Here is a 144,179-nt window from a genome sequence, read left to right as displayed (position 1 = left end):
GGAGAGGCGACGAGCGGCGCGTGGGCTCGGAGGGCCGGACATGGCTCTCCGGGTCACGGCGAGTGGCGGCTGCGCTTGACACGTGGCAGGCAGTGATTCGCCGGTTGTCGTCGTTCTAAGACTGACAGTAGAATGGGGGGGGTAGGAATGTAGAGGCAAGATCCTAGCTATGGAGGAGTTGTACACACGAGTTTACGAGTTTAGGCCCTTCTCGGAGGAAGTAACAGCCCTACGTCTCGGAGCCCAGAGGCGGTCGACTGAATATATGTGTGTGAATTACAAAAAGTGCGAACCCCTGTCCCAGAGGAGGGGGGCGGCATATATAGAGTGCGCCAGGACCCCAGCTCCCCTCCGTTACTCTGGGTTCAATGCCCATAAAGGGGGAATGTTACATGTAATGTCTGAAGTAAAGTGCTGTAAATGCTCATAAAACTATGGTTTAAACCCTGACCGTTGCAGATTGAAAGGTTTCTCATCTCCTGGTGGTCGAGTGTCTTCAAGGTGGTTGAGTGAGCACATCTTCATGGTCGACCGGACGCCGATTCACCGTGTGATATCTTGCTTATGGTCGACTGAATTTCCTTTGATCGTTGTCCTTTCAGGCCCTCATCGCCATTTACTCAATGCCAAACGGAGTGCAGGAGACGCCGAGGAAGAAGCGAGCGGGGGCTTGAGCGGCGAGGAGCATTCGGATGTCGAGGAGGACGAGGAGAGCGACGAATTGACTGATGGCGAAGAAGTCAACTCGCCTCCTCGTAGGGAGAGGAGATCCAAACACGCTCACGACCCGGCGAGCGCTCTGGACATGGGGGGCGTGCCGATTGGTCAGTCTTTGAAGCGTCCTAGGATGTCTTCCCCAACGCCGACTGAGAAGGCTCCAAAGCAGTCCAAAGTTACGCCGCCTCCCGCGCCGAAAGCGTCGAAAGCCACCTCCTCCAAACTGCCAAAAGCTTTGCCCAGGATCAAAGTGACCGTTCCTACTATCTCTGGGTAACCATCTGACTTATCTTTTTCGTCGACTCGATTACTGGATGTAACCGATTGAATGTGGGCCTTTGCAGTGCTGCTACGTCAGGAACCTCTTCTTTCCAGTACCGGGACGAGGAAATGGAAGATGCGGTAACCTCCAACCCAGGTATAAACTCTTGCGATTTTGTTCTTGATTCTTTGGTTGATTGCGTTCGAGTGGTTCACTTGGGGTCAAATGATCTGCCTTGCAGCTCCACCCAACGTCATAGATCTTCCAGATGACGATGAAGATGTGGCTCTTAAGCCCAGGAAGAGCAAGAAGGTAGCGGCTGGCAGGATGTCTCGGCAAGAACCAACTACAACACCTCTCGTCTGTCAACCTGAGGACACGGGCAGGGCTTCTGTGACCTTCGCTGCACCCTTGTCGAGTGAGCACCCCGCACCGTCTACTGCACCTGTGATTCCTTCAGCCGTCCAACTCCACGCCACGGAGCTCCAAGCCGCCGCACCTGGGTCATCTGCTCACCTTTTCACCAGCTACCCCGTCCCGAACAACCAGTTGGAAGCGGCTGCGGAAGCCATCCGACAAGCTGACATGATGATGGAGCGGGTGAAGATAGTGCATGAGAACAGCCAGGCTGCCTACGACGCCAGTGCTGCTCTTCGGGCCAATGTCCAGGTGAGTAGACTTTCTGACTGCTTTTGCTCTATGGGGATATGTTACCCGAAAAATCTTCTTCTACACAATCTCCTGCTGTTCGCATCGAATTAGAGCACCCACTGGGTGTTTTGTTGTTTCCGGTAATTTCGATCTTCCGCTCGGTCTGGGCGAGTGGGATCTGAACCGGTGGGGGCACGCTAAGTGCACCCACTGGGTGTAGTCCCTGAGACCGCGGTCGACTGCTGGCAGTCGACTGAGGTCTGAGTTCTTCTTTCTTTTCTTCTTTACTCCTTACACTCGACTCCAGCGGGCCGGTCAAGTAGGATTCGAACTGGTGGGGGCACGCCAAGTGCACCCACTGGGTGTAGTCCCCGAGACCGTGGTCAACTGCTGGCAGTCGACTGGGGTCTGAACAGCTTTTTTTACGGGTCCGCGTGACCGGTCGAGTAGAGTCTTACTCAGCGGGGGCACGCCAAGTGCACCCGCTGGGTGTAGCCCCTGATACTGTAGTCGACTGTGTGCAGTCGGCTGGGGTCTAAGCGAATTTCTTTAGGTTTTATTCACTCGGAAGTAAACAACCTTTGATCTTATGGACTGATCCGTCTTTTGCCTTCTGCAGAAGTCTTGTACTCTTATTTCTAAGTTTGCTGAACTTGAGGAGAAGCAGAGGCAACTCAACCTTGACATGGAATTAGGCCAGCAGAACCTGAAGAAAGCTCAAGACGAAGCCGCTGGTATGGAAGGTAACTGACTGTCAATTGATCTCTTCTTTAACTGACTAACTTGCTCTAATTCGACTGACTTTCAATATATTTCATTGATCTCTTCTTTGATTCGATTGTTTCTTTTGCAGATAAAATGAAGTTGGCTCTAGAGAAGAAGGACTCAGACCTCGCCGCCGCGCAAAAAGCAGCCCAAGATAAAACTGCTCTCGCAGACCAGAAGCTTGCTTCAATCGGAACGCTGGAAGGAGAGGTGAACAAACTGAAATCTTGTCTTCATGAAGCTAACCACGAAGTGACCAGTCTGAAGAAGGACAAGGTCGTCCTGAATGAAAAGTTGGAGTCTGCGATCCGCAAGAGGAATGACATGGAAGCTTATCTGAGGACTCTTGCCAAGAAGCTTTATCTCATGCTGGAAGGTATTTCTTTTAATCCGACTGTGTTGATGTTTGCGATAGGATCTTGCTCGGTCGATTGACTAATTTTTGGCTGCAGAATTCTGCCAAGACTTCGTCGAGGAAACTGGAAGGGTCGAGACGGGTCTGGACCCTATCGCTTCTCCAGTCTGCGACGAAACTGTATTGAACGTGCTCCGACTGGAGTCTCGTATCGCCAGCGCCACAAGCTACCTCGTGCGCCTGAAGGAGGTAGTCTCTCGAATCGACTCATCGCTTTGGCTGGGAGCGATGCTTCAGAATGACCTTGAATCCCTAATGACTCGACTGAACGAGATCCCTGACCGAGTGCAAGAATGGAAGAAATCCTCCGCCCGGTGTGGAGCTGACGTGGCGATGTCCTTGGTGCGAGTCCATTACAAGGAGGCTCGTGAAGACAAGCTGGCTATGATCAAAGTCGCTAACACCAAAAAGTATGACTTCCAGTCCTTCATGGAGACTTTCATTGCTGCCGCCACTCGTATTGCTGATGGGATCGACCTGGACTCATTCGTCGAGCCTGCGAGCCCTCCTACGGCCGAGTGAACAAACTTATGAAACTTGAATCTGCTTTAAATTTGCCTCGGAATGCCGAGTGATTGCTGTAACCGTTGAACTCCTTCAGGCATGATGCCCGAGTACTTTTGATTTGATGCTTGGAATTTTTAAGTTTTATCTGAATTTGGTTTATTTCCGGATACGCTTGCGTTTGCCTTCGAATGGACTTTGCTCACTGCTTGGAATAGTCCTTGCGCTGGAGACGCGGCTCTGAGGTGGCGGCTCTAGTCGACCTGCGCTTCGTCGTCCCTGCAGATAGGGATGGAGCGGATGTTGTACTTGTGCCGTAGCTCCGAAGGAGAGGGTTGCAGTCGACCTGCACCTCGTCGTCCTTGCGGATAGGGATGGAGCGGATGTTGTACTTGTGCCATAGCTCTGAAGGAGAGGGTTGCAGTCGACCTACACCTCGTCGTCCTTGCGGATAGGGATGGAGCGGACGTTGTACTTGTGCCGTAGCTCCGAAGGAGAAGCTTGCCGTCGACCTGCACCTCGTTGCCTCACGGATAGGGATGGAGCGGACGTTGTACTTGTGCCGTAGCTCCGAAGGAGAAGGTTGCAGTCGACCTGCACCTCGTCATCCTCGCGGATAGGGATGGAGTGGACGTTGTACTTGTGCCGTAGCTCCGAAGGAGAAGGTTGCTGTCGACCTACACCTCGTCGTCCTTGCGGATAGGAGTACGTTTCGAACTTAGGTGAGTACTGGACTGCAGCTAAGTCTCCTAGTGAGAGAACTTAGACGAGTACTGGACTACAGCAAAGCCCCCGAGTGGGAGGATTCCTCTCCACTTGGTAGGATTTTTTCAAACTTAGGCGAGTACCGGACTGCAGCTAAGCCTCATAGTGAGAGAACCTAGGCGAGTGTTGGACTGCAGCTAAGCCCCCGAGTGGGAGGATTGCTGTCCACTCGGTAGGATTTTTTCAAACTTAGGCGAGTACTGGACTGCATCTAAGCCTCCTAGTGAGAGAACTTAGGCGAGTGCTGGACTGTAGCTAAGCCCCCGAGTGGGAGGATTGCTGTCCACTCGGTAGGATTTTTTCAAACTTAGGAGAGTACCGGACTCCAGCTAAGCCTCCAAGTGGGGGAACTTAGGCGAGTGTTGGACTGCAGCTAAGCCCCCGAGTGGGAGGATTGCTCTCCACTCTGTAGGATTTTTTTAAACTTAGGCGAGTACCAGACTGCAGCTAAGCCTCCTAGTGAGAGAACTTAGGCGAGTGCTGGACTGCAGCTAAGCCCCCGAGTGTGAGGATTGCTCTCCACTCGGTAGGATTTTTTCAAACTTAGGCGAGTACTGGACTGCAGCTAAGCTTCCTAGTGAGAGAACTTAGGCGAGTGCTGCACTGCAGCTAAGCCCTTGAGTGGGAGGATTGATGTCCACTCGGTAGGATTTTTTCAAACTTAGGCGAGTACCGGACTGCAGCTAAGCCTCCAAGTGGGGGAACTTAGGTGAGTGTTGGACTGCAGCTAAGCCCCCGAGTGGGAGGATTGCTCTCCACTCGGTAGGATTTTTTCAAACTTAGGCGAGTACCGGACTGTAGCTAAGCCTCATAGTGGGAGAACTTAGGCGAGTGTTGGACTGCAGCTAAGCCCCTGAGTGGGAGGATTTCTCTCCACTCGGTAGGATTTTTTCAAACTTAGGGGAGTACCGGACTGCAGCTAAGCCTCCTTGTGAGAGAACTTAGGCGAGTGCTGGACTGCAGCTAAGCCCCCGAGTGGGAGGATTGCTCTCCACTCGGTAGGATTTTCTTTCGAACTTAGGCGAAACGGGTTCGCGACTAAGCCCACCCACTGGGGGATTTCAGAACTAAATAAGAACACAACAATCGAATGATAGGACCATAAGCTCTTGTCTTTGATAAACAAATTACAAAAGGTGTTTCTTATTACATTTTATTCAAACGAGTGCTTAAGTATAAAAGGGGCGGAGCAGCTCCGCGTTCCAAGCTCGTGGCTCGTCTTTCTGATGCTCGATACTGTAAATATGGTATGCTCCATTATGAAGAACTTTGGTGACGATGAAGGGGCCTTCCCAAGTCGGGGCGAGCTTGTGTGGTTTCTGTTGATCCACTCGAAGAACCATGTCTCCTTCTTGAAAGGCTCGACCCCTCACATTTCTGGCGTGGAATCGACGCAAGTCTTGCTGATAAATGGTCGAGCGGATCAAGGCCATCTCTCTTTCCTCCTCTAAGAGATCGACTAAATCTTGCCGGGCCTGCTCTACTTTCTCTTCGAAGAAGACCTCAACTCGGGGTGCATTGTGGAGCAGGTCACTTGGCAGAACAGCTTCGGCTCCATAGACTAAGAAGAAAGGAGTTCGTCCGTTCGACCGATTAGGAGTTGTCCTTAAACCCCACAGAACTAATGGAAGTTCAGAAACCCAAGCACCTGCTGCGTGCTTGAGATCACGCATCAGTCGGGGTTTCAGTCCTTTGAGAATTAGGCCACTGGCTCTTTCTGCTTGTCCGTTCGACTGCGGGTGAGCGACAGAAGCATAATCGACTCGAGTGCCCTGAGAGGCGCAGAAAGCTCTGAACTCATCGGAATCGAAGTTAGATCCCTTGTCCGTGATGATGCTGTGTGGGACTCCATATCTGAATGTCAATTCTCTGATAAAACTGACAGCGGTGCTAGCATCAAGGTTCTTGATAGGTTTAGCTTCGATCCATTTGGTAAACTTGTCGACTGCAACGAGCACATGAGTGAAGCTGCTCTTGCCAGTTCTCAGTGGTCCAACCATATCCAGTCCCCAAACAGCAAAGGGCTGACGCTGGCTTGTGAGACATGTCGGAGTAAAATTGGCAGCCTTCACATCTGTCGACTATATCTTTCGCCATTTCATTTGCTCGTGGCCAATAGAATCCAGCTCGGTATGCTTTAGCCATGATGGCCCGAGAGGACGCATGATGACCACAGGTCCCCGAGTGGATGTCATTGAGGATCATTCGACCTTCTTCTGGTGTTATGCATTTCTGACCGACTCCAGTCACGCTTTCCCTGAACAGCTGCCCTCTTATCACAGTAAAGGCCTTGGATCGACGGACGATCTGTTGAGCCTCTTCTTCATCCTCTGGGAGTTCTTTCCTGAGGATGTACGCAATGTAGGGCACCGTCCAGTCGGGAGTAATGGCCAGAACCTCCATGATCAGGTCGTCCACGGCTGGGACCTCGACTTCAGTCGGATCTGTGGTGCTCTTAGGTTGCGGGGGCTCTTCAGTGAAAGGATCTTCCTGAACTGTCGGCGTGTGAATATGCTCCAAAAACACATTGCTGGGAATGGCTTCTCTCTTGGAACCTATCTTTGCCAGTCATCGGCTGCTTGATTTTTCAATCGGGGGATGTGGTGGAGCTCTAACCCCTCAAACTTCTTCTCAAGCTTCCTCACCGCATTGCAGTAACCAGTCATGGCTGGGCTTCTGACGTCCCACTCCTTCATCATTTGATTAACTACCAAATCTAAGTCGCCATAGACCATGAGGCGATGGACGCCGAGTGAGATGGCCATGCGCAACCCATACGGGAGTGCTTCATATTCTGCTTCATTGTTGGAGGAATCAAAGTGAATCTGTAGGACATATCTGAGCCTATCTCCTCGGGGGGATACCAAAACTACCCCAGCACCAGACCCGTTCAGCATCTTGGATCCGTCAAAGAACATGGTCCAGTGCTTCGAGTGAACTTGAATCGGCAGTTGCTGTTCGATCCACTCGGCGAGGAAATCTGCTATTGCTTGGGACTTGATAGCTTTATTTGCCTCAAACTTGATATCCAAGGGAAGGAGTTCAATCTCCCATTTTGCCACTCGACTAGTTGCATCCCTGTTGTGCAGAATCTCTGACAATGGAGCGTCGCTGACAACTGTAACAGAGTGATCAGAGAAATAGTGTGCAACCTTCTTCGCGGTCATGTAAATCCCATAGACAAGCTTCTGATAGTGAGGATATCTCTGCTTTGACGGGGTCAAGACTCCAGAAATATAATAAACTGGGCGTTGAACCTTATAAGCTTTTCCTTCTTCTTACTGCTCGACCATAAGTACTGTACTGACGACTTGTCAAGTGGCTGCTATATAAAGCAGTAGAGGCTCTTTGCTGATTGGAGCAGCAAGCACCGTCTGGGTGGAAAGCAGGGCTTTTAGCTCTGCAAATGCTGTATCAACTTCTGGGGTCCACTCGAACTTATCTGATTACTTCATCAGTCGGTAAAGAGGCAACGCCTTTTCACCGAGGCGAGAAATGAATCGACTTAAGGCGACCAAGCAACCAGTAAGCTTCTGGACATCATGCACACGCATAGGGCGTTTCATTCGGAGTATAGCGCCCACTTTCTCTGGGTTAGCATCGATTCCTCATTCGGAAACAAGGAAACCGAGTAACTTTCCGCCCGGAACTCCAAACGTGCACTTTGATGGATTGAGCTTGATATCATACCTTTTGAGATTGGCAAAGATTTCAGCAAGGTCAATCAATAGGTCGGAACCTTTACGTGACTTGACCACAATGTCATCCACGTATGCTTCCATGTTCCGACGGATCTGAGTGAGCAGGCACTTCTGAATCATCCGCATGAATGTGGCTCCGGCATTCTTCAAGCCGAATGGCATTGTGACATAACAGAAGCACCCAAACGGGGTGATAAAAGCTGTCTTTATTTCGTCGGGTCCGTACAGACGGATCTGGTGGTACCCGGAGTAGGCGTCCAAAAAGGACATACGCTCGCACCCTGGAGTCGAGTCGACTATCTGATCGATGCGAGGGAGAGGGAAGTGATCTTTCGGGCAGGCCCGATTGATATGCTTGAAATCAATACACATGCGAAGCGAATCGTCTTTCTTTGGGACCATGAAAACATTGGCTAACCACTAGGAGTGGTAAATCTCTCGGATAAACTTAGTTGCCAAAAGCCGAGCCACCTCTTCACCGATTGCTTTTCTTTTTTGGACGGCAGACCGTCGAAGATGCTCTTTGACTGGTTTCACCTTCGGGTCGACTCACAAACGATGCTCAGCCAGTCCCCTGGGAACACCCGGCATGTCAGAAGGCTTCCATGCAAAGATGTCCCAGTTCTCACGGAGGAACTAGATGAGCGCTTCTTCCTATTTGGAGTCGAGTGTGGTTGAAATGTGAGTCGGAGCTGCATTTGGATCCGTCGGGTGAATGTGAATCGACTTTGTTTCACCAGACGACTGGAATGCTGAATCTGTGGCTGGCTTTTTGGCTCGCAGCAAGTCACTCGGATCCGCATTTTTCTGTTATTCTTGCAATTCTACCACGGCCATCTGGGCATCGGCGATCTTTGAGCCCTTCTGGAAGCACTCTTCTGCCTTCTTACGATTACCAAAGATTGCGATCACTCCTCTAGGACCAGGTATCTTCAGTTTGAGGTACACGTAACATGGTCGAGCCATAAATCGTGCATAAGATGGCCTGCCTAAAATTGCATGATAAGCACTCTGGAAGTCCACAACTTCAAACGTCAACTTTTCTTTGCGGTAACTTTTGGAATCACCGAAAACCACGTCGAGAGCAATCTGACCGAGGGATGCAGCCTTCTTGCCTGGAATGATACCATGGAAACTCATATGGCTTTCGCTGAGTCTGGACATCGGAATGCCCATTCCTTTCAACGTTTCTGCATATAGTATGTTCACGCCACTGCCACCGTCCATCAGGACCTTTGTCAGTCGAGTGCCTTCGACCACCGGGTCGACCACCAGTGCTTGCCTCCCAGGGGTGGCAATGTGCGCTGGATGATCAGACTGGTCCAATGTAATGGTAGTATGCGACCACTTCAAGTAACTGGGTGTCACCGGAGCGACCATGTTCACTTCCCTGTTGATGACTTTCAATCGACCTTTGCTCTCAACGTCAGCAAAAATCATCAGAGTGGAATTCACGTGGGGATAACCATCATCATCCTCTCCCTCATCTCAGCCTTGTCTGCCTCCTTCTCCTTTTCCTTGGGCTGTTTCTCTTAGAACTGCTGGATTAGGAGTCGACACTGCCGAGTGGTGTGCTTCGGGTAAATGAAATTACCTTCTTCATCTTTTTTGGTGTGGATATGGCACGGCAGATCCAACATGTCATTTCAATCTTGATCTTTTACTTTCTTGGGGTTCCACGGCCCCTTGGGCTTCCCCTTGAACTTTCCTTGAACCACAGCCAAGGCTTCACCAGGAGCAGCTGGCTCGGCCTTGCGCTTCTGTTTCCGACTGGAGTTTCCTCCTCCAGCTTCGTGGGCGACTGCTTTGTGCTTGCCACTCCGGAGTTGCTCTTCCTCTTCACCATTGGCATACTTGGCGGCAATTTCCATCATCCGAGTCAGAGACATGTTTCCTGTTCGACCGAATTTCAGATTCAACTCCCGATACCTGACGCCTTCCTTGAAAGCACAAATTGCCTGATGATCAGACACATCTTCTACCGTGTGGTGCAGGGTGATCCATCTCTGGATATAATCTCTCAAAGTTTCATTCGGTTTCTGGATGCAACACTGTAATTCTGTCAAACCTGCTGGCCGTATGCAAGTACCCTCGAATGTTCTGACAAACAATCGGGCGAGATCTTCCCAAGTATAGATGCTGCCAGGCGCCAACTGATTCCGCCATGCTCTAGCCGAGCCCTCCAACATCAGAGGAAGGTGTTTCATGGCCACTTCATCATTGCCGCCACCAATCTGGACAGCCACTTGGTAGTCTTCAAGCCAAGTGTCAGGCTTGGACTCTCCGGTGAACTTACTGACTCCAGTCGCCAACTTGAAGTTGGGCGAAATCACCGCAGCTCTGATAGCTCTGCTGAAGCACTCTGGACTAGAGATATGCACTCTGCTGCTGGTTTGCGGATCTCTGTCAGGGCCATCTCGGTGAGCTCTGTTTCTGTCGACCAAGCCCTGCACGAGAATAGATCTCGCATCAAAGCCTGGATCCCTGGGGTCGACTGGCATACCTCTTCCGACACTGTGAGGGCGTTTGTCTTCATGTGGCCGAGGCACGTATGACCCACTCCTTGGAGGAGGCGTGGGCACTCGACGGCGATCATCACGATCGGCACGACGATCATACTGCTCTCGGTTTCTGTACTGATCATGTCAATCTCCATGTCCCTCACGCCTCGGGGGAGATCTTGGGCTATGGGCTGACTGAACTGTGTCTGCAACCACGGACCTGCTATGGATCCTATTCCGCGACTGAGATACAACAGTATTCTGCTACCCTCTGCCCGGAGCAAGGCTCTGATATGCACCATACCTCGACCAGCTTCTGACTGGGAAGGTTGGATCGACTCTGCTATCTGGGCAGCAGCTGCTAGATTCAGGATGGGGTTTTGATATACCTGAGTCGGAGGTGGAAAAAGTTGACGTCGACTGGACTCAGGAGCACGTTGTCGAGCGCGATCGTCGAGTGTGCGCTGGAGGTTCTCCAGTTGAGTGCGCTCAGCCAGGTTGGCCAAGCGCGCCTGCTCCAAGGCCTGGGCCTCAGGGGTCTCTCCAACTATAGGAGTATGCAGGGCATCCATGTTCTGGCGATGAAGTTCCTCCCTCTGCTGCGAGGAGAGGGGTTCGGGGCGGTACTCCTCGTGAACGTGCGACGGATCGCCGTTCCCGTCACCTCCGTCTTCATGATTGAAGCCAGGAGGACTGCATGGTTCATTGATCATCAGCACTTCCGCCGCTGGGTCGCTGATGTCGCACTCGGATGCGGTCTCTACGGAGCCAGTCGACAGATCAAACGGGCCGTACAGAGATTCGTCAGGCTTGATCGCCGCGACTTGAGGGGTGGCCGACTGGCGAGCAACGGCATGCTTCACCCACCGTTGAAGCCTCGAGCGACTGGTCGTTTGCTCCGACGGGTCGCAGGGAGGGGGAAAGCTGCTGGAGTTGACTGGTACAGGGTCGACGGTTGCCGCAGGAGGACGCCACAGACGCACGCGCAAAAGTGCGTCGCCCCGCGGGCGGGGAGCACGTTGGCGTCGAGTGGTGCCTCCTGAAGCCAAGCGGAGTCGTCGGCGACAAACACGAGCGCACTGAGATGGATCTCACGGCCCTCAGCCAAACCTCCGCCTGGAACCATGATGAAGGGGATCGGAAAAATTGCAACTTCTCCAACAAGTCACTAAGACACCTGCCCCAAGGTGGGCGCCAACTGTCGTGGTTCTAAGACTGACAGTAGAATAGGGGGGTAGGAATGTAGAGGCAAGATCCTAGCTATGGAGGAGTTGTACACACGAGTTTACGAGTTCAGGCCCTTCTCAGAGGAAGTAACAACCCTACATATCGGAGCCCAGAGGCGGTCGACTGAATATATGTGTGTGAATTACAGAAAGTGCGAACCCCTCTCCCAGAGGAGGGGGGTGGCTTATATAGAGTGCGCCAGGACCCCAGCTCCCCTCCGTTACACAGGGTTCAATGCCCATAAAGGAGGAACGTTACAGGTAACGTCTGAAGTAAAGTGCTGTAAATGCTCATAAAACCATGGTTTAAATCCTGACCGTTGCAGAGTGAAAGGTTTCTCATCTCCTGGTGGTCGAGTGTCTTCAAGGTGGTCGAGTGAGCACATCTTCGTGGTCGAGTGGATGATGGTTTCTCTTCGACTGCTTCTGATTCTTTGTATAGATGTCCTTGTGGAGGGTATGTTGGATAGGTCCATGACCCTACCCTAGGTACATAGCTTCATCACCGGTGGCGGCGGCGCGGACGCGTCCGTCCCAGACGGACGTGTCCGGCGGTGCGAGGAGAGGGAGAGTTAGGGTTTCGCACCACAATTTCAGGGGAGAGGACATATATATAGGTAGAGGGAGCTAGGAGAGTCCAAATGAGGAGCGCTTTTCGGCCACGCGATTGTGATCAAACAACCGAGAGGATGGAGGGCGTTTGGAGGGGTGTTGGGCTGCAACACACACGAGGCCATTACGGTTCCTCGGTTAACCGTCGGAGTATCAAACAAACTCCAAATGGCACGAAACTTGACAGGCGGTCTACCGGTAGTGTACCAAGGCCGCTTGGCAAATCTCGGTCCACTCTGAGAATGTTTAACACCCACACACGAAAAAAGGCAAAAGGGGGCGCCAGAGGACATAGGAGTGCCTGATCACAAAACGGACAACGCGGAAAATGCTCGGATGCATGAGACGAACACGTATGCAAATGTGATGCACATGATGGCATGATATGAAATGCATGACATGAACAAAATGCAAAATGAAGACAAAACCCAACCACAAGGGAAATCATAACTTAGAGCCGAAAATGGCAAGAGTTGGAATACAAATATGGCAAGTTACATACAGGGCGTTACAACACTCCACCACTACGAAAGGATCTCGTCCCGAGATCTAGGACTGAAAAAACTCTGGATATTCGGAACGGAGGTGGTCCTCGCGTTCCCAGGTGGCCTCTCGGTCGGTATGGTGTGCCCACTTCACTTTCAGGAATTTGATAGACTTGTTGCGAGTCTTGCGCTTAGTTTCTTCAAGGATAGCAACGGGATGCTCATGATAAGACAAGTCTTCTTGGAGATCAATCTCTTCGAAGTTGATGGTGCAGTCAGGAGTCTTGAAACACTTGCGAAGCTGAGACACGTGAAACACGTCGTGCACGTTTGCAAAGTTGGATGGAAGCTCAAGTTGATAGGCGAGATCGCCTCTTTTGCCAATGATCTTGAAAGGACCCACGTATCTAGGGGCAAGCTTCCCTTTGATACCGAAGCGACGAGTACCATTCATTGGAGAGACGCGGAGGTAGACATGGTCTCCGATCTCAAAAGCCAAGTCATGATGCTTGCTATCGTAGTAACTCTTTTGACGCGATTGTGCGGCTCTGATATTTTCACAAATGACTTTGCACATTTCTTCAGCCTCTGTGATCAAGTCATTGCTAAGAAGTTGGCGTTCACCAGTCTCTGACCAGTTAAGAGGAGTATGACACTTTCTGCCATAGAGAATCTCGAATGCGGCCTTGCCCGAACTCGCTTGGAAGCTGTTGTAGTAGGAGAACTCGCCATATGGAAGTCAATCTTCCCACTTCATACCGAAGAAAATGACACAAGCCCTGAGCATATCTTCAAGAATTTGATTTACTCGCTCGACTTGTCCACTAGTTTGAGGATGAAAGGCTGTGCTGAAGCGAATGTTGGTGCCCATGGCCTTCTGAAAGGAATCCCAGAACTTAGAAGTAAAGATGCTTCCACGATCTGAAGATATCAACTGCGGAATGCCATGCAAGGAGACAATCCTGGAGGTATATAGCTCTGCCAACTGAACTGCTGTGATAGATTCTTTGATAGGAAGAAAATGAGCCACTTTAGTGAGCTTGTCGATGACAACAAAGATAGCATCATTGCCACACTTGGACTTGGGAAATCTAGTGACGAAGTCCATCTCAATATGGTCAAACTTCCATTCTGGAATGGCAAGAGGTTGGAGGAGACCAGCTGGCCGTTGGTGTTCTGCTTTCACTCTTCTGCAGACATCACATTCATTCACGAACAGAGCAATCTCGCGCTTCATTCGAGTCCACCAATACGACTGCTTGAGGTCCTGGTACATCTTTGTACTTCCAGGATGAATAGATAGGAGTGAATTGTGAGCCTCATTCATAATGACTTTACGAAGGTCACCCTTAGGAACAACAATGCGATCCTCGAAGAATAGAGTATCTTTGTCATCAAGGCAATAGCACTTGTACTTGGGTTGGCTCTTGGCAATCCCAATCTTCACCTTCTTCACCATTGCATCAAGAAGTTAAGCCTCAAGAATCTGATCTTCCAAAGTGGGAGAGACTTGGAGGTTGGCAAGAAATCCTTGAGGTACAACTTGGAGATTAAGTTTGCGGAAAGCTTCACAAACGTCCGGTTGGAAGGGCTTGAGAATCAAACTGTTGCAGTAAGCCTTCCTGCTCAAGGCGTCAGCAATGACATTGGCCTTGCCTGGAGTATATTCAATGCTCGGATTATACTCTTGAATCATTTCGACCCAACGAGTCTTCCTGAGATTGAGGTTGGGTTGAGTGAAGATGTACTTGAGGATCTTATGATCTGTAAAGATGTCCACTTTCCTTCCCAACAAGAGATGTCTCCATGTTAAAAGAGCATGCACAACCGCCGCTAACTCGAGGTCATGAGTGGCGTAGTTCTTTTCGTTTGGCTTCAACTGGCAAGAGGTATAGGCTAGAACATTCTTCTCTTGCATTAACACAGCACCGAGACCTTGAAGTGAAGCATCACAGAAAACCTCGAATGGTTTGGATTCATCAGGAGGAGTCAGAACTGGAGCTGTGACTAACTTCTCTTTGAGCGTGTTGAAAGCGACGTCACATTCAGGCGTCCAGACATACTTCACATGCTTCTAGAGGAGGTTGGAAAGAGGCTTCGCGATATTAGAGAAATTCTCAACGAATCTTCGACAATAGCTTGCGAGCCCAAGGAAGCTGTGGAGTTGCTTCACATTCTGAGGCGGTTCCCAATTCACAATTGCAGACACCTTCTCAGGATTAACAGCTATGCCCTTGGCGGAGATTATATGCCCAATGTAGAGAAACTCATCGAGCCAAAAATCGCACTTTGAAAACTTCGCATAGAACTGATGTTCTCTAAGTTTGTCCAGCACCAATCTCAAATGCTTGGCATGATCCTCCTTGTTCTTGGAAAAGACCAAAATATCATCGAGATACACCAAGACAAAATCATTTGTGTAAGGGCTGAAGATGAAGTTCATCATGCGAGAGAACGTTGGAGGAGCATTGACAAGGCCGAAAGACATGACAGTGTATTCGTAGGAACCATAGCTTGTTCTGAATGCTGTCTTGGGGATATCTTGTTCATGAATGCGAATCTGATGATAGCCCATACGGAGGTCAAGCTTGGAGAATACTTGAGCACCCTTGAGTTGTTCGAAAAGCTCATTGATGTTGTGAAGTGGGTACTTGTTCTTTATGGTCTTCTTTTTCAATGGACGATAGTCGACACAGAGTCGGTCCGTGCCATCCTTCTTCTTGACAAAAAGAACACCACAACCCCATGGAGAAGAACTTGGTCGGATCAGACCCATACGCTCTTGTATATCGAGTTGTTTCTTCAGCTCCTTCAACTCTTCTTGTCCAAGCTTGAAAGTACGTTTGCAAATAGGTTCCGTGCCAGGCTCAAGATCGATGACGAATTCAATTGGCTGATGAGGAGGCATTCCTGGAAGCTCTTCTGGAAAGACGTCTTGATAATCACAAACGACTAGAATCTGGGAGATGGCATTCAACTCGCCCTTCTCATTGAGAGAAAACAGTCGAATGGTATCGTCACGAGTGGCATAGATGATCACATCCTCAGACGAGTGTGTTAATTGAATCTGCCTGGCAGCACAATCAAGCTGAGCCTTGTGCTTAGAAAGCCAGTACATACCGAGAATTGGATCAATATCCGAGTCACCAAGAACAATAGGAGAAGACAGAAACTTATAGTCACCCATCTTGATAGAAATATCCAGTACGCAATTTTTACATGTCATTTGCTTGCCCGGGGACACAATCTTCAACGGGAATGGAATCTTTTCGATCACAAACTCATGCTTGGCAACAAAAGGTCTTGAAATGAAAGAAAGCGATGCACCAGTATCAAAAAGAACTTTTGCAGGAATATCGTTAATAGGAAGGTTACCCATGATCACTTATGAAGAGTCCTCTTCCTGAGCTCCGTTCATCATGTTGACCTATGCAAACTTGGGATTATGCTTGACCACTGCATTGCTAGCAGATCTCACAGGAGGAGGAGGCGGAAGGCACCTCTGGTTGAAGCATTTGTTTGCATAGTGACCCTTCTGTTGACACTTGTTTCACGTAACCTCTGAGAGCGGATGGTGATACGGAGCACTTAACCTTGGAGCATGAGACGGAGCTTTGTTCTGAAAGCCTGGGTTGGGTGGGTGGGAAGTTCCATTGCTACCTTTACACTTCTGCTGGTAAGGATGACGGAACGGAGGAGGAGGAGGCAACCAGTACTTTTGTTGCTTAGCTGCCACTTGAGTTGAAGAAGAAGTAGTTGCATCCCTGACTCTCTTCTTAGAAGCATCTCACTTGAGCTGAGCAGCCTCTTGCTTTAGTGCCATGTTGTAGAACTCATCATACAGTTTCGGCTCAAAAAGCATGAGAGCTAGTTGCAGATCTTCTCTGAGTCCACCTCTGAATTGATAAATCATGCTCTTCTCATCAGCGACGTCTTGTTTGGCGAAGCGAGCGAGCCTCTGAAACATGATGTTGTATTGGTAAATAGACATAGTGCCTTGCTTTAGATTGTGGAACTCCTCACGCTTACTCTCAACAACACTTTGAGGAATGTGGTGAGCTTTCAAGTCTCGGCCGAAATTATCCCAGGTAATCACACGACCTCCTCTGGAATATTTGTATTGTTGATACCACTCAGCAGCTTGGTCTTTGAGTTGTAACGAAGCAAACATGACAAAGTCCTCAGGCCTGACATTGCTACACTCAAAATGTTTGCAGATATCCATGAGCCAATCGTCAGCATCTGTGGCCTCGACACAGTTATTGAAAGACTTCGGCTGGTTTGCGAGGATCTGGTTGAGGGTAGCAAACTGAACTTGATTGTTGCCATGACCTTGATTTCCTTGCTTACGCTCTTGCAAGAGTTGCATAAGCATCTGCGTTTTGGTGTTGGTAGCAGCTGTGACAGCTTGCCATGCCTCCGGAGGTGGAGGTGGTGGCAGTGGTTCCGGATTCTGATGCGTTGGAGGAGCCATCCTGAAGAGGGTGACATCCGTTAGCATCTTGAAAGACATATATTCAAGCTGAATAAATGGATCGAAATTGCAACATATAGCCTTAACATTCGAACAAGAATGAATGAATGAATTCCAAATTAAATGATCACACTTCCATAAGTTGAGAAGCCACTTAGATAAAGGTAGAAGAATAAAACAACAAGGTATGGATATGAGAAAATAATTGGTAAGGATTACCCAATCACAAACCAAATATCTGCGGGAAGAAATACTAGAGCTACATGAATTCCCACCTATGAAACTCCCGAAACTTTCCGGTTATGCAATCACGTGTTGGGGATACAGGGGAAGCATAATATCTCACCCAAAACTAGCAAATCCTACATCCAGTTGTATCCATCCTTCAAAACATAACCAAGAAACCCTCGGAAATCATTTACCTCAACCTTCGAAAAGCATCCGTTATACGAGTTATGACAATAATCCCGAACTCTCACCCCAGTACTGGGTGGCGTCGCGGTTATCTCACCAACAACTGCATAAAGGAGATTTTCGATATCGGCGAATTCAGGTATTCCAGAACTGCAACGATAAAATTGTGATGACAACACCTCGGAGCTCAACTCCCGGGGACACTGCCACAACCCCTAAATGTCAGGAGGCACCAAGAACAATGCTCTCATCACAAAACCATCAGAACGATTCCAAGATACCCGCATGATCCTAAATTTTTTTTCGTGAAATTTGAGAAGAGAAGAGTCAAAACTCTACGTCAGGAAGCCTCACCAGAGCGACGAAGGGACTGAGGAGTAAAAAGAATCCTACTCTCCGATATATATAATCCTAAAAGACTCAAAACATTTTTTCTAGACTCAACAACGCCAGCGATTCGATCAAGCAGGGGGCTCCTAAGTCGAGGAAGGCTCTGATTACCAACTTGTAACACCCACGATGCGGCTATATCTCCCCCGTGTCGGAGCACGACTTAGAGGCATAACCGCATAGTAGGCATGTCGCAAGAGGGGTAATCTTTACACATCCCATGTACAGAATAAGATAGAGATAAAGAGTTGGCTTACATTCTTCACTTCACACAATTCATAAATATAGCATTACATCATCCAGAATACAATCAAGGTCCGACTACAGAACCAAAATAAAGACAACCCCAACTGCTTAAGATCCCCGATCGTCCCAGCTGGGCTCCACTACTGATCGTCTGGAAAGGAAACATAGTAACGTCCCGAATCCTCGTCGAAATCCCACTTGAGTTTGGTCGCATCCCCTGGACTGGCATCATTGACACCTGCATCTGGTTTTGGAAGTAATATGTGAGTCACGGGGACTCAGCAATCTCACACCCTCGCGATCAAGACTATTTAAGCTTACGGGAAGGAAAAGGTAGTGAGGTGGAGCTGCAGCAAGCACTAGCATATATGGTGGCTAACATACACAAAAGAGAGCGAGAAGAGAAACAAAGCACGATCAATAAACTATGATCAATAAGTGATCCTAGAACTACTTACGTTCAAGCATAACACGAGACCGTGTTCTCTTCCCGGACTCCGCTGAAAAGAGACCATCATGGCTACACACGCTGTTGATTCATTTTAATTTAAGTTAAGTGTCAGGTTTTCTACAACCAGATATTAACAAATTCCCATCTGCCCATAACCGCGGGCACGGCTTTCGAAAGTTCAAAACCTTGTAGGGGTGTCCCAACTTAGCCCATCACAAGCTCTCACGGTCAACGAAGGATATTCCTTCTCCCAGGACGACCCGATCAGACTTGGAATCCCGGTTACAAGACATCTCGACAATGGTAAAACAAGTCCAGCAAAGCCGCCCGATGTGCCGAGAAATCCCGATAGGAGCTGCACATATCTCGTTCTCAGGGCACACCGGATGAACACTACGTACAACTAAAACCAACCCTCAAGTTTCCCCGAGGTGGCGCTGCAAGTGGCTCTGTTTTGGACCAACACTCAGAGGAGCACTGGCCCGGGGGTTTAAAATAAAGATGACCATTGAGTCCGCGGAACCCTAGGGAAAAAGGCTTAGGTGGCAAATGGTAAAACCAAGGTTGGGCCTTGCTGGAGGAGTTTTATTCAAGGTGAACTGTCAAGGGGTTCCCATTATAACCCAACCGCGTAAGGAACGCAACATCAAGGAACATAACACCGGTATGACGGAAACTAGGGCGGCAAGAGTGGAAAAAAACACCTGGCATAAGGCCGAGCCTTCCACCCTTTACCAAGTATATATAGGTGCATTAAAGTAAACAAGATATAATAATGATATCCCAACAACAAACATGTTCCAACAAGGAACAAACTCCAATCTTCACCTGCAACTAACAACGCTATAAGAGGGGGTGAGCAAAGCGGTAACATAGCCAAACAATGGTTTGCTAGGACAAGGTGGGTTAGAGGCTTGACATGGAAATATGGGAGGCATGATATAGCAAGTGGTAGGTATCGCGGCATAGCAAAAGAGCGAGCAACTAGCAAGCAAAGCTTGAAGTGATTTTGAGGGTATGGTCATCTTGCCTGCAAAGTTCTCCGAGTTGACGTAAGCTTGATCCTCGTAAGTGTACTCAACGGGTTCCTCGATCACGTACTCGTCTCTTGGCTCTACCCAAGGCAAGAACACAAGCAAAAGAAACCACAATCAACCACGGTGCAATGCGCAAGCAACATGATGCAAAACATGGCATGATATGCGGGATGTGCTATGCAATGCATATGCGTGCTCCAGAAGGAAAAGATTGAACCAGGCCTCAACTTGGAAAACCAAGTGCGCCGCTGGAAAGATGATTTGATTTCGGTCGAAATCGATATAAAGATCACCGGAATCGGATGCGCGGTTTGCAAATGGCAAGCAAATCAAGAATGGCACGATTCTACGATTAACAGCACGATGCCATCTAAAATGCAATAAGAAACTAAGCTACTGCACTCTAACATAGCAACAAAGCACATGGCAGTGATCTACTCAAGATGCATGATAAAAGATGAACACTGAGCTACCGCTAAATCACACAGGAGCAGGTTCAAACAAGCATGGCAAAAGTGCAAAAGATATCAACTTCACAGACTTAGTGAAAAATATTAACATGTCAGGAATTAATATCAGGAGGCAATGTTTAGAGCAATATAACAACATGCTACAGGATCAGATCAAAGAAAACAAGGGCATGGCATGAATCTACTCAAAGCAAATAACAAATGTCCCTTATTGACCATAAGCTAAAAAGGACCAGAAGATATGATGGCACCCATGTAAACATAGCAAGTTTCGTTAATAGATTCAGACTTAGCAGAAAACTGGACATGGCATAAATAGACTTACGTAGGCATGTTTGCGAGCTAGATCCACTCAACACAAGCCATTGAATGACAAGCTGAGCATACTGCCAACAAGAAGACATGATCATGAAGCCAAGCAAAGTAATAACAAGTTTATAGCATGCATGGATCAACTACAACAACCTCGGCAAAATTGATTAACACGTAAACAATCTGCCAGGAACATTTTATAGCAAAAGTAGAGCAAGATTGAGTCATGCTAGGTTACTCCAAAATCATCCTTATTGAACATACTCAAAAGAAGCATGGATCACTCGGTAGCATCATGAATACATGGCATAAAAATAACAACAGGGAAATGACTTAGTAGAATTCTAAGTCCCTGAAATCAGCAACATCACGAGAGCTACTTTGCATGCATGTGCTAGTCACCACATTGATCACAAAAATACATGGCATACACCCCTGTAAAGATGGCATGGCATAGCCCAAAACACATGTAGGGCTCAAGTCCATAGGAGGCACCCAATAATCATGGCAAAAATGACAAATGCTCATAAACTAATAAGAATCAGGAACTAACATTTTATAGCACTCTTGCAACAGTCATTTGGGCATCAAGATGGACTCAAACAAGCATGGTGCAATGGAACAAAATGAAGATCACATCCTAACGAACATTTTGATATCTCATGCATGCAAAACCGAGCAACGGATGAGAAGATATGGCATGATGAACATGGGTACATAATGCAGAAAACTTAGGGACTTAGACAAAAATTGAGCACACTGAACGGCAGATAACTAAGATGTGCGTGGGGCGGGGCTTAGCGGGGCTTCTCACCATGGGCCAAGCCCAGAAGAGGAGGAGGTCGGGCCTTGGAGGCCGGTTGGGCTGGGCCGGCTCGACTCCACCGATCCCTCCTGGATCTGGGAGGCAGAGCAAGGAGGTGATCCCGGTGCAACGCAGGCGAGGCGGGGCGACGAGCCGGCGAGGGGACGGCGCTGGGAGAGGCGGTGACGGCGGATCCCAGTCCGGCGGGGCCAGATCCTGGGCCAAGCGATGACGGGGAGCCGCGGAGGGACGTGGACGAGCTCGGATCTAGGCTCCCCGATGGCGAACGGCGGCACAGGATGACGGGAACCGGTCGCCGGCGACGGCTGACGGCGGTGGGCGAGCGCGGGCGGAGAAGACGGCGCGCGAGGAAGCGGGAGAGGCGATGGGCAGCACGTGGGCTCGGAGGGCCGGACGCAGGCTCGGAGGGCCGCGGCGGGTGGCGGCGGCGCTTGAGACGTGGCAGGTGGCTATTCGCCGGTGGCGGCGGCGTGAGGAGAGGGAGAGTTAGGGTTTCGGGCAAAAATTTCGGGGGAGAGGACATATATATAGGTAGAGGGAGCTAGGAGAGTCCAAATGAGGAGTGGTTTTCGGCCACACGATCGTGATCGAACGACCGAGAGAATGGAGGGGGTTTGGATGGGTTTTGGGCCACTTTGGAGGGGTGTTGGGCTGCAACACACACGAGGCCTTTACGGTTCCTCGGTTAACCGTTGGAGTATCAAACGAACTCCAAATGGCACGAAACTTGACAGGCGGTCTACCGGTAGTGTACCAAGGCCGCTTGGAAAATCTCGGTCCACTCCGAGAATGTTTAACACCCGCACATGAAAAAAGGCAAAAGGGGGCGCCAGAGGACATAGGAGTGTCGGATCACAAAACGGACAACGGGGAAAATGCTCGGATGCATGAGACGAACACGTATGCAAATGCGATGCACACGATGACATGATATGAAATGCATGACATGAACAAAATGCAAAATGAAGACAAAACCTAACCATGAGGGAAATCATAACTTAGAGCCGGAAATGGCAAGAGTTGGAATACAAATATGGCAAGTTACATACGGGGCGTTACAACATTAGTCATAAAGAACTCACATACTTATTGCAAAAATCTATTAGTTATCGAAACAAAGTACTACGCGCATGCTCCTAGGGGGATAGATTGGTAGGAAAAGACCATCACTCGTCCCCAACCGCCACTCATAAGGAAGACAATCAATAAATAAATCATGCTCCGACTTCATCACATAACGGTTCACCATACGTGCATACTACGGGAATCACAAACTTTAACACAAGTATCTCTCAAATTCACAACTACTCAACTAGAATGACTCTAATATCACCATCTCCATATCTCAAAACAATTATCAAGTATCAAACTTCTGTTAGTATTCAATGCACTAATATGAAAGTTTTTATTACGCCTAAAAGCAAATTGCCATGTTGTTCTAAAGGACTCTCAAAATAATATAAGTGAATCATGAGAGATTAGTTATTTCTATAAAATAAAACCAACACTGTGCTCTAAAATGATATAAGTGAAGCACTAGAGCAAATGACAAACTACTCCGAAAGATATAAGTGAAGATCAATGAGTAGTTGAATAATTATGCAACTATGTGAAGACTCTCTAACATTTAATAATTTCAGATCTTGGTATTTTATTGAAACAGCAAGCAACACAAAAGAAAATAAAATGACTCTCCAAGCAAAACACATATCATGTGGTGAATAAAAATATAGCTCCAAGTAAAGTTACCGATGAACGAAGACGAAAGAGGGGATGCCTTCCGGGGCATCCCCAAGCTTAGGCTTTTGGGTGTCCTTGAATTTTACCTTGGGGTCCCATGGAAATCCCAAAGCTTAGGCTCTTGCAACTCCTTGTTCCATAATCCATCAAAAATTAACCCAAAACATGAAAACTTCACAACACAAAACTCAAAATAGAAAATCTCTTGAGCTCCGTTAGCAAAAGAAAACAAAACACCACTTCAAGGTACTGTAATTAACTCATTCTTTATTTACATTGGTGTTAAACCTACTGTATTCCAACTTCTATATGGTTTATAAACTCTTTTACTAGCCATCGATTCATTAAAATAAGCAAACAACACACGAAAAACAGAATCTGTCAAAAATAGAACAGTCTGTAGCAATCTGTAACTAACGCAAATTTCTGGAACCCAAAAAATTCTAAAATAAATTTCTGGACGTGAGGAATTTATCTATTAATCATCTACAAAAAATAATTAACTAAATAGCACTCTCCAATAAAAAATGGAAGCAATTCTTGTGAGCGCTAAAGCTTCTGTTTTTTACAGCATGTTCAACAAGACTTTCCCCAAGTCTTCCCAACGGTTCTACTTGGCACAAACACTAATTAAAACATAAAAACTCAATCATAACTGAGGCTAGATAAATTATTTATAACTAAATAGGATAAAAAAGCAAGGAACACAAATAAAGTTGGGTTGCCTCCCAACAAGCGCTATCGTTTAATGCCCCTACCTAGACATGATGATTTCAATGATGCTCACATAAAGGATAAGAATTGTAACATAAAGAGAGCATCATGAAGAATATGACTAGCACATTTAAGTCTAACCCTCTTCCTATGCATAGGGATTTTGTGAGCAAACAACTTGCGGGAACAAGAATCAACTTGCATAGGAAGGTAAAACAAGCATAACTTCAAAACTTTAAGCACATAGAGAGGAAACTTGATATTATTGCAATTACTACAAGAATATATTCCTCCCTCATAATAATTTTCAGTAGCATCATGAATGAATTCAACAATATAACCAGAACCTAAAGCATTCTTTTCATGATCTACAAGCATAGAAATTTTATTACTCTCCACACAAGAAAATTTCTTCTCATGAATAATAGTGGGAGCAAACTCAACAAAATAATTATCATGTGAGGCATAATCCAATTGAAAACTAAAATCATGATGACAAGTTTCATGGATATCATTATTATTTATAGCATACATGTCATCACAATAATAATCATAGATAGCAACTTTGTTCTCATAATCAATTGGAACCTCTTCCGAAATAGTGGATTCATCACAAAATAAAGTCATGACCTCTCCAAATCCACTTTCATCAATATAATCATCATAAATAGGAGGCATGCTTTCATCATAATAAATTTGCTGATCAAAACTTGGGGGACAAAAAATATCATCTTCATCAAACATAGCCTCCCCAAGCTTGTGGCTTTGCATATCATTAGCATCATGGATATTCCAGGAATTCATACTAACAACATTGCAATCATGCTCATCATTCAAATATTTAGTGCCAAACATTTTAATGCATGCTTCTTCTAACACTTTGCCACAATTTTCCTTTCCATCATACTCACGAAAGATATTAAAAAGATGAAGCATATGAGCCAAACTCAATTCCATTTTTTGTAGTTTTCTTTTATAAAATAAATAAGTTCTAAAACAAGAAACAAAAAGATTCGATTGCAAGATCTAAAGATATACCTTCAAGCGCTAACCTCCCCAGCAACGGCACCAGAAAAGAGCTTGATGTCTACTACACAACCTTCTTCTTGTAGATGTTGTTGGGCCTCCAAGTGCAGAGGTTTGTAGGACAGTAGCAAATTTCCCTCGAGTGGATGACCTAAGGTTTATCAATCCGTAGGAGGCATAGGATGAAGATGGTCTCTCTCAAGCAACCCTGCAACCAAATAACAAAGAGTCTCTTGTGTCCCCAACACACCCAATACAAGGGTAAATTGTATAGGTGCACTAGTTCGCCGAAGAGATGGTGATACAAGTGGTATATGGATAGCAGATAATGGTTTTTGTAATCTGAAAATATAAAAAACATCAAGGTAACTAATGATAAAAGTGAGCGTAAACGGTATTGCAATGCTAGGAAACAAGGCCTAGGGTTCATAATTTCACTAGTGCAAGTTCTCTCAACAATAATAACATAATTGGATCATATAACTATACCTCAACATGCAACAAAGAGTCACTCCAAAGTCACTAATAGCAGAGAGCAAACGAAGAGATTATGGTAGGGTACGAAACCACCTCAAAGTTATTCTTTCCAATCAATCCGTTGGGCTATTCCTATAAGTGTCACAAACAGCCCTAGAGTTCGTACTAGAATAACATCTTAAGACACAAACCAACCAAAACCCTAATGTCACCTAGATACTCCAATGTCACCTCAAGTATCCGTGGGTATGATTATACGATATGCATCACACAATCTCAGATTCATCTATTCAACCAACACATAGAACCTCAAAGAGTGCCCCAAAGATTCTACCGGGGAGTCACGACGAAAATGTGTGCCAACCCCTGTTCATAGGTTCATGGGCGGAACCCGCAAGTTGATCAGCAAAACATAGATCAAGTGGATCAATAGAATACCCCATTGTCACCACGGGTATCCCACGCAAGACATACATCAAGTGTTCTCAAATCCTCAAAGACTCAATCCGATAAGATAACTTCAAAGGGAAAACTCAATTCATTACAAGAGAGTAGATGGGGAGAAACATCATAGGATCCAAATATAATAGCAAAGCTTGTGATACATCAAGATTGTACCACCTCAAGAACACGAGAGAGAGAGAGAGAGATCAAACACATAGCTACTGGTACATACCCTCAGCCCCGAGGGAGAACTACTCCATCCTCGTCATGGAGAGCGTCGGGATGATGAAGATGGCCACCAGAGAGGGATTCCCCCCCCCCCTTCGGCAAGGTGCCGGAACGGGTCTAGATAGGTTTTCGGTGGCTACGGAGGCTTCTGGCAGCGGAACTGTCGATCTATTGTGTTCCCCGATAGTTTTAGGGTATATGGATATATATAGGTGGAAGAAATACATCAGGGGAACCACGAGGGGCCCACGAGGGTGGAGGGCGCGCCCAGGGGGTGGGCGCGCCCCCCTGCCTCATGGCTTCCTCGTTGATCCCCTGACTTGCACTCCAAGTCTCCTGTATTGCTTTCTTTACAAGAATAACTTTTCCGAAGGTTTCATTCTGTTTGGACTCCATTTGATATTCCTTTTCTTCGAAACCCTAAAACAAGAAAAAAATAGCAAGGTAACTAATGATAAAAGTGAGCACAAACGGTATTGTAATGCGTTGAAACAAGGCCTAGTGTTCATACTTTAACTAGTGCAAGTTCTCTCAACAATAATAACATAATTGGATCATATAAATATCCCTCAACATGCAACAAAGAGTCACTCCAAAGTCACTAATAGCAGAGACCAAACGAAGAGATTATGGTAGGGTACGAAACCACCTCAAAGTTATCCTTTATGATCGATCTATTCAAGATTCCGTAGTAAAATAACATGAAGCTATTCTTTCTGTTCAATCTATCATAGAGTTCGTACTAGAATAACACCTTAAGACACAAATCAACCAAAACCCTAATGTCACCAAGATACTCCAATGTCACCTCAAGTATCCGTGGGTATGATTATATGATATGCATCACACAATCTCAGATCCATCTATTCAAACCAACACAAAGTAGTTCAAAGAGTGCCCCAAAGATTCTACTGGAGAGTCAAGACGAAAACGTGTGCCAACCCCTATGCATAGGTTCATGGGCGGAACCCGCAAGTTGATCACCAAAACATACATCAAGTGGATCAATAGAATACCCCATTGTCACCATGGGTATCCCACGCAAGACATACATCAAGTGTTCTCAAATCCTTAAACACTCAATATGATAAGATAACTTCAAAGGGAAAACTCAGTCCATTACAAGAGAGTAGAGGGGGAGAAACATCATAAGATCCAACTATAATAGCAAAGCTCGCGATACATCAAGATCGTACCACCTCAAGAACACGAGAGAGAGAGAGAGAGATGAAACACATAGCTACTGGTACATACCCTCAGCCCTGAGGGAGAACTACTCCCTCCTCGTCATGGGGAGCGTCGGCATGATGAAGATGGCCACCGGTGAGGGGTTCCCCCTCCAGCAGGGTGCCGGAACGGGTCTAGATTGGTTTTCGGTGGCTATGGAGGCTTTTGGCAGCGGAACTCCCGATCTATTCTGCTCCCTGAAGTTTTTAGGGTATATGGATATATATAGGAGGAAGAAGTACGTCGGTGGATCTCCGAGCTGTCCACGAGGCAGGGGGCGCGCCCAGGGGGTGGGCATGCCCCCCACCCTCGTGGGCAGCCCGGCACCCTCCTGGTCCATCTCCGATACTCCATGGGCTTCTTCTGTCCAAAAATAAGTTCCGTGAAGTTTTAGGTCAATTGGACTCTGTTTGATTTTCCTTTTCCGTGATACTCTAAAACAAGGAGAAAACAGAAACTGGCACTGGGCTCTGGGTTAATAGGTTAGTCCCAAAAATAATATAAAAGTGCATAATAAAGCCCATAAACATCCAACACAGATAATATAATAGCATGGAATAATCAAAAATTATAGATACGTTGGAGACGTATCAAGGAGTGGGTCTCCTCGGACTGTGTGACCAAGGTCTCCCGAGTCCGAGCACTCGCCATGCCCTTCTGGTACTTCGGCCCCTTGGGGCCACCACGTGCGACTCCTCGATGAGGAGCGCTGTGAGCAGGGGATCTCTTAGCTCCTTTGTTAGTGGGGACGGGCATCACACTTTCTGCACCCAGGCCAACCACTTCTTCATGTATCGAGCAGAATGATTTGTTAGAATCTACCCCTCAATGCAAGAGATAAAGACTTAGATTTGGGTGTTAGAGAACTTATCGTGGGGCTTTGTAGCCATCCTCAAAGTCGAGGTCTTCCCCCTCCTTGGGGGTCTTGTCCTTGGCCAGCTTGAGGAGCCACGTTCACATGTCGGCTAATGAGGAGCGAAAGAATGCACTTGATGGGGCCCCTGCCATCGGGTTTCTGCTCCCACATCGGGTTGGCCTAGAGTTGGAGTGGGAGGATGCGGCGGTTGAGCATGACATTGGACTAAGTTAGGTCGAGTTCATACCAGCTTCTGTCATCTCAATCAGTCCATCATATATCGTCATTATTGCCTTTCACTTGCACAACCGAATGGTGTGGATAATAATAATAGGGCATGCGCATTGGACTAAGCTGGAATCTACAAGCATTCAATACAAGGGAGAAGACAAGGTAATATGGGCTCTTTGTTAGATCAACAATAATGCATATGAGAGCCACTCAACATTTTCATCATGGTCTTCTCCTCTCGACCCCCAAAGAAAAGAAAATAAACAAAACTATTTACATGGGAAAGCTCCCAACAAGCAAAACAAGAACGAGAAATCTTTTTGGGTTTTCTTTTAATTATTACTACTACAGGCATGGAAAGTAAACTAGCTAAAAGGTACAACTAATTTTTTGGTTTTTCCTATGCTTTCTCAAACACACAAGATGAAAGCTTGGAAAAGAAAATAAACTAGCATGGATAGTACAAGGAAAAAGTATGAGCACCGACAACTGGAATGAGTGTGTGAAGATGAATGTAATGTCGGTGAGAAATACGTACTCCCCCAAGCTTAGGATTTTGGCCTAAGTTGGTCTATGGCCACTGCTGGCCTGGTGATAACCCACAAGTATAGGGGATCGCAACAATTTTCGAGGGTAGAGTATTCAACCCAAATTTATTGATTCAACACAAGGGGAGCCAAAGAATATTCTCAAGTATTAGCAGCTGAGTTGTCAATTCAACCATACCTGGAAACTTAATATCTGTAGCAAAGTATTTAGTAGCAAAGTAATATGATAGTAGTGGTAATGGTAGCAAAAGTAATATTTTTGGTGTTTTATAGTTCTGATAACAATAGCAACAGAAAAGTAAATAAGCGAAGAACAATATATGGAAATCTCATAGGCAATGGATTGGTGATAGAGAATTATGCCGGATGCGATCAATCATTTAACAGTCATAACCTAGGGTGACACAGAACTACCTCCAATTCATCAATGTAATGTAGGAATGTAGTCCGAATATAGTCATACGTGCTTATGGAAAAGAACGTGCATGACATCTTTTGTCCTACCCTCCCGTGGCAGCGGGGTCCTAGTGGAAACTAAGGGATATTAAGGCCTCCTTTTAACAGAGTACCGGACCAAAGCATTAACACATAGTGAATACATGAACTCCTCAAACTATGGTCATCATCGGAAGTGGTCCCGATTATTGTCACTTCGGGGGTGCCGGATCATAACACATAGTAGGTGACTATAGACTTGCAAGATAGGATCAAGAACTCTCATATATTCATGAAAACATAATTGGTTTAGATCTGAAATCATAGCACTCGGGCCCTAGTGACAAGCATTAAGCATAGCAAAGTCATAGCAACATCAATCTCAGAACATAGCGGATACTAGGGATCAAACCATAACAAAACTAACTCGATTACATGATAAATCTCATCCAACCCATCACCGTCCAGCAAGCCTATGATGGAATTACTCACGCACGGCGGTGAGCGTCATGAAATTGGTGATGGAGGAAGGTTGATGATGATGATGGCGATGGATTCCCCTCTCTGGAGCCCCAAACGGACTCCAGATCAGCCCTCCCGAGAGTGTTTAGGGCTTGGCGGTGGCTCTGTATCGTAAAACGCGATGAATCCTTCTCCTTTATTTTTTTCTCCCCGAACACGAATATATGGAGTTGGAGTTGAGGTTGGTGGAGCTCCAGGGGGCCCACGAGGCAGGGGCGCGCCCAGGGGGCAGGCGCACCCCCACCCTCGTGGCTAGGGTGTGGGCCCCCTGGCCTTGATTCTTTGCCAATATTTTTTATTATTTCCAAACTAATCTCCTTGGAGTTTCAGGTCAGTCCGGGTTAGTTCCATTCAAATCATGCAAGTTAGAGTCCAAAACAAGGGCAAAAGTGTTTGGAAAAGTAGATACGACGAAGACGTATCAACTCCCCCAAGCTTAAACCTTTGCTTCTCCTCAAGCAATTCAGTTAACAAACTGAAAGTGATAAAGAAAAACTTTTACAAACTCTGTTTGCTCTTGTTGTTGTAAATATGTAAAGCCAGCATTCAAGTTTTCAGCAAAGATTATGAACTAACCATATTCACAATAACACTTAGGTCTCATGTTTACTCATATCAATGGCATAATCAACTAGCGAGCAATAATAATAAATCTCGGATGACAACACTTTCTCAAAACAATCATAATATGATATAACAAGATGGTATCTCGCTAGCCTTTTCTGAGACCGCAAAACATAAATGCAGAGCATCTTTAAAGATCAAGGACTGACTAGACATTGTAATTCATGGTCAAAGAGATCCAGTCAAGTCATACTCAATGTAAACTAACAGAAATGAATGCAAATGACAGCGGTGCTCTCCAACTGGTGCTTTTTAATAAGAGGATGATGACTCAACATGAAAGTAAATGGATAGGCCCTTCGCAGAGGGTAGCAGGATTTGTAGAGGTGCTAGAGCTCGATTTTGAAATAGCGGTGAATAATATTTTGAGCGGTATACTTTCATTGTCAACATAACAACCAACAGATGGCGATATCTTCAATGCTACACACATTATAGGCGGTTCCCAAACAGAATGGTAAAGTTTATACTCCCCCTCCACCAACAAGCATCAATCCATGGCTTGCTCGAAACAACAAGTGCCTCCAACTAACAACAGTCCCAGGGGGAGTTTTGTTTGCAATTATTTTGATTTGATTTGCATAGAGCATGGGACTGGGCATCCCGGTGACCAGCCATTTTCTCGTGAGTGAGGAGCGGAGTCCACTCCTCTTGAGAATAACCTGCCTAACATGGAATATACGGACAACCCTAGTTGACACATGAGCTATTCGAGCATACAAAACAGAATGTTTATTTGAAGGTTTAGAGTTTGGCACATACAAAATTACTTGGAATGGCAGGTAGATACCGTATATAGGTAGGTATGGTGGACTCATATGGAACAACTTTGGGGTTTATGGGATTGGATGCACAAGCAGTATTCCCGCTTAGTACAGGTGAAGTCTAGAAAAAGACTGGGAAGCGACCAGCTAGAGAGCGATAACAGTCATGAACATGCATTAAAATTAATCAACACCGAATGCAAGCATGAGTAGGATATAATGCACCATGAACATAAATATCGTAAAGGCTATGTTGATTTTGTTTCAACTACATGTGTGAACATGTGCCAAGTCAAGCCACTCGAATCGTTCAAAATAGGATACCACCCTATCATACCACATCACAATCATTTTAATAGCATGTTGGCACGCAAGTTAAACCATTATAAGCCCCTAGCTAATTAAGCATGGCATAAGCAACTATAATCTCTAATTGTCATTGAAAACATGTTTATTCATAATAGGCTGAATCAGGAATGATGAACTAATCATATTTACAAAAACAAGAGAGGTCGAGTTCATACCAGCTTCTCCCATCTCAACCAGTCCATCATATATCGTCAGAATTGCCTTTCACTTGCATGACCGAATGATGTGAATAATAATAATAGTGCACGTGCATGGGACTAAGTTGGAATCTGCAAGCATTCAATATACAAGATAAGACAAGGCAATATGGGATCTTTTGTCAGATCAACAATAATGCATATAAGAGCCACCTTCATAGTTTAATTAAGGTCTTCTCCTATCGACCCCAAAGAAAAGAAAAGAAATAAAACTATTTACATGGGAAAACTCCCAACAAGCAGAAGAAGAACAGGAAATCTTTTTGGGTTTTCTTTTTAATTACTACTATGAGCATGGGAATTAAAGCTAGCTAAAAGCTACAACTATACAACTAATTTTTTTGGTTTTTCTTAAGGTTTATCAAACACACAAGAAGAAAGCATAAAAAGGAAATAAACTAGTATGGATATTACAATGGAAAAGTATGAGCACCGACATCTAGCAATGAGTGTGTGAACATGAATGTAATGTCGGTGAGAAATACGTACTCCCCCAAGCTTAGGCTTTTGGCCTAAGTTGGTCTATGGCCATGGTTGGCCTGGCGGATATCCAAAGTAATAGTTGGGGTCATACTGCGAAGAAGAAGACTCTGATTGCCATTGGTTGGCAATCAACTCCGGATCCCACTAGTAATTAGACTGTCGTGGAGGATCAAATTGTGGTTCCGACTCTGGCTCTGGGGCTGATGTAGGGTTCCGGTAGGCGTGAATAGCCTCTAGCGGAACGAGATATGTTCACGTTGGTCGCAGAGGAAGTCGGTGAGGCCTGCATTCTAAGCCAATTCTTAAAAATCATCAAAATCTCGGCTGCTCTCAAGAAATCATCGGAAGGCCATTCACACGTCCGAACCTCCGCAGTGCGAGGCAAATTATATTTGGGCCTCTCTGCTTCTTCATTTTGCTTTTCCTTCGAGCTTCGACTCGATGAGCCCCTCAAAAATCTCTTCATTATTTTCTGAAAAATTCTGAAATTTTTAGTAACTTCAAATAAAAGTAAACCAAACTCAACAAAATTGATAGCAACTACTCCTACAAGTGCCTAGAGCCTATATCATGTGTTAGAACTACTTAGAACCATATAAATTTGACATGCAAGCTAAAAAACATGGTCACCTAGCCAGCACAAATTTGCAATGAATAAAGCACTAGAACAAAAACTAATTGGACCAATGGAGGAGTCACATACCAAGGAACAATCCCCCACAGCAGTTTTGTGAGAGGTGCTTTGAGCAAGGAGATCAAAAATCGCAGCAAAATGAGCTAGAACTCATGCTTGAGCTGGATGGTGATTTTTTTGGGAGGAAGAAGAAGTGTGTGGGTGCAGGAATAAGTGGAGGAGAGTCACGGTGGGCCCACGAGGCAGGGGGCGCCCCCAGGGGGGTGGGTGTCCCGTGGACCCTCGTCGCCAGGTGCTTGCTCCCCCTGCTGTGTTCTTAGTACCAGATATTCTCAAATACTGCAGAAAAAATCATATTTAAATTTCTGGGCATTTGGAGAACTTTTATTTTCGGGGTATTTTTATATTGCACGGATAATTCAGAAAACAGACAAAAATTACTATTTTTGCTTTATTTAATATAAATAACAGAAAGTAAAAAGAGGGCACAGAGAGTTGTGTTTTCTAAATTCATCCATATCATGCTCATCAAAAGGAATCCACTAACAAGGTTGATCAAGTCTTTTAACAAACTCATTCCGAGTGACCTGGAACCAGAGAATTTTCGAATAACACTAGGTTACCTCAATGGGGATATGCACATCCCCAACAACAAGAATATCATATTTCTTCTTGACAGTAGGAAGAGGAAATTCAAAACATCCAAAAATAGTCGATGGAATTTTTCCAATAGAGTTTATACTATGAACTTGAGGTTGTTTCCTCAGAAAGTGAACCGTATGCTCATTACCATTAACATGAAAAGTGACATTGCCCTTGTTGCAATCAATAACAGCCCCTGAAGTATTCAAAAATGGTCTTCCAAGAATAATAGACATACTATCGTCCTCGGGAATATCAAGAATAACAAAGTCAGTTAAAATAGTAAAATTACAATAGGCACATCCTCACAAATACCGACAGGTATTGCAGTTGATTTATCACACATTTGCAAAGATATTTCGGTAGGTGTCAACTTATTCAAATCAAGTCTACGATATAAGCATTACGTTTCTATTGTCTACCAACATAAGCATTGAAGTCTTCTTGTTTAACAATAAAATTATCAAACTCATCCAAGCATTGGCTAGCAAACTTAGTAGATGGGATTTCACCCTTATCAAATCTATAGAGAGAATTTACCTTTACTACTTGTGTCGGGTTATCAAGACCATGTATTTATTCAATAGGTGGTAAATTCTTACCATCTTCAGCTTTAATTCCTTTTTCTTTCATAGATTTCTTTGCCTCTTGCATATCTTCAGGACTGAGAAATAGAATACGCCTTTTCTTCGGAGTTGGCTTAGGAGTTGGTTCAGGAAGTGTCCAATCATTATCATCATTCAACATATTATTCAATAGCAATTCACCTTGATCAACAGTTCTTTCCCTGAAAACACAACCAGCACAACTATCTAGGTTGTCTCTAGAAGCATCGGTTAGTCCATTATAAAAGATATCAAGTATTTCATTTTTCTTGAGAGGATGATTAGGCAAAGCATTAAGTAATCGGAGAAGCCTCCCCCAAGCTTGTGGGAGACTCTCTTCTTCAATTTGCACAAAATTATATATTTCCCTTAAGGAAGCTTGTTTATTATGAGTGAGGAAATATTTAGCAGAGAAATAATAAATCATATCCTGGGGACTACACTCACAACCAGGACCAAGAGAATTAAACCATATTTTAGCATCACCCTTTAATGAGAACGGAAATAACTTAAGGATATAGTAGTAACAAATTTTTTCCCCATTAGTGAATAGGGTGGCTATATCATTCAATTTAGTAAGATGTGCCACAACAGTTTCAGATTCATAGTCATAAAACGGATCATACTCAACCAAAGTAATTATCTTAGGATCGACAGAGAAATCATAATCCTTATCAGAAATACAGATAGGTGAAGTAGCAAAAGCAGGGTCATATTTCATTCTAGCATTCAAAGATTTTTCTTTCAGCTTAGCTAACAGTTACTTAAGATCATATCTATCTTTGCAAGCTAAAATATTTCTAGCAGTTTCTTCATCCATAACATAACCTTCAGGCACAACAGGCAATTCATATCTTGGGGGAGAATCTTCATAATCACTTTCATCAATATTATCAGTTTCAATAATTTCATTCTCTCTAACCCTAGCAAGTTGTTCATCAAAGAAATTCACCTAATGGCATAGTATTATCAAGCATAGAAGTGGTTTCATCATAAGTATCATGCAAAGTAGAAGTGGCATCATCAATAACATGCGACATATCAGAATAAACATCAAGAGTAGGTGTCGCAAGTTTACTCAAAACAAAAGGTGAATCAAGTGCAGAGCTAGATGGCAGTTTCTTACCTCCCCTCGTAGTTGAGAGAAAAATCTTGGTTCTTTCATCTTTCAAGTTCCTCATAGTGATCAACAGATATAAATCCCAAGTGACTCAAACAATAGAGCTATGCTCCACAGCAACGGCGCCAGAAAATAGTCTTGATAACCCACAAGTATAGGGGATCGCAATAGTTTTCGAGGGTAGAGTATTCTACCCAAATTTATTGATACGACACAAGGGGTCACATATAATATTCTCAAGTATTAACAGTTGAGTTGTCAATTCAACAGCACCTGAAAGACTTAATATCTGCAGCAAAGTATTTAGTAGCAAAGTAATATGGAAGTAGCGGTAACGATGGCAAAAGTAAGAGTATTGGTTTTGTAGCGATTGTAACAGTGGCAACGGAAAAGTAACTAAGAAAAGATCAATATGTGAAAAGCTCGTAGGCATTGGATAAGTGATGGATAATTATATCGGATGCGATTCCTCATGCAACAGTTATAACATAGGGTGACACAGAACTAGCTCCAGTTCATCAATGTAATGTAGGCATGTATTCTGAATATAGTCATACGTGCTTGTGGAAAAGAACTTGCATGACATCTTTTGTCCTACCCTCCCGTGGCAGCGGGGACCTATTGGAAACTAAGGGATATTAAGGCCTCCTTTTAATAGAGTACCGGAACAAAGCATTAACACTTAGTGAATACATGAACTCCTCAAATTATAGTCATCACCAGGAGTGGTCCCGATTATTGTCACTTTAGGGTTACCTGATCATAACACATAGAAGGTGACTATAGACTTGCAAAATAGGATCAAGAACTCACATATATTCATGAAAACATAATAGGTTCAGATCTGAAATCTTGGCACTCGGGCCCTAGTGACAAGCATTAAGCATAGCAAAGTCGTAGCAGCATCAATCTTAGAACATAATGGATACTATGGATCAAACCCTAACAAAACTAACTCGATTACATGATAAATCTCATCCAACCGATCACCGTCCAGCAAGTCTACGATGGAATTTCTCATGCACGGCGGTTAGCATCATGAAATAGGTGATGGAGGAAGGTTGATGATGACGATGGCGACGAATTCCCCTCTCTGGAGCCCCGAACAGATTCCAAATCAGCCCTCTCGAGAGAGATTAGGGCTTGGCGGTGGCTCCATATCGTAAAACGCGATGAATCCTTCTCCTTGATATTTTTTCTCCCTGAACGTGAATATATAGAGTTGGAGTTGACGTTGGTGGAGCCTCAGGGGGGCCACGAGACAGGGGGGCACGACCCAGGGGGGGTGGGTGCGCCCCCCACCCTGGTGGATAGGGTGTGGGCCCTCTGGTGTTGATTCTTTCGCCAGTATTTTTTATAAATTCCAAAAATATTCTCCGTGAAGTTTCAGGTCATTCCGAGATCTTTTATTTCTGCACAAAAATAACACCATGGCAATTTTGCTGAAAACAGCGTTAGTCCGGGTTAGTTCCATTCAAATCATGCAAGTTAGAGTCTAAAACAAGGTTAAAAGTGTTCGGAAAAGTAGATATGATGGAGACATATCACTTCTCTGTTCTGACCCAGCCATGTACACGAGCCCTGGCCGTAGGTATGCATGAGTACGCGTTCGAGACCCCGCCCGTATGTACGTACGTGGCCATATTTTCTTTCTTACACCCTGGCCGCTGTATGTATGTGTACATGCTTCGTGCTACGTGCGCACCTCTACTACGACACACATGCACACCTCTACTACGACACGTGCCCTTCCTTACACGTCCATAGTTCGTCACTGCAGCCTGTAGATAGACCGATCGTTTGTATGTACACGTTCGCGACCAGAATGACAATGCTATGTACTCTTCGACCAGGTGGGTCCTGACTGTCAGGCACTTCCTTGTGTGCGAAGATGTAGCTGGTGGGTCCCACCAGTCATGGGGGAAACATTTTTTTCACGAAATACGGTGGCCGTCCGATGGGTCCCTGCTGTCAGGTGGAGGAATAATTATTTTGTGCGTAATAAGGAGGCACTTTCTTGCTACGGCCGTGGACCCAGCTGTCAGCTTCTCCACGTACAGTACTCTTCCGACGAAAGTCATTCGTTGACCACATTGACCACGCCGCACCGAGAGCACCAGGGCGGTGGACGACGGCGAGGCCTAGGAAGGGGACGATGCGGAGCCGGGGAAGATGCGACAGTGGATGCCCACACGGAGGGGAGTACGTGCATTGACTGCTTCAGCTGCAGTGTGAGGCTGCCGTCGCCGGAGAATAACAGGAGGTGTGGGTGAGTATAGAGGGATGGCATGGCCGGTAGTGGCAGCACAGCCAGACACGGGAGGCAGGTGCAGCCAGCACAGCCGACACTTGTTTCGGTGGCTGGAGCAAGAAGACCAGAGGTTGAAGAAGCACTACGGCCATTGGATGGACATTGTATGGTCACTGGAGCTTGAATCGTTCATATTGACTAAGTTGACAAAGCCCTATGTCCCCGTCATCTTAGTAGGCCCACAAGTTAGCCTCCCACTATGGTGGGTCCCAGCTAGTAGGGGAAGTATTCATTTTTTTGTGCGTAATAACGAGGCACTTCCTTGCGTGCGAAGATATAGCTGGTGGGTCCGACTAGTCAGCAGGGGGAACTTTTTTCGCGAAATACAGAGGCCCTTCCGGTAGGTCCCGGCTGTCAGGTGGAGGAATCATTATTTTGCGCGTAATAAGGAGGCATTCCTTGTGTGGGCCCCTACTGTCAGCCTCTTCCGATGATTGTTGTATGTTGACCATGTTGACCTCGCCACGCCGAGAGCACAAATACGGTGGACGAGGACGAGGCCCAGGAAGGGAACAATCCGAGGTCGGCAAAGCCATCGCAACGGATGCCCATGTTGAGGGGAGTACGAGCGCTGACTGGCCTGCTGCAGGGTGATGTTGACATCCCCGGAAAATAACAGGATGTGCGGGTGGGTAGAGGAATGGCCTGGCGGCAGCATAGCCAGCCACGTGAGGAGGGAGAAGGCAGTCCCGCCGGCGCTGGTTTGGTCGGCTAGAACAGGAAGATCAGAGAATGAAGAAGCACGCCGGCCGTTGGATGGACATCCAACAGTCACTTCTCTATGTTGACTAAGAGCATCTCCACTAGTCTCCCCAAGAAGCCCTCCCCAGGCACTTTTTCACCGCCGGCGAGAAAAATTCCTCCCACTCATCACCCCAAGAGCACAGTTTTCGCCGGATTCAAGGAAAAATACGGCCGGCGCGTGCAGGGGAAACCCAGCCCCTCGAGAGGCAGCTGGGGACGCCGACACTCTCATTTTGCATGCAAATGGTCCACTTTCAGTGTACCAACACCCTCTCTCCTCTCTCTCCCCCTCTATTTTCTGCAGGCTCCACCCACATGCTCACACTCCCCCATCCCCCACCCACCGAAGCAGGCGCGAACGGGACGGGACGGGCATGGCAAGCAGGGCGCCAGAGCTGGGGCACGGGCGAGGCGTCACGGCGGGCGGCCGCCAGAGCTCGCGTGGAGGGAGGGCGCCGGAGCAGGGAGGCGGAGAGCTCGCGGGGAGGGCCCCAGGCGCGGAGGCCACGGGTGGCCCCGACACCGGGCGTGGAGGCCACGGAGATGGAGTGGCGGAGCCGGGGTGGTGCTGCAGTCGGAGATGCAGCTGGCCACGGCTGGGCCGGAGGTACGCGGCCACCTACCGCAGCATGGCGTGCTCGCCGCGGGCAGCCTCCTCTGCTCCCCCGTTCACACTGGCGATGGGTCGAGCTCCAGCCCCACGCGCGCGGGCGTAGTCTTCCTCCTTGTCGCCCCTCCAGAGCAGCGGCACGAGCAGCGTGGTCCCGACGTCGAGGACGCCACCGTTGGAGTCCCTGATCCAGTCCGGGGCGGTGAGGCCGCCATAGACACGCGAGGCGATGGAGGCGAGCGTGTCCCCCGGGCAGGAGACGTAGAGGACGGAGGTGGCCCTGCGGACGCCGCTGGAGCAGGCGCAGGGGACCGGCACGCGCAGCGCGAGGACGGCCGGGAGGATGCGGCCGTCCGGGCCTGAGGCGACGAAGTCGTTGGCATTGGTGGAGTGGGTCGGCGGTGAAGAGCGCGACCAGCTTGGTGAGTTTGAGGTCGGCGTGGAGGGTGTAGGAGAGCAGCGCGGGGCAGGCCATGGTAGAGGCACAGGGCTCGAGCATCGTGAGCTTGGACACGGCGCCTGGCGGCCCCGTGTAGGCGACCACGGCGAGGAGGTGCAGGAGGAGGAGGCGGGTCGGGGAACACGACGTGGCCATCACCGGCCAGCCTGCCGGAGCCGTGGTCGCGCTTCATCACCACCAAGTAGGTGATCCGCTAGCCAGGGCGGTTCGCGTGGTGGTGGTGGTAGGGTACGGCAACGAGTGGATAAATATCCACCCCCAGGCTTAGTTTTTCGCCGGCAGCCCCCCAGGCGAAGGAAAAAACGCCTACTGTGGGGCTCAACGGCTGGAGATGCTCTAAGTTGACAAAGCCTTGCGTACGCATCAAAAAAATTAGGACAGCGTCATCGTCAACCTAGTAGGCCCAAAAGTCAGCCTCCAAATCTGTGGAAAACAGCATACAACCCATTTGCTATTATTTTCAATAATTTGCCCATTTGCTACTTCTTAAGGATATTTGAAGCCCATATTATTTTTATTAGCATTACAGACCATATATTCTGGGCACTCCTAAAAATTCAACGAAATTTTGCATATTTTGGTGGGGTCCGAACTCTTTTAATAACGAAATTTTGAGTCACATTAAAAATAATATTTAAAAAATTATATCAAAATAAAATTCAAAAAAATGAATGAAATTTAAAATCTTAACTAGCAAGATGCTCGTGCATTGCACGGAACATGAAGATGCATTTGTATGAGTAGTTTATCTTATGGGAGAAAAGACGATATTTTAATGTAATTGCTAGTTGGCTTTGGTTTTTATAAGAGTAGAGAGTAGACAAATCCAGAAAAAAATTATATTTTAATGTAATTGCCGGTTGACTTTGGTTTAAAACTTTATCGCCCATTTCTTACAACTTATAGGCCATTTTATGGGGAAGCCCATTTCTTACTACTTACATCCCTCCTCGTCTTGAAAGATTTGCAGCCCAGCAGGGCTGAGAAAAGCAAGTAGGCCTCGGTTTTGGTATTCTCCAAAAAAGAACTGGGCTAGCCAACGAAAAAAGATATCAACTAGGCTCGTCATGTGCTTAAATAAAAGCGTAAGCGTGGGCTAGACGGGCCGCAGCCCCGCATAGCGTGAAGTTGAGCTCTGTCTCTGAAACTAAAAAACAACTGGGCGAGCTTCTCGGTCCTTGGTGTTATCCGCTCGTTGTGTAATTTTCTCGTTTATTGACTACATTGACAATGGCATGGGACCTAGTTCTCAAACAATTAGGAGGAAGTATTTTTTGGCTTGTAATAACGTGGTACTTTCTTGCGTAATGCAATGACCCTGGTGGGTCCCTACTGTCAGTCTCTCCACGTACAGTCATCTCCTGATTCCTCTTGGTTGTTGACTATGTTGACAACACCAGATGACGGCGGACACAGCGAGCAAACCAAGGCGGAGAACGATGGTGAGGCCTCGGACGTGAATGAACAGCAGTTGTGGAAGATGCGACAGTATAGTGGTAGGTGGAGGGGAGTATGAGGGCAACAACATGCAACTCAAGCTTACAAACGGTACAAAAGGCCCAAGGATTAATTGTTCATCAAATTTTTAGACAAGACCCAGATTGAACATGGCAGTAACTTCTAACCCGACCACTCTTTTTCGCAGTCACAAACAAATGGATCAGTTTGATCCATAAAATCAACATCCTGTGCAAAAAAAAAATATTTTAGGATGACTACAACTTGTTGTAAATAGAAGTCGGGCACGTTTAGAAGCCCATTTGTCCACCTGAAACTTCTTTTTTTGCTGTTCAACATGTCCTTCCGTGAGAAATCTCTTGCGGTAAAACTTAAGCCTCGTGGACAATAGTAACCTCGCATTCAACAGGAAGAATGTGACAAAGCTTATGTTTGCTTGGTTGGATGCATATCCTTCGATCGTTATTGTCCTCAAACGAATGTCATGAGAACTGAGAAAATCCTGGTGTTTATTACACCATCGATTGGTTATACGTTTTTTTCATGTGTTTGCAGTACCTAAGTAGACATGAAGATTGAAAACAGTTAAGGTCTGAAAAAATAGTATGTCGAAAGAGCGACAGTTGAACGGTTAATTCGAGTACAATATATATGGTCTTTCAATGTGCATGAAATCATCACCTTCATATATAAATTCTCCAGAGACAGAAAGCATCGCAACAAGCCAATAATTATGTTCAGATCATAACTATACATTTTGATATATAAGATCTTGACAGAATCCAGCAACATTGATAGGCTATCCATGGACGAACTCTTCATTGAGCATATAACATAATATTAGTACCCAAAGTGTACTCCAAGATGATATAGAACTTATGTGCACAAATGAAAAATGTAGTTTATGATTACAAATGTGTAGATGATAATATACGGTACCTGAAAAAGTGAGGAGCCAAACACCAACTTGTTGTGATCATCAAACGGAGCACTAATTAGACCCAAGGTCTCCAGTATGGGCGTAGAGACGACAGTTATTTGCGAAGGTCTATAAAAATTATCAAGGAGCAACCTTTGAAGTGAAGGAACACCTTCGATGATGAGCTGATGTCCTTCAAAACAAATTTCAATGATTTTAAGGTGAGACGACTTTATTTGCAACTGATAGGGATTTCTATTCCCAAAACAATCAGCAAGCGCTCCAGGTCAGGGCAACTGGAGTGGATGATGTTGTGCAGTGAGGCCTCCGACAGATAAACCAGCAGAAGCGAAAGATTTTTAGATGTGGGAGTTGAAGCATTTGTACCAGATCGTTTGGTACATGGCACCGGGCGAAGGTGGCGGTGTGGAGAGAGGAGGAAAACTGCGAGATGGACAAAGGTGGTGTGGGCACGAATTGTTGGCGTGGTCGCGGTATGAAACTTTCGTTGTAATGGTAAAACTCAAACTACTGGAGTTTGATACATCCATTTTGCATCATGCTTTTATATCAATATTTATTGCATTATGGGCTGTTATTTCACATTACGTCACAATACTTATGGCTATTCTCTCTTATTTTACAAGGTTTACATAAGGAGGGAGAATGCCGGCAGCTGGAATTCTGGGCTGGAAAAGGAGAAAATATTAGAGACCTATTCTGCACAACTCCAAAAGTCCTGAAACTCCACGGAATACCTTATAATAAATAATGAAAAATCCTCGCCAAAGACGAAGACCAGGGGGCCCACACCCTTCCCATGAGGGTGGGGGGTGCCCCCCCCCTAGGGCGCGCCCCCTACCTCGTGGGCCCCCTGGTGGCTCTCCGATGACCATCTTCTGCTATATGAAGTCTTTCATCGAGAAAAAAATAAGAAGCAACCTTTTGGGATGAAACTCCGTCGGCACGATGCGGAACCTTGGCGGATTCAATCTAGAGCTCCGGCAGAGCTGTTCTGCCGGGGAAACTTCCCTCTCGGAGGGGGAAATCATCGCCACCGTCATCACAAACGCTCCTCTCATCGGGAGAGGGCAATCTCCATCAACATATTCATCAGCACCATCTCATCTCAAAACCCTAGTTCATCTCTTGTATCCAATTCTTGTCTCCAAGTCCGGTATTGGTGCTAGTAGGTTGCTAGTAGTGTTAATTACTCCTTGTAGTTGATGCTAGTTGGTCTAATTGGTGGAAGATCATATGTTCAGATCCTTTATGCATATTATTACCCCTCTGATTATGAACATGTTTATGCTTTATGAGTAGTTACGTTTGTTCCTGAGGATAAGGGAGAAGTCTTGCTATTAGTAGTCATGTGAATTTGGTATCCGTTTGATATTTTGATGAGATGTATGTTTTCTAGCCTCTAGTGGTGTTATGTGAACGTCGACTACATAACACTTCACCATTATTTGGGCCTAGAGGAACGCATTGGGAAGTAATAAGTAGATGAAGGGTTGCTAGAGTGACAGAAGCTTAAACCCTAGTTTATGCGTTGCTTCGTAAGGGGCTGATTTGGATCCATATGTTTCATGCTATGGTTAGGTTTACCTTAATACTTTTGTTGTAGTTGTGGATGCTTGCAATAGAGGTTAATCATAAGTGGGATGCTTTTTCAAGTAAGAGCGGCACCCAAGCACCGGTCCACCCACATATCAAATTATCAAAGTACCAAACGAGAATCATATGAACGTGGTGAAAACTAGCTTGACGATATTCCCATGTGTCCTCGGGAGCGCTTTTCTTTATATAAGAGTTTGTCCAGGCTTGTCCTTTGCTACAAAAAGGATTGGGCCACCTTGCTGCACTTTATTTACTTTTGTTACTTGTTGCTCGTTACAAATTATCTTATCACAAAACTATCCTTTACCAATTATTTCAGTACTTGCAGAGAATACCTCGCTGAAAACCGCTTATCATTTCCTTCTGCTCCTCGTTGGGTTCGACACTCTTACTTATCGAAAGGACTACGATAGATCCCCTATACTTGTGGGTCATCAAGACTCTTTTCTGGTGCCGTTGCCGGGGAGTGAAGCGCCTTTGGTAGGTGGAATTTGGTAAGGAAAAATTTATATAGTGTGCTGAAATTTACTGTCACTTGTTACAATGGAAAGTAATCCTCTGAGGGGCTTGTTCGGGGTATCTTCACCCCGACCAGTTGAGCAAAGAGTTGCTCCTCAACCTACTGAACCTACTGAAAATGAAAATGAAGATACTTGCTTTGAAGTTCCTTCGGGTATAATAGAAAAACTGCTAGCTAATCCTTTTTTAGGAGATGGAACAAAACATCCTGATGAACATCTAATATATGTGGATGAAGTTTGTGGATTATTTAAGCTTGCAGGTGTACCCGGAGGTGTTGTTAAGAAGAAGGTCTTCCCCTTATCTTTGAAGGGATATGCATCGACATGGTATATGCTATGTGATGATATGAGGTCTTGGAATTAGAAACGATTCAAATTGGAATTTCATCAGAAGTTTTATCTGATGCATCTTGTTCATCGTGATCGCAATTATAAATATAATTTTTGGCCTCGCGAAGGAGAAAGCATCGCTCAAGCTTGGGGGAGGCTTAAGTCAATGTTATATTCATGCCCCAATCATGAGCTCTCAAGAGAAATGATTATTCAAAAAATTTATGCTCGGCTTTCTGGTAACAATCGCACCATGCTTGATACTTCTTGTGCTGGCTCTTTTATGATGAAGACTATTGAATTCAAATGGGATTTATTGGAAAGAATTAAACGCAACTCTGAAGATTGGGACCTCGACAATGGTAAGGATTTAGGTATGACACCTAGTTTTGATTGTGTTAAATCTTTTATGGATACCGATATTTTCCGTAAGTTTAGCACTAAATATGGACTTGATTCTGAGATAGTAGCTTCTTTCTGTGAATCTTTTGCTACCTATGTTGATCTCCCTAAGGAGAAGTGGTTTAAATATCATCCTCCCATAGAAGTAAAAGTAGCTGCACCAATTAAAGTTGAAGAAAAGACTGTCACTTATAATGATCCTATTGTTCCTACTTGTTATGTTGAGAAACCACCTTTCCCTGTTAGGATAAAGGATCATGCTAAAGCTTCAACTGTGGTTCGTAAAAGCAATATTAAAACATATACACCTCCTGAGCAAGTTAAAGTTGAACCTAATATTGCTATTGTTAAAGATCTCTTGTCTGATAATATTGATGGGCATGTTATTCAGTTCTGCAGTGAAACTGCTAGAATTGCTAAACCTTGTGCTAAAGATAAAAATAGACCTATGGTAGGTGTGCCTGTTATTTCTGTTAAAATAGGAGAACATTGTTATCATGGCTTATGTGATATGGGTGCTAGTGCTAGTTTTATACCTTATGACTTGTATAAAGAAATCAAGCATGAAATTGCACCTGCTGAGTTAGAAGATATTGATGTCACAATTAAATTTGCTAATAGAGATACTATTTCAGCAGTGGGAATTGTTAGAGATGTTGAAGTCTTGTGCGGGAAAACTAAATATCCTGCTGATTTTCTTGTTCTTAGTTCCCCACAAGATAGCTTTTGTTCCATTATATTTGGTAGACCCTTCTTAAATACTGTTAATGCTACCATAGATTGCACAAGGGATGTTGTTACTATCGGCTTAGATGATATGACTCATGAATTTAATTTCTCTAAATTTAGTAAACAACACCGTGAAGAAGAATTGTCTAGTAAGGATGAAATTATTGGTCTTGCTTCTATTGCCATACCTCCTAGTGATCGTTTAGAACAATGTTTGCTAGACCATGAGAATGATATGTTTATGAATGAAAGAAGGGAAATAGATGAAGTATTCTTTAAACAGGAACCTATTCTGAAACACAATTTGCCTGTTGAAATCCTATGGGATCCCCCTCCACCTAAGGGTGATCCCGTGTTTGAGCTTAAACCATTGCCTGATAATCTTAAATATGCTTATCTTGACGAAAAGAAGATATATCCTGTTATTATTAGTGCTAACCTTTCAGAGCATGAAGAAGAAAGATTATTGAAAACTCTGAAGAAGCACCGTGCTGCTATTGGATATACTCTTGATGATCTTAAGGGCATTAGTCCCACTCTATGTCAACATAAAATAAATTTGCAAGCAGATGCCAAACCAGTTCGTGATCCTCAACGACGTCTGAATCCTAAAATGAAAGAAGTGGTAAGAAAAGAAATACTAAAGCTTCTGGAGGCAGGTATAATTTATTCCGTTGCTGATAGTCAGTGGGTAAGTCCTGTTCATTGTGTCCCTAATAAGGGAGGTATTACTATTGTTCCTAATGATAAAGATGAATTGATTCCACAAAGAATTATTACAGGTTATAGGATGGTAATTGATTTCCGCAAATTAAATAAGGCTACTAAGAAAGATCATTACCCCTTACCTTTTATCAATCAAATGCTAGAAAGATTATGCAAACATACACATTACTGCTTTCTAGATGGTTATTCTAGTTTCTCTCAAATACCTGTGTCGGCTAAAGATCAATCAAAGACTACTTTTACATGCCCTTTTGGTACTTTTGCTTATAGAAGTATGCCTTTTGGTTTATGTAATGCACCTGCTACCTTTCAAAGATGCATGATGGCTATATTCTCTGACTTTTGTGAAAAGATTTGTGAGGTTTTCATGGATGACTTTTCCGTCTATGGATCTTCTTTTGATGATTGCTTGAGCAATCTTGATCGAGTTTTGCAGAGATGTGAAGAAACTAATCTTGTCTTGGATTGGGAAAAGTGCCACTTTATGGTTAATGAGGGTATTGTCTTGGGGCATAAAGTTTCTGAAAGAGGTATTGAGGTTGATAAAGCCAAGGTTGATGCTATTGAAAAGATGCCATGTCCCAAGGACATCAAAGGTATAAGAAGTTTCCTTGGTCACGCCGGATTTTATAGGAGGTTCATTAAGGACTTCTCAACAATTTCTCGGCCTCTGACTAATCTATTACAAAAAGATATACCATTTGTCTTTGATGATGATTGTGTAGAAGCATTTGAAATACTTAAGAAAGCATTAGTATCTGCACCTATTGTTCAGCCACCTGATTGGAATTTACCCTTTGAAATTATGTGTGATGATAGCGATTATGCTGTAGGTGTTGTTCTAGGGCAAAGAGTTGATAAGAAATTAAATGTTATCCATTATTCTAGTAAGACTCTAGACAATGCTCAAAGAAATTATATGCTACTACTGAAAAAGAACTTTTAGCAGTTGTATTTGCTTATGATTAGTTCAGATCTTATATTGTTGATTCTAAAGTAACTATCCACACTGATCATGCTGCTATTAAATATCTTATTGAGAAGAATGATGCTAAGCCTAGACTTATTAGATGGGTTCTTTTGTTACACGAATTTGATTTGCATATTGTTGATAGAAAAGGAGCTGAGAACCCCGTTGCAGACAACTTATCCAGGTTAGAGAATGTTCTTGATGACCCACTACCTTTTGATGATAGCTTTCCTGATGAACAACTAAATGTCATAAGTACTTCTCGTAGTACTCCTTGGTATGCTTATTATGCTAATTACATTGTTGCTAAATTCATACCATCTAGCTTCACATACCAACAAAAGAAAACGTTCTTCTATGATTTGAGACATTACTTTTGGGATGACCCACATCTTTATAAAGAAGGTGTAGATGGTGTTATTAGAAGTTGTGTACCTGAGCATGAACATGAATAGATCCTACCTAAGTGCCACTCTGAAACTTATGGAGGACACCACGCGGGAGATAGAACTGCACATAAGGTATTGCAATCCGGTTTTTATTGGCCTACTCTCTGTGACGCCCGGATAATTAAGCTACAGTAAACCCTTGCTAATCATGCCAGGTCATCATAATTAAATTTTTGCTAAACCTCACTTGTTTCAAACCAAGATCAATTTCAGATTCAAATAACAAGTCAAATTATTATTTCTTTAAGCTATCAAATAAAAATGTTCGATGGGTGGCAAATATTCACTAAATAATGAACATGTTGGAACCAACCTCATTTGGTTTCCCAAATTGCCCCTGGAATTCATTTACTGGAATAACAAGATTAAATAAGAGCATTTTAATTCAACTATAAATTAGAACAGTTCCAGTTGGCCTCAAACTTTTCGCGCAACCTTATAGTGTTGGCTAGGAATTATGTGCAAAGTTTCATAATCAACAAAAATCAGTTGGCAGCTAAAAATAAATAGAAAGGTATAAATAAAAAGAAAAGAAAAGGAAAATAACAACAAAAAAAGTAAAGAGAGAACCCCCACTAGGCCAGTCGGCCCAGCTGCTAGCTAGGCCGGCTCAAACCGGCCCAGGAGACGCCCCCCACTCCCCCATAACCCCCCCTGAGCAACCGAACCCTAGCCCACATCACCCACTCCCCCCCCCCACACACGATCCCCTATCCTCCCTCTGTCTCCCCCCCGATTCAGATCGGGGGAAATGCCCCTGTCGCCGCCCCATCGTGCCTCCCTCCCCCTCCGTGACGCCACCTCGCCGGCGCCGCACTTCCCGGCCTCCATCCTCTCCCTCGTGCACCACGTCGACTTCCCCGAGCTCCGCGCGCGCTCCATCCGTGGCCGCCCCAACCCCGTCGCCGGAACCACGTCGCCTCGCCAGAGGCCACCTCGCCGGACCGCCAGCGCCGTCGTCCTCCCCTGCCTTGCCTTCAACCCCGACTCCTCCCCGAGCACACCTCGCTCAATTACAGGGCTCGGTGAGCCCCAATCTCCTCTTTCCCTTTCGCTCGCCGTAGGCCCCGACCACACTCTCTGCACACGACTGCGCTGGGCCGCGCATCGTGCCTAGGCGCGCACCGCGCCCGCCTGTGCCTCCTCTAACTATCGTGGCCTGCCCCCCCCCCTTGCACACCCCGTGCCGTTGCACGCCGTTTCCTCCCTCTCTCTACTCCGCGCCGCGCCGACCGCTGCCACACGCGCCCGCACCTCGCCACTGGTCCGTCCGCGCCGTCCTGCTTCTCGCGCCCATCATCGCATCACCCGCCGCTGCGACGCGCCCCGCAGCTGCCCTCCCGGGCATGCGCCCACGCGTTAGCCTCGCCAACCTTGCCCACCGCGCGCAGCCCTGGCCGCCAGTGCCCCGCCGCAGCCATCCCTCTGTTGCCTCCCCTGACCGCTGGCGCCGGCGTATGCCGTGTGTGCCCAGCGCCCCTCGGGCGAGCACCCGATCAGGCAGCGCCCATTCGCCTGCGCCCGTTTGGCCCTATGGGCCAATGACATGTTGGGCCTAGCCCCTAGAACGAAAATGAAAAAAAAGATAATTAAAAAAAATAATAATAAATAGATAATAATTAAAATAAATAATTAATTAAGTCAATTAATCATGTTTAATTAATCTAATCAACTAGTTAAGGTAATTAAACCCTAATTGGACTAAACAGTCAATGACGAACAGGACCCACCTGTCAGGTTGACCAAGTCAACTGCTGACGTCATGTTGACGTCATGATGATGTCAGCAATCACTATTCTGGATAATGTTGGATTTAAATAATTAAATAAATCCTAAAAATGTTTTAAATCTTTTAAAATTAATATAAAATAAACCGTAGCTCGGATAGAAAAACTTTGTACATGAAAGTTGCTCAGAACAACGAGACGAATCCGGATACGCAGCCCGTTCGTCCATCACACATCCCTAGCATAGCGAACACGCAACTTTCCCCCTTCAATTCATCTGTCCGAAAACGCGAAACCCCGGGGATATTTTCCCAGATGTTTCCCCCCTTCACCGGTACCACCTCATACCGCGTTAGGGCACCCCTAGCACCGCTACTTGTCATGTCATGCTTCGTCATGCATTTGTTTGCATTATATTTATTGTTTCTCCCCCTCTTCTCTCACTAGAGACCGATGCCGCTGCCACCCACTACGACTACGGTGTTGACGACCCCTCTCTCTTGCCAGAGCAACCAGGCAAGCCCCCCCCCTTGATCACTAGATATCGCCTACTCTTCTCTATACTGCTTGCATTAGAGTAGTGTAGCATGTTACTGCTTTCCGTTAATCCTATCCTGATGCATAGCCTGTCCTTGCTACTAATGTTGTTACCTTTACCTGCAATCCTAATGCTTAGTATAGGATGCTAGTTTATCATCAGTGGCCCTACATTCTTGTCCGTCTGCCATGCTATACTATCGGGCTGTGATCACTCGGGAGGTGATCACGGGTATATAATATATACTTTATACATGATACATGTGATGACTAAAGTCAGGTTGGCTCGAGGAGTACCCACGGTTGATTCACAAATTGGGGGCTGGAAGGACATACTTTCCCGACGGCCCTCCGTGTGGATCTTTGTGGCGAAGCGACAAGGCAGGTTGAGACCACCTAGGAGAGAGGTGGGCCTGGCCCTGGTCGGTGTTCGCGGTTATTTCAAAATAACACGCTTAACGAGATCTTGGTATTTGATCTCAGTCTGGCTACGGGCCTATATGCACTAACCATCTACGTGGGGACATTTATGGGCACTCGACGTCGTGGTATCAGCCGAAGCCTTTCTGACATCAGCGACTGAGCGGCGCATGCCGGGTTGGACTGGAACGCCTGCTCTTGTATAAGGGAGGCTAGGTCTGCTCACCGGCCGCGTACGCAATGTGCAGGTGTGCAATGGGCGGTGTGCCCAGCCCCTGCGCCATAGGATTTAGACCAGTGTGCTAACCTCTTTGTTGTGCCTATGTAGGGCTGCGACGTGTTGATCTTTCGAGGCCAGGCATGACCAAGAAAAGTGTGTCCGGACAAAGGGGATCGAGCGTGTTGAGAAATGTGGTGCACCCCTGCAGGGAAGCTAATCTGTTCGAATAGCCATGATCTTCGGTAATAGGATGACTTGGAGTTGTACATTAACCTTATGACAACTAGAACCGGATACTTAATAAAATACACCCTTCCAAGTGCCAGATACAACCCGGTGGTCGCTCTCTAACAGGGCGACGAGGAGAGGATCGCCGGGTAGGATTATGCTATGTGATGTTACTTGGTGAACTTACCATCTACTCTCTTCTCCTGCTGCAAGATGGAGGTTACCAAAAGCATGGTCTTCGATAGGACTAGCTATCCCCCTCTTATTACGGCATTCTGCAGTTCAGTCCACATATGTCACCCTTTTTCCATTTGATACCAATGCATACATATGTAGTGTGGCTCCTTGCTTGCGAGTACTTTGGATGAGTACTCACGGTTGCTTTGCTCCCTCTTTTCCCCCTTTCTATACCTGATTGCTGCGACCAGACGTTGGAGCCCAGGAGCCAGACGCCACCGTCGACGACGACTACTACTACTCGGGAGGTGCCTACTACTACGTGCAGCCCGCGGACGACGACCAGGAATAGTTTAGGAGGATCCCAGGCAGGAGGGATGCGCCTCATTCGATCTGTATCCCAGTTTGTGCTAGCCTTCTTAAGGCAAACTTGTTTAACTTATGTCTGTACTCAGATATTGTTGCTTCCGCTGACTCGTCTATGATCGAGCTCTTGTATTCGAGCCCTCAAGGCCCCTTGCTTGTAATATGATGCTTGTGTGACTTATTTTATATGTAGAGTTGTGTTGTGATATCTTCCCGTGAGTCCCTGATCTTGATCGTACAAGTTTGCGTGTATGATTAGTGTACGGTCAAATCAGGGGTGTCACAAGTTGGTATCAGAGCCGACTGCCTGTAGGAATCCCCTTTCCAACTCCTTGGCCGAAGTTGAGTCTAGTCATTGCAAAACCTTTACTAACATGGCTGTGTGGCCTATGGGCCCACGTCGCCATTGGTGGTATTAGGATCTTTTATTCCTCGTTTATGCTCTGGGACTCTGAACTCTCTCCTATTCGGGTTTAATGAATTTACTAAAATTCTAACTTAGGTTCTCGAAAATACTTTCTCCCGGAGAGCCCCTTCAGTCCAGATGATCGCTGGCTGCACCAGAAGATTTTGAAGATACTCTCCGATATTCTGTCGAGACCTTGTGCCTATTGCTTTTGCAATTCCCTTCCATCGATAAACCTCTATGGATAACCACGTACACGTGCCATTCATATAATCAGTCCTCATTGATCTTGTTATTACAAGATGCCCCAAAATTCTCTCTATTGTTCTGAGAATACTTTGTGCCTACTGCCTTGCATTTCTTTGCCACATGAATACCACTATGGGTAATTTCTAGCACTCACCGGATATTTTCTCATCCCCAGTTGGTTCATGTATTTCACAAAAGTATTCAAAATAATATTTGAACTTCAAAAATCTTGAGTAGCCTATTACTCTTGAAGTTCTTACTTGCTTGCATTATGGTTAATCCCATAAGTCTATAATTTTATTGGCATCCCTTGTCATTATCATTTTGAGTCTGTTGATTCAAAATGTTGTGAATGCTCGCCATCCTCAATCAGATCCAAGAATTCATGCTTCCGGCTCACACGTCATTTTAAACATGAGCTGGTTATCGACCAATCAAATTGTCGTCGATTGTACCCCTAAGTCTATTCGACTGATCCATTCTTAATGAGAGCGTTGGCTTTTGATCCCTTGATTTGGAAATGATAATTCCTTTGCATTTGAGATTTGAAATAGTCAGTTGTTTATATAATCGGATGCCCCTTTCATTCCATCTTCCTCTGATAGAGTACCGATACTCGCATCAGCTCCATTGTAGACCATCAGAACCTTGTTGGATTTTATCCGACAACGCCCTTCATATTCAATCACTTTGGAAGTTCTTTCCCTGATACATAACGCCTTTGGTAAATCCTATTCCTTGATTTGACCAATCATGCTCTGCTTTTGCGCTGGTGATATTTACTATTGAAGCCTGTGGTATATGTTTCCACGATGCCCCGATGGGTTGAACCTATGCCTTCCATAATATGTGTGAACTCGAAAGTTTTCATGAGTCATACTCTTCTGGTATTTTGCCAGATAAAATTTCAACACTGCAACTTCATCAAACATGAGAAGTGAATGAAAGGTTATGCATTGAAGAAGTGGGAGTCGACCTTGAACTTGCGTTCATGCCCATGGACACGATGTAGATCTTATCATGGAAGCTTCTCGCAAAATAGTTACCCCCTTGTTATAAGTGCTTGTATCTGTGGTTCTGACCATATTGTTCCCCTTTGATTCAATTTCCCAGACAAGTTAAAAGCACTTGTCTTCTGCAGAGCAATACCCAGTCCAACCTCTATTTTGATCTGTCGTCTAGTAATACCCCCTGGTATCTCAACATTATCACAGAACTGCATGACCTCTTATGAGTTCTTCGTCAAGTACTACATCCTCACTGATTCCAATTTTTCACGGGCTCCGAGTTTTTAAATGCTCAAAGACACCGATAACTGAACCGAGTCTGCATTATGGTTGAACAACTCTTACTAATATTCTTTACTTACGAGTTTTTACCCGATCATGTCATTCCTAGCCTGATCGCCTATATCATTATTGTGCTAAATCTTAACTGTGCTACCTGGTCCTTCTTCCCGGTACACAATTTTTTTCCTGAGCTAAGCTTACGTCGATCTTCCTTGTCTTATCATTTCACCTCGAATAGCAAGCTTGATTCTGAGTTGGTGTCATATCCGTGGTTCCAATAATCTTTTGCTGCATTAGTCCTGTTGCTTGAGGTAGCCGTTGTTCAATTGCTTCTTGATGGAGCCTTTTGATAAAAAAAATTCATGATTATCATCAGCATTTTGAGCTCTTCTAGGATATCAATTGAATTCATGTTGAGAAATACCATCCTTTCCCTCGATGATTTGTGTTCATCGACCACTTTATTGCCTTCTGTTCAACACAAACTTGTTCGTGTTTTGTGTTATACCTTGAGATCGTTACTACCCAGCATTTGTTCTTCCTTAACTTGGAGTATTACCATCTTTTATGTCAAGAAAGTCGTGAGAATTTCACCACCTCTTAAGAGATCTTGATACAGGTGATACTTCTTGCCATATCCGTTCATTCCTTGGTCCCCGTGTTGTTTCTAACCGAAAAACCGACAATTGAACTATGATGTACGACTTCAAAATTTCTAGCAACCCTATTGCTTTGAAGTTAATGGTCGATATTTCATTCTTAGACCATTGCTTATCGAATCACCTCTAACATTGATCATGCTACCTAAGCCCATATTTGGGGTGCACCTTTCAACCAATGTTTAACTGTGTATGTTTTCCTCGAGCATACCTCATTATATCATTTGATCTAACAAATGTTATCTCCTTGTTCACATAAGTGTGGAAATCCATATTTTGAAAACCTCGATGAATTGTCACTGATTCCATCAGCCACCTCCTCATCCTCTCATTGATTTACTGCTGAACTCTTGTTTCGGTACTTGCTTCCATAGTTCATTTCCCAAAAATCTTACAATGTCATCTAGACAATTGCATTGCACCTTTTCTTTCTCAGGCATCTTGAGTCTGAGGTATCCTGACACCTATCATATCTGAATCTCGGTCGAATATGATGGTTGGAACATATTTCCAAGAGTAATAACATTAGTCTTTGACCCGATAAGGTGATGTCATGCCTAGCACACCTGGCCGGAGGACCTATTGTTATAGTTTCCATTTTAGTAAGTTTATCCATTCTTCCATGAGGAAATTGTAAGACTTATTCTATAAGTTGTCCCTGATGGATCCTTTGTGTATCCATAGCCTGATCCTTACCTGATGACCATGTCAATGCTATCTCGAAGCATGTTTGTGGTACTCCAATTTTCAACAAGAACATTTGAAGCCAATGCTAAATGTTTCTTGCTCAATTATCCAAACACCGTTGTATGCGTAATGTCATGAAATTTATCTCCCCTTACCTAAAGGGTTTTCTACATGATATCCTGCCACGTATATCATGCTCTGCTTGTCCTTGGGAAGGATATATCCCTGAATTATGTGTTTAAAACACATTGTCATTTACATTCTTCTGTTTAATCTTATAATCACATTTTCCTATCCATTGTTTTGTTTAACCTTCTTGAGGTTTATATGATCTAAGTAGTAATAAGTCACTGCTTTTGTAAGCACCTCGGTGTACAACTCTGTCAGTAAGAACCTTTACTATTGATTGATGACATTCCGGTATCCACCGATGGACGAGAACTTTGCCTAATGGTCCGCCTCGTTCAACGAGCAGGAAAATGGTTCTCTTCGTCCCTCGCGCTTGGTACTGATGTTGTTGCCAACATAACTGATAGGCTATCCTCTGACATGCCTTGTTATCATGACTGTACAAGATATCACTGCCCTTTTTACTTTCAACCTACATGGTGGGCCCATAACCCAAAATTCCATAGGATCGAAACCCGACTCTCCTGTACACCTTGTTGTCCAAGTTATTCCTCGCGCTTGACTTTGTATATGATTCACGGGCCACCTGCCTAGTGATCTATTCTGGTATCAGACGAAATACTTACTTCCCTTGCCCTACATCCCTTTCACGTTTCATTTCAGGCATCAAACGATTGCCTGCTCACTCAAAACTTCTCAGGGTACCTTCTTACTTTGCTCTCAATATCTTCTTAAGATTCACTTCGAGGGTTACTTCCGCCACCTTTCCTGATATTATCTACCAGATAAGCAACATGGTAGCGGTTCGTTCTTTCGAAGTTAACCCTTGCCCTTCGTACGTATGTTGTAGTTCCCGAGGAAAGGATACCGACTTCATCATGGTGACCTCGAGCAGGGGAATGGAGACATCAACGTGATGGATTGACCTCTTCGAGAAGAGCAACTAAGACCGAGAACACTCGCTAGAATTTCGTAACCAGTACCACCCGACCTTACGCCTCTTAAATCTCGGGACGAGATTTCTTGTAGTGGAGGAGAATTGTGACGCCCGGATAATTAAGCTACAGTAAACCCTTGCTAATCATGCCAGGTCATCATAATTAAATTTTTGCTAAACCTCACTTGTTTCAAACCAAGATCAATTTCAATTTCAAATAACAAGTCAAATTATTATTTCTTTAAGCTATCAAATAAAAATGTTCGATGGGTGGCAAATATTCACTAAATAATGAACATGTTGGAACCAACCTCATTTGGTTTCCCAAATTGCCCCTGGAATTCATTTACTGGAATAACAAGATTAAATAAGAGCATTTTAATTCAACTATAAATTAGAACAGTTCCAGTTGGCCTCAAACTTTTCGCGCAACCTTATAGTGTTGGCTAGGAATTATGTGCAAAGTTTTATAATCAACAAAAATCAGTTGGCAGCTAAAAATAAATAGAAAAGTATAAATAAAAAGAAAAGGAAAATAACAACAAAAAAGTAAAGAGAGAACCCCCACTGGGCCAGTCGGCCCAGCTGCTAGCTAGGCCGGCTCAAACCGGCCCAGGCGGCGCCCCCACCCCCCCCCCACCCCCCCCCCCCCCCCCCCCCCCCCCCCACGTCACCCACTCCCCCCCCCACACGATCCCCTCTCGTCCCTCTGTCTTCCCCCCGATTCAAATCGGGGGAAATGCCCCCGTCGCCGCCCCATCGCACCTCCCTCCCCCTCCGCGACGCCACCTCGCCGGCGCCGCACTTCCCGGCCTCCTTCCTCTCCCTCATGCACCGCGTCGACTTCCCCGAGCTCCGCGCGCGCTCCATCCATGGCCGCCCCAACCCCGTCGCCGGAACCACGTCGCCTCGCCGGAGGCCACCTCGCCGGACCGCCAGCGCCGTCGTCCTCCCCTGCGTCGCCTTCAACCCCGACTCCTCCCCGAGCACACCTCGCTCAACTATAGGGCTCGGTGAGCCCCGATCTCCTCTTTCCCTTTCGCTCACCGTAGGCCCAGACCATGCTCTCTGCGCACGACCGCGCTGGGCCGCGCACCATGCCTAGGCACGCACCGCGCCTGCCTGCGCCTCCTCTAACTGTCATGGCCTGCCCCCTCCCCTTGCACACCCCGCGCCGTCCCACGCCGTTTCCTCCCTCTCTCTACTCCATGCCACGCCGACCGCTGCCACACGCGCCCGCACCTCGCCAGCGGGCCGTCCGCGCCGTCCCACTCCTCGCGCCCATCGTCGCATCACCCGCCGCTGCGGCGCGCCCCGCTGCTGCCCTCTCGGGCATGTGCACTCGCGTTGGCCTCGCCGACCTCGCCCACCGCGCGCAGCCCTGGACGCCAGCGCCCCGCCGCAGCCATCCCTCTGTTGCCTCCCCTGGCCGCCGGCGCCGGCGTACGCCGTGTGTGGCCAGCGCCCCTCGGGCGAGCGCCCATTCGCCTGCGCCCGTTTGGCCCTATGGGCCAATGACATGTGGGGCCTAGCCCCCAGAACGAAAATGAAAAAAAAGAGAATTAAAAATAATAAAATATATAAATAGATAATAATTAAAATAATTAATTAATTAATCATGTTTAATTAATCTAATCAACTAGTAAAGTTAATTAAACCCTAATTAGACTAAACAGTCAATGACGAATGGGACCCACCTGTTAGGTTGACCAAGTCAATTGCTGACATCATGCTGATGTCAGCAATCACTATTCTGGATAATGTTGAATTTAAATAATTAAATAAATCCTAAAAATGTTTTAAATCTTTTAAAATTAATATAAAGTAAATTGTAGCTCGGATGGAAAAACTTTGTACATGAAAGTTGCTCAGAACGACGAGACAAATCCGGATACGCAGCCCGTTCGTCCATCACGCATCCCTAGCATAGCGAACACGCAACTTTCCCCCTCCAATTCATCTATCCGAAAACGCGAAACCCCAGGGATATTTTCCGGGATGTTTCCCCCCTTCACCGGTACCACCTCATACCGCGTTAGGGCACCCCTAGCACCGCTACTTGTCATGTCATGCTTCGTCATGCATTTGTTTGCATTATATTTATTGTTTCTCCCCTCTCTTCTCTCGCTAGAGACCGACGCCGCTGCCACCCAGTACGACTACGGTGTTGAAACCCCTCTCTCTTACCAGAGCAACCCGGCAAGCCCCCCCCCCTGATCACCAGATATCGCTTACTCTTCTATATACTGCTTGCATTAGAGTAGTGTAGCATGTTACTGCTTTCCGTTAATCCTATCCTAGTGCATAGCCTGTCCTTCCTACTACCGTTGTTACCTTTACCTGCAATCATAATGCTTAGTATAGGATGCTAGTTTATCATCAGTGGCCCTACATTCTTGTCCGTCTGCCATGCTATACTATCGGGCCGTGATCACTCGGGAGGTGATCACGGGTATATAATATATACTTTATACATGATACATGTGATGACTAAAGTCGGGTTGGCTCGAGGAGTACCCGCGGTTGATTCATGAATTGGGGGCTGGAAGGACATACTTTCCCGATGGCCCTCTGTGTGGATCTTTGTCGCGAAGCGACAGGGTAGGTTGAGACCACCTAGGAGAGAGGTGGGCCTGGCCCTGGTCGGCGTTCGTGGTTATTTCAAAATAACACGCTTAACGAGATCTTGGTATTTGATCTGAGTCTGGCTACTGGCCTATACGCACTAACCATCTACGCGGGGACAGTTATGGGCACTCGACGTCCTGGTATCAGCCGAAGCCTTTGTGATGTCAGCGACTGAGCGGCGTGCGCCGGGTTGGACTGGAACGCCTGCTCTTGTATAAGGGAGCCTAGGTCTGCTCACCGGCTGTGTACGCAACATGCAGGTGTGCAATGGGCGATGGGCCCAGACCCCTGCGCCATAGGATTTAGACCGATGTGCTGACCTCTTTGTTGTGCCTAGGTAGGGCAGTGACGTGTTGATCTTCCGAGGCCGGGCATGACCCAGAAAAGTGTGTCCGGACAAAGGGGATCGAGCGTGTTGGGAAATGTGGTGCACCCCTGCAGGGAAGTTAATCTATTCGAATAGCCGTGATCTTTGGTAATGGGACGACTTGGAGTTGTACCTTGACCTTATGACAACTAGAACCGGATACTTAATAAAACACACCCTTCCAAGTGCCAGATACAACCCGGTGGTCGCTCTCTAACAGGGCGACGAGGAGAGCATCGTCGGGTAGGATTATGCTATGCGATGTTACTTGGTGAACTTACCATCTACTCTCTTCTCCTGCTGCATGATGGAGGTTACCAGAAGCATAGTCTTTGATTGGACTAGCTATCCCCCTCTTATTCTGGCTTTCTGCAGTTCAGTCCACATATGACACCCTTTTTCCATTTGATACCAATGCATACATATGTAGTGTAGCTCCTTGCTTGCGAGTACTTTGGATGAATACTCACGGTTGCCTTGCTCCCTCTTTTCCCCCTTTCTATACCCGATTGCTGCGACCAGACGTTGGAGCCCAGGAGCCAGACGCCACCGTCGACGATGACTACTACTACTCAGGAGGTGCCTACTACTACGTGGAGCCCGCTGACGACGACCAGGAGTAGCTTAGGAGGATCCCAGGCAAGAGGCCTGCACCTCTTTTGATCTGTATCCCAATTTGTGCTAGCCTTCTTAAGGAAAACTTGTTTAACTTATGTCTGTATTCAGATATTGTTGCTTCCGCTGACTCGTCTATGATCGAGCTCTTGTATTCGAGCCCTCGAGGCCCCTGGCTTGTAATATGATGCTTGTATGACTTATTTTATTGGTAGAGTTGTGTTGTGATATCTTCCCGTGAGTCCCTGATCTTGATCGTACACGTTTGCGTGTATGATTAGTGTACAGTCAAATCGGGGGCGTCAAACTCTCTTCAAGGATGCCCGTAAGTTCGTCCTATCTTGTGATGAATGACAAAGAATTGGTAATATTAGTAGACATCAAGAAATGCCTATGAATTATTCACTTGTTATTGAACCGTTTGATGTTTGGGGCTTTGATTATATGGGACCTTTTCCTGCCTCTAATGGATATACACATATTTTAGTTGTTGTTGATTACTTTACTAAGTGGGTAGAAGCTATTCCAACTAGTAGTGCTGATCATAACACCTCTATTAAAATACTTAAAGAAGTTATTTTTTTCGAGGTTTGGAGTCCCTAGATATTTAATGAATGATGGTGGTTCACATTTTATTCATGGTGCTTTCCGTAAAATGCTTGCTAAATATGACGTCAATCATAGAATTGCATCTACGTATCACCCACAGTCTAGTGATCAAGTAGAATTGAGTAATAGAGAACTCAAATTAATTTTGCAAACGACTGTCAAATAGGTCTAGAAAGAATTGGTCCAATAAACTTGATGATGCATTATGGTCCTATAGAACTGCATATAAAAATCCTATGGGTATGTCTCCATATAAAATGGTATATGGAAAAGCATGTCACTTACCTCTCGAACTAGAACATAAGGCATATTGGGCTATTAAAGAGCTAAATTATGATTTCAAACTTGACGGTGAGAAGAGGTTATTTGATATTAGCTCACTTGATGAATGGAGAACCCAAGCTTATGAAAATGCCAAATTGTTTAAAGAAAAAGTTAAAAGATGGCATGACAAAAGGATACAAAAGCGTGAGTTTAATGTAGGTGATTATGTATTGCTATACAACTCCTGTTTAAGATTTTTTGCAGGAAAACTTCTCTCTAAATGGGAAGGCCCCTATGTTATCGAGGAGGTCTATCGTTCCAGTGCCATAAAAATCAACAACTTTGAAGGCACAAATCTGAAGGTGCTAAACGGTCAAAGAATCAAACATTATATGTCAGGTAATCCCATAAATGTTGAAACCAATATTATTGAAACCATAACCCCGGAGGAATACATAAGGGACACTTTCCAGAACGTTTTAGACTCCAAAAAGGAATAGGTATGTGGTTCGGTAAGTAAACCGAGTCCAAAACAGTTTTAAGGCAATATTTCTCCGTTTTGGAATATTTAGAAAAATAAAAAATTAAGTAGCAGTCCGGGAAGGACACAAGGGCCCCACGAGGGTGGAGGGCGCGCCCTACCCCCCTGGGTGCCCCCCCTACCTCGTGAGCACCTCGTGTGCCTTCCGGACTCCGTTTTCTTGCACGATACGTATTTTGGTCGGTAAAAATTCACTATATATTCTCCCGGAGGTTTTGACTCCCGTATCACGCAAATATCCTCTGTTCTTGTTTTGGGCTGTTCTCTGTCGAGGTTGTCAAGGCTAGGCATCATGTCGTCCCCCTCCTCCAAAGATGGTGACAAAGATGCTTGGCTAATGAAGATAGAGCTGAAGAGGGAGGAGCCCATGGAGATCAACAAGGATGAAGGGATCAAGAAGGCCACGGAGAACCAAGCTCCGGCAATAGAAGACATCCTTCAACTTGATCACAACCTTCTTACCCCAACTGAGATCGAAGCTTTCCAGATGATTGAGTTAACTCGTATTCAAAACAAGTATCTCACAAGTGAAAATATTTTGTTGAAGGAGCATATCTTAGCACTCAAGGGCATTATTCGCAACCTAGAGGACCTCTTATGCTCGATGTGCGACTATCCATCACCACCTTCTTCACCAACCAAGGAGATATAATCACATGGGTATGGGTACTCCCCTTGGCAACCGCCAAGCTTGGGGGAGGTTCCCCGGTATCGTATCACAATCACAACTCCTATTTTTACCGTTTTCCTTAGTTTGATCCTATTAGTAGTATTTTGATTTAGTAGAATAATGTTCATGTCATGATCTAGTTTTAAGTTTTGCTTTATGATCTCTCTATGTAATCGAGTCCGTGAGCTATATAATAAAGATTAGTGTTGAGTCAAGGGCTTGATTTTCTTGCTATGATCTTTGGTGAATAAACGAAAAGAGAAAAATAATAAGAAGAAACAAAAGTTCATATTGATCTTATTGATAGTAATGACTTCACATAGAAAGAGTGTGATGATTTAAAGTTGTTGGGAGTTGGCAGACATAGCTTTGGTCATCGTTGCAATTAATAGGAAGTAATAAGGAAAGAGAGGTTTCACATATAAATATACTATTATTGACATATTATATAATTGGGAACACTCATCAAAATATGACATGCTAAAGAGTTGATGTGGGACAAGGAAGACAACGTAATGGGTTATGTTTTCTTATATCTGAGATAAAGTATGTTGTCATGGATCATCCAACATGTTGAGCTTGCCTTTCCCCCTCATGCTAGCCAATTTCTTAGCACCAAGTAGAGATCCTATTTGTGCTTCCAAATACCCTTAAACCAGTTTTGCCATGAGAGTCCACCATATCGACCTATGGATTGAGTAAGATCCTTCAAGTAAGTTGTAATCGGTACAAAGCAATAAAATTGCTCTAAATATGTATGATTAGTGTGGGAGAAATAAGCTTTATACAATCTTGTGATGTGGAAGTAATAAAAGCGACGGACTGCATAATAAAGGTTCATATCACAAGTGGCAATATAAAGTGACGTTCTTTCGCATTAAGATTTTGTACTTCAACCATAAAAGCGCATGGCAACCTCTGCTTCCCTCTGCGAAGGGCCTATCTTTTTTTATTATCTTCTACCTTATGCAAGAGTCATGGTGATCTTCACCTTTCCTTTTTCATTTTATCCTTTGGCAGGCCCAACATGTTGGAAAGATCCTGATAGATATATCTAATTGGATGTAGGGGGCATGAGTTATTATTGTTGACATTACCCTCGAGGTAAAAGGTCGTGGGGCGGAACTATAAGCCCCTATCTTACTCTGTGTCCGATTAAAACCCTGTAACCACAAGTATTGCGTGAGTGTTAGCAATTATGAAGGACTAGATGATAGTTGAGTATGTGGACTTGTTTTTTTAGCTCTGACGTATACTCTTTCTGATGTTATGATAAATTGCAATTGCTTCAATGACTGAGGTTATAGTTGGATGGTTCTCAATAATATTTCGGATTCATACTTTTGCATTGTGAATAGATCATCACATGAACATAAGTAATCATATGACAATATCTATATATGTTGCTGTTATGAGAATAATCATGATGCCTTCATGTCCGTATTTTATTTTTATCAACGCCTCTACCTCTAAACATGGGGACATATTTATTGTTATTGGATTTTGCTTGAGGACAAGCGAGGTCTAAGATTGGGGGAGTTGATACGTCCATTTTGCATCATGCTTTTATATGAATATTTATTACATTATGGGCTGCTATTTCACATTATGTCACAATACTTATGGCTATTCTCTCTTATTTTACAAGGTTTAGTAAGGAGGGAGAATGCCAGCAGCTGGAATTTTGGGATGGAAAAAGGAGCAAATATTAGAGACCTATTCTGCACAACTCCAAAAGTCCTGAAACTCCACGGAATACCTTATAATAAATAATGAAAAATCCTCGCCAAAGATGAACACCAGGGGGCCCACACCCTTCCCACGAGGGTGGGGGCGCCCCCCTTGGGCGCGCCCCCCTACCTCGTGGGCCCCCTGGTGGCTCTCCGATGACCATCTTGTGCTATATGAAGTCTTTTGTCGAGAAAAAAATAAGATGCAACCTTTCGGGACGAAACTCCGCTGCCACGAGGCGGAACCTTGGCGGATCCAATCTAGAGCTCCGGCAGAACTGTTCTGTCAGGGAAACTTCCCTCCCGGAGGGGGAAATCATCGCCATCGTCATCACCAACGCTCCTCTCATCGGGAGAGGGCAATCTCCATCATCATCTTCATCAGCACCATCTCATCTCAAAACCCTAGTTCATCTCTTGTATCCAATTCTTGTCTCCAAGTCCGGGATTGGTGCTAGTAGGTTGCTAGTAGTGTTAATTACTCCTTGTAGTTGATGCTAGTTGGTTTAATTGGTGGAAGATCATATGTTCAGTTCCTTTATGCATATTATCACCCCTCTGATTATGAACATGTTTATGCTTTGTGAGTAGTTACGTTTGTTCCTGAGGACAAGGGATAAGTCTTGCTATTAGTAGTCATGTGAATTTGGTATTCGTTTGATATTTTGATGAGATGTATGTTGTCTAGTGTTGGGACCCCGATCCTAAGTCACACCGATCTAGCATGTAACACTTCATATCACTTTGTGGCCTCACGCACGGTATTCCCACGGGTGCCACCTTACCTGGCCCGGGACCGTTTGCGCCTTTTGGCTCACGTATATGATAGTGTCGCTAGCATCCATATGACAGAGAACCCAGGCCGACATGACTAGTCGTGAACCCAAAGTGGTACTAACTTACAGGGACAGGCATACATGAATCAACCACGAGCATGTCGGTCAACAGCGTATGAATCCGGGCTGTAGCACTGGGCTAACAAGACTCCGGGAACCCGGGCTGTAGCAGGCTAGGCAGGACTCCGGATGTCACCGCGTGACATTTCCCGAAGGGACAGACACAGGAACAAAGTAATTCACATGCCGGCCAGTCAAGTGTTCCGGAGTAGTAGTGCTGGGCTAGCAGGACTCCGGTGAACCGGGCTGTAGCGGACTACTATGGCTCCTGGAAGCACAAGACTACATTTCCCCATAAGAGAGGCTACCAGAGGTAAACAACTAGGTTGTCGGATCCCACACATAGCAATACACGTTACACGTACACATGACATGCAGGTATGTGTGGTACAACATGGCATCACAACATAACTCAAACTCATATAGATAAAGGCCCAGCAGAGCTACATAGCATTCAATACAAACAGGGGTCTCATGACCCATCATTCAGAGCATACAAGCAACGGAAGCATTACATGTCTGAGTACAGACAACTACAAAAGGAAAAGACTAGGAAGCCTGACCATACACGACCCTCCCAAGGGTACAAGATCGTAGCTGGGATATAAGCTACTTGTCGAAGTCACTAGCGTAACCAACTGCGAAACATAAATAAGCAATCGTGAGTACAAAGGTACTCAACAAGTCTTACATCAGAACTATCTACATATGCAACATTATCAACAAAGGGGGTGGTGGAGTTTTAACAGCAGCAAGCCAGCTTTGACTCAGTGGCTAATCTATACTATGAGTATCAGAAACTTCTTTGAGGTGAGAAGACGCACACGAGTCGACATGTTCACCATATCACTACTCCACTATGGATCTGTTCCCGTCTTCCTACGAGAAGGCCATCCATAGCACTCACGCTTATCTTGCGGATTTTAAAGTATCCACTTCAAGTTGTCTATGTACTACATAAGTTCTCCAAGTTTCCATATCCGAGGAAAACGGCTATTCAAATAGATAATATTGACCCTGTAGGGGTGTACTTCGTCACACACGCTCTCGCCACTTATAGCCCTGTACACGTCATGTACCTCGGCAACCTTCAAGCGGAAGCCGGGCGAGGGTGTCGGCCACGACCTGACTAACCACACAAGTCTTTCGTCCAGGTTTATCGCCTATTCGGGTTCCATCCGCAAGGAGATCCGGCCGGGTGTCGCTCACGGCCCCAAACGATGTGTGAGGGGTTCCCAAGCCCACCATCCAGGTGCCACTTGTTACACCGTGTCACGGTGCCTAGTCTATCCCAAGCCCGTCCCGTCGGACACCACCTGGTAGACAAGTAGCACTACCTACAAACGCCAGAAACTAGTTGCAACTCCTGGACAGAGATCAAGTGGACTAATAAGCCGAGAGGGGCCGGCTAACCGGAACCCAATGTGTGGTAGTCACTGGACTTGGATAACATACACAGAACTCAGTGCTTAAGGACGGTTCCAATGAGACAACCCACCATGTACTCCTACATGGCCTCTCATCGCTACCTTTACCAAAATGTGTTCACACACTTAGCCTTTATCGGTAGGAAATGTTCACCACTCCGATTCATTCCCGATGAATCAGACCTGACACAACTCTAAGCATAGCTGGCATAAGGAAAAACAAGCATGGATGAGCAGGCACATCAAGGCTCAAGCAACTCCTACTCATGCTAGTGGGTTTCAACTATTTACTGTGGCAATGACAGGTCATGCAGAGGAATGGGTTCAACTACCGCAGCAGAAAGTAGCAGTTTGAATCGTTGTTGTCCTAATGCAGTATAAGGAGCAGGAGCGAGAGAGTGGGATTTATCGAGATGCTCAAGGGGGTTTGCTTGCCTGATAGATCCATGAAGAAGCACTGCTCCTCAGACAGGTACTCGGGACACCTTCCAGAGTAGAACCTATCGAGAGGGGACGGTGCCAGCAATCAATAAACAATCATATGCAACAATATGATGCATGAAGATGACATTTCAAAGATGCTATGATTTTCCCTAATGCATCTAGAATCAATTTGGTTGAAGTCCATATGAACCAAGGGAACCAAGGGTTCATATGCAAACCCCAAATTAAGTATATAACATGCCATTATTACATTTTCACTTATACAGCAAGTATAAGTTGGTTTTTCATGCATGAAACTGGCATAAATGGATACCTTGCATTTTTCTGATAATTTTTCATATATAATTTATTTGATTTGGAGTTACGGTTGAATTACTATGAATTTTAGAAGTTTTAACTATTTTCTGGAATTCTCTGAATTATTTAAAATCTAGAAATCAATTACTGCATCAGCATGACGTCACAGAGGCGTCAGCAGGTCAACAGCTTGGTCCAGGTCAAACCTGGATGGTGGGGCCCGCGTGTCAGTGTCACAGGGCTAATCCTATTTTAGTCAAATCTAAACTAGGTAATTAGATGGGGCTGGCCCCACATGTCAATGACCCAGGGGAGGTCAAACCCCTGGTCAAAGGCCCAACACGTCGGCGGCTCGTCGCCGGCGACAGCACGCACGGCGGAGGCTTGGGTTTCGCCCTCAGGCGACCAAAAGGACGGCGGAGAGGCTCTGCGTGGAGCTGGGCGTGCGCCGCATCCAGGGGAGCACACGAGAGGGGCTGGGGTGGCCGGAGTCGTCACCGGACCGGCGTCGACCTTGGCGGTCGCTGGAGCTCGGGCGAGCTCGGGGTCAACGCTACGGTGGCCGGGGAGTGGCGTGCTTAGCTCCTATGGCACCTACGCGGCGCGATGAGCACGTGGGTGTGCTCGGTTGGGAGCTACGACGGTGTGGCCACGGCGGCGAGAAGCTCAGGCGCGGCGCGCGGTTCGGTCTCCGGCGGCGACGGCTACAACATGCAAACGGAGCGCAAAGGAGGGGGGTTCGGGTCAGTGGCTCACGGTGAGTCGGACAAGCAGGTCGGCGAGGCCGGAGGAGCGTCGGAGCGAGCGGGGCGGCGAGGCGGATCTCCGGTGACCCGAGGAGGATGAAGGGGTCGGGGACGATGCTTCGAGGCGTCCGGCGCCGCGTGGCCCGGCGGAGAGGAGTAGGGCGACGAGGCGGACCTCGTGGCACGTCGGAGAGGCGAGGGGATGGCGGTGGGTCGCGGTGGCGCACGGCGGTGCTCTCCGCTGCGCTCGGGACAGAGGGGGAGAGCGAGAAAGGATGGGGAGGAGCTCGGGGAGAATGGAGAGAGACCAGGGGGGCTCGGTGGAGCTCTCGGGGGTGGACAGCGCCGAGGAGGGAGAGGAGGCAGCAAGCAGCTGCCTGGCGGGCATGCACGCTCGCCGTGCTCCCTTTCGCCGCTGCCTCCTGGCGAGGGAGACGACTGGCAACGGCCAGTTGGGCCGGGCCACTGTTGGGCCGTGGTGGGGCGCCAGGTAAGCGTCAGGTAAGTGTTTTCTTATTTCCTGTTTTCTTTTTCTATTTCTGACATTTGTTCTCTATCCAAAAGAAATGTTAAAACACTTCCATAAATGCTGAAAATATTTGTGGCATCTAGATATAATATTCTAGAGGCCCTCACCAATTCCCAACATTTTTGGAGCCATTAAAATATTTATATAATTTAAACAGCTCCAAATCAAATATTTATGCATTGATTCAAAAATCCAAAATGAGTAACAAAAATGTGCATCACCTCTGGTTGTTGTTCCCAACATTTTCCAAAGACCATGAACATTTTTGAAGAGCATTTTGGGTTTATTGAATTCCAATTTTAATTTGAACCTATTTGAATTTGCTTTGGTGCTAGGGTTTGAAACATCCCCATTTCAATTTCATTTGAAAATTTAAACATGATGCACAAAGCAAGCCTAGGACCATACCAGAACTAGGGATGTGACATGACATCTAGCCTCTAGTGGTGTTATGTGAACGTTGACTACAAAGCACTTCACCATTATTTGGGCCTAGAGGAAGGCATTGGGAAGTAATAAGTAGATGATGGGTTGCTAGAGTGACAGAAGCTTAAACCCTAGTTTATGCGTTGCTTCGTAAGGGGCTGATTTGGATCCATATGTTTCATGCTATGGTTAGGTTTACCTTAATACTTTTGTTGTAGTTGCGGATGCTTGCAATAGAGGTTAATCATAAGTGGGATGCTTGTTCAAGTAAGAACAACACCCAAGCACCGGTCCACCCTCATATCAAATTATCAAAGTACCAAACGCGAATCATATGAACATGATGAAAACTAGCTTGACGATATTCCCATGTGTCCTCGGGAGCGCTTTTCTTTATATAAGAGTTTGTCCAGGCTTCTCCTTTGCTACAAAAAGGATTGGGCCACCTTGTTGCACTTTATTTACTTTTTTTACTTGTTGCTCGTTACAAATTATCTTATCACCAAACTATCTTTTGCCACTTATTTCAGTACTTGCAGAGAATACCTTGCTGAAAACCGCTTATCATTTCCTTCTGCTCCTCGTTGGGTTCGACACTCTTACTTATCAAAAGGACTACCATAGATCCCCTATACTTGTGGGTCATTAGATTTTTTTCGAATTCAGGGGATATCAGCCAAGCATCCACCATGTAGGATATGGACATCAGGTAGCGTATCGGGATGCAGAGGCACTGAATGGGGCGCTACTGGTGAGAGGAGACGATGGCTCCAATGAGAACAATTTCAGGAAGGACAGATATCTGATGACAATCAAAATTTTGGGGCGCCACCGAGTTTAGGGGACTTGTGTGCGGCAACAATCCTTGGTGGGGAGAAGAGAGATGATATCCTCAAGGATGACGTCCGGGAGATCGCTAATGCGGTCCATCGGAGATTCTACCGGTTCCTCAGATCTGGGTGGGGGGGGGGCTCGCCGCTTCTCCCCGCGCTGCCGGGTGTGGGATCTACAACAGGCGTCCCCGCCGGTGGGAGCCTCATCTTCCTGGCGCTGGGGCCAGCCGACTCCATTTTCCTTGTGGGCGTCGCACCGAGTTCACGGGTTTGAGCAGAGTAGCCAGAGACGAGCCTAGTGGCAGTGCGAGCGGGGAAGAAGGAGGGCTGGGGTTTTCTATAGGAGTGGAAGATGAGGAGCAGGCGTTTTCTGTATGAGTGAGGAAGAAGGTGAGCGGGGGTTTACTAGACGAGTGAGGAAGATGGCGAGCGGGGGAATTGGGGGCGACGGAAGTGGGAGAGTCCAGCGAGCTATAGTACATAAGTGGAAGCGAGGAGGAAGGAGGGTTTTTCTGGGATCGCCCCCAATTCAAGAAATATGGGCTTCTCCTCGCAAAAAAAAACAAATGGTCTTTAAGATGGATAGGTGATACATCTCCAATGTATCTATAATTTTTGATTGCTCCATGCTATATTATCTACTGTTTTGGATGTTTATGGGCTTTATTACACACTTTTATATCATTTTTGGGACTAACCTATTAACCTAGAGCCCAGTGCCAGTTTCTGTTTTTACATTATTTTAGAGTATCACAGAAAAGGAAAATCAAGTGGAGTCCAATTGACATGAAACTTCATGGAACTTATTTTGGAAGGAAAGCAACCCGGGAGATTTGGAGTCCACGTCAAGGAAGCTTCGAGGAGGCCACGAGGTAGGGGGGCGCGCCCACCCCCCTGGGCGTGCCCTCCACCCTCGTGGGCCCCTCGTGGCCCCCCTGACGTACGTCTTCCGCCTATATATCTCCATATACCCTAAAACATCGGGGAGCACAATAGATCGGGAGTTCCACCGCCAGAAGCCTCCGTAGCCACCGAAAGCCAATCTAGACCCGTTCCGGCACCCTGCCGGAGGGGGCATCCCTCTCCGGTGGCCATCTTCATCATCCCGGTGCTCTCCATGATGAGGAGGGAGTAGTTCTCCCTCGGGGCTGAGGGTATGTACTAGTAGCTATGTGTTTGATCTCTCTCCCTCGTGTTCTTGATTTGGCACGATCTTGATGTATTGCGAGCTTTGCTATTATAGTTGGATCTTATGTTTCTCCTCCCCCTCTACTCTCTTGTAATGAATTGAGTTTCCCCTTTGAAGTTATGTTATCAGATTGAGTCTTTAAAGATTTGAGAACACTTGATGTATGTCTTACCGTGCGTATCTGTGGTGACAATGGGATATCACGTGATTCACTTGATGTATGTTTTGGTGATCAACTTGCAGGTTCCGCCCATGAACCTATGCATAGGGGTTCACACACATTTTCGTCGTGATTCTCCGGTAGGAACTTTGGGGCACTCTTTGAGGTTCTATGTGTTGGTTGAATAGATGAATCTGAGATTGTGTGATGCATATCGTATAATCATACCCACGGATACTTGAGGTGACATTGATGTATCTAGCTGACATTAGGGTTTTTGTTGATTTGTGTCTTAAGGTGTTATTCTAGTACAAACTCTAGGGCTGTTTGTGACACTTATAGGAATAGCCCAACAGATTGATTGGAAAGAATAACTTTGAGGTGGTTTCGTACCCTACCATAATCTCTTCGTTTGTTCTCCGCTATTAGTGACTTTGGAGTGACTCTTTGTTGCATGTTGAGGGATAGTTTTGTGATCCAATTATGTTATTATTGTTGAGAGGATTTGCACTAATGAAAGTATGAACCCTAGGCCTTGTTTCCTAGCATTGCAATACCGTTTACGCTCACTTTTACCATTTGTCACCTTGCTGTTTTATATTTTCAGATTACAAAAACCTTTATCTACTATCCATATACCAGTTGGATCACCATCTCTTCGCCGAACTAGTGCACCTATACAATTTACCATTGTATTGGGTGTGTTAGGGATACAAGAGACTCTTTGTTATTTGGTTGCAGGGTTGCTTGAGAGAGACCATCTTCATCCTACGCCTCCTACGGATTGATAAATCTTAGGTCATCCACTCGGGGGAAATTTGCTACTGTCCTACAAACCTCTGCACTTGGAGGCCCAACAACGTCTACAAGAAGAAGGTTGTGTAGTAGACATCAAGCTCTTTTCTGGTGCCGTTGCCGGGGAAGTGAGTGCTCGAAGGTATATCTTTAGATATTGCAATTGAGTCTTTTAGTTTCTTGTTTTATCACTAGTTTAGTTTATAAAAGAAAACTATAAAAAAATATGGAATTGATTCTACCTCATGCGCTTCATCTTTTTAATATCTTTCATGAGTATGATGGAAAGGAAAATTGTGCCAAAGTGTTAGAAGAAGAATGCATTAAAATGTTTGGCACTAAATATTTGAATGATGAGAATGATTGCAATGTTATTAGTATGAACTCCTTGAATATCCATGATGCTAATGATATGCAAAGCCACAAGCTTGGGGAAGCTATGTTTGATGAAGATGATATTTTTTGTCCCCCAAGATTTCATGAGCAAATTTATTATGATGAAAGCATTCCTCCTATTTATGATGATTATATTGATGAAAGTGGAATTTGAGAGGTCATGACTTTATTTTGTGATGAATCCACTATTTCGGAAGAGGTTCCAATTGATTATGAGAATAAATTTGCTATCTATGATGATTATTGTGATGACTTGTATGCTATAAAGAATAATGATATCCATGAAACTTTTCATCATGATTTTAGTTTTCAATTGGATTATGCCTCACATGATAGTTATTTTGTTGAGTTTGCTCCCACTATTATTCATGTGAAGAATTTTGATTGTGTGGAGAGTAGTAAATTTTCTATGCTTGTAGATCATGCAAAGAATGCTTTATGTGATAGTTATATTGTTTAATTCATTCATGATGCTACTAAAAATTATTATGAGGGAGGAACTTATGCTTGTAGGAATTGCAATAATATCAAGTTTCCTCTCTATGTGCTTAAAGTTTTGAAGTTATGCTTGTTTTGCCCTCCTATGCTAGTTGATTATTGTTCCCATAAGTTGTTTGGTCACAAAATCCCTATGCATAGTAAGTGGGTTATACTTAAATGTGCTAGTCATATTCTTCATGATGCTCTCTTTATGTTACAATTCTTATCTTTTATGTGAGCATCATTCAAATCATCATGCCTAGCTAGGGGCGTTAAACGATAGCGCTTGTTGGGAGGCAACCCAATTTTATTTTTGTTCCTGTTTAGTAATAAATAATTCATCTAGCCTCTGTTTAGTGGTGGTTTTATGTATTTAATTAGTGTTTGTGCCAAGTAGAACCATTGGGAAGACTTGGGGAAAGTCTTGTTGATCTTGCTGTAAAAAATAGAAACTTTAGCGCTCACGAGAATTGCTGCCATTTTTTATTGGAGAGTGCTATTTAGTTAATTCTTTTTGAAGACGATTAATAGACAAATTACTCAGGTCCACCAATTTATTTGAGAATTTTATGAGTTACATAAGTATAATTTTTATCCAAATTACTACAGACTGTTCTGTTTTTGACAGATTCTGTTTTTCGTGTGTTGTTTGCTTATTTTGATGAATCTATCGCTAGTAAAAAAGTTCATAAACCATAGAGAAGTTGGAATACATTAGTATTAACACCAATATCAATTAAGAATGAGTTCATTACAATACCTTGAAGTGGTGCTTTGTTTTCTTTCGCTAATGGAGCTTACGAGTTTTCTGTTAAATTTTGTGTTGTGAAGTTTTCATATTTTGGGTAAAGATTCGATGGACTATGGAATAAGGAGTGGCAAGAGCCTAAGCTTGGGGATTCCAAAGGCACCTGAAGGTAATATTCAAGGACAACCAAGAGCCTAAGCTTGGGGATGCCCCGGAAGGCATCCCCTCTTTCATCTTCATTCATCGGTAACATTACTTGGAGCCATATTTTTATTCGCCACATGATATGTGTTTTGCTTGTGGGGCAAATACTTAAAATTCATAATATCGTTTCTAAGAGATATGATCTTAGCGGGAGGAAAATACTTAGAGATAAAAGCATCTTTGCACTCACTCCATGAATTAATACTATTTTTAGACGAAAACCAAGCTTTAGCACGATTTCTAAGCGAAAAAGGAAATAGCTTCAATTTAACAATATCATTATCCACATCTTTCTTCTTTTGCATGTCACACAAATCAACGAAGCTATTTAGATGGGTAGCGGCATCTTCACTAGGAAGGCCGGAAAACGGATCTTTCATGAGAAGATTCAGCAAAGCACTATTAATTTCACAAGATTCAGCATCGGTAAGAGGAGCAATCGGAGTGCTAATGAAATCATTGTTGTTGGTATTGGTGAAGTCACACAATTTAGTATTATCCTTTGCCACACTTGTGCCCAAAAAAATCAGAGAAAAAGAGAGAAGGGATAATGCTACTATCCTTTGCCACACTTGTGCTTCAAAGTAGCACCATAATCTTCATGATAGAGAGTCTTTTGTTTTGTCACTTTCATATACTAGTGGGAATTTTCATTATAGAACTTGGTGCTACCTCTTGAGCACTGTGTTGGTTTTCCCCGAAGAGGAAGGGATGATGCAGCAAAGTAGCGTAAGTATTTCCCTCCGTTTTTGAGAACCAAGGTATCAATCCAGTAGGAGGCTACGCGCGAGTCCCTCATACCTACACAAAACAAATAAATCCTCGCAGCCAACGCAAATAGGGGTTGTCAATCCCTATAAGGCCACTTACGAGAGTGAGATCTGATAGATATGATAAGATAATATTTTTGGTATTTTTATGATAAAGATGCAAAGTAAAATAAAGGCAAAGTAAATAACAAAGGAAATAACTAAGTAGTAGGAGATTAATATGATGAAGATAGACCCGGGGGCCATAGGTTTCACTAGTGGCTTCTCTCAAGAGCATAAGTATTCTACGGTGGGTGAACAAATTACTATTGAGAAATTGACATAATTGAGCATAGTTATGAGAATATATAGGTATAATCATGTATATAGGCATCACGTCCGAGACAAGTAGACCGACTCCTACCTGCATCTACTACTATTACTCCACTCATCGACCGCTATGCAGCATGCATCTAGAGTATTAAGTTAAAAACAGAGTAACGCCTTAATATACTTACTAGATTGTAAAGAGGGATAGACTCATGCAATATGAAGAAAACCCCATCTTGTTATCCTCGATGGCAACAATACAATACGTGGCTTGCTGCCCCTACTGTCACTGGGAAAGGACACCGCAAGATTGACCCCAAAGCTCAGCACTTCTCCCATTGCAAGAAAGATCAATCTAGTAGGCCAAACCAAACTGATAATTCGAAGAGACTTGCAAAGATAACCAATCATACATAAAAGAATTTAGAGAAGATTCAAATATTGTTCATAAATAGACTTGATCATAAACCCGCAATTCATCGGTCTCAACAAACACACCGCAAAAAGAAGATTACATCGAATAGATCTCCACAAGAGAGGGGGAGAACATTGTATTGAGATCCAAAAGGAGAGACGAAGCCATCTAGCTACTAACTATGGACCCGTAGGTCTGAAGTAAACTACTCACACTTCATCGGAGGGGCTATGGTGTTGATGTAGAAGCCCTCCGTGATCGATGCCCCCTCCGGCGGAGCTCCAGAACAGGCCCCAAGATGGGATCTCGTGGATACAGAAAGTTGCGGTGCTGGAATTAGGTTTTTGGCTCCATATCTGATTGTTTGGGGGTACGTAGGTATATATAGGAGGAAGGAGTACGTCGATGGAGCAACAGGGGGCCCGCAAGGGTGGAGGGCGCTCCTGGGGGGGTAGGCGCGCCCCCTTCCTCGTGGCCTCCTGTTTCCTTTCTTGACGTAGGGTCCAAGTCTCCCGGGTCTTGTTCGTTGAGAAAATCACGTTCCCGAAGGTTTCATTCCATTTGGACTCCGTTTGATATTCCTTTTCTTCAAAACCCTAAAACAAGCAAAAAACAGCAATTCTGGGCTGGGCCTCCGGTTAATAGGTTAGTCCCAAAAATAATATAAAAGTGGATAATAAAGCCCAATAATGTCCAAAATAGTAGATAATATAGCATGGAGCAATCAAAAATTATAGATACGTTGGAGACATATGAAGCATCCCCAAGCTTAATTCCTGCTCGTCCTCGAGTAGGTAAATGATAAAAACAGAATTTTTGATGCGGATTGCTACTTGGCATAATTTTAATATAATTCTTCTTAATTGTGGTATGAATATTCAGATGCGAAAGATTCAAGACAAAAGTTCATATTGACATAAAAATAATAACACTTCAAGCATACTAACTAAGCAATTATGTCTTCTCAAAATAACATGGCCAAAGAAAGTTCATCCCTACAAAATCATATGGTTTAGTCATGTTTCATTTTCATCACACAAGAATGCTCTCATCATGCACAACCCCGATGACAAGCCAAGCAATTGTTTCATACTTTAGTAATATCAAACCTATCAACTTTCACGCAATATATGAGCGCGAGCCATGGACATAGCACTATGGGTGGAATAGAATATAATGAGGGGGGTTATGTGGAGAAGACAAAAAAGGAGAAAGTCTCACATCAACGAGGCTAATCAATGGGCTATGTAGATGCCCACCGATTGATGTTAAATACAAGGAGTAGGGATTGCAATGCAACGGATGCACTAGAGCTATAAATGTATGAAAGCTCAACAAAAGAAACTAGTGGGTGTGCATCCAACTTGCTTGATCACGAAGACCTAGGGCACTTGAGGAGGCCCATTGTTGGAATATACAAGCCAAGTTCTATAATGAAAAATTCCCACTAGTATATGAAAGTGACAAAACAAGAGACTCTCTATCATGAAGATTACGGTGCTACTTTGAAGCACAAGTGTGGCAAAGGATAGTAACATTGTCCCTTCTCTCTTTTTCTCTCATTTTTTTGGGCCTTCTCTTTTTTTATATGGCCGTTCTCTTTTTTTATTCCTCACAATGCTCTAGAAAATGATGATCATCACACCTCTATTTATTTACAACTCAATGATTACAACTCGATACTAGAACAAAAGATGACTCTATATGAATGCCTCCGAAGGTGTACCGGGATATGCAATGGACCAAGAGTGACATGTATGAAAGAATTATGAACGATGGCTTTGCCACAAATACTATGTCAACTACATGATCATGCTAAGCAATATGAAAATGATGAATGTGTCATGATGAACGGAATGATGGAAAGTTTCATGGCAATATATCTCGGAATGGCTATGGAAATGCCATAATAGGTAGGTATGGTGGCTGTTTTGAGGAAGATATAAGGAGGTTTATGTGTGAAAGAGCGTATCATATCACGGAGTTTGGATGCACCGGGGAAGTTTGCGCCAACTCTCAATGTGAGAAAGGGCAATGCACGGTACCGAAGAGGCTAGCAAGGATGGAAGGGTGAGAGTGCGTATAATCCATGGACTCAACATTAGTCATAAAGAACTCACATACTTATTGCAAAAATCTACAAGTCATCAAAAACCTCGGTACTACGCACATGCTCCTAGGGGGATAGATTGGTAGGAAAAGACCATCGCTCGTCCCCGACCGCCACTCATAAGGAAGACAATCAAATAACACCTCATGTTTCAAATTTGTTGCATAACGTTTACCATACGTGCATGCTACGGGACTTGCAAACTTCAACACAAGCATTTCTCAATTTCACAACTACCCAACTAGCATGACTTTGATATTATTACCTCCATATCCCAAAACAATCATCAAGCATAAAACTTCTCTTAGTATTCAAAACACTCTTAAGAAAATTTTACTAATCTTGAACACCTAGCATATTAGGATTTTAAGCAAATTACCATGCTATTAAGACTCTCAAAATAATCTAAGTTAAGCATGAGGGATCAATAGTTTCTATAAAACAAATCCACCACCGTGCTCTAAAAGATATAAGTGAAGTACCAGAGCAAAACTATATAACTCAAAAGATATAAGCTAAGCACATAGAGTATTCTAACAAATTCCAAATCATGTATGGCTCTCTCAAAAGGTGTGTACAGCAAGGATGATTGTGGTAAACTAAAAAATAAATAATCAAATCATACAACACGCTCCAAGCAAAACACATATCATGTGGCGAATAAAAATATAGCCCCAAGTAAAGTTACCGATAGAAGTAGACGAAAGAGGGGATGCCTTCCGGGGCATCCCCAAGCTTTGGCTTTTAGGTGTCCTTAGATTATATTGGGGGTGCCATGGGCATCCCCAAGCTTAGACTCTCGCCACTCCTTGTTCCATAATCCATCAAATCTTTACCCAAAACTTGAAAACTTCACAACACAAAACTTAAAGTAGAAAATCACGTGACCTCCGTTAGCGAAAGAAAATAAAAGACCACTTCAAGGTACTGTAATGAACTCATTCTTTATTTATATTGGTGTTATACCTACTGTATTCCAACTTCTCTATGGTTTATAAACTATTTTACTAGCCATAGATTCATCAAAATAAGCAAAGAACACACGAAAATTAAAATCTGTCAAAAACAGAACAGTCTGTAGGAATCTGTATCTAGCGCAAGATCTGGAAACCCAAAAATTCTAAAATAGGTTTCTGGACGTGAGGAATTTATATGTTAATCATATTAAAAAATAATTAACTAAATAGCACTCTCCAAATAAAAATGACAGCAGTTCTCGTGAGCGCTAAAGTTTCTGTTTCTATGTCAAGAACAATAAAATCTACAGGCACATAATTCCTATTTGCAACAATAAGAACATCATTAATTCTTCCCATAGGTTTCTTAATTGCGGAATCTGCAAGGTGCAAATTTAGAGAACAATCATCAAAATCATGGAAACCTAACAAATCACAGAAAGTCTTTGGAATCGTGGAAACACTAGCACCCAAATCACATAAAGCATAGCATTCAATGATCTTTAATTTTAATTTTAATAGTTGGTTCCCACTCATCATAAAGTTTTCTAGGGATAGAAACTTCCAATTCAAGTTTTTCTTCATAAGATTGCATCAAGGCATCAACGATATGTTTAGTAAACGCTTTATTTTGACTATAAGCGTGAGGAGAATTTAGCACGGATTGCAACAAGGAAATACAATCAATCAAAGAGCAATTTTCATAGTTAAATTACTTGAAATCCATAATAGTGGGTTTAGCAACATCTAGGGTTTTAATTTCTTCAATCCCACTTTTATCAAATTTAGCATCAAGATCAACAAATTCCGAATTCTTAGAACGCCTTCTAGGTAAAAGGTGGATCATATTCAGTCCCATCATTATCAAGATTCATATTGCAAAACAAAGATTTAATAGGGGACACATCAGTAACTTTTAGATCTTCATCTTTATTCTCATAGGAACTAGAAGAACACGCTCTTATAAAGGCATCTTTCTTAGCACGCATCCTAGCGGTTCTTTCTTTGCACTCATCAATGGAAATTCTCATGGATTTGAGAGACTCATTGATATCATCCTTAGGTGGAATAGATATAAGTTTCAAAGAATCAACATCAAGAGCAATTCTATCAATGTTCCTAGCCAAATCATCAATCTTAAGAAATTTTTCTTCAATCATAGCATTAAAATTCTTTTGTGAAGTAATAAATTCTTTAATATTAGATTCAAAATCAGAGAGCATCTTATTATAATTTCCATAACAATTGTTGTAGGAATTACCATAATTATTAGAGGGATTACTAGGATAAGGCCTAGGATTAAAGTTGTTACCAAAATTGCCTAGGATTAACTTTCATATACGCGTTGTTACCAAAATTGTTCCTACCAACAAAATTCACATCCATAGATTCATTATTATTCTCAATCAAAGTAGACAATGGCATATCATTAGGATCATAAGAAACACTCTTATTAGCAAATAATTTCATAAGTTCATCCATCTTTCCACTCAAAACATTAATTTCTTCTATCGCATGCACCTTTTTATTAGTAGATCTTTCAGTATGCCATTGAGAATAATTAACCATAATATTATCTAGGAGTTTAGTAACTTCTCCTAAAGTGATTTCCATAAAAGTGCCTGCTGCGTCCGAATCTAAAAGATTTCTAGAAGCAAAATTCAATTCGGCATATAAATTCTGAACAATCATCCACAAATTTAAACCATGAGTGGGGAAATTACGTATCATTAATTTCATTCTCTCCCAAGCTTGTGCAACATGTTCATGATCAAGTTGCTTAAAATTCATAATATCGTTTCTAAGAGAGATGATCTTAGCGGGAGGAAAATACTTAGAGATAAAAGCATCTTTGCACTTATTCCATGAATCAATACTATTTTTAGACGAAAACCAAGCTTTAGCATGATCTCTAAGAGAAAAAGGAAATAGCTTCAATTTAACAATATCATTATCCACATCTTTCTTCTTTTGCATGTCACACAAATCAACGAAGCTATTTAGATGGGTAGCGGCATCTTCACTAGGAAGGCCGGAAAACGGATCTTTCATGACAAGATTCAACAAAGCAGTATTAATTTCACAAGATTCAGCATCGATAAGAGGAGCAATCTAAGTGCTAATAAAATCATTGTTGTTTGTATTTGTGAAGTCACACAATTTAGTATTATCCTTTTCCACACTTGTGCCCAAAAAAATGAGAGAAAAAGAGAGAAGGGACAATGCTACTATCCTTTGCCACACTTGTGCTTCAAAGTAGCACCATAATCTTCATGATAGAGAGTCTTTTGTTTTGTCACTTTCATATACTAGTGGGAATTTTCATTATAGAACTTGGTGCTACCTCTTGAGCACTGCGTTGGTTTTCCCCGAAAAGGAAGGGATGATGCAGCAAAGTAGCGTAAGTATTTCCCTCAGTTTTTGAGAACCAAGGTATCAATCCAGTAGGAGGCTACGTGCGAGTCCCTCATACCTACACAAAACAAATAAATCCTCGCAACCAATGCAAATAGGGGTTGTCAATCCCTATAAGGCCACTTACGAGAGTGAGATCTGATAAATATGATAAGATAATATTTTTGGTATTTTTATGATAAAGATGCAAAGTAAAATAAAGGCAAAGTAAATAACAAAGGAAATAACTAAGTAGTAGGAGATTAATATGATGAAGATAGATCCGGGGGCCATAGGTTTACTAGTGGCTTCTCTCAAGAGCATAAGTATTCTACGGTGGGTGAACAAATTACTGTTGAGCAATTGACAGAATTGAGCATAGTTATGAGAATATCTAGGTATGATCATGTATATAGGCATGACGTCCGAGACAAGTAGACCGACTCCTGCCTGCATCTACTACTATTACTCCACTCATCGACCGCTATCCAGCATGCATCTAGAGTATTAAGTTAAAAACAGAGTAACGCCTTAAGCAAGATGACATGATGTAGAGGGATAGACTCATGCAATATGAAGAAAACCCCATCTTGTTATCCTCGATGGAAACAATACAATACGTGCCATCTATGTCAAGAACAATAAAATCTACAGGCACATAATTCCTATTTGCAACAATAAGAACATCATTAATTCTTCCCATAGGTTTCTTAATTGCGGAATCTGCAAGGTGCAAATTTAGAGAACAATCATCAAAATCATGGAAACCTAACAAATCACAGAAAGTCTTTGGAATCGTGGAAACACTAGCACCCAAATCACATAAAGCATAGCATTCATGATCTTTAATTTTAATTTTAATTTTAATAGTTGGTTCCCACTCATCATAAAGTTTTATAGGGATAGAAACTTCCAATTCAAGTTTTTCTTCATAAGATTGCATCAAGGCATCAACGATATGTTTAGTAAACGCTTTATTTTGACTATAAGCTTGAGGAGAATTTAGCACGGATTGCAACAAGGAAATACAATCAGTCAAAGAGAAATTTTCATAGTTAAATTACTTGAAATCCATAATAGTGGTTTTAGCAACATCTAGGGTTTTAATTTCTTCAATCCCACTTTTATCAAATTTAGCATCAAGATTAATAAATTCCGAATTCTTAGAACGCCTTCTAGGTAAAGGTGGATCATATTCAGTCCCATCATTATCAAGATTCATATTGCAAAACAAAGATTTAATAGGGGACACATCAGTAACTTTTAGATCTTCATCTTTATTCTCATAGGAACTAGAAGAACACGCTCTTATAAAGGCATCTTTCTTAGCACGCATCCTAGCGGTTCTTTCTTTGCACTCATCAATGGAAATTCTCATGGATTTGAGAGACTCATTGATATCATCCTTAGGTGGAATAGATATAAGTTTCAAAGAATCAACATCAAGAGCAATTCTATCAATGTTCCTAGCCAAATCATCAATCTTAAGAAATTTTTCTTCAATCATAGCATTAAAATTCTTTTGTGAAGTAATAAATTCTTTAATATTAGATTCAAAATCAGAGAGCATCTTATTATAATTTCCATAACAATTGTTGTAGGAATTACCATAATTATTAGAGGGATTACTAGGATAAGGCCTAGGATTAAAGTTGTTACCAAAATTGCCTAGGATTAACTTTCATATACGCGTTGTTACCAAAATTGTTCCTACCAACAAAATTCACATCCATAGATTCATTATTATTCATTATGAAGAAAACCCCATCTTGTTATCCTCGATGGAAACAATACAATACGTGCCTTGCTGCCCCTACTGTCACTGGGAAAGGACACCGCAAGATTGAACCCAAAGCTAAGCACTTCTCCCATTGCAAGAAAGATCAATCTAGTAGGCCAAACCAAACTGATAATTTGAAGAGACTTGCAAAGATACCAATCATACATAAAAGAATTCAGAGAAGATTCAAATATTGTTCATAGATAGACTTGATCATAAACCCACAATTCATCGGTCTCAACAAACACACCGCAAAAAGAAGATTACATCGAATAGATCTCCACAAGAGAGGGGGAGAACATTGTATTGAGATCCAAAAAGAGAGAAGAAGCCATCTAGCTACTAACTATGGACCCGTAGGTCTGAAGTAAACTAATCGCACTTCATCGGAGGGGCTATGGTGTTGATGTAGAAGCCCTCCATGATCGATGCCCCCTCCGGCGGAGCTCCGGAATAGGCCCCAAGATGGGATCTCATGGATACAGAAAGTTGCGGTGGTGGAATTAGGTTTTTGGCTCCGTATCTGATCGTTTGGGGGTACGTAGGTATATATAGGAGGAAGGAGTATGTCGGTGGAGCAACAGGGGGCCACGAGGGTGGAGGGCGCGCCTGGGGGGAGGCGCACCCCCTACCTCGTGTCCTCCTGTTTCCTTTCTTGACGTAGGGTCCAAGTCTCCCGGGTCTTGTTCGTTGAGAAAATCACTTCCCAAAGGTTTCATTCCATTTGGACTCCGTTTGATATTCCTTTTCTTCGAAACCCTAAAATAGGCAAAAAACAACAATTCTGGGCTGGACCTCCGGTTAATAGGTTAGTCCCAAAAATAATGTAAAAGTGGATAATAAAGCCCAATAATGTCCAAAACAGTAGATAATATAGCATGGACCAATCAAAAATTATATATACGTTGGAGACGTATCACTTGGCTTATATATTCGAACAATGGGCCTCCTCAAGTGCCCTAGGTCTTCGTGAGCAAGCAAGTTGGATGCACACCCACTTAGTTTCGTTGGTTGAGCTTTCATACATTTATAGCTCTAGTGCATCCGTTGCATGGCAATCCCTACTCCTTGCATTAACATCAATCGGTGGGCATCTCCATAGCCCATTGATTAGCCTCGTTGATGTGAGACTTTCTCCTTTTTGTCTTCTCCACATAACCCCCTCATCATATTCTATTCCACCCATAGTGCTATGTCCATGTCTCGCGCTCATATATTGCATGAAAGTTTATAGGTTTGAGATTACTAAAGTATGAAAAATTGCTTGGCTTGTCATCGGGGTTGTGCATGATGAGAGCATTCTTGTGTGACGAAAATGGAGCATGAATAAACTATATGATTTTGTAGGGATGAACTTTCTTTGGCCATGTTATTTTGAGAGGACATAATTGCTTAGTTAGTATGCTTGAAGTATTATTATTTTTATGTCAATATGAACTTTTGCCTTGAATCTTATGGATCTGAATATTCATGTCACAATTAAGAAGAATTACCTTGAAATTATGCCAAATAGCACTCCGCATCAAAAATTATGTTTTTATCATTTACCTACTTGAGGACGAGCAGGAATTAAGCTTGGGGATGCTAATACGTCTCCAACGTATCTATAATTTTAGATTGCTCCATGCTATATTATCTACTGTTTTGGATGTTTATGGGCTTTATTATACACTTTTATACCATTTTTTGGGACTAACCTAGTAACACAGAGCCCAGTGCCAGTTTCTATTTTTACCTTGTTTTAGAGTATCGCAGAAAAGGAAAATCAAACGGAGTCCAATTGACCTGAAACTTCACGGAACTTATTTTTGGAAGGAAAGCAAGCCGGGAGACTTGGAGTCCACATCAAGGAAGCTTCGACGAGGCCACGAGGTAGGGGGGGCGCCCACCCCCCTGGGCGCGCCCTCGACCCTCGTGGGCCCCTCGTGGCCCCCCTGACGTACTTCTTCCGCCTATATATATCTCCATATACCCTAAAAACATCGGGGAACACAATAGATCGGGAGTTCCGCCGCCAGAAGCCTCCGTAGCCACCGAAAACCAATCTAGACCCGTTCCGGCACCCTGCCGAAGGGGGCATCCCTCTCCGGTGGCAATCTTCATCATCTTGGTGCTCTCCATGACGAGGAGGGAGTAGTTCTCCCTCGGGGCTGAGGGTATGTACCGGTAGCTATGTGTTTGATCTCTCTCTCTCATGTTCTTGATTTGGCACGATCTTGATGTATCGCGAGCTTTGCTATTATAGTTGGATCTTATGTTTCTCCTCCCCCTCTACTCTCTTGTAATGAATTGAGTTTCCCCTTTGAAGTTATCTTATCGGATTGAGTCTTTAAAGATTTGAGAAAACTTGATGTATGTCTTGCCGTGCGTATCTGTGGTGACAATGGGATATCACGTGATTCACTTGATGTATGTTTTGGTGATCAACTTGCGGGTTCCGCCCATGAACCTATGCATAGGGGTTGGCACACGTTTTCGTCATGATTCTCCGGTAGGAACTTTGGGGCACTCTTTGAGGTTCTATTTGTTGGTTGAATAGATGAATCTGAGATTGTGTGATGCATATCGTATAATCATACCCACGGATACTTGAGGTGACATTGGAGTATCTAGGTGACATTAGGGCTTTTGTTGATTTGTGTCTTAAGGTGTTATTCTAGTACGAACTCTAGTGCTGTTTGTGACACTTATAGGAATAGCCCAACAGATTGATTGGAAAGAAAGAATAACTTTGAGGTGGTTTCGTACCCTACCATAATCTCTTCGTTTGTTCTCCGCTATTAGTGACTTTGGAGTGACTCTTTGTTGCATGTTAAGGGATAGTTATGTGATCCAATTATGTTATTATTGTTGAGAGGACTTGCACTAGTGAAAGTATGAACCCTAGGCCTTGTTTCCTAGCATTGCAATACCGTTTACGCTCACTTTTACCATTTGTTACCTTGCTGTTTTTATATTTTCAGATTACAAAAACCTTTATCTACTATCCATATACCACTTGTATCACCATCTCTTCGCCGAACTAGTGCACGTATACAATTTACCATTGTATTGGATGTGTTGGGGACACAAGAGAATCTTTGTTATTTGGTTGCAGGGTTGCTTGAGAGAGACCATCTTCATCCTACGCCTCCAACAGATTGATAAACCTTAGGTCATCCACTTGACGGAAATTTACTACTGTCCTACAAACCTCTGCACTTGATGCCCAACAACGTCTACAAGGAGAAGGTTGTGTAGTAGACATCAATAGGATTTTGTATCGGCCCAGTCGGCTACCCGTGTTTCGTATTGGAGGGCCTTAACACTAGACGCAGCCCGAGATAGTCTCCAGCTTATTGCCCATTCGAAAGAAAAAAAGAGACACCTCCAGCTTATGACTACTCATCGGTAACCTTTTTCAACTTGGCATCCATGAAATTAGAGGATGCGGTACTGGGTACAGACACTCACACTGGTTGCGTAGCGCGGCAAAGTGAGGTGTCAAAGGGAAGCGCGCGCGGGAGGGGGGAGGGTTTTTGTTAGGCCAAGAAGGTGAGAAGCCAACTTGGGATCGGTCCGGACGGGGAAATATCATGTGCTCCCATACTCACTACTCCCTCTATTCCTAAATATATTTCTTTTTAGATATTGCAATAAGAGACTACATAGGGAGCAAAATGAGTGAACCTACACTCTAAACTATGTCTATATACATCCATATGTAGTCCATAGTGAAATCTCTAGAAAGACTTATATTTAGGAACGGAGGGAGTAGTAGTTTCATGCATATGACACTAGTCTATGTTACTACTCCCTCCTTTCAAGTATATAGGGCTTATCTCAAATTCTTAGTTTTTCCATTTTATAAGGATCAATTTGGCTGTTCCCCATCACAAGTTTAGATTTCAAGGTGCATTAAATAATTGCATGCAAGTATTAAGAGAAAATTGACCAATGCATGTACTTTATGCATGCATGCATTGCAATTAATACAATGGTAAACATACATTTTTGAGGAAGTTTTGAGTCTATAGCTAATTAAATGAAGCAAGCTTAGCAACAACAAACTAAGCACCTAGTACTACTGGAATCAGCAGATTTACCGTCTGCCGACTCTTTGCCATCAGCTAGCGGACGGCAAAGAAAGGCTTTGCCACCAGCCACAAGAAAACAGACGGCAAAGAGGTAGCGGACGGCAACAAAAGTCTTTGCCATCAGCATATATTTGCTAGTAGACGGCAAAGAGGGTGGGTGGCGGGCTTGCAAGGATGACCTAACGACCATTTTCTTTGCTGTTTGCTGGCTGATGGCAAAAATTATTTGCCGTCCGTTCCCCCCGGCCCCACCCCACTAGCTACGCCCTTTGTCGTCTGCTAGCACATGGCAAAGAGGTGTGACCTGCTAGCAAAAAAGGGGCCGCGCTCGTGCCCCCACCCATCTCTCTGTCCGTAATCTCTCTCATCTGCCCGAGCCGCTGCCACCCCTCACCCCTGCCGCCGCCCCTAACCCGCGCCGCCACCCCCATCACCGGCCGCCCCGCCCGCCCAGCCGAGCCGCCGCCGCTGGCCTCGCCGCCACGCCCGCCCCGCCCCGCCCGGCCACGCCGCCCCCATCCCGAGTCGCCGGCCGCCCCGCACCACCCCGCCCCTGTCCCGAGCCGCCGCCGCCCGGCCGCACCACACCACCCGGCCCCGTCCCGAGCCGCCGCCGCCCCTCATAGTGGTGAGTTTTTTCTTCTGTTATTTAGATTTATTTTATGCTTGTTTAGTTTATGTTAGGTTAGTTTAGTTTAGGTTATTTAGTTTAGTTTAGGTTAATTTAGTTTATTTTAGGTTACATTTAGTTTATAGTTTTGTTTAGGTTTTTTCCTGTTCTTTAGAATAATCAAGAAAGATGAAAAAAGGAATAAGTGGAAGAAGAAGAAGAAGAAGAGAGAGCAATAAGTAGTAGAAGAAGAAGATGATGAAAAAAGAAGAAGTAGAAGTTGAAGATGAAAAAAGAAGTAGGAAAAGGAGGCACCCGGGGACGATCGGGTTAATTAGGGGGTTCCTCACTGTCGATGGAACCCTAAATAGCAAGTATCATCGGTGCGAGATACATGTGGTCGTCGGTGTCGAACACTACATCCATGTCCCACAAGTGATGCCGACTTCCCGCGTCCCAAAGAAACTGTTCTCGGCGTCGATGGAGGTCGAACACCATCGCGAATTTGCCTGGCAGCCTCTGCGATGACGATTTAAAAGAAAAGTGTTGAAACTTGAAACACCCAAACTGACTCAAGTCAGTTTGGTTGGTTGAAGTTTCAAAACATGGCTTTAATCCTCATCGCAGAGGCTGCCAGACAAATTCGCACTGGTGTTCGACCATCATCGGCCACCAGAACTATTGTTGTGGGACACCGGGCGCCGGCTTCACTTGTGGAATGTGGATCTAGTGTTCAACGCCGAGCGCCACATGTATCTCGCACCGATGATACTTGCTATTTAGGGTTCCATCGACGCCAAGGACCCCCTAACCCGCTCATTCTGTTGTCAATATTTAGTTAGGTCGACGGAAGAAACAAAATTGCTATGTTACTCATCTTTGGATTTAAATGTGTAGTTATTTCCTCCCTGCGAGGGTCTAGTGTTCGACGAGTTCTGCCCCTGCGATCGTTGGTGAGCACAAATGACATTGCCTCCTCCCCCCTTCATTTGCTCTATTCCGGTCTTCGTGCCGATGGAACTTGCTAGCTATAGGTGTCAATCATCAGTATGCGTAACCACTATTCGTCTCCCGTTCGAAAGGGGTACATTTATAAATATGCGTGCATTTGCATATTTATAATCGTGATTCTTTCGAATTGTCCAACGTTATCCATGGACAGCCCAAGTATGTGTAGATTGGGTTCGTTTTCCCATATGCTCTGCTCCGGATCCGATGCAGAATTATGTCAGTGCCTCCCTGTTGTTCTCCGGGTACAGATCCTCTCTGCTTATTGCCGAGACATGTATCAGGAGAACAGCGGGGAGGTGCTGCTGAAATTTTGCGTCAGATCCAGAGCAGAGCATGGGAAAACAAACCCAATCTACACATACTCGGGTGGGATTAGGACCTATCTTTACCCATTAGTGTGTATGTTGCATGGACGTAATAAAACTGACAAACTCCATTAACTGATGGATATGGTTTGCTTAATTATGTATATATTTCCTGTGTGTCTAGTAGGAAGTCAATATGAGTGGTCGTGCATGGATGTACACTGGTTACACTAGTCAGAAAGTTTGGACCGAGGAATGGTTAACCAAAACCAAGGGGTTTGTTAGAGCCGCATTTGCAAATGGCCAGGAATTAAGCTGGTGCCCTTGTGCCCGTTGCCACAACTATAAAAAGAGGGACGAGCTTGAAATGAGTAAAGACTTGCAGAAGTTGGGTTTTACGCCTGGTTACACGGTCTAGACATTACATGGTGAGTCTACCCAACGTGCCAGAGGCGAGGTGGTTCGTCGTTGCAACGAGGAGAATGGTACCGGGACCGCAGAGATGGTGCAAGACTTTGACGATGCTCGGGGCTCGGACGAGGAGATGGAGGAATTTGCAAAGGCCTTCACTGAAATGTTGGAGTCCTCAAAACGTCCTCTCCACGAGCACACTGAGCTTTGTCAGCTGGATGCCATCTCACAAATAATGGCTTTGAAGGCTCAATTCAACTTGGGCAGAGAATGCTATGACGCAATGATGACAGTATTCGGACGGTTTCTACCCAAAGGCCATGTGCTACCTCCAAACCTTTACCAGTCAGACAAAATCCTCCATGCTCTTAAGATGCCCTATGAGAAGATACATGCCTGTGAGAAAGGACGTGTCTTATTTAGGCGTCAGTATGAGGACTTGAACTATTGTCCCATTTGCAATTCTTCTAGGTATGTTGTGGTAGACAACGGTATGGGTGAGAAGATGCAGACCAAAATACCCATTAATGTTCTTCGGTATATGCCAATCGAACCAAGACTTCAACGTCTTTTCATGGTCGAAGAGACGGTTAGACAGATGACATGGCACAAAATAGGAAAAAGGACTGAACTAGATGCAGATGGGAATGTGATGATGGTGCACACATCGGATGGTGAAGCGTGGAAGCGCTTCGATGCATTACATAAGGAAAAACGGCAGATCCAAGGCATCCTTGAGTCGCCGTCAGAACAGACGGGTTCAGTGTGTTTGGTCAGATGGCAACCCCATACAGCTGTTGGCCCATCTTTGTCATTCCACTTAATCTCCCCCTAGGCAGCTTATGCAAAGAAAGAACATTTTCCTGACATTGATAATTCCAGGGCCCAACTATCCAGGGAAGAATATGAATGTGTACATGCAGCCTCTTAAGGACGAATTTCCAGAAGCTTGGGATCATGGGTTCAACACATACGATGCCTTTAGCAAAAAGAACTTCATAATGCGTGCCTGGTACATGTACTCGACGCCTGACTTGCCGGATATGCGCTATTTGTTGGCTGGTGTGTGCATGGAAGGTTCCCGTGCCCCACAAGCAAGGGAGCTCTTGAGTTTCGTTGGCTGATGCGAGGGCACAAGTATAGTTTCTTTGACTTACATAGACCGTTTCTACATCCTGGCCATAAGTTCAGGAAAGACAAGAAGAACTTCATCAAAGGTAGAGTTGTCAAACACTCTGCACCACCTGCGTTGACAGGCCAACAAACCCTATATCAGTTAAACGCTCTTGTGCCAGGTCCAGAGCGTCCAGGGTATTTCAAGGGGTATAATAAGGAACACGCTTGGACTCACAAGACATGCTTCTGGGATCTGCCGTACTTCAAAGACCTCCTTTGCCCACACAACATCGACGTGATGCACACTGAAAAGAATATGGCCGAAGCCATTTTTGGTACATTGTTCGGCATAGAGGGGAAATCAAAGGATAATACTAAGGCTAGAGTCGGTCAAGAGGAGCTATGTGATAGACCATTACAAAACATGAAAGAACCGAAAGGAAAGGGGAACTCGACGAAGCGAAAGGCATGGTTCAATCTTGGAAGGCCAGCTATTTAGGAAATTATTTTGTCGGTGAGAATGCAGTTAATGTTCCCCGATGGGTATGCAACAAATCCAAAGAGGGGAGTGAGTCTTCAAAAATTAAAAATATTTGGTCTAAAAAGTCATTATTGGCACATATGGATTGAGCGGAAAATGTCGGTGATGTTGTGTGGCTTCATCCCTGAGGATGAATGGCTAGTACTGGCAGAGCTGAGCTATTTCTTCCGTGTTATTTGTGCAAAAGAACTATCGCCTGGCCTCCTAGAAGAAATGGAACAGTTGGCGCCGGAGTTGATCTGTAAGTCAGAGATGATCTTTCCGCCAAGCTTCTTTAATCCAATGCAACATTTGATTTTACATGTCCCGACCGAGGCACAATTGGGGGGGTGCAAAATTGTTGGTGCTACTCAACTGAGAGGATGCAGAAGACGCTTTGAACAAAATGTAAAAATAAACATAGAATAGAAGCATCAATGGCGGAGGCATTCATCACTGAGGAGGCGGCAAACTTCATGACAACACTTTACGAAGCCAAAATCATCATTTGCATAATCCGAAGCCTCGGTACAATGCTGACGAGCCTAAAAAGGGTGCATCCAACCTCAGCCTATTCAAAGGAAATCTCGCACCAGCTAGTGGTTGGAAACCAGTATCGTTGGATGTTGAGGAATGGCGGACCATTTCGCGGTATCTCTTCAACAACCTAACAGAAGTGCGGCCGTACATCAAGTAAGATCTCGGTACATTATTTGGCAACTTCTAATTCCTTTAAACTGCTCTTATTCCTGGATATTTGATGCAGTCGATACGTCGCCATATTCTCGTATGGAGCGGTGATCCAAAAGGATTCAGTCGAAGGGTATGAGCTTCTGGCAAAGCAAGGAGCCGAATATCCCGGTTTCATCTCTTGGTTCAAAAAAATGGTAATTTCCATTAGACCCTTTCATTTCTTTGGCTAATTTGCGACTAACGCAACAATCCTTTCGTATTAAACTTGTAGGCTAAGTCAGAGATTATGGAAGCCGAATTGAGACAAGTAGCTAATGGTTTGGACTATAAGGTCCGTTCATTTGACAAATACGACATCAACGGGTATCGCTTTCGTACCAACGGAAAAGAGCTATCTATGGCCGACTGAAAGTCTACAATTGTTGTGTCTCTGCTATCGGCGAAGGAGGTATCGAGTTTTATGGAAGAGTTGAAGCAATTTATGAAGTTCAATTCTATGGTGAAAACCCACGAGACATCGTAGTCTTCAGATGTTATTGGTTCCAGCCGAGGGAGACTAGAAGGACTCATGAACATATAGGGCTAGTCGAAATCAAACAAAGCACCCATTTGGATGTTCCCGATGTCTATATTATGGCTCAATAGGCAACCCAAGTTTTCTATCTATCGTGGGCCTGTCAAAGTGATCCAAATCTCAGTGGTTGGGATGTCATTTATGAAGTGCCGCCACGTGTTAGACCACCTCCCCCCAATGAAGAGGATTATGAACCTCACATTAGCCAAGACACATATGATGAAGGAGAATTCTTCCAAGAAACACGTCTTTCCAAAAAACATTTCAAGAACCGCTCTACTCCACCCAAAACATTGAAGTAGACAACGATAGTGAATCCGACTTCACCCCTGAGCTGGAACAAGAATAGCTGGAAGAAGAAGAAGTTACTGCTACAGATGACATGTCAATGCTTGAACGATTACGTAAAGGTGGCCTTCCAGATGATGATGCATTTATTAATGATGATGATGAGCACGTTATTACCGATAGTGATGATGATGATGGATTTCTTAATGATGATGATGAGCGCGTCATTACCGATAGTGATTATTAGGTATTCAAATTTTTATGTTGTACTTGATTTATATAGTTATGTGTATTATTGTATCCTTTATATAGCTGGTATGTATAATTTTCTTACTTTGTATGATTGTTTCTTATACGTAGTGCCATGTTCTTGATGTCCGTCCTCGTCGGCCCTTGCCTACTTTATGATTCAGATGTGGTAAATTCACTTTCATAAATATTTGTTGCATTTCGCATTTGTGACAATTATGGCCATCAAGTTGACATAGAGATATTTTAATCTAGGAGGTATGTGAACCGGAATTTGAAACCGACCCTCTTGTTGAGAAGTTAAATTTAGTTGAAAAAGAAAATGAGTATTTGAAAGAAAAAATTAAAAGAATTGAAGAAGAGAAGATGACATTGGAGTTGTATGTTGCCGATGTCATCGATGATCACAAGATGAAGATGAATGCAATGCGCTTGAAGATGGATGCAATGTGCCTGAAGCTTAAGAAGATTAGAAAATATGCCATTGATAATGAGGCTTGGTATCATTATGCTGTTGGATCAATTGTTACCTTAGTTGCGATCTTCCCCACATTTGTTGTGATGAGGGTAAGTTTTCTCTAGTGTTTTGCTTTACAACTGGATACTTAGCTTATTTTCCTCCTAAATGGCATAATTACCTAAGTTAGATAAAAAATGAGCTATACTTAGCTTATTCAGTTCATTTATGACATACTTAGCATACTTAGGTCAAAAATGTCATGATAATCTTTGTTACCTCCGAAATGATATAGACTTAGCTTATTTCCTCGAAAATGACATAATAACCTTACTAAGCTCCAAAATGACCTATTTACCTAGCTTAGCTCTAAAGTGACCTACACTTAGCATTTTTACCTAGCTTAGCAATAAAATGGCATTTTTACCTACCTTAGTTAGAAGAAGATAAAGAAGAGGAGAGGAGAAAAAGAAAGAGAAGAAAAAAAATCTTCTTCTTCTTCGTCTTCTAACTTTCATATTTCCCAATTTGCAGATTTGCTTTACATGAGGAAGCTTGGATTCATGGAGTGTACTATTCTTTTGATGCTTCCTTGTTGTTTATGAAAACTTGTTTGGATATGTATGTCGTTGTTGGGAACTTGTTTCTGGTTATGTATATATGGATATGTTCGATTGTGTTGAACTATGTTGTTGGATTTGATGAAATATGTTGTTGGACATGCTGTTGGATATGTTGGATATGTATGCATGTATATCTATGTTTGAAACCATGTCTAATTAATTGGATTTAAATAAAAACAGGGGATGTATAGCCTCTTTGCCGTCTGCTAGCAGACGGCAAAGAAGACACGTGGCAGTCACCTGTGCAAACTGGGAACACTGGCTGCCTATTTGGTCATTTTGTCGTCTGCTGGCAGACGACAAAGTGACCAGCTATGCCATCTGCCAGCAGACGGCAAAGATTCAGACCTCTTTGTCGTCGGCTGGCGGACGACATAGCTGGACACGTGGCAGTTTCCCAGTGCTGCCTAACTGAGCTCTTTGCCGTCTGTCAGCGGACGGCAAAGAGCTTTGACTCTTTGCTGTCCGCTGGCAGACGGCAAAGAGCGCCGTTAACACCCTAACGGCTCTCACCCCACCGCACTGCCATCCGTTATCTTTGCCGTCTGCTAGCCTTGGACGGCTGACGACACAATCCTTTGCCGTCTGCTGGCTGACGACAAAGACGTTTGCCGTCCGGGAGGCGGACGGCAAAGAAGCTGATTCCAGTAGCATACTATGCATTGGAGACTTGAGTTGCTAAGACATTTACTGCACTTAGCACCTCATGTAAGCACATTTGCATTGGAAGAGGTCGTAATTCCATACTGTATCATAATATGATACTCAACACTCTCTTTCTTCATTTAATTCTATGCCACCTCATCAAATTTTCCTACTACTAGTTGGGATGCGTGATAGTACTTATAAGACTCCCATTACAACCAGCCTGGTAGAATTAAAATACCTAATCTAAATGGTCGCCGCCCGATCTCTTTGTTTTCCTCCAGCATCCGGCAGAAGAAGAAATGTGCAAGACACCGGCTGTATTCGCCGGCGTCGCCTCGGTGGTGGCCTTCATGGGATAGAATCGGTGGCGGCCTCCCGTGTTCTACTTCTCCTCAATGATGGCGGTGGGCGGGGACGTGCTGTCCGTCACCTCGTCGACATCCGCGTAGCCGCATCACCTCATCGACATCCGCAGCGGCTTCTTTCTCTACCTGCATGTCGCGACTACGAGCGCGACGATGGTAGATGGCGCAATTGTAGACACTGGAGGCAATGTACAATGCGGTGGCATCGAGAGCAGCGACAATGCCCGTGCCACCGTGCTCCCCGAAAAGCCGGCGTGGAGCAAGTTGGCACTCTTCCTTGAGCTGTATTGGAGAGGTGAGCTGTGGAACCACGCGTTGGCTTAGTGCGATAACTGCCTTCGACGGGCTAGGCAAGGTAGGTGGAGAAGCGAACTGCCTTGCTCATAACTGCCGGGCTCGGCGGGCCACCCAGACGGCTTTTATGCCGGAGAACTGGTCTTCCAGCTCGTCGGATGCTGCCAAAAGAGTGGACAAAATGGTGGAAGGAGGATCTTGGCTGGCGTCCTGCTCCTGAACGGGCGTGTGTGGCCGTAGTTGGTTTCTCGCATCCACGCAGTTTTAAATGTAGGTTTTTGAATGCGGCGAGGAGGCGGGTATAGCTGGCAGTGCAGCGGGCGGCGCCCTGGGCCGGCGCGCCGCTTCAAGTGGCGGACGCAGTGAGAGGTCGCGTCTGCCCTGACCCCCGTTGACCGTGGACCTTGACGGTGTATGTCACCTTGTGTCCAGATCTGAGATACCACGTGTACCAGATGAATGACTCCAAGCTCGACCACTGTGATGCAAGAGGTGCGAGCCAAGGAACACTGTGCGAACGAGTAGTAGTAGTTCATTGGTTGGCTTCAATTTTTTGATTCGGTTGTTGTGCTGCTACCGTCCAATATTCGCATGTGGTTGTTTCTAGAATAAGAAAAAGAGGTACCCCTACTTTTGTTACTCCCACCATGCCTAGCCTAAGGTTAGTAGGTGACATCGCGCTTGGCTATTCGCCTCTTCCAGAAGTCGAACAATAATGATGGTACTACAGTAGTACTTCTGGCAATCTGACACCAAATGAACTGCGGCACGTCCACCGCTTGTAAGCAAAAGTTTATCCTCGCGCTGTGATCCGACGCGCACGTGTTGGCGAGGGAGAAGGCATAGCAAGAAAGCTTCTCGTAGTTCTGCTAGTTAACGGTACAAATCAAAAGTTAGTACGTACTCTCTCCAAAAAGGGATGACCATGTCATGGCTACCCGCCATCCCGTGCTCCGACATTGAGTATGTGCACTATTCACGTGCCATCGAGGAGAAAAAATATTGCGTAGTAGTAGGTGCCATCGAAGTGCATTACTCACATATGCACTACTTATCTAATTATCTCCATTTTCTTGCATGACACATGCACCTTGATGCTAGATGTCTCGCGTATTGGCAAAAGGATGAACAAAGCTCACATAAAAAAAGATTGAAGAACATAGATTTGGCCAATGCGGGGCTGTGGGAAGGGGTCCTTAGGGCAAGCTTTATTAAGGTCCTTAAAATCGACACAAAGGCGCCAGGATTTGTCCTTCTTTGGCACCATGACCAGGTTTGCTAGCCACTCTAGGTGTTTTATTTCTCGAATACACCCGGCTTCAAGTAGCTTGGCTAGCTCCTCCCCCATAGCTTGCCGCTCGGGTTCGCAAAATCGACATAGCGCTTGCTTAACTGGCTTGAACCCCTTTATTATATTGGGGCTGTGTTCGGCTAGTCTGCGTGGGATTCCTGGCATATCCGAAGGGTGCCAGGCGAAAATCTCCTAATTCGCTCGCAGGAATGCCCCTAGGACAGCTTCGACCGCCAGATCCAGCTGTGCCCCAATGGCTGCTGTTTTGTTGGCATCCGTTGGGTGGACTTGGAATTTGACTATTTTGTTTGCTGGCTTGAAAGAAGTGGACTTAGGTCTTTTATCCAGAATTACGTCGTCTCTATCCACTTGGAACGCAAAGTTGTGAGCTCCTCGGCCGTGAGGGCCGCAGACAGTGCCTTGAGGGCCAGGGATGCGATTTTGTTTTCAGCGCAGAGTGCTATGTCCGGATCACTAGCGACAATGATGACTCCGTTGGGCCCGGGCATTTTGAGTTTCATGTACCCATAATGAGGTATGGCTTGAAATCGAGTGAAAGCATCTCGCCCTAACAGGGCATGGTATCCACTATTGAAAGGTGCCACCTGGAAGATTAATTCTTCGGACCTATAGTCCTCAGGCGTGCCGAATACCACATCAAGTTTTACTTGTCCTGAACACCGTCAAGGGAGTCCTAGATTAGGGGGTCTCCGGACAGCCGGACTATATCCTTTGGCCGGACTGTTGGACTATGAAGATACGAGATTGAAGACTTCGTCCCGTGTCCGGATGGGACTCTACTTGGCATGGAAGGCAAGCTAGGCAGTACGGATATGAATATCTCCTCCTTTGTAACCGAGCATTTGTAACCCTAGCCCTCTCCTGTGTCTATATAAACCGGAGGGTTTTAGTCCGTAGGACAACATACAATCATACCATATGCAAGCTTCTAGGGTTTAGCCTCTCTGATCTCGTGGTAGATCAACTCTTGTAATACTCATATCATCAAGAACAATCAAGCAGGACGTAGGGTATTACCTCCATCAAGAGGGCCCGAACCTGGGTAAACATCGTGTCCCATGCCCCCTGTTACCATCCGCCTTAGACGCACAGTTCGGGACCCCCTACCCGAGATCCGTCGGTTTTGACACCGACATTGGTGCTTTCATCGAGAGTTCCACTGTGTCGCCACCATAAGGCTTGATGGCTCCTTCGATCGTCGCTAGCGATGCTGTCCAGGGTGAGGCTTTCCTCCCCGGACAGATCTTCATATTCGGCGGCTTTGCACTGCGGGCCAATTCGCTTGGCCATCTGGAGCAGATCGAGAGCTACACCCCTGGCCATCAGGTCAGATTTGGAAACTTGAACTACACGGCCGACATCCGCGGAGACTTGATCTTCGACGGATTCGGGCCCATGTCGGATGCACCGCACAGTCGCAACGAGCATGACGTAACTCTGTCATCGGACAATGTTCGGGAGACCGCATCCGCAACTACTCCGTCCATCAATCAGGAGTAAGTCACGCCATCTGAGAGCGAAGAGATAGACCCCGCCATGGAGGCCGCACTCTCAGTGGCGATAGAGCCAGATATTGACTTCACCCCTTACGAGAGCCGTGTCGCCGAACCACTGGATTCGTCTCCGGCCATGGACTCCGAGCCGCTCACATTCATGCCCATCGAGGCCGACTGGGTGCCGATCATGTAGTTCACCTCCGTGGATATCTTTCAGCACTCACCTTTCGGAGATGTGCTAAATTCATTAAGGTCTCTCTCCCTGTCAGGAGAACCATGGCCGAACTATGTCCGGCTAGAATGGGATGCGGACGACGAAGAAATTCGCTGCCCACCCACCACCCACTTAGTAGCCACTGTCGACGACTTAACCGACATGCTCGACTTCGACTCCGAAGACTTCGATGGTATGGACAACGAAGCCGGAGACGAACAGGATATGATATATACATGGTGGACACCCCCAAAGAAGGCAATGGCGATGAGATAGCGGAGGATGACCCCTCCAAGAAGCAACCCAAGCGCCGACGTCAGCGGCGCCACTCTAAGTCCCGCCACAGCAAGAGCAGTGATACCGGCACAGGAGATAACAACACTCCGGATAGCAACAAAGAAAACAATCCCCTCCAGCACGGTGTAGAGCTAGAGGACGAACAAGCTAGCCCTCCAGAGCAGGCATCAGATGGAGAAACGGAGGAGGACAATTACATGCCTCTCTCCGAAGACGAGGCGAGCCTCGGCGACGACAAGTTTATCGTGCCTGAGGACCCCGTCGAGCAACAGCGCTTCAAGCGCCGGCTTATGGCCACGGCAAATAGCCTGAAGAGAAAACAGCAACAGCTTCAAGCTGATCAAGACTTGCTAGCAGACAGGTGGACCGAAGTCCTTACGGCGGAGGAGCATGAACTCGAGCGCCCGTCCAAGAGTTACCCAAAGCGCAGGTTGCTACCTCACTTGGAGGAGGAAGAATTGAAACCTCATTCACCAGTGTACGATGCGGCTGACCGGCCACTACGTGGTCAAGCCAGAGAGGCGTTTCAGCCTAAAGTTCGGACCGCACCCCGTCGCCACTCAGTCAAAAATACTAAGGCCCGGAGCAACACAGAGGACCTACGAGGCATCTTGGACAGTAAGGCGAAAATCGCAAGGTCAATATACGAGACACGGGCACGTGCGCCCACACGGGACGATGATCGTCGCGTCGAATACACCAAGAGTATACCCAGCCGGGCCGAATACAGTAGACAAGACTCATATGAACTACGTCGGGATATAGCCTGGCACAGAGGTGCCGCCCACCCCCTATGATTCACTGATGAAGTTATGAATCATGAATTCCTGGAGGGTTTCACACCCGTAAATATCGAATCATACGGTGGCACAACAGATCCCGCTGTATGGATTGAGGATTTCCTCCTTCACATCTGCATGGCTCGCGGTGATGATTTACATGCCATCAAGTACCTCCCACTAAAACTCAAAGGACCAGCTCGGCATTGGCTGAATAGCTTGCCAGCGGATTCCGTCGGCAGTTGGGAGGATCTGGAAGATGCATTTCTCGACAACTTCCAGGGCACTTATGTGCGGCCACCAGATGCTGATGACTTGAGCCACACAACCCAGTAGCCAGGGGAATCGGCCAGAAAATTCTGGACACGGTTCCTGACTAAGAAAAATCAAATTGTAGACTGTCCGGATGCAGAGGCCCTAGCGTCATTCAAGCATAACATCCGCGACGAGTAGCTCGCCCGCCACCTCGGCCAGGAGAAGCCGAAATCTATGGCATCCATCACGACACTCATGACCCGCTTTTGCGCGAGCGAGGACAGCTGGCTGGCTCAGAGCAACAACACATCGAGGAATCTGGATACCTCGGATACCAAAGATGCTAACGGTAGGCAACGTCGTAATATACCAAAGCGCTGCAATAACGGCGATAACACCGAAGATACGGCAGTCAATGCCGGATTCAGAGGCCCTAGATCCAGTCAGCGGAAGAAGCAATTTAAAAGAAATACTCCGGCACCGTCCAGTATGGATCGCATACTGGATCGCTCGTGTCAAATCCACGGCACCACCGACAAGCCAGCCAATCACACCAACAGAGAATGATGGGTGTTCAAGCAGGCCGGCAAGTTAAATGCCGAGAACAAGGGCAAGGGGCTGCATAGCGATGACGAGGAGGAGCCCCGGCCGCCTAACACATGAGGACAGAAGGGGTTTCCCCCTCAAGTGAAGACAGTGAACATGATATACGCAATCCACATTCCCAAGAGGGAGCGGAAGCATGCACTAAGGGACGTCTATGCGATGGAGCCCGTCGCCCCAAAGTTCAACCCATGGTCTGCTTGTCCGATCACCTTCGATCGCAGGGACCGGCCCACTAGCATCCGTCATGGAGGATCCGCCGCACTAGTCCTAGACCCCATCATTAACGGATTTCACCTGACTCGAGTCCTTATGGACGGCGACAATAGCTTGAACCTGCTCTACCAGGATACAGTGCGAAAAATGGGTATCGATCCCTCGAGGATCAAGCCCAGCAAAACCACCTTTAAAGGCGTCATCCCAGGTGTAGAGGCCCATTGCATAGGCTCAATCACACTGGAAGTGGTCTTTGGATCACCGAATAACTTCCGGAGCGAAGAGTTAATCTTCGACATCGTCCCGTTTCGCAGTGGCTATCATGCACTGCTCGGACGGACAACATTTGCAAAATTCAATGCAGTGCCACATTACGCGTACCTCAGGCTCAAAATGCTAGGACCTCGCGTGGTCATAACAGTAAATGGAAACACAGAACGCTCGCTCCGTACGAAAGAGCAGACTGCGTCCCTTGCATCAGAGGCACAAAGCAATCTGTTCAGGCAGACCGCTCATTCGGCGTCACAGCCCCCGGACACCTTCAAGCGAGTCCAGAACAAGCTGCAACAGGATCGCCTGGCATGATCAAAGCTCGCCTAGCAATCCGGCCCCCGTCCCAGTCCCAGTGAAGCGACGAAATCCGTGCCGCATGTACATAACTACGCATTGAAAATACCATGGACATAGGCGGGGGCACAATCAGGACACGCCCCACATTGTGGCTTAACCACACTAGGGGCTGTATACCTTTGACATTCCTTTTCTCTTTCAGGGCCTAACTCTTTGGAAGCCCTTTCCGGCAGTACAATTGCCGGACACATTCCGGAAGCAACAACCAAGGTGGCAAGAAGCTAAGATGAACACGGGAACCGCCAGGTGGTCTCTAGTAATACTTGATATGCCCGCTTTTCACTATTTATGCGTAGCTTGCCCTGGGATAGGACATTTCGAATTGTCCTACTTTATTCTTATTGCACTACTTGTACCAGTACGCTTCGACGTATTATTCAAATAACAATGCATATCATTAATCTGTCATTGCATTATTTCAGTTTTCTCTTTCTCTTATATGTCCATTTACGACAATCCGCACCCGCACGTTCGGGTACGGTCAGTACGCCAGGGGCTCTCATTTACCCCACAATATGGCGCAAGAAGTTTGAACACTTTCGACAGTGCAGCACCCCGAACTTATAGCATTATATGCATCAGCTCCGAATCATGTCTTTGGTCAAATGTTGGGTCGCCCGGCTCCCATGCTTTGGTACCTTACGTTCCGCTATATCGGCTAAGGTAGCGGTGGGAGAACTACCGCGATTGTGTCCCGGTTCTTCTGGACGAGCACCTCAGTAGAGAAAGCCAAAAACTGACTGTCATGATAAGGCGAGAGACTGGTCGCTGTTTGAGAGGTCTCAAGTCCTTAAAGACTTTTCTGCTTCGGGCGAGGAGTCGGCCTTGTCCGGCTTATGCGTGTATAGCACCCCAAATTCGGCCCTCCGAATACCAGGGGCTTTGCCAAAAATTTAAAATCATAGACATATATGGCTAAGTGAGAGTGATAAAGCATTATAGTCTGATTTCCTGGTTCGTTGCGCTGAACACCTCCCTTAAAGGACCCAAGATTGGGGTAAAGAGTGTTCAGATTTACCCCGAACACCCCAGTACTAGTTACATGGGGGTAGAAGCTGACGACTGGCCAACTCTCATATGTTATAAGCGGCCGCACAGAAGGTAATATTTTAAATTAAGAAAGCGTCACATGGCGCAAAAGAACTCGTTTCATATTACAGGATCACATGGGCATGTTCATTCAAAAATTACATCCTTGGCACATTCATCTGCCACTAAGCGGGAACCCTTTAGGACACTTTCATAGTAATTCTCGGGGCAGCGATGCTCCTTGCCCTCCGGCGGCCCCTCCCTCACTAGCTTCACGGCGTCCAGCTTCGCCCAGTGCACCTTCGCTCGGGCAAAAGCCCTGTATGCACCCTCGATGCAGACGGACCGCTTGATGACTTCAAGCCGTGGGTAGGCTTCCACAAGCCGCCTCACCAGACCGAAGTAGCTGCCGGACAGGGGCTCGCCAGGCCACATCCAGACTATAAGGCCCCTCATGGCCTGTTCGGCCACCTTGTGAAGTTTGACCAACTGCTTCAGCTGGTCGCTCAAGGACACGGGGTGTTCGGTCCCAGTATACTAAGACCAAAGCAACTTCTCCGTTGAGCTCCCCTCCTCAGCCCGGTAAAACTCCGCGGCATCCAGTACACTGCGGGGAAGATCTGCAAACGCTTCTGGAGAGATCCGAACTCGGGTAAGAAAAAGGAAAGTCTCCTTCACATGCTTGCTTTGCATATTGAATGCCTTACCCGCTGCTATCTTCTTCACCGCGTCAATTTCCTGGAGGGCCTTGTGAGCTTCGGCCTTGGCGCTTCGGACGCTTTCAAGCGCCTGCGCGAGCTCAGACTCTGGCGTCTTGGAGTCAAGCTCCAAGGACTCATGCTTTTTGGCGAGAGCCTCGAGCTCTTGCTGCACCTCACCTACTCGGGCTTCTTGTTTCTCCCATTCCATGCGTTCTTTGGCCGCTTTATCTTCGGCCTTAGACAACGCCTTCCTCAGGGTCTCCATGTCGGTCGTGGCCCCTGAAAAATTCATGATGATCCTATTACTTTACACCCGAGCTTCTTTTTAACTATATAGACAGGGGTATATCTTACCTTTGCTCTCTTCGAGCTGCCTCTTGGTACGGCTGAGCTCGTCCTCGGAGCGCTTCAGGGCCTGCTTCAGCGCAGAGACCTCCGCAGTACGTGCGGCAGCGGCCAGCAGTGAAGCCTGCACATACACATAGACATACTCTAATTAGACTCCTGAGTTATCATTCGATCCTCTATTCGGCTTTTCTTCGCGAATGCCGAACAGAGCATCAGGGGCTACTATCTATGTTGTAATATTTTCTTATATTTTGATTGCTTACCTCAAAGCCTGTTAGGAGGCTGGCGCAAGCTTCGGTCAGTCCGTTTTTGGTAGACTGAACCTTCTCGACCACCGCACTCATAATAGGGCGGTGCTCTTCATTGATGGAAGCGCTGTGAAGCGTTTCCAGCAAGTTGTCCGGTGCCTCTGGTTGGACAGAGGACACCGGCATGGATAGTTGGCCCCCCTTAATGGGGGACCGCGTGCCGGAGTCTGTAACCATCGAAGGTTCCAGCCCAGTGTCCGGCTGGGTCCCAAACTCGAAGCCCGTAGGAGCCTCGCTCCCTTGGTACCCAGGGTCCGGGAGGTCGCCGTGAGGCGCCCCCAGGATCACCTCCCCTTGGCTCGGTGCCTTTTGAGACAACACCTCGGCGTTGTCCGTAGGGCGAGGGGTGGAAGCGGTTGGAGGAGAACTGTTGTTCATATCCGATGACTCCAAAGAGCCGCTCGACGAGTGTACGTCGAGATGAGCTCGGGAAGGACTACATAATCATGTTCGGCATGAGGACAGGCAGTACAATAAAACATACCATGAAGTACTACGGTGTCCGGACACTTACGACTTCGCCAGGGGCTTGTCCCTGGGTAGCCACTCGTCGCCGACATCGGCGGCCGTCGTGGCACAGTGCGGAGGGAGGGTCTTTCCCTTCTTGGACCCTTCGGCCTCCCCGGATGGGTCGGCCTTCCTTTTCTTGTCTCCCCAGCTGGGGGGAGAACTTTTCTCCTACTCCTCGTTTCCACGGGAGGAGTGCGCATCGGAGTCATCGGACGATGAGTCTGATATAACCTTGCGCCGGAGACCCTTTTGGGTCCCCGTGGCCTTCTTCTTGGCCTTCTTTTCCAGCACCTCGTAAGGTGCCGGATTCAGCATCTTCGTTAGAAGAGCGTCTGCAGGATCTTTGGGCAGGGGGCTGGGCAATCAAGCTGCTCCGCTGTCTCTATCCAGTCCTGTTAATGACATGAAAGCTTAGATCCAGCACATAACTAAACCGGGGCAAATAAATACCCTAATAGATATAAAAGCCTACCAAATGGGAGCGGCGCTTTGCGCTGAGTCTGCGGTCCTCGGTGAGGGAGGGAGGCATCTCGGCGCTCTTGAACAGCACCCTCCAGACATCCTCATGCATCGTGTCGTAGAGCTCTCGCAGCATCTGGTGCTTGGCCGAGTCGAACTCCCACAAAACAAATGCATGTCGTTGACACGGAAGGATCCGGTGGAAGAGCATAACCTGGACCACGTTGACGAGCTTAATTTTCTTGTTCGTCATGTTCTGGATGCAGGTCTGGAATCCGGTCAGCTCTACTGAAGAACCCCAGGACAGGCCCTTCTTTTTCCAGGAGGTGAGCCGCGTGGGGATTCCGGATCGAAATTTGGAGGCCGCCACCCAGTTGGAGTCACCCGGCTCGGTGATGTAGAACCACCCCGATTGCCACCCCTTTATGGTATCCACATAGGTGCCCTCGAGCCAGGTGACATTAGGCATCTTGCCTACCATGGCGCCTCCGCACTCTGCGTGCTGGCCACCCACCACCCTCGGTTTGACATTGAAGGTTTTCAGCCATATGCCGAAGTGGGGCCTGATGCAGAGGAAGGCCTCGCACACGACGATAAACGCCGAGATGTTGAGGATGAAATTGGGGGCCAGATCATGAAAATCCAGCCCATAGTAGAACATAAGCCCGCAGACAAACGGGTGGAGAGGAAATCCCTGTCCGTGGAAGAAATAGGTAAGAAAAACTACCCTCTCATGGGGTTCGGGCGTGGGGACGATCTGCCCCGCAGTTGGCAGCCGGTGCGCGATATCCGTGGCCAAGTATCCAGCTTCCCGTAACTTTTTGATGTTCTCCTCCGTGACGGAGGAGACCATCCACTTGCCTCCTGCTCCAGGCATGCTTGGAGCGGTTTGAGAAGAAGAACGCGAGCTTGGGCGCTAGAGATCGAGTGTGCGGGAGTGGGTAAGCGAGAAGGAAGAAGGCGTGGGTGAAAAAAGTAAATCTTTGTCCCTTTATAAGGGTGGAGGAGGCGATGTGTCTCCCCACTTGCCTGGCAAAACCGCTTATTCCCCAAGCGCCGTAATTGATGGCGCGGTTGGGTTACCCACGTCCGTATTGATGAGAATCCCATGATAAGGGGAACACGATCTCTGCTTTGACAAGATGTATCAAGAAAACCACCTCGCGATATGTGCAGAGCTGGTTGAGAAAAGCGGTTGGAATAAAAACCGGGCCATGGCGTGATGTCATGCTGTCAAAACGTGTCAACAAATTAGATTTGTGGAAATATTATTCTCTCTACGGTGGTATGTGGAACTTAATTTGCAGGGTCAGACACTATCCTTATATTCAAACTCTTCTATGATGTATTCGGAGGAGGAACCCGCCTTGCAATGCCGAAGACAACACTGCACGCCGGACTCATCGTCATTGAAGCCTGGTTTAGGGGCTAATAAGGGAGTCCTGGATTAGGGGGTCTTCGGATAGCCGGACTATATCATTTGGCCGGACTGTTGGACTATGAAGATACGAGATTGAAGGCTTCGTCCCGTGTCCGGATGGGACCCTACTTGGCGTGGATGGCAAGCTAGGCAGTACGGATATGTATATCTCCTCCTTTGTAACCGACCTTTTGTAACCCTAGCCCCCTCCGATGTCTATATAAACCGGAGGGTTTTAGTCCGTAGGGTTTAGCCTCTCTGATCTCGTGGTAGATCAACTCTTGTAATACTCATATCATCAAGAACAATCAAGCAGGACGTAGGGTTTTACCTCAATCAAGAGGGCCCGAACCTGGGTAGACATCGTGTCCCCTGCCTCCTGTTACAATCCGCCTTAGACGCACAGTTTGGGACCCCCTACCCGAGATCCACCAGTTTTGACATCGTCAATCGTGCTTCTCAACTGGGGATAATTCCTTGAAAGGTTGTACTGCTCTGCTCGATGCGTCTATTGTCTATTTGCATTTTGTCAAGCGTGTCCTCATAAATGAGGTTTAATCCGCTACCTCCATCCATGAGCAATTTAGTAAGCCGAAAGCCGTCCACAATTGGGTTTAGGACTAAGGCGGCTGGTGCACGGACTGATTGGGTTCGTGGTTCATTAGTGGCGTTGAAGGTTATCGCCATGCCGTTCCTATGGTTTATTGCGGCTACTTGGTTAACTTCGACGAGGTCCCGGAGTGCCCTTTTACGCCGATTATTTGAGGAAAAGGTCTCGAAGACCATGAATACATTGAGATCATTATCCCAAGTGGGGTACTTCTCTCGGGTAGTGTTGGTGAGGATTGCCTCACCACTCTTAGCCACCTGCCGGAGTATCCAACATGCCCGAAGGCTGTGGGTTGGTTCGGAATTTGGCGTTGCGTGTATCTGGTATGGCTTGTCGAGCCATTCATCGAGGAAAGTTCTCTGTCCCATTAAGGGCTTAATTTTCTTGTCCGTGAAGCTATGATCAGGCGTCCCATGAGGGTGCATCCTTTTTGCCCAGCCGGTGGGTGGCTTAAAGGTCGATGGTTCCCACTAAGCTGTCTGGGCTTTCCAAGCGCTTTCCGTTGCACAGTACTTCTGTACTATGTGTGCCAAATCTGCAAATTGCAGTATGAGGCGTCGATAGAGGGCATTGAGGATTCCCTTGTCCATGCAGTTTTGGTAAAAGACCGATACCGCATCGTCGTTTTCTGCAATCTTTAATCTTGTTTTTAACAAGCAAGAATCTAGCCCAAAAGTGATTCCTGAGGTTACTGTCATAAATACATTAAGTCGTATATATCTGGGCGGCCAGAATTGCTGGGAGAGTATTGATTGTGGTGGGCGGGTGGGTTTAAATTCAACCCTGTCCCATTGGGAATCCGGATTTTGCAAAATTTCTGAGGTGATTTGCCTAGGATCCAGAGTGTCCTGGGGATTTTTAGGCTCGACGCCTAATTCTATGTTCGGAGGACAGATGGTCTCTTCTCGAAGATGGGTATCCGGCTCGTAGGGCTCGGAGATCCAATCATAGTTCATTTTCAGCATAGGAGGAATGATTTCCCCTACTTGCCCTTCCACGACGGTCACTCGGTGGGTGACGGGTGGGGACTTGATTTCCCTCTCATCCGGTTTAAGCCCAATTAGATCATAATCTGTTGTGAACCCCAGGGTGGCGATGCAATCTATTAGTTCGTTTAAAGGCAAGATATCTAATGGATCCATCTTATCGATGCTTTCGGGGATGATGCCAAGATGGTTTTTGGCAATCTGGGGGACCCACCTTGGGCTTAATGGTCGGGCGAGCACCCATGGTGAAACTATAGATCTGGAGGACATGCCCAGGAACTAGGGCCCTTCCAGAGGCGATTTTGTCGTTGACGACAGGTGAGCCATCGATCCTTCTATTAACGAAACAGAGGAACTCCCAATGAAAACACCAATGTCGGTGTCAAAACCGGCCAATCTCGGGTAGGGGGTCCCGAACTGTGCATCTGAGGATCGAAGGTAATAGGAGGCAGGGGACACGATGTTTACCCAGGTTCGGGCCCTCTCGATGGAGGTAATACCCTACTTCCTGCTAGATTGACTTTGATGAGTATAGGGGTTACAAGAGTTGATCTACCTTGAGATCGTAATGGGTAAACCCTAGATGTCTAGCCTGTATGATTGTAATTGCCTCTACGGACAAAACCCTCCGGTTTATATAGACATTGGAGGGGCCTAGGGTTGTACAGAGTCGGTTTACAGGGAAAGGGATATTCATATCCGAACGCCAAGCTTGGCATCCATGCACAGGATAGTTCTATCCAGACACGTGGGGAAGTCCTTTATCTTGTATCGTCATGACCCACCAGTCCAGCCGATATCACATAGCCCGGACACATGGGGAACCCCTAATCCAGGACTCCCTCACCTGGAGACTTGGAGATGAAGTCAGAGGAGCCACGAGGTTGCCACAAGGACGGAGGGCGCCTCTCCCCCTTGTGGTCCCCTCGTGCACCTCCTGACCTAATTCTTTCACCTATATATTCCCAAATATCCCCAATCCACTAGAGGAATCCACGAAAAGACTTCTCCACGGCCATAACCTTCTGTACTCGTGAGATCCCATCTAGGGACCTTCTCCGGCACCCTGCCGGAGGGGGATTCGGTCATGGAGGGCTTCTACATCAACCCTATTGCCCTTCCGATGAAGCGTGATGGTAGCTAGATGGCTTCTTCTCTCTCTTTGATTCTTAATACCATGTTCTCCTCGATGTTCTTGGAGATATATTCAATGTAATACTTTTTTGCGGTGTGTTTGCCGAGATCCGATGAATTGTGGATTTATGATCAGCTTATCTATCAATATTATTTGAATCTTCTCTGGATTCTTTTATGCATGACTTGATATCTTTGTAATTCTCTTCGAACTATCGGTTTGGTTTGGCCAACTAGATTGGTTTTTCTTGCAATGGGAGAAGTGCTTAGCTTTGGGTTCAATCTTGCGGTGTCCTTTCCAAGTGACAGTAGGGGTAGCAAGGCACGTATTGTACTGTTGCCATTGATGATTAAAATATGGGGGATTCATCATATTACTTGAGTTAATTCCTCTACATCATGTCATCTTACTTAATGCGTTATTCCATTCTTTATGAACTTAATACTCCAGATGCATGGTGCATAGTGGTCGATGTGTGGAGTAATAGTAGTAGATGCAGAATCGTTTTGGTCTACTTGACACAGAAGTGATGCCTATATTCATGATCATTGCCTTAGATATCGTCATAACTTTGTGCTTTTCTATCAATTGATCGGCAGTAATTTGTTCACCCACCGTATTATTTGTTATCTTGAGAGAAGCCTCTAGTGGAACCTATGGCCACCAGGTCTATTTTCCATCATATAAGTTCTATTTTCCATCATATTAGTTTCCAATCTACTATTTTGTAATCTTTTACTTTCCGGTCTATAAACCAAAAACACCAAAAATATTTACTTTATTATTTATCTATCTCTAGCAGATCTCACTTTTGCAAGTAACCGTGAAAGGATTGAGAACCCCTTTATCGTGTTGGGTGCAAGTTGTTTGATTGTTTGTGTAGGTTTTCGGTGATTTGTGTGTTGTCTCCTACTAGATTGATACCTTGGTTCTCAAAGTGAGGGAAATACTGAAATCTACTTTGCTGCATCACCCTTTCCTCTTCAAGGGAAAAATCAACGCAAGCTCAAGAAGTAGCATTGTCTTCCATTCTGATCCATACTACCTAGCTGATGTTAGTCTTCGTGATTTCACTGTATTGCTTACTTGACTATGGCCTGTCTAGTGTAGTTTATCTTCCGCTGCATATCATATAGGCTCATACAAACAGTTTGTCTTCAAAGACCTCGTGTTTTGAAGAATTTCATAAAAATTGCCTATTCACCCCCGTCTAGTCGATAACTAGCACTTTCATATTAATATCCAACGGCCGTGCTGCTTCTTCCACCTCTTGTCTTCTTGCTCCAGCCGCCCAAACCAGTCTCGGTCGTACCAGCTACTCTTACCTCCCATGGATGGTTGTGCTTCAGCACAGGCCTCACCGCGCGACCCTACTCCCACTGCTAGCCAGGCCTTCCCTCTAATCACCCACACCCCCTGTTATTCTCCGACAACGGCAACCTCACACCGCAGCCGAACTAGTGAACCCTCGTACTCCCCTCCGCGTGGGAATCAACTATCGCGTCTTCCTCGACTCCGCGTTATTCCCTTCCTAGGCATCGCCGTCATCCACCGCCTTGTTGCTCTTGGCGTGGCATGGTCAACACGGTCAAAGAACGACATCCGTCAAAAGATGATTGAACATGGTGAGGCTGACAACTGTACCCACCAGCTATATATTTGCACACAAGGAAGTCCCTCCTTATTACGTGCAAAAAAATGATTCCTCCCCCTGACAGCTGGGACCCAGCAGCTATATCTTTGCACACAACGAAGCAATACAAAAAAATAAACTTCCGTGATGATACGTGCTTGTCACAGTAGGTCACATTTTCTGTCATGGATGTACATCCATGACAAATTTGTGACAGAATGAAGATAGTCATACATGTGCTGTCGTAGAAGTGTTCCATGACATTACCAAAATTATCATCATGGAAGTGTCCAGTTCCACGATGATAAATCACGCGTCATAGAAGTGCTTTCGTCAAGGGTGACCGACACGTGGCATCCACCGTAACGGGGCGCCATTAAGCTATCGGGTTCGGTTTTGGATCCGTTAACCCGCTAACAGCCATGACCAATGTCGGTTTTCCACATGTAAAATTCTCATTGGCCGACGGAACCACGCGTCAGCTCCGCGTTGGCACAGGTGTCACTCATACAATGGTCGAGATGGGCCTATGATATGTTGACACGTGGACGGGCCCAAAAGTGGTGTAACGCCCCGGACACACCCGCCGGTGGTCGTTACTCCTGGCGGGATCTAGACTGACACCACAGATCAATACTAGTCTTTTCTGCGCTTTGTCCTCACTCGTGCGCACCCAGGAGAAACTTCCCAGGCGGTCACCCATCCTGAAACTACTCCAAGCTGAGCACGCTTAACTTTGGAGTTCTGTCCGATGGGCTCCCGAAAAAGAAGGAATTCCTTATTGATATGAGTAGTCTATCAGCCCTAATAAGCCAGGCTATAACATACACCCACACTCAGAGGAACCGACGTCCTCGTCGGGCCACAGGACCGTTCCCTCTTGGCACATAGGTATGTGCATCCAGTCCAATACATGTGTCATGTCGTGTGCCACGATGGGTCACAAACGTCATGAACATGGCTGCACACCTGTCCGCAAACATCCGTGTAACCGCGAGGGTCGGCTCTGATACCAACTTGTAATGCCCCGGACACACCCGCCGGTGGTCGTTACTCCTGGCGGGATCTAGACTGACCCCACAGATCAATACTAGTCTTTTCTGCGCGCTTTGTCCTCACTCGTGCGCACCCGGGAGAAACTTCCCGGTTGGTCACCCATCCTGAAACTACTCCAAGCTGAGCATGCTTAACTTTGGAGTTCTGTCCGAATGGGCTCCCGGAAAAGAAGGAATTCCTTATTGATATGAGTAGTCTATCATCCCTAATAAGCCAGGCTATCACAGAATCCGGCGGAAGAGCATGACCTGGACTATGTTGACAAGGTTGAGTTTCTTGCCTATCATGTTTCGGATACACTTCTGGAGTCCGTCCAGCTCCACCGATGAGCCCCAAGACAGGCCCTTCTCCTTCCAGGAAGTGAGCCGTGTGGGGATTCCGGATTGAAACTCAGGGGTCGCCACCTAGTTGGTGTCGCGTGGCTCGGTGATGTAGAACCACCCCAATTGCCACCCCTTTATGGTCTCCACGTAGGAGCCCTCGAGTCATGTAACGTTGGGCATTTTGCCCACCATGGCTCCGCCGCATTCCGCTTGTTGGCCGCCTACTACCTTCGGTTTGACATTGAAGGTCTTCATCCACAGGCCGAAGTGGGGCCAGACACGGAGGAAAGCCTCGCACACAACGATGAACGCCGAGATGTTGAGGATGAAATTCGGAGCTAGATCATGGAAGCCCAGCCCATAATAGAACATAAGGCCGCGGACGAATGGATGGAGGGGAAACCCCAGTCCGCAGACGAAGTGGGTGAGGAAACCACCCTTTCGTAAGGTTCCGGGGTAGGGATGATCTGCCCCGCGGCTGGCAGCCGGTGTGCAATATCCGCGGCTAAGTATCTGGCCCCGCGCAGCTTTTTGATGTCTCCCTCCGTAACGGAGGAGACCATCCACTTGCCTCCCGCTCTGGACATGTTTGGAGAGGATTGAGGAGAAGGATGTGGACTTGGGCGCCGGAGCTCGAGTGCGCGAGAATGGATGAGCAAGGAGCAAGAAGGCGTGGGTAGAAAAAGGTGAACCCTTATCCCTTTATAAGGGCAGACTAAATTATGCGCCCCCACCAGCCTGGTAAAACTCGCTTATCCCCCAAGCTCCGTAATTGATGGCGCGGTTGGGTTACCCACGTCCGTATTGATGGGAATCCCGTAATAAGGGGACACGATCTCTGCTTCGACAAGACGTGCCAAGGAAACCGCCTTGCGAAACACGCTGAGGTTGGTTGTGAAAAACGATTCGAATGGTGACCTGGCTGTGGTGTGGTGTCACACTACGGAATGCGTCGGCACATTAGATTTGTGAAAATTATATTCTCTCTATGGTTGTATGTGGAACTTGTTTTGCAGAGCCGGACACGATCCTCGTGTTCAAAATCTTCTATGAAGTATTCGGAGGAGGAACCCTCCTTGCAATGCCGAAGACAATCTGCACGCCGGACTCGTTGTCATTGAAGCCTCGTTCAGGGGCTACTGAGGGAGTTCTGGATTAGGGGGTATCCGGACAGCCGGATTATATCCTTTGGCCGAACTATTGGACTATGAAGATACAAGATTGAAGACTTCGTCCCGTGTCCGGATGGGACTCTCCTTGGCGTGGAAGGCAAGCTTGGCAATACGGATATGTAGATCTCCTTCCTTGTAAGCGACTCTGTGTAACCCTAGCCCCCTCCGGTGTCTATATAAACCGGAGGGTTTAGTCCGTAGGACCAAGAACCACAATCATACCATAGGCTAGCTTCTAGGGTTTAGCCTCTTCGATCTCGTGGTAGATCAACTCTTGTAAAACTCATATCGTCAAGATCAATCAAGCAGGAGTAGGGTTTTACCTCCATCGAGAGGGCCCGAACCTGGGTAAAAACATCGTGTCCCCCGTCTCTTGTTACCATCCGCCTAGACGCACAGTTTGGGACCCCCTACCCAAGATCCGCCGGTTTTGACACCGACACCCCCCTGCTAGCTGGGACCCAGTATAGTGGCAGGCTGACTTGTGGGCCTACTAAGTTGACGGGGACGGAGGGCTTTGTTAACTTAGTCAATATGCACGATTCTAGCTCCGGTGACTGTACGATGTCCATCCAACGGCCGTAGTGCTTCTTCAACCTCTGGTCTTCTTGCTCTAGCCGCCCAAACTAGCGCCGGTCGTGCCTCGTGCTCCTGCCTACCATGGCCGGCTGCGTTGCGGCAGAGGCCTCTCCACCCCTACTACTCCCACCACTGGCTAGGCCATCCATCTACTCACCCACACCCCTTGTTATTCTGCGGCAACGGCAGCCTCATACCACAGAGAACCAGTGAACCCTCATACTCCTCTACGCGTGGGCATCCACTGCCGCGTCTTCCCCGGCTCCGTGCCGTCCCCTTCCTAGGCCTCGCCGTCGACCACCGCCCTGGTGCTCTCGGCACGGCGTGGTATTTGTGGTCAAGAAACGGCATCCATCGGACGTGGACTGTACGTGGAGAGGCTAACAGTTGGGTCCACGGCCGCAGCAAGGAAGTGCCTCCTTATTACGCGCAAAATAATTACTCCTCCACCAAACAGCGGGGACCCACCGGATGGGCCACCGTATTTCGTGAACAAAATGTTTCCCCCTGACTGCTGGGACCCACCAGCTACATCTTCGCACGGAAGGAAATGCGTCCGGGCAAAAAAACGATGCGCCCCCTGACTGCTGGGACCCACCAGCTACATCTTCGCACGCAAGGAAGTGCCTGACAGTCGGGACCCACCTGGTCGAAGCGTACGTAGCATTGTCGTTCTGGTCATGAATGTGTACGTACATGCTGGTCGATGTAGAGGCGCGCATGTAGCATGTACACGTACGTACAGTGGCCAGTGTGCAACAAAGAAAATACGACCAGGGCTCGTGTACATGGCTGGGTCTGAACGGAGAAACTGTGTTGTTGTCGTGTTCATGGGGAGCCAACCGGCTAGGTTGGAACGAAATGCGTCATCGCGTTCATCGGAAGGGCTTGGACGGAACAGCCGATGGAAACGAGGCCTGGCGTACCGCAGAACGGAGGAAACGGCCTTGTGTTCGACAGACCACATTCGAAATGGGATCCTGTTCATCGGGAGGGGTCTGGCGTACCGCAAAACAGAGGAAACGGACCTCCTACGGTCGAAACGGGGTCCTATTGATCGGGAGGGGTGTGGCGTACCGCAAAACAGAGGAAACGGACCTGTGTTGGAGCACAACAGTCGAAACGGGGGTCATGCTCATCGGGAGGGGTGTGGCGCACTGCAAAACGGGACTCCACGCGATACTGTTCATCTCCACCGTTGACCCCCTCCAGCCTCCACGAGCTACTGTTCATCCACTGTCGACCTCCTCCGGCCTCCACCTGCGATTGTTCATCCATGGGCTCCTATTCATCCAGCCTCCACTGCGCGCTACTCCACCGGCTACTGTTCAACCAGCCCTCTCCACGGGCTCCTGTTCAACCACCCCTCCACGGGCTACTGTTCATCCATCCCTCCATGGGGTGGTCCTGTTCATCCAGCCCTCCACGGGGTCCTGTTCATCCAGCCCCAACCGGCTCGATCGATCTGGGTCATGTTCATCCACCCCCACCGGGAACTGTTCATCCAAACCCCCCAGCAACGCTCACTGTTCATCTAGAGGCAACATCGATCGGCTTCAGTTAGCAGTAGTAGCGAAGGAATCGCTCGATCGCGTTCCGTTAATAGCCATCGATCGATCGCTCGGGTTCAGTAACGCGTAGCCTGTAGTGCAATCATGCGGGTTCAGTAGGAGAACGCCTCGCTCGGGTTCAGTTAGAGCCCAACGCCTCGTACCCACGCGCGTGTGTGTACGAGAGAAACGCGTAAACCTCCGTGCATCGCTCGGCCCTAACCACCCGCCGTAATCGGGAACATCCCGGTATTTTCTTCGCCCTCGCTTCTACCACGGTTTTTTCTGTCATGGACAGCCCAAAGAATGTCATGCAGCTGCATCTCCGGCCCGCCCAGGACGAAAAGCCCATTTTCTGTCATGATCTTTTGTCATAGAAGTAGGAGCCCACCACATCTATGATGATACCGGGTTTTGTCACAATTATTGTCGTAGAAGTGTCATAAGTATGACAGAAAAAAATTCGTTCGGCCCAAAATGTCACAGATATGTCTTTTTGTTGTAGTGAAGTGTGTCCTTATCCTCCTTGATAGCTGGGACCCACCCGGTCAAACCATATGTAGCATTTGTCTATTAGGTCATGAACGTATATGTACATATTGGTCGATGGGACTCTCTGCAAGGATGAACCATGGCCGAGTAAAAGTGGTAGTAGTTCAGGTAGTCCCGTATAAATCATGTACACAGACGTACAACCACCCTGCAAAAAAGACGGCCATGTATGTACATACGAGCGTGGTCTCGAACATGTACGGCCAACGGCGTCATGTTCATCGGCAGCTGTCGGCGTCCTGGGAACGGGGGTCCCCAGACTTGCCTGCCTGCGGCCACGGTGTGGCTCCACCAGCGGGCCTGTACGGCCCATCTTCACTAGCAAACACTTAAGACCCTCGCGAATGGCCAAGCCTCATGAGGCGGACGACACAAGGCCTCCTCGGGGGCAGCCTCACCAGGCTGGCTCGCGAGGGGCGGAGAGATCAAGGCAAGGGACACCTCGCGAGGTTTCTATGACGTAAGACGAGACGACTGGAGCCAGGTGGGCACCAGCGCGCGCAGTGTCCTAGTTTCCTATTTGGTGCTAAAGAGGCAAGCGCAGGCGAGGAGTCCCGAGGCATCAGGCAAAGGTTTCCATATCGGTGCAACAAGACCAAGACTAGCAGGACGACAGTACGGAGGTCACCATGGAGCCCAAGACGGCGTCACCACCAGAGCCTTTGGCAGGCGAAGACCACCTTTAGTCAGGATAACTTGTACTAGTTGTCTCCCTTCGAATTTGGTCGTTGTGGGATCCCTTCCCGCTCAATATCTGGGAAGAGGACCAGGGCCTCCATAAATAGGACTAGCCACCACAGTAGGAGGCAACTGATCCAGAGAGAGAGAGAGAGAGAGAGAGATCCAGTTCATCCCCAACCACACAAGTTCGCCAAGCACAAGAACACCTCTCCTCAGGAGGCTGTGATGAAGCCATGTACCTAGGGTAGGGGCACGGACCTATCCAAGGAGCCCTACCCTAGGACATCCCTAGGAGAAGTCAGCTTTTCAATCGACTTGAAGGTATCCCACTCGACAGGTTCAAGACACTCGACCAAGAAGCTATCACTCGACCATGAAGCCAACCACTCGACCGCCAGGAGACCTAAAGTCACTCCGCAGGCAAACGGTCGGCTATCAAGTAGTCTTTATGGTCATTATAGCACTTTATTAGGGGCGTTACCAGTAACGCCCAACCTTAAATGTACCTTAAACCCTGCATTACTGAGGGCAGAAGGGGGTCGGCGAACTCTATATAAGCCACCCCCTCCTCAGTATGAAGGGTTCGCACCCCTGTTATTCACACGCCAGTAATCCAGTCGACCGCCTCCGGGCACCGAGACGTAGGGCTGTTACTTCCTCCGCGAAGGGCCTGAACTCGTACATCTTGGTGTGTTTACAACTTCCCAATAGCTGAGATCTAGCCTCTCCATACATACCCCCCTACATCACTGTCAGAGTTAGATCCACCACAGTTGACGCCCACCGTGGGGCAGGAATCTTAGCGCCTGATTGGAGAAGTTGCGATTTTTCCGATCCCTTTGATCATGGTTTCGTGTGGAGTTTTGGTGGAGGGCCGCGAGATCCGCCTCGGTGCGCTCACGTTCATCGCCGACGACTCCGCCTGGCTTCAGGAGGCGCCACTCGACATCGATGCGCTCCCCGTCCGCGGTGCGACGCATTTCCGCGCATGAGTTCGTGGCGTCCTCCTACGGCAGCCGTCGACCCAGTATCGGTCGGCCCCCGTATCGTCTCCCCACTCTGTCTCCCACTGGCGCAAGCGCTCTGGTCGGTCGAGACTTCAGAGGTGGGTGAGGCATGCCGTGGCTCGCCAGTCGGCCGCCCCGCAAGTCGCGCCAATCGAGCCCGACGAATCCCTCTGCGGCCTGTTCGACCTGTCGACTGGCTCCGTGGAGACCGCATCCGAGTGCGACAGCAGCGACCCAGCGGCTGAGATCCTGGCGGTCGATGGAACACACAGTCCTCCTGGTTTCCCTCGCGCTGATGGAGGCGCGGGTGGGGGCGACCCGTCGCATCCCCACGATGAGTATCTCCCCGAACCTCTCACGTCATTACAGCGAGAGGAGCTTCGCCGCCGGAACACGGACGCACTCTGCACTCCTATCGTCGGAGAGTCCCCCGAGGCCCGGGCCTTAGAGGACGCGCGCTTGGCTAATTTGGCCGAGCGCACTCGACTGGAGAATCTCCAGCGAGCACTCGACGAGCAAGCGCGTCAGCGGGCTCCCGAGTCTAGTCGATGCCAGCTCTTCCCGCCGACGCAGGTATACCGAACCCCAGTTCAGAATTTGGCCACCGCGGCCCGTATAGCAGAATCGATTCAGCCCTCCCAGTCGTAGGCTGGCAGGGGCTTGTTACAGATCAGAGCGTTGCTCCGGGCGCCGAGAAACCAGAATTCCGCTGTTTCTCAGTCGCGGAACAGGATCCACAGTCGATCTGTTGCAACAGATACAGTCCAGTCGGCTCACAGCCCATGATCGCCCCCGAGGCGTGAGGGACGTGGCGACCGGCATGATCAGTACAGAAGGAATGAGCAGTATGATCACTGATCCGATCGGGATGATCGACGTCGAGTGCCAACCCCTCCCCCGAGGAGTGGGTCATATGCGCCTCGACATCGAGATGACAGGCGCCCTCATAGCGTTGGGCAGAGGATTCCCGTCGACCCCAGGGACCCAGGCTTTGACGCGAGATCTATTCTCGTTCAAGGCTTGGTTGACAGGAACAGGGCTCATCGGGAAGGCCAGAACAGAGATGCGCCCGCCAGCAGCAGAATACGTGTTTCAGGGCCAGAGTGTTTCAGTCGAGCCATCAGGGCCACGGTGATTCCTCCCAACTTTCGGTTGGCGACTGGAGTCAGCAAGTTCACCGGTGAGTCTAAGCCTGACACTTGGCTCGAAGATTACCGAGTGGCTGTACAGATTGGCGGTGGCAATGATGAGGTGGCTATGAAGCATTTGCCTCTCCTATTAGAGGGCTCGGCCAGAGCGTGGCTGAATCAGTTAGCACCGAGCAGCATCTACACTTGGGAGGATCTCTCTCGAGTGTTTGTCACAACCTTTGAGGGAACATGCAAGCGACCCGCAGGCCTTACAGAATTGCGGTCTTGCGTGCAGAAGCCGAGTGAAACTCTGAGGGATTACATCCAGAGGTGGATCACTTTGCATCACACAGTTGAGAACGTACCGGATCACCAAGCAGTTTGTGCCTTTAAAGAAGGCGTCAAGAACAGAGAGTTGAACCTGAAGTTCGGTCGGACCGGAGAAATGTCCCTGAATCGGATGATGGAAATTGCCACCAAATACGCTAACGGAGAAGATGAAGATCGACTCCGGAGTGGCAAGTAGAAAGCAGTCACCCAGGAAACCGGAGGCAATTCCAGTCGGAAGCAGAAGCGGAAGGCCGAGCCAGCCGCCCCTGGGGAGGCCCTGGCCGCAACCCAGGGAAATTTCAAGGGAAAACCCAAAGGCCCCTGGAAGCCCAAGAAAGTCAAGGATCAAGATGGAAATGATGTTTTGGATCTGCCACGTCACATCCACACCAAGAAAGATGAGGAGGGTAATTTTATTTACCCAAAGCATACCACTCGATAGTGTCGGCTCCTGATCCAGCAGTTTCAGGGCAAACAATCCAAAGATAAGGAAAAAGAGTCGGACAGAGTTGAGGACAAGGAGGATAGTGACGATGGATACCCCCAAATCAATTCCACCCTGATGATTTTTGCTGATGTCGAAAGCAAAAGTTGACTGAAAGTCATTAACCGTGAGGTGAATATGGTTGCTCCGGCAACACCCAGTTATCTAAAGTGGTCTCAGACTGCCATCACATTCGACCAGTCTGATCACCCTACACACATTGCCACCCTGGGAGGCAAGCTTTGGTGGTCGACCCAGTTGTCGAAGGCACTCGACTGACCAAAGTCCTGATGGATGGTGGCAGTGGCCTGAACATATTGTATGCTGAAACTTTGAAAGGAATGGGCATTCCGATGTCCAGACTCAGTACCAGTAACATGAGCTTCCACGGAGTCATCCCTGGGAAGAAAGCCCAGTCACTCGGCCAGATTGCTCTTGATGTGGTTTTCGGTGATTCAAAGAATTACCGCAAGGAAAAGTTGACATTCGAGGTTGTGGACTTCCAAAGTGCTTATCATGCCATTTTCGGCAGGCCAGCTTACGCACGCTTCATGGCCCGACCATGTTACGTGTATCTCAAACTGAAGATGCCTGGCCCCAAAGGTGTGATCACTGTTACGGGCAATCGGAAGAAGGCGGAAGAGTGTTTTCAGAAAGGCTCAAAGATTGCAGATGCTCAGATGGCAGTGGTCGAGCTGCAAGAGTACCAAAAGACTGCCAATCCGAGTGAATTACTACGGGCCAAGAAGCCTGCTTCAGAATCAGCTTTTCAGTCGTCCGGTGAAACAAAAACAGTCCACATTCACCCGACCGACCCCGACGCTGCTCCGACTCACATCTCAATGACGCTCGACTCCAAATAGGAAGAAGCGCTCATCCAGTTCCTTCGTGAGAACTGGGACGTCTTCGCATGGAAGCCTTCTGACATGCCTGGAGTTCCCAGGGGGCTGGCTGAGCACCGTCTACGAGTCGACCCAAAGTTCAAGCTTGTGAAAGAACATCTTCGATGGTCCGCCGTCCAGAAGAGGAAAGCTATTGGCGAGGAGGTGGCTCGGCTCTTAGCAGCGGAGTTCATCCGAGAGATTTACCACTCCGAGTGGCTCGCCAATGTCGTCATGGTCCCCAAGAAGGACAAGTCACTTCGCATGTGCATTGATTTCAAACATATCAATTGGGCCTGTCCGAAAGATCATTTCCCTCTCCCTCGCATCGACCAAATAGTCGACTCGACTGCGGGGTGCGAGAGATTGTCTTTTCTCGATGCCTATTCCGGGTACCATCAGATCCGTCTGTATGGACCTGACGAGATCAAAACAGCTTTCATCACTCCATTCGGATGCTTCTGTTATGTCACCATGCCGTTCGGCCTCAAGAACGCCGGAGCCACGTTCATGAGAATGATTCAGAAGTGTTTACTCACTCAAATCAGTCGGAATGTGGAGGCATACATGGATGATATAGTGGTCAAGTCATGCAAAGGTTCCGACCTGCGGACTGACCTTGCTGAAACCTTTGCCAACCTCAGGAGGTACGATATCAAGCTCAATCTATCAAAGTGCACATTTGGAGTTCCAGGTGGAAAGTTACTCGGTTTTCTCGTTTCCGAACGGGGGATCGACGCCAATCCTGAAAAAATTGGTACCATACTACGGATGAAGCGTCCTGTGCGTGTACACGATGTCCAGAAACTTACAGGTTGCTTGGCCGCTCTAAGTCGATTCATTTCTCGTCTCGGTGAAAAGGCGTTGCCTCTTTACCGACTGATGAAGAAGTCTGACAAGTTCGAGTGGACTCCAGAAGCTGACGCAGCGTTTGCAGAGCTCAAAGCTCTGCTCTCCACCCAGCCGGTGCTTGCTGCCCCAATCAGCAAAGAGCCTCTGTTGCTTTACATTGCAGCCAAAGGACAAGTTGTCAGTACAGTACTTACGGTCGAGCGGGAAGAAGAAGGAAAGGCCTTCAAAGTTCAGCGCGCAGTTTATTATGTGTCTGAAGTTTTGACCCCTTCAAAACAAAGATATCCTCACTACCAGAAGCTTGTATATGGGATTTATATGACCACGAAGAAGGTTGCACATTACTTCTCTGACCACTCCATTACAGTCGTCAGCGAAGCCCCATTGTTAGAAATCATGCACAACAGAGATGCAACTGGTCGAGTGGCTAAGTGGGCGATTGAACTCCTTCCCTTAGGTATCAGGTTTGAAGCAAAGAAGGCTATCAAGTCCCAAGCAATCGCAGATTTCGTCGCCGAGTGGATTCAACAGCAACTTCCGACTCAAGTCCACTCGAAGCATTGGACCATGTTCTTCGATGGATCTAAGATGCTGAATGGTTCCGGTGCTGGGGTAGTATTGGTCTCCCCCCGAGGAGACAAGCTCAGATACGTCTCCAGATTCACTTCGATTCCTCCAACAATGAAGCAGAATATGAAGCACTCTTGTACGGATTGCGCATGTCCATTTCACTCGCCGTCCGGCGCCTCATGGTCTACGGCGACTCAGATTTGGTGGTTAATCAGGTGATGAAGGAGTGGGACGTCAGAAGCCCAGCTATGACTGGCTATTGCAACGCAGTAAGAAAGCTAGAAAAGAAATTCGAGGGGTTAGAGCTTCATCACATCCCCCGACTGAAAAATCAAGCAGCAGATGATCTGGCAAAGATAGGCTCCAAGAGAGAAGCCATTCCCAGCAATGTGTTTTTGGAGCACATCCGCTCGCCGTCAGTCCAGGAGGATCCCTTCGCAGAAGAAGCCCCGCAACCGAAAAGTGCCACAGATCCGACTGAAGTCGAAATTCCTGCTGTGGTCGATCTAGTCATGGAGGCCTTGGCTATCACTCCTGACTGGACGGTACCATACATCGCGTATATCTTGAGGAAAGAACTCCCGGAGGACGAGGAAGAGGCTCGACAGATCATCCGCCGATCCAAGGCCTTCACAGTCATAAAGGGACAGTTGTATAGGGAAAGCGCGACTGGAATCGGTCAGAAATGCATAACACCAGAAGAGGGTCAGATGATCCTTAATGATATCCACTCGGGACCTGTGGTCACCATGCGTCCTCTCGGACCATTGTGGCTAAAGCATACCGAGCAGGATTTTACTGGCCAAGAGCAAATGAGATGGCAAAAGAGATAGTCGACAAGTGTGGAGGTTGCCAGTTCTACTCCAACATGTCACACAAGCCTGCATCAGCCCTGAAGACCATTCCACTCGTCTGGCCCTTTGCTGTCTGGGGACTAGACATGGTCGGTCCACTGAGAACAGGCAGGAGCAGATTCACGCATGTGCTTGTGGCAGTCGACAAGTTCACCAAATGGATTGAAGCCAAGCCTATCAAGAATCTCGATGCTTGCACTGCTATCAGTTTCGTCCGAGGGCTGACGTTCAGATACGGGGTCCCGCATAGCATCATCACCGACAATGGGTCAAACTTCGATTCAGAATAGTTCAGAGCTTTTTGCGCCTCTCAAGGCACGCGAGTCGACTACGCGTCGGTCACGCATCCTCAGTCGAATGGACAAGCTGAAAGAGCAAATGGTCTGATTCTCAAAGGACTAAAACCTCGACTGATGCGTGATCTCAAGCACGCGGCAGGTGCTTGGGTCGACGAGCTTCCATCAGTTCTGTGGGGATTGAGGACCACCCCAAACCGGTCGACTGGAAGAACTCCATTCTTTCTGGTTTATGGAGCCGAAGCAGTTCTGCCAAGTGATCTTCTTCACAACGCGCCCCGAGTCGAACTTTATACCGAAGATGAAGCAGAACAAGCCCGGCAAGACGCATTCGACCTCCTAGAAGAAGAAAGAGAGATGGCCATGATCAGATCGACCATTTATCAGCAAGACTTGCGTCGATTCCATGCCAGAAATGTGAAGAGCCGAGCCTTCCAGGAAGGAGATTTGGTCCTCCGAGTGGATCAACAGAAACCACACAAACTTGCTCCTACTTGGGAAGGCCCCTTCATCGTCACCAGAGTCCTCCACAATGGAGCATATCACCTCTACAATGTTGATCACCAGACCGACGAGCCACGAGCTTGGAATGCGGAACTACTCCGCCCCTTTTACACTTGAGTTCTCCCTTGGACGAGATGTAATAAGAAAAAATTTCTGCAGTTCATTTTTACCAAAGACAAGAGCGTCCCAATAATTGCTGTCACTTTTGTTTGCATACGAAATCCCCCAGTGGGTGATTTAGCCGCGAATCAGTTTCGCCTAAGTTTAAAAAATCCTACCGAGTGGAGAGCAATCCTCCCACTCGGGGGCTTAGCTGCAGTCCAGTACTCGCCTAAGTTCTCCCACTTAGAGACTTAGCTGCAGTCAGGCACTCGCCTAAGTTTGAAAAAATCCTACCGAGTGGAGAGCAAACCTCCCACTCGGGGGCTTAGCTGCAGTCCAGTACTCGCCTAAGTTCTCCCACTTAGAGACTTAGCTGCAGTCAGGCACTCGCCTAAGTTTGAAAAAATCCTACCGAGTGGAGAGCAAACCTCCCACTCGGGGGCTTAGCTGCAGTCCAGTACTCGCCTAAGTTCTCCCACTTAGAGACTTAGCTGCAGTCAGGCACTCGGCTAAGTTTGAAAAAATCCTACCGAGTGGAGAGCAAACCTCCCACTCGGGGGCTTAGCTGCAGTCCAGTACTCGCCTAAGTTCTCCCACTTAGAGACTTAGCTGCAGTCAGGCACTCGGCTAAGTTTGAAAAAATCCTACCGAGTGGAGAGCAAACCTCCCACTCGGGGGCTTAGCTGTAGTCCAGTACTCGCCTAAGTTCTCCCACTTAGAGACTTAGCTGCAGTCAGGCACTCGCCTAAGTTTGAAAAAATCCTACCGAGTGGAGAGCAAACCTCCTACTCGGGGGCTTAGCTGCAGTCCAGTACTCGCCTGAGTTCTCCCACTTAGAGACTTAGCTGCAGTCAGGCACTCGCCTAAGTTTGAAAAAATCCTACCGAGTGGAGAGCAAACCTCCTACTCGGGGGCTTAGCTGCAGTCCAGTACTCGCCTGAGTTCTCCCACTTAGAGACTTAGCTGCAGTCAGGCACTCGCCTAAGTTTGAAAAAATCCTACCGAGTGGAGAGCAATCCTCCCACTCGGGGGCTTAGCTGCAGTCCAGTACTCGCCTAAGTTCTCCCACTTAGAGACTTAGCTGCAGTCAGGCACTCGTCTAAGTTTGAAAAAATCCTACCGAGTGGAGAGCAAACCTCCCACTCGGGGGCTTAGCTGCAGTCCAGTACTCGCCTAAGTTCTCCCACTTAGAGACTTAGCTGCAGTCAGGCACTCGCCTAAGTTTGAAAAAATCCTACCGAGTGGAGAGCAAACTCCCACTCGGGGGCTTAGCTGCAGTCCAGTACTCGCCTAAGTTCTCCCACTTAGAGACTTAGGTGCAGTCAGGCACTCGCCTAAGTTTGAAAAAATCCTACCGAGTGGAGAGCAAACCTCCCACTCGGGGGCTTAGCTGCAGTCCAGTACTCGCCTAAGTTCTCCCACTTAGAGACTTAGCTGCAGTCAGGCACTCGCCTAAGTTTGAAAAAATCCTACCGAGTGGAGAGCAAACTCCCACTCGGGGGCTTAGCTGCAGTCCAGTACTCGCCTAAGTTCTCCCACTTAGAGACTTAGGTGCAGTCAGGCACTCGCCTAAGTTTGAAAAAATCCTACCGAGTGGAGAGCAAACCTCCCACTCGGGGGCTTAGCTGCAGTCCAGTACTCGCCTAAGTTCTCCCACTTAGAGACTTAGCTGCAGTCAGGCACTCGCCTAAGTTTGAAAAAATCCTACCGAGTGGAGAGCAAACCTTCCACTCGGGGGCTTAGCTGCAGCCCAGCGCTCGCCTAAGTGTTTAAAAATCCTACCGAGTGGAGAGCAAACCTCCCACTCGAGGGGCTTAGCTGCAGCCCAATGCTCGCCTAAGTGTTTAAAAATCCTACCGTGTGGAGAGCAAACCTCTCACTCGGAGGCTTAGCTGCAACCCAGTGCTCGCCTATGTACAAGACACAACCCAATCCGCGAGTCGACTGCTACCTTCCCCTTCGGAGCTGCGCCGCAAATACAAGGTTATTCCGAGTGAAATCAAGATCCACTCGACGAATCAAACCATGAAGATATTCAATGAGAAATCAAGATCAGATAAAGCCTAAAAGGTCCCAAACCTCAGATCAAAGTACTCAAGCCCTCGGCTCGACGGAGTTTAACGGTTACAAATCCACTCGGCATTCTGAGGCAAATTTAAAGTGAAGCATAAAAGTTTTTCATTCCTCAGGAGGAGGACTGGAAGGGGCGACGATCTCGTCCAAGTCGATCCCGTCTGCAATACGAGTGGCAGCAGCAATAAAAGTCTCCATGAAGTCCTGAAAGTTGTGCTTCCTAGTATTGGCAACTTGGATGGCGGCCAGCTTTTCTTCTCGCGCCTCCTTGCAATGGACGCGGACCAGAGACAGAGCGACGTCAGCACCACATCTAGCAGAAGATTTCTTCCATTCCGCCACTCGACCCGGGACTTCATTCAGTCGGACCATCAGGGACTCGAGGTCGTTTTGAAGTGTCGTTCTGGGCCAGAGTGATGTGTCGATCCGCGACATCGCAACCTGCAGCCGAGCAAGATAATCAACAACGCTGGTAACACGAGACTCCAGTCGGAGCACGTTCATAGCAGCCTCGTCCTTCACGAGAGAATTGGCGGGATCCAAGCCTGGCTCCACTCGACTGGTTTCCTCTTCAAAGCTCTGGCAGAATTCTGCAAACACGATTCAAGAATAAGACAGTGGCCGTACGCGGGCTCGACAGCTACAAGACAGCCGGGTTGGAATAATTACCTTCGAGCATGACGAACAGCTTCTTGGCGAGTCCACCGAGATAAGCCTCCAGATCTTTTACCTTCCCCGCCAGCTCACCCGCCTTGTCGTGCAGAGCCATCTTTTCTTTCTTCAGTCGACTGGCATCTCGATTAGCTGTCTCGAGAGCAGTTTTCAGTCTGGAGTTCTCCTGTTCAAGAGTTCCGACCAAAGCCAGTTTCTCTTCTGCGAGCTTCGTTTTGCTCGAGGCCTCCTTCTGTGCCTCTGCAAGGTCTTGATCCTTCTTCTTCAGAGCTTCCTCCAGTTTATCTGCGGTGCGTCGAGTGGAACCAACATCAAGAATGGACAAGAAAGAAAAGCCACCCGTTAAGAATGGAGAACCTCACCAGCCATACCTTTTGCTTCTTCTTGCGCCTTCTTCAAATTCTCCTGAGCAAGCTTCAAGTTAAGATTGAGCTGGATCTGCTGATTCTCCAACTCAGTATAGCGAGCTACAAGTTCGCAAGATTTCTGTAAAAAGAAAAATCAGTCGACAGACGTCCAAGACAAGTTGCTTCCGAGCAACCAAGAGACAATGATGACGTTTCTAAGACTACAGCCGAATCAAGAACATTCGACAGTAGTCTCGGGGACTACACCCAGTGGGTGCACTCAGCGTGCCCCCACTGTAAAAAAAGGAGAAGAAGTCGACTGCCCACAGTCGACCGGATACAGTCCCATTCGACATGGCCTGACCAGACCGAATGAAGAAATACAGCTACAGCAACACAATGTAAAGACTATAGTCGACTGCCAGCAGTCCACCGTAGTCTCGGGGACTACACCCAGTGGGTGCACTTAGCGTGCCCCCACTCGTCCAAGAATTGGCAGACACACCCAGTGGGTGTACAGATACAGATACAAAAGATCTTTGGAAAAGAGACTCTTCAAACAGCATATCATAACAGACCAAGTGTTGAGTCGACTGACCTGGACGTTGCTCTGAAGAGCCGAACTTGCATCATAGGCTGCTTGGCTGGCCTCCCAAGCCATCTTCACTTGCTCCATCATGATCCCCGCCTGGCGTATAGCCTCCTTTGCAGCAGCCGCTTGGTCCTCAGGGACGGGGTACGCAACAAAAAGCGAAGGTGGATCCGCAGTCGACGCCGAAGGCCGCACGCTCGTCAGTGGAATGGCGAAAGTCACAGAAGCCCGAGTGGTGTCACCACCATCCCGAGCCATGGCCTCAAACGCCGGAGCAGGTTGGGGGGTCTTGTCAGCCGTCGACCTCTTGTTCCTCCTCATTCTCAGCGGTTTGTTGTCGTCGTCATCTGGGAGGTCGATAACATGAGGAGGGGCTACAAAGGGAACGTTCAATCGACCAGGGTTGCAATAAATGTTTAGTCGACTCAAAGCGGAACGTCAGTAATCGTACCAGGGTTGGAGGTAACAGCATCCTCCATCTCTTGGTCGTCGTCCTTGGCGGAGATCTCAGAAGTAGCAGCACTTCAAGCCTCGAAAGTCAGTCGGTTGGCTCAATGGATCGACCAAGGATCCATCCATAGTCGACAAAGGATAACAAGTTTTATTATTACCCAGAAATGGTGGGGACGGTCATCTTCATCTTGGGCAGAGCCTTGGGCGGCTTGGACGGCGCTGCGCGCGCGTGCTTGGGAGCCTTTCCAGTCGGCGTAGGAGAAGAGGTCCGAGGGCGTTTCGACGACTGCCCAACAGGAGCAGTCGCACTACCACGCTCCCGCGCTGGATCATGTGTGAGCTTGGATCGCCCCTCCGGGCGAGGGTGTTCAACCTCCTCCTCCTCCTCTTCGCTGGAGTCGACGTCGTCGCCTCCCTCTCCTTCACTGTCGGACTCCCACTCGCCTTGATCGTCCCCGCTCTCACCTCCGCTCACCTCCCCTTCCTCAGTTGGCCCCTGTGCCCCATTGGGCGTCGAGTACATCTCAGTAGTCGCCTGGGAAACAACAGACAAGACAAAGGTCAATCGACCAACTCAAAGAAGACCAATGAAGAAAAACAAGACCTCAGTCAGGAGCATAGAGACATACCTGGTCCACGTCGTACGAGTTGTCGAGTGGAATTACCCTCCTGGCTCCTCGGGGGTTGTCCTTGTTTCCTGTGATGCTTGACAGCCACCCCTCCAGCATCTCATCAGTGACCTCCTCCGGGTGGATCCAAGTGGTGTCGTCAAGACCCGAGTACAGCCACATCGGGTGGTCACGAGCCTCGAGCGGTTGGATGCGCCTCCGGAGGAAGACCTCCAGCAAATCCATGCCCGTCACGCCCTCACGGACAAGCTCAACCACTCGACCGGCCAGCACTTTGACTTGAGCCCTTTCCTCCGGCGCCACTTTCAGAGAAGCAGGTTTTTCAGCTCGGTCGAGGGAGAAGGGAGGAAGACCAGTCGACTGTCCTGGGGTCGCCTGGTCCTGACAGTAGAACCAGGTCGCCTGCCAGCCATGGACCGACTTCGGGAAAGTAATGGATGGAAAATAGCTCTTCCCCCTCGTCTGGATCGCCAAGCCCCCGCACAACTGGATCACTTGCGTCCTCTCGTCACTCGACTTGGCCTTCTTGACCGATTGAGAACGGCAGGTAAAGATGTGCTTGAAAAGTCCCCAATGGGGGCGGCAACCCAAGAAAGCCTCACACATGGAAATGAAAGCGGCAAGGTATACAATGGAGTTGGGAGTAAAATGGTGGAGCTGCGCTCCGAAGAAGTTCAAGAAGCTCCGGAAAAAAGGATGGGGCGGCAGAGAAAACCCTCGGTCGATGTGGGTGGCTAGGAGCACGCACTCACCATCACGGGGTTGAGGTTCGATCTCTCTCCCCGGAAGACGCGCAGCCTCGTGGGGAATGACTCCCCACTCGACCATGTCGTCGAGATCCTCTTGCTGGATCACTGACGGCATCCAATCGCCCTGGATCCAGCCCTTGGGCAGAGCGGACCTTGAGGAGGATCCGCCCCGAGCAGATCTTTTCCCCTTCCCCTGCGCCACCGCCTTCTTCACGCGCTCCAGAGCGGAGGTCTTGCCCTTCGTCATCATCGCCAGCGAAGTCTCACACGGGCCTGCTGCGCTGGGGCGAGAACGGAGGTGCTGGAAGGACTTGCGAAGGGAGAGAGGAAGAAGAAAGGACGAGAAGAGAGCGCACTGCTTGGAAACCCCGAGCCGGCGATTTATAAGGGGCCTCTCCCGAGTGGCTAACTGGTAGGCCCAAACTATCCAGTCAAATCCCGCAGCGGACGCGCGCGCAGTACGTGGCGAAAAAGGCGATGCGGGGATCGAGGAGCTTCCGCTTTATTGCTTCCGATTACTGCGGCCGCTCCCGTCCCGCGCGCTTCCCAAAATCCGAAATCCCACGACATCCGCGGGCTGCAGAACAACTTGTCAAAACAGAAGACCCCGCCCGCGCCGACGCTCGGTATGTCACAAATAAAGAAATTCACTCGACGAAAGGCCTGGAATGGATCAAGGCGACTGAAAAAGGTTGGCAACGTCATCCGTGATGATTGACCCAAAACGAGGCGCTCACGTAGCCCAAAGAACCAGCCAGAAAGATCTCCAACTCTTTCCCCACTCTAACCTCGATCCATTCGGGGGCTAATGATGAAGCCATGTACCTAGGGTAGGGGCACGGACCTGTCCAAGGAGCCCTACCCTAGGACATCCCTAGGAGAAGTCACCTTTTCAATCGACTTGAAGGTATCCCACTCGACGGGTTCAAGACACTCGACCAAGAAGCTATCACTCAACCATGAAGCCAACCACTCGACCGCCAGGAGACCTAAAGTCACTCCGCAGGCAAACGGTCGGCTATCAAGTAGTCTTTATGGTCATTATAGCACTTTATTAGGGGCGTTACCAGTAACGCCCAACCTTAAATGTACCTTAAACCCTGCATTACTGAGGGCGGGAGGGGGCCGGCAAACTCTATATAAGCCACCCCCCTCCTCAGTATGAAGGGTTCGCACCCCTGTTATTCACACGCCAGTAATCCAGTCGACCGCCTCCGGGCACCGAGACGTAGGGCTGTTACTTCCTCCGCGAAGGGCCTGAACTCGTACATCTTGGTGTGTTTACAACTTCCCAATAGCTGAGATCTAGCCTCTCCATACATACCCCCCTACATCACTGTCAGAGTTAGATCCACGACAGGCTGTTCTTCACTTGTAACTGTCCATCCTCAGCCCGAGAGGCAATCCACCACACCACCCTGGAGTAGGGTATTACACCACATCGGTGGCCCAAACCAGTATAAACTCTTGTGTCTCTTGTTCTTTAGGTTCGTCGAGCTAGGTCGTGAGATCATGATGTGTGCGAGCTAGAGGGGGGAGAGATCTTCGTTCGCACCCCATTGTTTGAACCTCAAGGGTTTTGCCGGAACTCGAAATCGGACATTTGGCGCGCATGGTAGGGGTGCACTGAAGTTTCCCCTTTGTCAATCCGCGCTTCACCACTCCACCAAGTTCATGGCCGACGCTCGCCTGGCCCGCGCTGAGCGCCGGGCCGCTCTCACCACCCGCGTCGCACAGACAGCCCCTGTCGGCGGACCTCCCCGTCGTTCTCCGTCACCCGCTGCCAGTGCCGCTACCAGCCGGCGGCAAACGAGTAGCAAGCCTCCTCAGTGCACCCCTCCGTGTGGTGAGACGGCCGAACCGCCACCCCGTCGCTGACTCCGGCGGGCTCATTGTCTCATGCTCGCCGCGCACCCACAGATGTGCAGGCCGCGCTGCTCATGGCATGCGAGCTCCTGCGTTACCGCCCGGTCGACGACCTCTACGAGGACTAGTTGGACCGCATCACCGAGCTCGTCAGCGCCACGGGGGGCTCTCCTGCACCATCACTCTCGCTGCATCGCCCGCCCCCGGCTGCGGACGAGGTGGCTCACGGAGCGCCTACGCCCCCGGTTGCGGGAGATGTGGCTCAAGGAGCACCTCCTACCCCTCTGCATCAAGACGGTGCCCTCGCACTGGGACGCGCGGCTCATGGAGCACCTCCGCCCCCTCCGCGTCAAGACGGTGTCCTCGCTCCAAGATGTGCGGTCCCGCAGCGTGATCCACCGTGCAGCGTGCCCGCGCATGAAGAAAGAAGCTTCCAAGAGATTCCCCATCCGCAAGAAAACGCTCCACCGCTCCCAGCACCGCCACGTCAGGATCGCTTACCGCGGCAGGGCCATGCACCACTTTCCGTGGCGGCACAGGGACACCAAGATCAAGCTTCGCCTCCACGACGGGCCCAGTGGCCACGGCAGGCTGCCGTGCCTTCACTCCTGAGCTGTGTAGCATCATCTGGCCAGGCAAGTTCATGCCAGATCTGCCTCCTCGCTACGATGGCACCCCGACCTTGCAGAGTTCTTGCAGCTCTACGAGCTGAGCATCGAGGCGTCCAACGACGACGAAAAGGTCATGGAAAACTGGTTTCCCATGGCTCTCAAAGACGGCGCCCGCTCATGGCTCCTGAACCTGCACCCGGGCTCGATCTCCTCCTGGGACGAGATGCACGACCACTTTGTCGCCAACTTCAAGGGCACTCGCGACCGCCCCCAGCCGCGGGTGACCTGCGCCGCATGAAGCAACAGCCGGGACAGACCCTGCAGAAGTACATCCAGCGCTTCAACAACATGCGCCTCAAGATCCCCAAGGTGACGGACGAGGCCATCATCTCAGTGTTTTCTAATGGCGTCCGCGACATCAAGATGAACGAGGAGCTCGCCATCCATGAGGAGCTGTGCACGACTTTGGAGCTGTTCTACATAGCAACTATGTGTGCAAGAGCTGAGGAGGGGTGCCTCTCCCTCCTCGAGCTCCCTACTGCGGACCCAGAGGAGAAGAAGGCCAATGTCAAGGACGTGAAGCGCAAAGGGTTGGCCGTTCTCGCAGCAGATCCAGACACAAAGCACGGCCGAGACCTCCTCGAGTCATTTAAGGGCAGTCGTACATTCTGCGCATTCCACAACGTGCGCAGCCACAACACCAACGATTATCATGAGCTCAGGGCCATTCAAGATGGACGCTTCGGTCGATGACCCGAGCGCAACGACCGGGGCTACGAGCGAGGAGGTGGACGAGGTGGAGGATGTTGGGACGACCGCGGGCCTTGCCAGGAGTGGCGTGACCAGCCTCGTGAGGGCGCCTGGAGGAACCAACCTCGCGAGGATCGTCCTCAGGGCAATCCTAGTCTCCCTCCACTGCTGCCAACAGCAAGGAGGAACGACGACCACCAACAGGACGAAGGGGTTGGGGCTTCCAGGAGCCGCGCGCCATCGCCTACATCTTGGGTGGCGCTAAGGCCCTAGCCTCCCAGCGCATCTTCAAGCAGTTCTCTCGTGAGGTGAATGCAGCCGTCCCCAAGCTCGAGGCCACACGCCCGCTCAGATGGACCAAGTACGCCATCACCTTTAGCTCAGCGGACCAGCTCAAATGCGCGGCAACCGCGGGCGTTCTCCCGATGCTTTGTTCACCCGTCATCAGCAATGTCCAAGTCACCAATATCCTCATCGACGGCGGCGCAGAGCTCAGTGTCCTGTCCGTCGAGATGTTTGACAACCTTCAAGTGCCATACGATCAACTCCAGCCCACTAAGCTTTTCTCAGGAGTGACTAACGGCTCCACCACCCCGATAGGGCAAGTTCGTCTCCCTGTCACCTTCGGTGAGCGCGACAACTACCACACCGAGCTCGTCGACTTCGACGTCGCCCACATCCGCCTACCGTACAATGCCATCCTCGGTACCCAGTGCTAGCCAAATTCATGGCAGTCACCCACCATGGCTACAACGTCCTCAAGATGCCGGAAAGCGGCGGAATCATCATAGTCCCCTGCAAAGAAAGAGACGCGGTTTGCTCCCTCGAGCGCGCCTTTCAAGCTGCAGCAGTTAGAGACCCTGATAGCGCGGGTGTGCGGTACCCTCCTGAGGCCAACCCCAAGAAGAAGAAGCAGCTAATCCGCACTGGGCCTCAAGGGAGCGGCGCCTCTAGTGGTGCCACCTCAGGATTGGCGCCTCCCTCCCTCACATAGGGAGGCGCGCTCGGCGCTCTCCTCGGGCAGGGCTCGGGGGCTCTCTTCTGGAGGGCCTCAGACCTGGCCAACATCTCGAGGCAGGCGCTTGGGCACGACGTGGAGGCGTGCTTCGCGACATGTTTCCCTCAGGAGGACACCTGGCGAGGAACGCCCGGCGCTCAGGAGGTCATCGTCAAGACCACTCAGGAGCTTTAGGAAGCAAGCGTAATATGCGACGACCGCCGCCCACCTAGCGTAGCTCCCCACCGAGGCGAGGGTGGTGAGCTGCGCGTCTGCATCGACATCCCGGGGCTCAACAAGGCCGCATCTCAGGAGCGCTTCTGGACTTCGCGTGCTGATCGGTGTGTGGGTCCACCTCACAGCTATGTACGCGTGCTGTTTGGCCTGCCGAGCGTGGCAGCCGCCTTCCAGCGCAACCTGCGGAGCATTGATAACCCACATGTATAGGGGATCGCAACAGTTTTCGAGGGTAGAGTATTCAACCCAAATTTATTGATTCGACACAAGGGGAGCCAAGGAATATTCTCAAGTATTAGCAGTTGAGTTGTCAATTCAACCACACCTTGATAACTTAATATCTGCAGCAAATTATTTAGTAGCAAAATAATATGATAGTAGTGGTAACGGTAGTAAAAGGTAACGGTAGCAAAAGTAATATTTTTGGTGTTTTATAGTGATGATAACAATAGCAACAGAAAAGTAAATAAGCGAAGAACAATATATGGAAAGTTTGTAGGCAATGGATCGATGATAGAGAATTATGCCGGATGCGATCGATCATGTAACAGTCATAACCTAGGGTGACACAGAACTAGCTCCAGATCATTAATGTAATGTAGGCATGTATTCCGAATATAGTCATACATGCTTATGGAAAAGAACTTGCATGACGTCTTTTGTCCTACCCTCCCGTGGCAGCGGGGTCCTATTGGAAACTAAGGGATATTAGGCCTCCTTTTAATAGAGTACTGGACCAAAGCATTAACACATAGTGAATACATGAACTCCTCAAACTACAGTCATCACCGGGAGTGGTTCCGACTATTGTCACTTCGGGGTTGCCGGATCATAACACATAGTAGGTGACTATAGACTTGCAAGATAGGATCAAGAACACTCATATATTGATGAAAAGATAATAGGTTCAGATCTGAAATCATGGCACTCGGGCCCTAGTGACAAGCATTAAGCATAGCAAAGTCATAGCAACATCAATCTCACAACATAGTGGATACTAGGGATCAAACCCTAACAAAACTAACTCGATTACATGATAAATCTCATCCAACCCATCACCGTCCAGCAAGCCTACGACGGAATTACTCATGCACGGCGGTGAGCATCATGAAATTGGTCATGGAGGAAGGTTGATGATGACAATGGCGACGGATTCCCCTCTCCAGAGCCCCGAACGGACTCCAGATCAGCCCTCCCAAGAGAGTTTAGGGCTTGGCGGCGGCTCCGTATCGTAAAACGCGATGAATCCTTTTCTCTAATTTTTTTTCTCCCCGAAAGTGAATATATGGAGTCAAGGTTGAGGTCGGTCGAGCGTCAGGGGGCCCACGAGGCAGGGGGCGCGCCCAGGGGGTAGGGCACGCGCCCACCCTCGTGGACAGGTGAAGGCCCCCCTGACGTGGATTCTTCTTCCAGTATTTTTTCTATATTCCAAAATAATTCTCCGTTGATTTTCAGGTCATTTCGAGAACTTTTATTTCTGCCAAAAAATAACACCATGGCAATTCTGTTGAAAATAGTGTCAGTCCGGGTTAGTTCCATTCAAATCATGCAAGTTAGAGTCCAAAACAAGGGTAAAAGTGTTTGGAAAAGTAGATATGACGGAGACGTATCAACTCCCCCAAGCTTAAACCTTTGCTTGTCATCAAGCAATTCAGCTGATAATCTGAAGGTGATAAAGAAAAACTTTTACAAACTCTGTTTGCTCTTGTTGTTGTAAATATGTAAAGCTAGCATTCAAGTTTTCAGCAAAGATTATGAACTAACCATATTCACAATAAAATTTAGGTCTCATGTTTACTCATATCAATGGAATAATCAACTAACGAGCAATAATAATAAATCTCGGATGACAACACTTTCTGAAAACAATAATATGATATAACAAGATGGTATCTCGCTAGCCCTTTCTGAGACTGCAAAACATAAATGCAGAGCACCTTTAAAGATCAAGGACTGACTAGACATTGTAATTCGTGGTAAAAGAGGTCCAGTCAAGTCATACTCAATGTAAACTAACAGTAATGAATGCAAATGACAGCGATGCTCTCCAACTGGTGCTTTTTAATAAGAGGATGATGACTCAACATAAAAGTAAATGGATAGGCCCTTCACAGAGGGAAGCAGGGATTTGTAGAGGTGCCAGAGCTCGGTTTTGAAATAGATATGAATAATATTTTGAGCGGTATACTTTCTTTGTCAACATAACAACCAAGAGATCTTGATGTCTTCCATGATACACACATTATAGGTGGTTCCCGAACAGAATGTTAAAGTTTATACTCCCCCTCCACCAACAAGCATCAATCCATGGCTTGCTTGAAACAACGAGTGCCTCCAACTAACAAGAGTCCCGGGGGAGTTTTGTTCGTAGTTATTTTGATTTGATTTGCATAAAGCATGGGACTGGGCATCCCGGTGACCAGCCCTTTTCTCGTGATTGAGGAGCAGAGTCCACTCCTCTTTAGAATAACCCGCCTAGCATGGAAGATACAGACAGCCCTAGTTGATACATGAGCTATTCGAGTATACAAAACAGAATGTTTATTTGAAGGTTTAGAATTTGGCACATACAAATTTACTTGGAACGGCAAGTAGATACCGTATATAGGTAGGTATGGTGGACTCATATGGAACAACTTTGGGGTTTATGGAATTGGATGCACAAGTAGTATTCCCGCTTAGTACAAGTGAAGGCTAGAAAAAGACTAGGAAGCGACCAGCTAGAGAGCGACAACAGTCATGAACATGCATTAAAATTAATCAACACCGAATGCAAGCATGAGTAGGATATAATGCACCATGAACATAAATATCGTAGAGGATATGTTGATTTTGTTTCAACTACATGCGTGAACATGTACCAAGTCAAGCCACTCGAATCGTTCAAAAGAGGATACCACCCTATCATACCACATCACAACCATTTTAATAGCATGTTGGCACGCCAGGTAAACCATTATAAGCTCCTAGCTAATTAAGCATGGCATAAGCAACTATAATCTCTAATTGTCATTGCAAACATGTTTATTCATAATAGGCTGAATCTGGAACGATGAACTAATCATATTTACGAAAACAAGAGAGGTCGAGTTCATACCAGCTTTTCTCATCTCAATAAGTTCATCATATATCGTCATTATTGCCTTTCACTTGCATGACCGAATAGTGTGGATAATAATAATATTGCACGTGCATTGGACTAAGCTAGAATCTACAAGCATTCAATTCAAGAGAGAAGACAAGGTAATATGGGATCTTTGTTAGATCAACAATAATGCATATAAGAGTCACTCAACATTTTCATTATGATCTTCTCCTCTCGACCCCCAAAGAACAAGAAAGGAAATAAAATTATTTACACAGGAAAGCTCCCAACAAGTAAAAGAAGAACGAGAAATCTTTTTGGGTTTTCTTTTTAACTACTACCACTACAGGCATGGAAAGTAAACTAGCTAAAAAGCTCCAACTATTTTTTTTTGTTTTTTCTTAAGGTTTATTAAACACACAAGAAGAAAGCATAAAAAGGAAAATAAACTAACATGGATGATACAATGAAAAAGTATGAGCACCGACAACTAGCAATGAGTGTGTGAACATGAATGTAATGTCGGTGAGAAATATGTACTGCCGCAAGCTTAGGCTTTTGGCCTGAGTTGGTCTATGGCCATGGCTGGCCTGGCGGATATCCAAAGTAATAGTTGGGGTCGTACTGAGAAGAATCCCCCTGGTGCCACTGGTTGGCGATATCTTCCAGATTCAACTGATAAATAGACTGCCGATGAGGATCACATTGTGGTTCCGGCTCTGGCTCTGTAGCTGGTGCAGGGTTTCGGTAGGCGTGAATGGCCTCTGACGGAACAAGGTACTTGCCTGCAGATAAGTCAAACAAGGAAGGAGCAGGCAAAGTAATAGTCTCAGGGTGATTTTTATCAAATATCAGCTTGTACTTGAGCATCTTTTCCTTATTCGTAACGATAAAATCATGTGCTACCATACTCTTATAGTCTAGAAAAACAGGAGGCAGCAACTTCTCTTCCTTCTCATAATGCCTAATAGGTATGTTGAACTGTGCAGCGAGGCGCGAGGCAAAGATACCTCCCAAGATGGGGCCCTTAGTACGGTTAAGATATAACCGCTTTGAAAAAATAGCGCCCATACTAAATGTGTCATTGCGAACAAGGCATGTCGCAAAATAACAATATCGGGGGCACTAAGGTTGCCACAGTTTGCACGACCAATTAAGCATCTACTAGAAAATATTGCAAAGTAACGTAAAACGGGAAAATGTATGCTAGTGATTCTTGCATCGGAAACTTTCCTCGTTTCCCCTACAGCAATTGTATCAATAAACCCTTCCACATCGTCACGATGCGGTTCCTCTACACTGCCCTCAAAAGGGATCAAAAAAATCCGATAAAAGTCACGAAGTGACATCTCCTTATGCTCATCATATAAATAAAATCCCACCGAAGGTGGTGAGCTCCTAGCATGGAAATGAAAGTTTTGCATTGGTGAGTGAGAGATACTGTTCGCATTGGTAATGGAGGAAGGCCGTGAGGCCTGCATTCTCAGCAAACTCATAAAAATCATCATAAATCCCGGCTACTCTCAAGAAATTATCACAAGGCCATTCACACGGCCGAACTTCCGCGGTGCGAGGGAGATTATATTTGGGCCTCTTATCCTCCTCACTTTGCTTATCCTTCGAGCTTCGGCTCGATGAGCCCCTCAAAAATCTCTTAATCTTTTTCTAAAAATATCTGAAATTTTTAGTAACTTAAAAATAAAAGTGAGCCAAGCTCAACAAAATTGATAGCAACTACTCCCTCAAGTGCCTAGAGGATATATCATGCATTAAAATTACTTTAACCCATATAAATTTGACATGCAAGCTCAAGAACAGGGTCACCTAAGCAGCACAAATTTGCAATGAATAAAGCACTAGAACAAAAACTAATTGGACCAATGGAGGAGTCGCATACCAAAGAACAATCCCCCAAAGCAGTTTTGTGAATGAAGCTTTGAACAAGGAGATCGAAAATGGCAGCAAGATGAGCTTGGCCTCGGGTTTGAGCTGGCTAGTGATGTTTTTGAGAGGAAGAAGGAGTGTGTGGTAGCTGGAATAAGTGGAGGGGAGCCACCATGGGCCCATGAGGTAGGGGGGCGCGCCCTGGACCCTCGTGGCCAGGTGCTTGCTCCCCCTGATGTATTCTCAGTGCCAGATATTCTCAAATATTCTAGAAAAAATCATATTTAAATTTCAATGCATTTGGAGAACTTTTATTTTCGGGGTATTTTTTATTGCATGGATAATTCAGAAAACAGACAAAATATACTATTTTTGCTTTATTTAATATAAATAACAGAAAGTAAAAAGAGGGTACAGAGAATTGTGTTTTCTAAATTCATCCATCTCATGCTCATCAAAAGGAATCCACTAACAAGGTTGATCAAGTCTTGTTAACAAACTCTTTTCGAATAACATGAAACTGGAGAATTTTCGAATAACACTAGGTTACCTCAATGGGGATATGCATGTCCCCAACAATAAGAATATCATATTTCTTCTTGGAAGTGGGAAGAGGAAATTCAAAACATCCAATAGTAATTGTTGAAATATTTCCAATAGAATTGATACTATGGACTTGAGGTTGTTTCCTCGGAAAGTGTACTGTATGCTCATTACCATTAACATGAAAAGTGAAATTGCCTTTGGTGCAATCAAAAACAGCCCCTGCAGTATTCAAAAAGGGTCTTCCAAGAATAATAGACATACTATCATCCTCGGGAATATCAAGAATAAGAAAGTCCGTTAAAATAGTAATGTTTGCAACCACAACAGGCACATCCTCACAAATACCAACAGGTATAGCAGTTGATTTATCAGCCATTTTCAAAGATATTTCAGTAGCTGTCAACTTATTCAAATCAAGTCTATGATATAAAGAGACAAGCATAACACTAACACCGGCTCCAAGATCACATAAAGCAGTCTTAACATAGTTTCTTTTAATGGAGCATGGTATAGTTGGTACTCAGGGATCTCCTAGTTTCTTAGGTATTCCACCTTTAAAAGTATAATTAGCAAGCATGGTGGAAATTTCAGCTTCCGGTGTCTTTCTTTTATTAGTAACAATATCCTTCATGTACTTAGCATAAGGATTCATTTTAAGCATATCAGTCAAACGCATACGAAAAAAGATAGGTCTAATCATTTTAGCAAAGCGCTCAAAATCCTCATCATCCTTTTTTCTTGGATGGTTTAGGAGGAAAGGGCATGGGTTTCTGAACCCATGGTTCTCTTTATTTACTGTGCTTCGTAGCAACAAAGTCTCTCTTTATCATAATGTTGATTCTTTGATTGTGGGTTATCAAGATCAACAGCAGGTTCAACCTCTACAGCATTGTCATTGCTAGGTTGAGCATCAACATGAAAATCATTATTAACATTATCACTAGGTTCATGCTCACTACTAGATTGTGTTTCAGCATCAGAAATAGAGATATCATTGGGATTCTCGGGTGTGTCATCAACAGGTTCACTAGAAGCATGCAAAGTCCTATCATTTTTCTTTTTCTTCCTCTTAGAAGGACTAGGTGCATCAATATTATTTCTCTGAGAATCTTGCTCAATTCTCTTAGGATGGCCCTTAGGATACAAAGGTTCATGAGTCATTTTACCACCTCTAGTCATAACTCTAACAACATTATCATTTTTCTTACTATTTAATTCATTGAGCAAATCATTCTGAGCTTTAAGTACTTGTTGTACTTGAGTGGAAACCATAGAAGCATGTTTACTAATAAGTTTAAGTTCACCTTTAACATTAGCCATATAATCACTCAAGTGTTCAATCATATAAGCATTATGTTTAATTGTCTACCAACATAAGCATTAAAATCTTCTTGCTTAACCATAAAGTTATCAAACTCATCTAAGCATTGGCTAGCGATCTTAGTAGGAGGGATTTGAGCTTTATCTTATCTATAGAGGGAATTTACCTTTACTACCTGTGTCGGGTTATCAAGACCATGTATTTCTTCAATAGGCGGTAAGTTAAGACCATGTATTTCTTCAATAGGAGGTAAATTCTTAACATCTTCTTCTTTAATACCTTTTTCTTTCATAGATTTCTTTGCCTCTTGCATATCTTCAGGACAGAGAAATAGAATACCCCTTTTCTTCGGAGTTGGCTTAGGAGTTGGTTCAGGAATTGGATCAGGCATTGGATCAGGAAGTGTCCAATTATTTTCATTAGTCAACATATTATTCAATAGGATTTCAGGTTCATCAACCGTTCTTTCCCTGAAAACACAACCAGCACAACTATCCAGGTGGTCTCTGGAAGCTTCGGTTAGTCCATTATAAAAGATATCTAGTATCTCATTTTTCTTGAGAGGATGATCAGGCAAAGCGTTAAGTAATTGGAGAAGCCTCCCCAAAGCTTGTGGGAGACTCTCTTCTTCAATTTGCACAAAATTATATATCTCCCTTAAAGCAGCTCATTTCTTATGAGTGGGGAAATATTTAGCAGAGAAGTAGTAAATCATATCCTGGGGACTACACACACAACCAGGATCAAGAGAATTAAACCATATCTTAGCATCACCCTTTAATGAGAACGGAAATAATTTAAGGATATAATAATAGCGAGTTTTCTCATCATTAGTGAACAAGGTAGATATATCATTTAATTTATTAAGATGTGCCACAACAGTTTCAGATTCATAGCCATACAAAGGATCAGATTCAACTAAAGTAATTATCTCAGGATCAACAGATAAATCATAATCCTTACCAGTAACAAAGATAGGTGAAGTGGCATAACCACGGTCATATTTCATTCTAGCTTTTACAGAATTTTCTTTAAGCTTAACTAATAATTTCTTAAGATGACTTCTATCATTGCAAGCAAGAAAGTCTCTAGCAGTTTGTTCATCCATAACATAACCCTCAAGAACAACAGGAAATTCATATTTAGGGGGAGAATCTTCATCATCACTTTCATCAATATTATCAGTTTCAATAATTTCATTCTCTCTAGCCCTAGCAAGTTCTTCATCAAGAAATTCACCAAGTGGCACAGTAGTATCAAGCATAGAAGTAGTTTCATCATAAGTATCATGCATAGCAGAAGCGGCATCATCAATAACATGCGGCATATCAGAATTAATAGCAGAAGCAGGTCTAGGTGTCGCAAGCTTACTCAAAACAGAAGGTGAATCAAGTGGAGAGCTAGATGGCAGTTGCTTACCTCTCCTCGTAGTTGAGGGATAGATCTTGGTTCTTGGATCTTTAAAATTCTTCATAATGATAAGCAGATATAAATCCCAAGTGACTCAAAGAATAGAGCTATGCTCCCCGGCAACGGCGCTAGAAAATAGTCTTGATAACCCACAAGTATAGGGGATCGCAACAGTTTTCGAGGGTAGAGTATTCAACCCAAATTTATTGATTCGACACAAGGGGAGCCAAAGAATATTCTCAAGTATTAACAACTGAGTTGTCAATTCAGCCACACCTGGATAACTTAATATCTGCAGCAAAGTATTTAGTAGAAAAATAATATGATAGTAGTGGTAACAGTGGTAAAAGGTAACGGTAGAAAATTAATATTTTTGGTGTTTTATAGTGATGATAACAATAGCAACGGAAAAGTAAATAAGCGAAGAACAATATATGGAAAGCTCGTAGGCAATGGATCGGTGATAGAGAATTATGCTGGATGGGATCAATCATTGAGCAGTCATAACCTAGGGTGACACAGAACTAGCTCCGGTTCATCAATGTAATGTAGGCATGTATTCCGAATATAGTCATACGTGCTTATGGAAAAGAAATTGCATGACATCTTTTGTCCTACCCTCCCGTGGCAGCGGGGTCCTATTGAAAACTAAGGGATATTAAGGCATCCTTTTAATAGAGTACCGGACCAAAGCATTAACACATAGTGAATACATGAACTCCTGAAACTACGGTCATCGCCGGGAGTGGTCCCGACTATTGTCACTTCGGGGTAGCCGGATCATAACACATAATAGGTGACTATAGACTTGCAAGATAGGATCAAGAACTCTCATATATTGATGAAAACATAATACATTTATATCTGAAATCATGGCACTTGGGCCCTAGTGACAAGCATTAAGCATGGCAAAGTCATAGCAACATCAATCTCAGAACATAGTGGATACTAGGGATCAAACCCTAACAAAAGTAACTCGATTACATTGTGGGAGACTCTCTTCTTCAATTTGCACAAAATTATATATCTCCCTTAAAGCAGCTTGTTTCTTATGAGTGGGGAAATATTTAGCAGAGAAGTAGTAAATCATATCCTGGGGACTACACACACAACCAGGATCAAGAGAATTAAACCATATCATAGCATCACCCTTTAATGAGAACAGAAAGAATTTAAGGATATAATAATAGCGAGTTTTCTCATCATTAGTGAGCAGGGTAGCTATATCATTTAATTTAGTAAGATGTGCCACAACAATTTCAGATTCATAGCCATACAAAGGATCAGATTCAACTAAAGTAATTATCTCAGGATCAACAGATAAATCATAATCCTTATCAGTAACAAAGATAGGTGAAGTAGCATAACCACGGTCATATTTCATTCTAGCTTTTACAGAATTTTCTTTAAGCTTAACTAATAATTTCTTAAGATCACTTCTATCATTGCAAGCAAGAAAGTCTCTAGCAGTTTGTTCATCCATAACATAACCCTCAGGAACAACAGGAAATTCATATTTAGGGGGAGAATCTTCATCATCACTTTCATCAATATTATCAGTTTCAATAATTTCATTCTCTCTAGCCCTAGCAAGTTCTTCATCAAGAAATTCACCAAGTGGCACAGTAGTATCAAGCATAGAAGTAGTTTCATCATAAGTATCATGCATAGCAGAAGTGGCATCATCAATAACATGCGACATATCAGAATTAATAGCAGAAGCAGGTCTAGGTGTCGCAAGCTTACTCAAAACAGAAGGTGAATCAAGTGCAGAGCTAGATGGACGTTGCTTACCTCTCCTCGTAGTTGAGGGATAGATCTTGGATCTTGGATCTTTCAAATTCTTCATAATGATAAGCAGATATAAATCCCAAGTGACTCAAAGAATAGAGCTATGCTCCCCGGCAACGGCGCTAGAAAATACTCTTGATAACCCACAAGTATACGGGATCACAACAGTTTTCGAGGGTAGATTATTCAACCCAAATTTATTGATTTAACACAAGGGGAGACAAAGAATATTCTCAAGTATTAGCAGCTGAGTTGTCAATTCAGCCACACCTGGATAACTTAATATCTACAGCAAAGTATTTAGTAGCAAAATAGTATGATAGTAGTGGTAACAGTGGTAAAAGGTAATGGTAGCAAAAGTAATATTTTTGGTGTTTTATAGTGATGATAACAATAGCAACGGAAAAGTAAATAAGCGAAGAACAATATATGGAAAGCTCGTAGGCAATGGATAGGTGATAGAGAATTATGCCGGATGCGATCAATCATTGAGCAGTCATAACCTAGCGTGACACAGAACTAGCTCCGGTTCATCAATGTAATGTAGGCATGTATTCCGAATATAGTCATACGTGCTTATGGAAAAGAACTTGCCTGACATATTTTGTCCTACCCTCCCGTGGCAGCGGGGTCCTATTGAAAACTAAGGGATATTAAGGCATCCTTTTAATAGAGTACCGGACCAAAGCATTAACCCATAGTGAATACATGACCTCCTGAAACTACGGTCATCACCGGGAGTGGTCCCGACTATTGTCACTTCGGGGTAGCCGGATCATAACACATAGTAGGTGACTATAGACTTGCAAGATAGGATCAAGAACTCTCATATATTGATGAAAACATAATACGTTTATATCTGAAATCATGGCACTTGGGCCCTAGTGACAAGAATTAAGCATGGCAAAGTCATAGCAACATCAATCTCAGAACATAGTGAATACTAGGGATCAAACCCTAACAAAACTAACTCGATTACATTGTGGGAGACTCTCTTCTTCTATTTGCACAAAATTATATATCTCCCTTAAAGCATCTTGTTTCTTATGAGTGGGGAAATATTTAGCAGAGAAGTAGTAAATCATATCCTGGGGACTACACACACAACTAGGATCAAAAGAATTAAACCATATCTTAGCATCACCCTTTAATGAGAACAGAAATAATTTAAGGATATAATAATAGCGAGTTTTCTCATCATTAGGGAGCAGGGTAGCTATATCATTTAATTTAGTAAGATGTGCCACAACAGTTTCAGATTCATAGCCATACAAAGGATCAGATTCAACTAAAGTAATTATCTCAGGATCAACAGATAAATCATAATCCTTATTAGTAACAAAGATAGGTGAAGTAGCATAACCATGGTCATATTTCATTCTAGATTTTAAATACTTTTCTTTAAGCTTAACTAATAATTTCTTAAGATCACTTCTATCATTGCAAGCAAGAAAGTCTCTAGCAGTTTGTTCATCCATAACATAACCCTCAAGAACAACAGGAAATTCATATTTAGGGGGAGAATCTTCATCATCACTTTCATCAATATTATCAGTTTCAATAATTTCATTCTCTCTAGCCCTAGCAAGTTCTTCATCAAGAAATTCACCAAGTGGCACAGTAGTATCAAGCATAGAAGTAGTTTCATCATAAGTATCATGCATAGCAGAAGTGGCATCATCAATAACATGCGACATATCAGAATTAATAGCAGAAGCAGGTCTAGGTGTCGCAAGCTTACTCAAAACAGAAGGTGAATCAAGTGGAGAGCTAGATGGCAGTTGCTTACCTCTCCTCGTAGTTGAGGGATAGATCTTGGTTCTTGGATCTTTCAAATTCTTCATAATGATAAGCAGATATAAATCCCAAGTGACTCAAAGAATAGAGCTATGCTCCCCGGCAATGGCGCTAGAAAATAGTCTTGATAACCCACAAGTATAGGGGATCGCAACAGTTTTCGAGGGTAGAGTATTCAACCAAAATTTATTGATTTGACACAAGGGGAGCCAAAGAATATTCTCAATTATTAGCAGCTGAGTTGTCAATTCAGCCACACCTGGATAACTTAATATCTGCATCAAAGTATTTAGTAGCAAAATAATATGATAGTAGTGGTAACAGTGGTAAAAGGTAACGGTAGCAAAAGTAATATTTTTGGTGTTCTATAGTGATGATAACAATAGCAACGGAAAAGTAAATAAGCGAAGAACAATATATGGAAAGCTCATAGGCAATGGGTCGGTGATAGAGAATTATGCCGGATGCGATCAATCATTGAGCAGTCATAACCTAGGGTGACAGAGAACTAGCTCCGGTTCATCAATGTAATGTAGGCATGTATTCCGAATATAGTCATACGTGCTTATGGAAAAGAACTTGCCTGACATCTTTTGTCCTACCCTCCCGTGGCAGCGGGGTCCTATTGAAAACTAAGGGATATTAAGGGATCCTTTTAATAGAGTACCGGACCAAAGCATTAACACATAGTGAATACATGAACTCCTGAAACTACGGTCATCACCGGGAGTGGTCCCGACTATTGTCACTTCGGGGTAGCTGGATCATAACACATAGTAGGTGACTATAGACTTGCAAGATAGGATCAAGAACTCTCATATATTGATGAAAACATAATACGTTTATATCTGAAATCATGGCACTTGGGCCCTAGTGACAAGAATTAAGCATGGCAAAGTCATAGCAACATCAATCTCAGAACATAGTGGATACTAGGGATCAAACCCTAACAAAAGTAACTCGATTACATTGTGGGAGACTCTCTTCTTCAATTTGCACAAAATTATATATCTCCCTTAAAGAAGCTTGTTTCTTATGAGTGGGGAAATATTTAGCAGAGAAGTAGTAAATCATATCCTGGGGACTACACACACAACTAGGATCAAAAGAATTAAACCATATCTTAGCATCACCCTTTAATGAGAAC

Source organism: Triticum urartu, chromosome 5, assembly GCF_003073215.2.
Source record: "Triticum urartu cultivar G1812 chromosome 5, Tu2.1, whole genome shotgun sequence".
In the NCBI taxonomy this organism is placed as follows: Eukaryota; Viridiplantae; Streptophyta; class Magnoliopsida; order Poales; family Poaceae; genus Triticum; species Triticum urartu.
Note: the sequence above shows the minus strand (reverse complement) of the source record.